Source organism: Apodemus sylvaticus, chromosome 3 (assembly GCF_947179515.1).
Source record: "Apodemus sylvaticus chromosome 3, mApoSyl1.1, whole genome shotgun sequence".
NCBI classification, from domain to species: domain Eukaryota; kingdom Metazoa; phylum Chordata; class Mammalia; order Rodentia; family Muridae; genus Apodemus; species Apodemus sylvaticus.
The window spans coordinates 157,984,047-158,128,225 of record NC_067474.1 but is presented as its reverse complement, the minus strand read 5'-3'; the positions used below and the strand labels follow the sequence as shown (position 1 = coordinate 158,128,225).

At 40.6% G+C, this 144,179-nt stretch overlaps 2 protein-coding genes and 3 pseudogenes across 2 annotated transcripts; 1 reads left to right on the top strand and 4 right to left on the bottom strand.

Moving 5' to 3' along the window:
• Positions 1–13,341: 13,341 nt before the first annotated feature.
• Positions 13,342–16,540, bottom strand: LOC127680415 (oogenesin-2-like; annotated as a pseudogene).
• Positions 16,541–31,301: 14,761 nt separating this feature from the next.
• On the bottom strand, positions 31,302–33,917 carry LOC127680414 (PRAME family member 12-like). The gene is made up of 3 exons (XM_052175875.1): positions 33,631–33,917; positions 32,751–33,332; positions 31,302–31,917 (listed from the first exon to the last, which is right to left on the bottom strand). The coding sequence occupies exons 1-3, from the start codon at positions 33,915–33,917 to the stop codon at positions 31,302–31,304; spliced, it is 1,485 nt and encodes a 494-aa protein (XP_052031835.1).
• Positions 33,918–62,905: 28,988 nt separating this feature from the next.
• LOC127680413 (oogenesin-1-like) lies at positions 62,906–102,770 on the top strand (annotated as a pseudogene).
• Positions 102,771–119,038: 16,268 nt separating this feature from the next.
• On the bottom strand, positions 119,039–122,277 carry LOC127680412 (oogenesin-2-like; annotated as a pseudogene).
• Positions 122,278–137,024: 14,747 nt separating this feature from the next.
• Positions 137,025–139,639, bottom strand: LOC127680411 (PRAME family member 12-like). Its single transcript, XM_052175873.1, is given in 4 exon segments — positions 137,025–137,257; positions 137,260–137,639; positions 138,474–139,055; positions 139,353–139,639. Coding segments are annotated over 4 exon segments (1,482 nt in total).
• Between the last annotated feature and the right edge of the window lie 4,540 nt (positions 139,640–144,179).

Here is a 144,179-nt window from a genome sequence, read left to right as displayed (position 1 = left end):
GGGGTACAGAGTTAAACAAAGAATTCTCACCTGAAGAACTTCGGTTGGTGAAGAAGCATCTTAAAAAATGCTCAACTTCAATAGTCATTAGGGAAATGCAAATCAAAACAACCCTGAGGTTTCACCTTACACCAGTCAGAATGGCTAAGATTAAAAATTGAGCAGACAGCAGGTGTTGGAGAGGGTGTGGAGAAAGAGGAACACTCCTCCACTGCTGGTGGGGTTGCAAATTGGTACAACCACTTTGGAAATCAGTCTGGCGGTTCGTCAGAAAACTGGGCACATCACTTCCTGCAGATCCTGCTATACTACCCCTGGCATATACCCAGAGGATTCTCCACCATGTAATAAGGATATATGCTCTACTATGTTCATAGCAGCCCTATTTATAATTGCCAGATGCTGGAAAGAACCCAGGTATCCCTCAACAGACGAGTGGATGCAAAAAATGTGGTATATCTACACAATGAAGTACTATTCAGCCATTAGAAACAATGAATTCATGAAATTCTTAGGCAAATGGATGGAGCTAGAGAACATCATACTAAGTGAGGTAACCCAGACTCAAAAGGTGAATCATGGTATGCACTCACTAATAAGTGGACATTAACCTAGAAAACTAGAATACCCAAAACATAGTCCACACATCAAACGAGGTACAAGAAGAAGGGAGGAGTGGCCCCTTGTTCTGGAAAGACTCAGTGAAGCAGTATTCGGCAAAACCAGAATGGGGAAGTGGGAAGGGGTGGGTGGGAGGACAGGGGCAGAGAAGGGGGCTTACGGGACTTTCGGGGAGTGGGGGGCTAGAAAAGGGGAAATCATTTTAAATGTAAAAAAAAAATATATCGATTAAAAAACAAAAGATCATTTTCCAAAAAATTAAGTGACAGCAGGATACAGTATCCTTCAATATTCGTCAATAAAGATGATTATTTCTGTGAAAATCCTAGAGATTGCAATTTTTCCATAGGTTTTCCCCATTCCCTTTGATCTTCATATCATCAAATTATTCTCTTTTGAAGCCTATGGTATCATCATTATCTCTGATTTTTCTCTTCTTCAATTATTCATCAGTCTGACAGTGCCAGAGCCTCATTTGTCAATTACTTTGCATGAGATTAGAGAGGTTCTCTATCACCTCTTTCATCTTGGCCAAACTCTGCATCTTCTGCATGATGTGCACAGTTTTCTCCTGTCATCAAATTATGATGTGTTCAAACTGTGTCGCTAGTGCTTGAGAGTGTATCAGCAAATAGTCATTGTGGTTACAGAGAAGTGCACTAAATGACAAGATGTCTTGAAACACAGATGAATTTTAAGAGCATTCGGGGGCTGGAGAGAATGCTTAGCTGGTAAAGTTCTTGACACACGAACATGAAGGAAGGCCTGAGATCAGATCCCCAGCATCCATGCTCCCCCAAAATGAGCCAGACATGGTGACACACCTAGTATTGACAAGGCAGAGATAGGAGGATCTGTGGGGCTTACTGCATTGGCAGTCTAGACAAAGGGGAGTCAACCTCCAGGTTCAGTAAGAGATCTTTGTACTTACAGCTCCTTGGTCTCAGCTTTCCAGATGTTAGTATTAGAGGTATGCACCACCATAACCATCTGACTAGAAACTCTTGATCATCCTTTCTATGCATTTGGCCACACGAAGTTCAGATACTAAACTTGATCTTGATACCATGTTTTCTAAACCTTCAGGGCAGCAAATAAATGAAGGAAAATACTTAGTACTGTCCCTGCACTGCCTTTAAAAGTGTATTTAAATATCCATATTTATATGGCTTAGTTTATAACATGTTTTCATAGTGCTTACAAGCCTACCAAACACCCCTGCATACAAGGGATCAAAACCATTTTATAGATTTACAAGTTGAGGCATGGCAAGATGAAGTGACCTGACAAATATATAGCTTATGAGCCAGTGGTCCCTACATGACATGGCATGATATGTAACTGAGTTATTCTTAATTTACACTGCACAAGGCAGGCAATGCGCATGAACAGATGTGGTTTCACTGGACATTTGCAGCACCTTAGAAGGAATAGAATCCTTCTGGTTCGTTTGCATCTAGAAGAGTCCAGCACAGCTATCTCCTTACTATTAGAGCCCAAAGGACAGAAAATCCCTTGTCTTGATCTATGATCCAGCCAAACTGTAGTCTGTAGTCAGAGAACTGTTCCTAAGGATTACAGCTTCATGTTTTCTACAAGTTCCTATCAATGGCATTATCACATTCAATCTCTGACTCTAGCATCTTCTACTCAAGTCAATTTTGTCAAGATGCATTTATTTGGTTGTGGTCCTAGTAATTCTTTGCACTGTTGCATATTTCCCATTGAATCAGTGCACTAAAGTGTATTTATCCATCCGGCTGTTGAAGGGCAGTTTGGCAGTTTCCATATGCCATGATGATGAAGAGAGCAACTGGAGGTATTCTATAGGGATTTGTGCATAACCATAAGCTTTCATCCCCTGTGAATATCCAGAAAGTGTTTAGTAGGACATGTGGTAAGTAAACATTTAATTCCAAAAGAAAATGTCAAACTATTTTCCCCAGAACAACAGCTAATTCATTTTCTAGGGCTCCCGTTTTCTACTTACTCTTCCTGATTTGATCCTTAGTTTTGGGACACTAATATACTAGGGCTTTATCAACAGGTTCCTTGTCCTGGGAATTATGACCAGGTTTTACTAAGGAGAGCCAGTGTCTAAGAGGGGAGGGAAAAAGAGAAAGGCTATTCTCTGTAGAAAGCCATATTGGGGTGCCATGCCACCTGGCAGGAACTTGATATTGACCAAGGTGAAAGTCCTCTCCCACCCTTTGAGCTGTGGTAGCCACTATTCCTCCACCTAGGTGGAGCACTAAGACCAAGGTGAAGCCCATTTTTCTCCAAGGACCTGCAGTTTCCTGAGAGGCATTAGCCACCTGACACTAGCCACCTGTGAAGCAAACAAACCGGTTCTGTGAGAGTTTCCAGCCTTTGGGGGGAGGGATATATATATATTTGGAGACCCCCCCATTAAACTTTGAGCCTTGACCAGGTAATTTGTCTTGGCTTCAATTTGCTCTTGACACCCTGTTCTATCCCTACCTTTCCTCCCAGGTAACCCAGTAACCCATTGGATGTAACTGCGGGCAATTAGAATTCTGTTTCTCTTTCCACAGTAAAGGCCACAACTGCTAATCTCCAAGGAGCATCCAGTCTTCTGCTTATAACAGGTAGTCCCTGTGTCTGCCTCTGAATATCCTTGCTTTCAGGTTTGTACCTGCTGACCATGGGTAATAGCATTAATTCACCCTGATTACTGACCCACTTGGTATCTTATTCACTCTTTCGCAAACTGTTGTGAGTCAGGAAGACACAGGACATCCCAAGTACCAAGTGACTTCCTTAGGATGACATGACTAGAAGTCCAAATGTCAAACTATACTAGAACAACATCGCTTAACTCTTGAATCTGTGGTCAACAACACAGGAGTTAGGCTCATTTTTGTGAATGCTTTTAAAACATAGTTTCACAAATAATTCAATATGCAATGTACACAGATTAAAATTAATATCAGAAGTTGGACCCTTATATTCTGGGTAGAAAAAGCTTTAAATTTCCTATTTTCGTGGGGCGCTAGAAAAGGGGAAATCATTTGAAATGTAAATACAAAATATATCGAATAAAAAAATTTCCTATTTTCTCTATGAAAAGTTTCAGGATGTGGTTGGGGGAGGACAGTGGAAAGGAGTACTAGAAAGTGTACTGGATTGTGAGGGGCATCTCTGAAACAAGCTAGAAAGCTAGGATAATAGAAACTAGCAGGAATCTCTGAGGATGACCCTAGCTAAGACTCCTAGCAATGTGGATTATGGAGCCTGAACCAGACATCTCCTGTAACCAGGCAAGACTTCCAATGGAGAGATTGGGTAAAGAACCCAGCCATAAAACCTTAGATCCACAATTTGTCCTGCCTATAGATTGTATATGGGTGAGGGATGAAGCAGAATTTGAGGAAAGGGCCAACCAATGACTGTGCCAGCTTGAGACCCATGCCATGAGTGGGAGCCCACTCCTGATGCTATTGATGATACTCTTCTGTACTTCCAGACAAGAACCTAGCACAAATGTTGTCAGAGAGACTTTACCCAGCAACAGTAAGAAGCTGATGCAGAGATTTACAGAAAATGAGTAAAGCTGTGGAATTCTGCAAGATGGGGGACAAAGGATTAAGGGAGCCAGAGGAAGCAAGGACACCCCATGAAAACCTACAGAGTCAACTAACCTGGGCCCAAGGGGTCACATGGAAACTGAACTGCCAACCAGAGAGCTTCAACGATGGACTTAGGCCCTCTGCAAATATGTAACAGGTATGCAGCTGGGTCTTCATGTGGAACTCCTAAGGCAGGAAAAGGTGCTGTCTCTGACTACATTGCCTGCCTTTATTATTTTCACAGTAAAAGAGGATGTGCCTAGTTTTGTTGTGGCTTGATATGTTTGGGCTGTTTAATGTCCAAGGGGAGGCCTTCCCTTTTCTGTGGAGAAGAGTTGGTGGGGTGGATGGTGTAGGTGGGAAAAGTGTGGTATTTACTGGGAAGAAAGGAGGGAGGGGAGGTTGTGATTGGGATATAAGGTGAATAAATAACTTTTGATAAAAATTAAAGAATAGAAGTTGTATTTTGATATTCTTCGTGGAAGGGTAGAGAAAAGCTGTAAATTTTCTATATTATCTATAAAAAGTTTCAAAATTTTTAATATACACAACACTCTAGCAATAGACTAACAAGAAAAAAAGCAAGTGCACAATATACAGAATATAGTGCATCAGCCGCAAAGCATAAGGCTCACCAGGTTACAAGTAACAAATATTTTGAACTACAGAAATAGACTGGAGTTGAAGAAGGAGGTGGTAATACAAGTTGTCAAGGGAGAAAGGAGAAAAGATCAGTAAGAAGAGGTGTCTTATCTCACAGATTACATTTCCCATATTCCCATCACCAGAAGACCACAGTGGACCCCTCCCATGGCACCCAGGTATTGAATCCCCAACCCCTCCTTATTATCTGACTATCTTCCCTAGGCAGGTGGATGAATCTATCTAAAAAGCTCTGCCTTCAACTCATGTTTACTGATACAGAATCAGTAATGTCTTTTTTATTTTCTTTCAGAATTGATCTTGTGTCTGCAGAGGCCTACAATTTTTCTAAATAAACAACTGCAATGTTCTAAGAAATATACTTCTGATGGGATAGTTTACTCTTCCACTTGAGCAGGTTATATGTATGAACATGACTGTTTTCCCTTTTGATTTATGCAATATTTTTCAATTTCTTTTTTCTCAATCTTTTTTTTAATTTTATTCAATATATTTTTTTATACACATTTGAAATGATTTCCCCTTTTCTGGTCCCCCACTCTCCGAAAGTCACATAAGCCCCCTTCCCTCCCCCTGTTCTCCCCCCCCCCACCCCTTCCCACTTCCCTGTTCTGGTTTTGCCTTATACTGCTACACTGAGTCTTTCCAGAGTGAGGGGTCACTCCTCCATTCTTCTTGTACCTCATTTGATGTGTGGATTATGTTTTGGGTATTCCAGTTTTCTAGGCTAATATCCACTTATTAGTGAGTGCATACCATGACTGATCTTTTGAGACTGGGTTACCTCACTTAGTATGATGTTCTCCAGCTCCATCCATTTGCTTAAGAATTTCATGAATTCATTGTTTCTAATGGCTGAATAGTAATCCATTGTGTATATATACCACACTTTTTGCATCCATTCTTCTGTTGAGGGATACCTGTGTTCTTTCCAGCTTCTGGGTATTATAAATAGGGCTGCTATGAACATAGTGGAGCATATATCCTTATTACATGCTGGGGAATCCTCTGGGTATATGCCCAAGAGTGGTATAGCAGGATCTTTAGGAAGGAACGTGCCCAGTTTTCTGAGGAACCTCCAGACTGATTTCCAGAGTGGTTGTACCAATTTGCAACCCCACCAGCAGTGGAGGAGTGTTCCTTTTTCTCCACATCCTTGCCAACACCTGCTGTCTCCTCTATTTTTAATCTTAGCCATTCTGACTGGTGTAAGGTGAAATCTCAGTGTTGTTTTGATTTGCATTTCCCTGATGACTAATGAAGTTGAGTATTTTTGAAGATGTTTCTCCACCATCCGAAATTCTTCAGGTGAGAATTCTTTGTTTAACTCTGTACCCCATTTTTAATAGGGTTATTTGGTTTTAGGGTGTCTAACTTCTTGAATTCTTTGTATATATTGGATATAGCCCTCTATCTGATGTAGGGTTGGTGAAGATCTTTTCTCAATTTGTTGGTTGCTGATTTGTCCTTTTGATGGTGTCCTTTGCTTTACAGAAACTTTGTAATTTTATGAGGTCCCATTTGTCAATTCTTGCTCTTAGAGCATACACTATTGGTGTTCTGTTCAGGAACTTTCCCCCTGTACCGATGTCCTCAAGGGTCTTCCCCAGTTTCTTTTCTATTAGCTTCAGAGTGTCTGGCTTTATGTGGAGGTCCTTGATCCATTTGGAGTTGAGCTTAGAACAAGGAGACAAGGATGGATCAATTCGCATTCTTCTGTATACTGACCTCCAGTTGAATGAGCATCATTAGTTGAAAAGGCTATCTTTTTTCCATTGGATGTTTTCAGCCCCTTTGCCGAGGATCAACTGGCCATAGGTGTGTGAGTTCATTTCTGGATCTTCAATCCTGTTCCATTGGTCCACCTGCCTGTCACTGTAGCAATACAATGCAATTTTTAACACTATTGCTCTGTAGTATTGCTTGAGGTCAGGAATACTGATTCGCCTAGAATTTCTTTTGTTGTTGAGAATAGTTTTAGCTATCCTGGGTTTTTTTGTTATTCCAGATGAATTTGAGAATTGCTCTTTCTAATTCTATGAAGAATTGAGTTGGGATTTTGATGGGTATTGTGTTGAATCTGTATATTGCTTTTGGCAAAATGGCCATTTTAACTATATTAATGCTGCCGATCCATGAGCATGGGAGGTTTTCCATTTCTTGAGGTCTTCTTCCATTTCTTCTTTCAGAGTCTTGAAGTTCTTGTCATACAGATCTTTTACATGTTTGGTAATAGTCACCCCATGGTACTTTATACTGTTTGTGGCAATTGTGAAGGGTGTCATTTCCCTAATTTCTTTCTCAGCCTGCTTATCCTTTGAGTATAGGAAGGCTACTGATTTGCTTAAGTTGATTTTATAACCTATCAATTTGCTGAAGTTGTTTATCAGCTGTAGGATTTCTCTAGTGGGGTTTTTTGGGTCACTTAGGTAGACTATCATGCCATCTGCAAATAATGATAGTTTGACTTCTTCCTTTCCAATCTGTATCCCTTTGACGTCCTTATGTTGTCTGATTGCCCGAGCTAGTACCTCAAGTACAATATTGAAAAGATAAGGAGAAAGGCGGCAGCCCTGTCTAGTCCCTGATTTTAGTGGGATTGCTTCAAGTTTCTCTCCATTTAATTTGATGCTGGCTACTCATTTGCTGTATATTGCTTTGACTATGTTTAGGTATGGGCCTTGAATTCCTGTTCTTTCCAAGACTTTAAGCATGAAAGGATGCTGAATTTTGTCAAATGCCTTTTCAGCATCCAATGAAATGACCATGTAGTTTTTTTCTTTGAGTTTGTTTATGTAGTGGATTTCATTGATGGATTTCCATATATTGACCCAACCCTGCATCCCTGTGATAAAGCCTACTTGATAATGGTGGATAATCATTTTTATGTGTTCTTGGATTCGGTTGGCAAGAATTTTATTGAGTATTTTTGCATCGATGTTCATAAGGGAAATGGGTCTGAAGTTCTCTTTCTTTGTTGGATCTTTGTGTGGTTTTGGTATCAGCGTAATTGTGGCTTCATAAAAGGAATTGGGTAGTGTTCCTTCTGTTTCTATTTTGTGGAATAGTTTGAAGAGTATTGGTGTTAGGTCTTCTTTGAAGGTCTGATAGAATTCTGCACTGAAGCCATCTGGTCCTGTGTTTTTTTTGGTTGGAAGGCTTTCTATGCCCCCTTCTATTTCTTTAGGGGTTATGAAACTGTTTAGATGATCTATTTGGTCCTGATTTAATTTTGGTATTTGGTATCTGTCTAGGAAATTGTCCATTTCCTCCAGATTCTCCAGTTGTGTTGAGTATAGTCTTTTGTAGTAGGATCTGATGATTTTTTGAATTTCCTCAGTTTCCGTTGTTATATCCCCCTTTTCATTTCTAATTTTATTAATTTGGATACTTTCTCTCTGCCCCTTGGTCATTCTGTCTAAGGGTTTATCTATCTTTTTGATTTTCTCAAAAAACCAGCTCCTGGATTCGTTGATTCTTTGTATGGTTCTCTTTGTTTCCACTTGACTGATTTCAGCCCTGAGTTTGATGATTTCCTGCCCTCTGCTCCTCCTGGGTGAATTGGCTTCTTTTTGTTCCAGGGCTTTCAGGTGTGTCATTAAGCTGCTAGTGTATGCACTCTCCATTTTCTTTTTGGAGGCACTCAGGGCTATGAGTTTTCCTCTTATCACTGCTTTCATTGTGTCCCAAAGTTTTGGGTATGTTGTGCCTTCATTTTCAATAAATTCTAAAAAGTCTCTGATTTCTTTCTTTCTTTCTTCTTTGGCCAAGGTGTCATTGAGTAGAGAATTGTTCAGCCTCCATGTGTGTGTGAGCTTTCTGCTGTTTTTCTTGCCATTGAAGACCACTCTTACTCCATAGGGATCTGATAGGAGGCATGGGATTAGTTCGATCTTTTTATATTTGTTGAGGTCTGTCTTGTGACCAATTATATGGTCTATTTTGGCCATGATGTACCACGAGGTGCTGAGAAAAAGGTATATTCTTCTGTTTTAGGGTGAAATGTTCTATAAATATCAATCAAGTCCAATTGGTCCAAAGCTTCAATTAGTTTTATTGTGTCCCTGTTTAGTTTCTGTTTCCTGATCGGTCCATTGAGGAGAGTGGAGTGTTGAAGTCACCCACAATTATTGTGTTAGGTGCAATGTGTCCTTTGAGCTTTAGTAAAGTTTCTTTTACTAATGAGGGTGCCCTTGCATTTGGAGCATAGATGTTCAGAATTGAAAGTTCTTCTTGGTGGATTTTTCCTTTGACCAGCAAGATGTGTTCTTCTGTATTTCTTTTGATGACTTTAGGTTGAAAGTCAATTTTATCTGATATTAGAACCGCTACTCTGGTTCATTTCCCGAGACCATTGGCTTCTAAAATTGTCTTCCAGCCCTTTACTTTAAGGTCGTTTTTGTCTTTGACATTGAGGTGTGTTTCTTGTATGCAGCAAAATGTAGGGTCCTTTTTCATTATCCAGTCTGTTAGTTAGTCTATGTCTTTTTATTGAGGAGTTGAGTCCATTGACGTTAAGAGATATTAAGGAATAGTGATAATTACTTCCTGTCATTTTCAATGTTATTTTTATATTTGAGTGGTTATCTTCTTTTGGGTTTGATGAAAGAAGGTAACTATCTTGCCTTTTCCAGGGTGTTGTTTCCCTCCTTGTATTGGGGTTTTCCTCCTATTATTCTTTGTAGAGCTGGATTTGTAAAAAGATATTGTGTAAATTTGGTTTTGTCATGGAATATCTTGGTTTCTCCATCTATTGTGATTGAGAGTTTTGCTGGGTATGGTAGTCTTGGCTGACATTTGTTTTCTCTTAGAGTCTGCATGAGATCTGCCCAGGATCTTCTAGCTTTCATGGTCTCTGGTGAGAAGTCTGGTGTGATTCTGATAGGTCTTCCTTTATATATTACTTGGCCTTTTTTCTCTTGCTGCCTTTAATATTCTTTCTTTGTTTAGTACATTTGGGGTTTTGCTTATGTGACAAGAGAGTGCAGGCTCTCTGAGAGTGCTGGGATAGTCTGCTAGGCTAACAACCTCCTGGCCGGGCTGGCACACAGATGACCCACCAAGCAGCCCAGGGCCTGGGGTCAGTCCAAGGCCTGTCTCTCTTAGACCCCTGCTATGTTAGTCTCGGACTATGACTCTTAGCCTACTTTGCCTGCTAGAACTCTCTGGCATCCCATAGTCAAAATGGCGCTGCTCACCGGGCTGGGCAAACAACCTCCTGGCTGGATTTACACACCGATGCCCCCCCCCCCAAGAGCCCTGGGCATGGTGCAGGCCAACGCCCGTCGGGATTAGACCCTCGCGGTGTTGGCCTTGGGTTATATTTGTGTACCCCAGTCTGTCTGATTTCTCTGGCACCTGAGATCCAAGATGGCGGAGAGACTCTCATAACTGACTGGCAGGAGGTAGTTCTGATGTAGCTTTTGTGGGGTGAAACGTGCTGTAAATCTGCCACTGCTTGCAGCCAGGCTGGCCAGTGAAGGTCAGTGGTAGCGGGCACAAGGCCTGCTTGGACCCTGTCACCTTGGTTCCACTGCTAATAGCCATTCCACTGTATCAGCTGCTGCTGCTGCTGCTGCTGCTGCCGCCGCCGCTGCTGCCAAGAGTCCTCTCCTGAATTTCTTTAAGAGATTTATTTATGTCCTTCATGTGTTCCTCTAACAGCATCCTTACCAGTGAGTTTAAATCCAACTCTTGTTTTTCTCGTGTGTTGTGGTATCTGGGACTTGCTGTTGTTGGAGAATTAGGTTCAGATGCTGCCATAATGCCTTGGTTTATGTTAGTCGCATTCCTACGTTTGCCTTTAGCCATTTAGTTCTTACTGGTTTTAGCTGGTCTTATTGTCACTGGCTGGTGCCTCAACCTACTGTGGACCTTTAAGGCTATTTCCATGACACTGGATGACTGGGTTTCCTCTGGCACAGATTGCTGATATGCTGTCTTCCTCTTTTGTGCCTTTGGAGCCCTGCTCAGTCTTGCCTCAAGCAATGTTATACTTGGGTTGTCAAGTTGAACCAGGTGTTCCTGGACTGCTCTCTCATGGAGCAAAGATGGTGGTGGTGAGGGGTGCAGGGATGTTACTCCCTCTGTTGATTCTCATGTAGGACACAGGCCCCAAGACTGGCTGGCAGATGAACTGCCAATATTCTCAGGTCCTGGGCACAGGCACACCCCTGGCGGTTTGTACCCCCAGAGATCTTAAGCTTAGGGTAATACAGTACCTAGTGATGTTTTCTGCCCAGGCAGGCCACAAAGGTGGCCATGAGGAGTTTCTCCCTCTGCTGCTCTCCTCGTAGGACACAGGCCCCATGCTTGACCTGCTAATGATGCTTTTCTACTCCAGCAGGCAGGGAATATGGCCACAGCGAGTCTCTCCCTCTGCTGCTCTCCACACAGGACACAGGACCCACGACCGGCTGGCTGGCAGATGAACCGCCTATGTGCTCAGGTCCTGGGCACAGGCAGATCCCTGGTGGTTTGCACCCCTAGAGATCTTAAGCTGGGGATAATACAGTATAGGAGATTCTTATTTAGTTAATTTACTCATTAGTAAATTGAGTGAGGTGCTATAGATGTTCTTTGTTTGGGGGGAAGATTTTTTGGTTTTTCTTTTTTATTTTGATGCATGGTCTTGATCTGTAGATTAATTTGAAATTCCTACTCTAACAAACACTCCTGCTTCATTGATGGGGCTGTTGCCAGCCTGACAACAGCAAACGTGGTTCTGACAGCACTGGTCCTTTCTCCACATCCTTGTGCCTTGCTGAAGCATTTGATTACATTTCTAAAGGTAGTCCCAAGGTCCCTTCCTTTATTTGGATAGTCCTCTTCTTGAGAATGACTACCAAGCCTGAGCTTTCATGTTTAGCAATCAAAAGTCTCTTTTGGTTTATGAAATTATCCACCACAATTGAAATTAAATACCTTATTCTCACACAAGGCTTGAATTTTACCTCTATAACATGCCTTTGCCCGATAGCCTAGGTATTCTGTCTCTTTTTATCCAGAGGTAGTCCATGATCCTGCTGGTCCCCCAAGGATGAATACTCCTATACCTTCTCCCTTGTTCTCTTTCCCTTTTGCTTTGTCTCCTATTTCCTGTTGTCTCATGTCACTTTTCCTTTGTGCCTCTGAGGCAAATAGATCTCCTTTGTGCTGAGAACTTGGTCTGAGGGTATCTTTGATTCTGATTATAAATACATAATTGTTCATTCCTGACTCAAGGAAAAAGCATTGTTCATTCTCTATGGTCTTACCTTCAGTAAACTCATGATTTTAAATTGTCTCAGGTTATTCACAGAATCTGAAAAAGAACACCATAGTACACTTTTTAAGAGAAAATAGCCTGTCATGGATGTGCACATTATGACATCATCATGTGCACATATGATATTTAACATCAGCTCTCCAAATATCCCAGAAAGGAAACTAAGACCCACAAGAAGAATATGAGGCAGAGCTCCATGGAATTAGGTCCAGACACAGTCACCTGCCTGGATGTTAAAGAGATGAAATTAAGTGAGTAAGGAGATAGTGATAAGCTCCATAGAGAAATCCTCTTCTCCTCAGCCTGCTGTAAATCACTTCAATATCACAAAAAGTCTGCTCTACACATGAATGTTGGGAGACCCCACGCCCCATGAAGACCTATCACAGGGAACCAGGGGATGGTGTTAGGATATATTTCTCTAAGTGAAAATCTTCTTAGTCAAAATAAATCTGTTTTGGAAGTATGAAGAAGTAAATAGATTAAGGTCACATCATGCTCTTCTCATTTTGATATCAGCTCTCTAAGTATTCATATGTTATAAACCATGTCTTCCAGCAAAGTTTAAATACAAGGACATAGTTCCAGAAATGTGTCTGCCTTGGTATTCACTAGGCCCTTATATTCTTGACTGCTGAAAAAACCTGTCCCCTCCTCCCTTTGTTCTCCATATCTAACTCAGTTTTTCTGATCTGAATGTACTACATACAAATTTGTTTCCCAAACATTGAGGCCTTTGTGGAGCCCTGTGCTTTAGATCCCATTTATTAGACCAGTTACTGAGATGAAAGGAACTGCACAAATCTGAGATTGACCTAATTATGGTGATGAGGAATGAAGAAACTGGACACAGATACAGAAATGCTGGGAATCATTAGGCTCTGTGCTCTGATAGAGACATACCAGTACCTCAGTAAGTCAACACCTGTATTGTGTGCAGTCAACAGAGGGGAACAATGTCTTTACGGAAGGATACTTTTATTGTAACACACTCAAACTATAAAAATCCTAGAGGAGAAAAGAGTACTTGAAATCTTTGGCAGATGAAAAACTCACTCACAAGCTGTGAGGACAATCTTGTATTTCCTCTGTGTCTCAGACTTTTAGGTAATTGACATTTTCATGCTCCTTTCAGAAAAGGATTTTCGTTTAGGATTTCATCGATCCCCAATGCTAAGACTCAATTTGTCTGTTCAACAATCAACCACGTAGGTTCTTTTCAAAAAAGCAACATTGGGTATCCAGATCATAAATATAGGACCCACCACACTTAGAGCATCAGTTTGTGAAGGCAAAAGTGACCTTTTTGGGCTTTCTTTTGGCCCTGAGTATATCCAGGAGTGCAGGTCAAAAATTTTCTAATCTGTCTGATAGTATTACATCCCTGATATCATAGCACTCCAGAGGGTACAGTTCATCCATTAGTTGCCTAAGCTTGGCTGTGTGGTGTAGAACTTTTGTTCAGTAAAAGCACAGAAAGTTCATTATCATAGAAATTGATTTCTGTGAGATGGGAACATTGCCTTAGGGCAGGCAGCAGACATCAATCTGATGTTCTCCCATTCCACACGACTTCAAATGCAGGTATTCCAGGGTATATCTACCTCTCTCTAGGAGACACACAAGAGGTTCAAGGAGTAAATGACAAAGTTTTATCAATAAGATTCAGACATTTGAGCTCAAATATATTCAGGCAATAGGGCAGGTAATCCAAGTCTGATTGTGAGAGGTAACATCTTGTGATGCAAAGTGTCTCCAAGGGCTTCTTTAGGCACTTGGGGAGAGAAGAAATGATTGATTTCTGGCAAATAGTATTGAAGAGGGTTGATATGATTGGCCGGTAAGCAGAAGACTTTCTCCCAAACTCATTCTGACTATATAGTGAGGTCAACCACAACCCAAGACATGGCCTTCATTTGTCTGCTCACACAACCTATATCATGCTAGTAAATAGCAACATGATTCAGGATATTGCAGGAAACCACACCAATGGTTATATCAGGCCAACTTGGTGCATATAGGAAGGCCTATCTATCCCAAATAAAATTCAATAACTTCCTAGTGCTATTTTTAAGAGTTCTCAGAGGTTTTGTTCCTGCAAGGTCCATGATCCTGTCTTCATCATGAAACCCAGTGTTGCATATTACTCATCTACTCAACCAATTTCTTGACTCAAAACATGAACAAAAAGAGCAATGCTTATGCCTGGTCATATTTATCTTATCATATAGGTCATCTCCTCAGATAGGCTATGTCTTTAACTTTGCTAGATTTATGGTGTCCAGTCTGACATGGACTCCCCAGCTTGCAAAACAAAACAAAACAAAACAAAACAAAAGACAAGGAAAGAGAACAGCAATGAAAAGAGGTCTGTTTTCTCTTGTCGACTTCTCTGTACACTCTCAATCCTTCCTTACCTGAAGAATTCTTTCAGGTTGCCCTTTAAAAAAGGGACATCATATACATAGAGTTCCCAGAGAAGATGGTGGAGTGTGGGAAGTAGAGAAATCACTGTGATTACTTCCTCCTCATCAATCTTTTCAGTACAACCCATACTGATGGTACCTTTGATTTCATCTAGACTGAATGAGAGAGGATTGTTCATCTCTTTCAGGTAGGTGTTAAGAAAAGCCAAATCCTCCACTATGTTCATAGCAACCCTATTTATAATAGCCAGAAGCTGGAAAGAACTCAGGTATCCCTCAACAGAAGAACAGATTCAAAAAATGTTGTATATATTCACAATGGAGTACTATTCAGCCATTAGAAACAATGAATTCATGAAATTCTTAGACAAATGGATAGAGCTGGAGAACGTCATACTAAGTGAGATAACCCAGTCTCAAAAGATCAATAATGGTATGCACTCACTAATAAGTGCATATTAGCCTGGAAAATTGGAATACCCAAAACATAATCCACACATCAAATGATGTCCAAGAAGAACAGAGGAGTGGCCCCTGGTTATGGAAAGACTCAGTGTAGCAGTATAGGGCAATACCAGAACACGGAAATGGGAAGGGGTGGGTGGGGGAACAGGGGGAGGGAAGAGGGCTTATGGGACTTTCGGGGAGTGGGGAGCCTGAAAAGGGGAAGTCATTTGAAAAATAAATAAAAAATATATCGAATAAAAAGAAAAGCCAAATCTTCTAGGCAAAGACAGCATAGCTCCTGATCTTGGATAGTCTGCATGTACAATTTTGAAGATTTCTATGATTGTGGCTTTGGTTAAGCCCTGAATTTTCAGCGTTCTACAGCATAAATGAATGGAATCTTTTCTCTGCTGGGCCACTGCAACAAGTATGTGGCACATTCATCAAGGCTGCGCTCCATGAGTTGCAGTTGAGATGTCACCCACAATTCTCTCTCTTTTTTTTTATTATTTTCTATATTTTTTTTGTTTACATTCCAAATGATTTTCCCTTTCCAGGTTCCCCCCTTCCCATCTCAATTCTTTCTTCATCCCACAGTCAGGACTGTTTTCCAATGCCTGTTTCTGTTTTATGAACTCTTATATGCCTTCACCTTCATGGGAATCCAGCCCATATCCCACAGAAATAGTAGTCTCTATCCCTCCAATTCATATCTCTGAATTTTTATCTAGAAAATGAGGGAGAAATGAGTATAATTTTTAGAAGGTAAAGGACAACACATCTTACAGTTTGATTCCCTTCCACATCTCACACTTCAGCTTTTTCTACCACAACGTTTTATTCCTCTGCCTAGAATCAAACCCAGAGCCTCATGCTGAGAAAATGAATAGCATTCTTTGCAAAAAGGGCATCTTTAGCCCTGTCCTACTTCCCTTAATTCCAGTCCAACCTCATTTCACATTAAACTTTTAGGGATTCAGGAAAAGGACCATTCCTCACTGGATTTTTCTACATTTTCTATCTCCTATATTAGCCATTATTTTTCCAGATAGCCTGAGCCCAAGGCTCTACACCACTCTAAGCCTCTTCTCCCAGTAAAGAACTTTCCTGACAATGGCGTAAAGAAAAACTTGAAAATCAGAAGCCTCTCATCCACAGTTGGCCAAATATCCTCTGTCCCTAATTGCTCATTCTCAGTACTCAGAGAAACTTTCTCCAACCCCAGGTGATCCTGCCTACCTGGAGCGAACTGTTTTTGAAATCAGTATATCTAGCCCCTCAAGAACAACCTGCAAAGTGTCTAGGCAGAGGGTCTTTATCAACATTCCTACAGAAAGGTATGGGATGGGCCACACAGGTATCATGGTGGTTAAGATCTTTGTATGACCATTAATGAAGGCCTCCTCAAGTGTCACTGGGAACAGCCTATTGGGCAGATCCTTGAGAGAAGAAACGTCCAAGGCCTCCTCACTCAGTAGCCTCTGTCTTGTCAGTTTCACCAGGGTGGGTGGGGAGTAGACATTCATTGTGTCTTTTTCTAAATTGTCATCCTATGGGAGCAGGGGGAAAATATACCATTAATGACAATAAACTTAGGAAGCCTTTCTGCCAACACTGTGTGGTGTGGGGGCGAGATCACTAGAGCTGAGTTTACAGAATTCAGATTACCAATTTGAGCACACTCAGTTGTTTTGGTTTTGTTTTTGTTTTTGTTTGTCTGTTTGTTTAGATAATGTCTTTACAGAACTTGCTATATCCTTGACTGTCCTGAAACTTGCTGTATAGTCCACAGTGGCCTGTACTTCACAGAGAATTAATTGCCTGCCTCTGTCTCCAAAGTGCTCTAAAGTACATATGTGTTCCATTATTGCTCAGCCTGTGTCAACATAGCATGTCTAATCCAAAAATGCTTGATCCGGCCTGTGCTGGTTTTAAAGCCATAATTATCTCTGGTAGTGTGAAGTGTCTCCAAAGTATTCTAGTTCCCAATGGCTACATCCAACTGCAGCCACAGCTGGGGAACATACATCCTTCTGGGAAGGGACCAAAAGGAACTTTTAATCCTCAGTCAAGAGTTGGATTATAAATAGACTATGCTTAGCTCTCTAGGCCCTCGAAGAAAACAAAGAAAATCAAATTCCAAATTCTCCATAATTTCCATTTATCCAGACACGCTGCATGGAATGAGTTCCAGCATCTTTGTAATTCCCATCATTAATTACTGACATCAATCTTTGATCATGACCCATACAGGACTTGTGAAAAGGTGTTGGATCCTTAGTCATCAGGGAAATACAAATCAAAATAATCCTGATACTTCACCTCACACCAGTCAGAATGGCTAAGATCAAAAACTCAAGAGAAAACAGGTGCTGGCGAGTATGTGGAGAAAGAGGAACACTCCTCCACTGCTGGTGTGGTTGTAAGCTGGTACTACCACTTTGGAAATCAGTCTGGCAGTTCCTCAGAAAACTGGGAATGATAATACCAGAGGACTCCACTATACCATTCCTGGGCCTATACCCAGAGGATTCCCCAGAATGTAATAAGGATACATGATTCACTGTGTTCATAGCAGCCCTATTTATAATAGCCAGAAGCTGGAAAGAACCCAGATGTCCCTCAACGGAGGAATACATACAGAAAATGTGGTATAACTACACAATGGAGTACTATTCAGCCATTAGAAATAAGGAATTCATGAAATTCTTAGACAAATTAATGGCAGAACATCATCCTAATTGAGGTAACCCAGTCTCAAAGGAACACTCATGGTATGCACTCACTGATAAGCAGATATTACCCTAGAAGCTTGGAATACCCAAGACACAATTCACATATCAAATTATGCTCAAGAAGAAGGAAGGAGTGTTCAATGGTCCTGGAAAGGCTCAGTGCAGCAGTGTAGGGGAGTACCAGGACAGGGAAGTGGAAAGGGGTGGATTGGGGAACAGGGGGATGGAAGAAGGCTTTTGGGACTTTTGGGGAGGGGGGATCTAAGAAAGGGGAAATCATTTGAAATGTAAATAAAGAATATATCAAAGAAAAAAAGAGAAAAGAAAAGGTGTTGGTAAAGTTCCAAGCTTGAGGTCCACAAACTACAGAGGTGGAGTAGGAAAGAAACACTAAAGTTAGTAATCCTTCAGTAGCCATTGGCATGGTCTGTAACCCCTTACAAAGCAACCAGAAAGAAGAGATTATGAGGTACAGATCATAATTCACATGCCAAAAACAGAACAACACTAGCTCAATGTCATACTTAATTGGTTACTTCTACAGCAGCAGAACAGCTAGCCTGAGACATGCAGAAACAAAATGAAAACCAAAAAAATGTAAGAAAAAGGACCTGAAGTTTACATTGTAAGTTATATTCAATTTTTTATTGAATAGTTAATTAAGAAAGGCTGGCTTCTTCCTGAAATTTTGAATACATCCTGGGTTCATTAAAAGAATATACCATGTATCAATTGATAGAAATATTTTGCTTGGGTTTGTTTGTTAATTGGTGTGCTTTGTTTTGCTTCTTTGAGACAAAAGAGCATATCTATAGCTGTTTAGAACTTGCTATATAAATTAGGCTGCCATTAAACTTATATACTATCCACCCTCTGCCTTACTGTTGCAGTCAGGTGTTGGTATGAGAAGAGACGAGGGAGGGAGACTGTGGTTGTGATGTAATGTCCATTAAGATGAAATGTACATAAACATATACACAGAACTATACTCTATATACACACACATATATGCACGTATGTGTATATACAGGTTTCTTCCTTCAAGTTTGAGGACATTTTGAGTTCCATTAAAATAAGAGATTACTTATCAATGAGGAGATGCAAATACCATTTCTTTTTTGGTATTATATGTTTGCTAGTTTTACATTAGTTATCTAGTTGTATATCTATCAATTTATTTAATATATATGAGTGTATTGTCCCTGTCCTCAAACACCCCTGAAAATGGAATCAAATCCCATTATAGGTGGTTGTGAGCCATCATGTAGTTTCTGGGAATTGAACACAGTACCTCTGGGAGAACACTGAGTGTTCTTAACAATTGAGCCATTTCTCCAGACTTGTTTTGCCCTTTTAAAAGATGCATAGAATATCTGACTATTTTGACACTCACAGCTTTCCTCTGCCTTCCTGTTGCTGGGATTAAAAGCACACCAAAGAATTCCAGGCTTAAAGTGACATAAAGATCATCACTCAAGGCACTTTGAGTAACTCACATCTGACACTCCAGTGTAGAGGGCCTAGAATTCAAGGTCAGCCTGACATTTTTAGTGAGACTGTCTCAAGAAAGAAGAACAAAACTAAATAAAATTAAAAATCCCCACAGAGGGCTGGAGAGATGGCTCAGCAGTTAAGAGCACTGACTGATCTTCCAAAGGTACTGAGTTCAAATCCGAGCAACCACATGGTGGCTCACAACTATCCAAAATGATATTTGATGCCCTCTTCTGGAGTGTCTGAAGACAGCTATAGTATACTTATATATAACAATAAATATCTTTTAAAAATTCTCAACAGAAACTACTAAGACCCAGTTAATAATCAGATGTAATTGAGAACACACTTGGATATTCTAGTTAAGCAGCCCTCAGGAGAATAAGGAAGGAGAATCTTTGTGAGTTTAAGGCCTGGCAATCTTTTCTTAAGTTACATTTCATCCACTGCTCCCTCATCCAGTTCCTCATCCATTTTCTACTCCAGCTTTCCTCTAAGAAGTTGCTACCCGCTAAACCCTTAGGAATTCCCCTTATCAAGGGTCTCAATTCTTTCCCACTGAAGCTAGACCAGTGGAACTCTGCTGTATATGTACTGGGACTCTGGAGGAGCTTGTGTATGCTGCCAAGATTGGCAACTTAGTCTCTGGGAACTTCCAGGATTCCAGGTTATTTGAGACTTATAGAATTACTATGGGGTCTCCCTCCTCTTCAGCTTCTTCAACCCTTCCCCTAATACAAAGTTACAAAAGTCTTCAATGACCAAGAAGCACTTAAAGAAAGGTTTAAAGTCCTTAGTCTTCAGTGAAATGCAAATAACCATGATCTTCAGATTTTACCTTACAACAATCTGAGTGGCTAAGATAAAAAACTACAGTGACTACACATGCTTGTGAGGTTGTCGGGAAATAGAACGCTTCTCCATTTCTGGTGGGATTGAAAACTGATGCAACCACTCTGGAAATCAATCTGACTGTTCCTCAGAAAGTTGGAAACACTTGATGAGTCAGCTTTACCATTCCTGGTCATATACATAGAAGATGCCCCACCATACTCCAAGGACACTTGTTCCTCTATGTTCTTAGCAGCCTTGTTTGTAATAGCCAGAATCTGGAAACAAAGCAGTCTAGACCTCTGTGTTTGATGTGATTATTGGTCATGGTACCAGTTTCTCAGTTTGTCTTGTCTGGGTGCTAGTTTTGTTTCTGGGTTACTGTTTGATGTGTGGATTTGCAGAGTGTTGGCTGAGTGTTTCCTCTTTTAAAGACCTCTTTGTTGGGTATGTTCAAGGGGGAATGCTTGCTAGTGTTGAAAGCTGGAGGAAGAAGAGGCCAGTAAGAGATGATATTAGTAATCCACAAGGAGACATACTCAGGAGAAAGGTTAAGATACTTCTTGTGTTACAGTCCTGTGGTAGAGGCAACTGTGAAAATTTGGTCTGTGATAAGAGATCGTATGGTACTCTGTGAACTCCCTTCCTTGTCTTCTGGCACACATTGATGTTGTTGAGCAGGAAGTTTTTGCCTTTGTGGGGACTGTGACAAGGAAATGAGGGAGAAAAGAAAGGCAGGTGGGGATTGTTGTATCAACAAGGAGGCATGCACAAGGGGAGAGGAATCTTCATCTACTATTCTGGGACAATGCTAAGGGCAGATGAGACTTGAATCTACTGTAATAGAGAGTGGGGTTGATCTTTCTACAGAGTAACTAGTCTACTGGCAGTCAGGGCCTGTGATTCAACAGGGAGGATCTGCCAATAGGAATGTCTCAGCACAGAGATGAGTTTGTAAAGTCCAAACTATTTTGTTTTTGACAGTGCACTAAGTCCACTTGAGTAAACATCTCATGACAAACCTTACTTGTCAACATCCAGTCAAGATAAAAATAGTAGGGTTAAACTACACATAGGTAACTAAGATATCATACAGAAAAAAAAGAAATATAGCCAACCCATCATGGTTATCAGATGGTTTTGCCCCATAGTTTAGTTCCTTCAGATAATGCCGGACATGCAATTTTGAAAATATTAAGTTGCTGAACCTTATTGAAATTCCTCAGTCTTGCTGTTGCTAAAGTAATTTTTCAGCACCTCTAGACTCAGGCTTAGTTTAGACCCAGGCTCTCATTTAACAGTTAGATCCACTCTATATAACCCATGACAGAAAGCTCAAGTCAGCATCCAGGGTGAAATCAGGCTCTCCCTACCCTGTTTTGCAGGGTGGAAAGGACAAAGACTTTATATTCCACTCTCCTGATCAACACTGTTCCCATATGTGACTCTGTAGTTTTGAACTTGGAACTGTCAGTAGATGGAATGTTGTTCTTCATCCATTCCAGCAAAGTCAGCATATCTTCCTTGGGATAGCAATCTTACTTCCACGTCTGTGGGGGAATCTGCTTTTTCCATCACCTTCCAGCTGTTTTAGCCACATCTCTGGTCACACTGTCTTGAGATCACGGGGTTAAATACGCCAAATCCTAGGGCAGCACAGCCTCTGAACTCCCCATTCTAGTGTATCCTTTCCTGCCATGAACAAGGTACAGTTCCCATTTTGTTCTGTCTCAGCCCCAACTCCAACTCCCTCCTGCGGTAGCAGGGGCTCCTGTAATAGATTTGGCTAGATCACTGGTTTTGTGTTCTTACAACTTCCTCACTCATTATTTTCTCTGTGTCCTAATTGTGTTCACTTCTCAACATTTCAGAGCTGCAGTCATCTGATGGAGCCTCAGTTGAGTGTGTACTCTCATCAGAATGGCTGGTTGTTATATCTGTGAGAGATTATATTGATGATTGTTGTGGGAAGGTTCTTCCACCTAGGGTGGTGATATATTGCTAAGGAAGTGGGCCTGGGCATGGGACAGTGACCAAGCAATAGCGCAAGCCAGGAAAGAGTGTTTATCCTTCAGTTTTATAGCTTCATTTTCGACCTTCAGTTTCTATTCTAAGCTCTCAGAATGATGGACTTGGATCTCACAGAAACATGCACAACAACCATTTATTCCCTGAGATGCTTTTGCTGAAAGGATTCTATCATAGTAGCAGAGTAGCAAGTTAGAACAACAACAAAAACAACCTTAAATGGTAGCAAAATGTGATTTTTCTGATGGACAGAATCTATACTCTCTTTTGGAGGAATGTGGAAAATATGAAAAACTGAGATAGCAAAACTAATAGAAAGCTGTACACGGTGTTTAATTGTTTGTTCTCATAGGACCTGGAAGATTGTAGTTTTGACAGTAATTCAGCCAGAGGAAATTGAGGTCATATTATTCAGTGGAAAATAGACTGTAAAAAGTTTTGCTAGAACTCATTTGTGTTTTATTTTGGCCTCCTCACTCAGGAGCCCGCACACCAAGGCAGGCAGATTCCACCATAATGGCACTGTCCTTCTCCCATGCAATGGGCAGGGCAGTCTGCACTGGGCCAGGATTTTGTTCAGTATTCTTGCATCAATTGTTCTGAAGCTCTCCTTCCCCACTAAACCCATCTGGTCCTGGGCTTTTTTTTATTCAATATATTCTTTATTTACATTGCAAATGATTTCCCCTTTCCTGGATCCCCCCTCCCTGAAAGTCCCATAATCCCTCTTCCCTTTTTAAAGGGAATGTATGTTTTCATGTGACCTTTTTTCTATCCACTTCTGTTTTTTATATGTATATAAAAGCATTAGGAAAACAAGTAGAATCAATAATAAAATATTAAAGTGAATTTTGGTGGGGGAATTTAAGTTTACTTTAGCTTTTCAGTTTTCTCTTTTGCATCTCTTTCTGTACCAAACATGGATTCCTTGTGCAGTTTAGTCAAAACCTCAAGCTGGACAAATAGTCTACACAACAGGTATGGTCTAGAATGTGTTATAGTTTCATTCTAAATCCTATGGATTTAAAAAAAGATATTTTTTTAATTTTTTTTATTCGATATAATTTATTTACATTTCAAATGATTTCCCCTTTTCTAGCCCCGCCCCCACTCCCCGAAAGTCCCATAAGCCCCCTTCTCTTCCCCTGTCCTCCCTCCCACCCCTTCCCAGTTCCCCGTTCTGGTTTTGCCGAATACTGTTTCACTGAGTCTTTCCAGAACCAGGGACCACTCCTCCTTTCTTCTTGTATCTCATTTGATGTGTGGATTATGTTTTGGGTATTACAGTTTTCTAGGTTAATAACCACTTATTAGTGAGTGCATACCATGATTCACCTTTTGAGTCTGGGTTACCTCACTTAGTATGATGTTCTCTAGATCCATCCATTTGCCTAAGAATTTCATGAATTCATTGTTTCTAATGGCTGAAAAGTACTCCATTGTGTAGATATACCACATTTTTTGCATCCACTCTTCTGTTGAGGGATACCTGGGTTCTTTCCAGCATCTGGCAATTATAAATAGGGCTGCTATGAACATAGTAGAGCATGTATCCTTATTACATGGTGGGGAATCCTCTGGGTATATGCCCAGGAGTGGTATAGCAGGATCTTCTGGAAGTGAGGTGCCCAGTTTTCGGAGGAACCGCCAGACTGATTTCCAGAGTGGTTGTACCAATTTGCAACCCCACCAGCAGTGGAGGAGTGTTCCTCTTTCTCCACACCTTCTCCAACACCTGCTGTCTCCTGAATTTTTAATCTTAGCCATTCTGACTGGTGTAAGATGAAATCTTAGGGTTGTTTTGATTTGCATTTCCCTAATGACTAATGAAGTTGAGCATTTTTTAAGATGCTTCTCCGCCATCCGAAGTTCTTCAGGTGAGAATTCTTTGTTTAACTCTGTACCCCATTTTTTAATAGGGTTGTTTGGTTTTCTGGAGTCTAACTTCTTGAGTTCTTTATATATATTGGATATTAGCCCTCTATCTGATGTAGGATTGGTGAAGATCTATTCCCAATTTGTTGGTTGCCGATTTGTCCTCTTGATGGTGTCCTTTGCCTTACAGAAACTTTGTAATTTTATGAGGTCCCATTTGTCAATTCTTGATCTTAGAGCATACACTATTGGTGTTCTGTTCAGAAACTTTCTCCCTGTACCGATGTCCTCAAGGGTCTTCCCCAGTTTCTTTTCTATTAGCTTCAGAGTGTCTGGCTTTATGTGGAGGTCCTTGATCCTTTTGGATTTGAGCTTAGTACAAGGAGACAAGGATGGATCAATTCGCATTCTTCTGCATGCTGACCTCCAGTTGAACCAGCACCATTTGTTGAAAAGGCTATCTTTTTTCCATTGGATGTTTTCAGCCTCTTTGTCGAGGATCAAGTGGCCATAGGTGTGTGGGTTCATTTCTGGATCTTCAATCCTGTTCCATTGATCCTCCTGTCTGTCACTGTACCAATACCATGCAGTTTTTAACACTATTGCTCTGTAGTATTGCTTGAGGTCAGGGATACTGATTCCCCCAGATTTTCTTTTGTTGCTGAGAATAGTTTTAGCTATCCTGGGTTTTTTGTTGTTCCAGATGAATTTGATAATTGCTCTTTCTAACTCTGTGAAGAATTGAGTTGGGATTTTGATGGGTATTGCATTGAATCTGTATAGCGCTTTAGTCAAAATGGCCATTTCAACTATATTGATTCTACCGATCCATGAGCATGGGAGGTTTTCCCATTTTTTGAGGTCTTCTTCCATTTCCTTCTTCAGAGTCTTGAAGTTCTTGTCATACAGATCTTTCACATGTTTGGTAAGAGTCACCCCAAGATACTTTATACTGTTTGAGGCTATTGTGAAGGGGGTCATTTCCCTAATTTCTTTCTCAGCCTGCTTATCCTTTGAGTATAGGAAGGCCACTGATTTGCTTGAGTTGATTTTATAACCTGCCACTTTGCTGAAGTTGTTTATCAGCTGTAGGAGCTCTCTAGTGGAGCTCTTTGGGTCACTTAGGTAGACGATCATGTCGTCTGCAAATAATGATAGTTTGACTTCTTCCTTTCCAATTTGCATCCCTTTGACCTCCTTATGTTGTCGAATTGCCCGAGCTAGTACCTCAAGTACAATATTGAAAAGATAAGGAGAAAGGGGGCAGCCTTGTCTGGTCCCTGATTTCAGTGGGGTTGCTTCAAGTTTCTCTCCATTTAGTTTGATGCTGGCTACCGGTTTGCTGTATATTGCTTTTACTATGTTTAGGTATGGGCCTTGAATTCCTGTTCTCTCCAAGACTTTAAGCATGAAGGGATCCTGAATTTTTGTCAAATGCTTTTTCAGCATCCAATGAAATGACCATGTGGTTTTGTTCATTGAGTTTGTTTATGTAGTGGATTGTATTGATGGATTTCCGTATATTGAACCAACCCTGCATTCCCGGGATAAAGCCTACTTGATCATGGTGGATGATCATTTTGATGTGTTCTTGGATTCGGTTGGCAAGAATTTTATTGAGTATTTTTGCATCGATGTTCATAAGGGAAATTGGTCTGAAGTTCTCTTTCTTTGTTGGATCATTTTGTGGCTTTGGTATCAGCGTAATTGTGGCTTCATAGAAGGAATTGGGTAGTGTTCCTTCTGTTTCTATTTTGTGGAATAGTTTGAAGAGTATTGGTGTTAACTCTTCTTTGAAGGTCTGGTAGAATTCTGCACTGAAGCCATCTGATCCTGTGCTTTTTTTGGTTGGAAGACTTTCTATGACTCCTTCTATTTCTTTAGGCATTTACCATAAATTTCTTACCTCTAGCTGACCAGCATCAATTATCCCAGCAAAGCAAAGACTCACTTTAGTAGTTCTGGTAACTTTTAAATCACAGATAATAACACTTCTGCCTCAGTTCACTAGAACCATAGAATCTCAATTCAAAATAACGGAGTCCTGATAGAAACTTTATATTTTATTCTAAATCTTTACATGCTAGTTGTCTGTCTTCTGCAGTGTTTCAACATCCTAATCTTGTCTTTCATTCTCCTCAATAACCTACCATTGAGCTCTCAACACTCAATAGCTTTGCTAGCCCTATATTAAAAAAATCCACCGAAAATTCTCCCCCAAACATGGTCAGGTATATCTCAGCAGTACCCCAATATGCTGGTATCAACTTGTTTAGTTAGAGGTTTTGTTAGTGTGAAGAAATATTAGGCACCAAACCAAAGTAGGAAAGGAAAGATTTTGTTAGGCTTACACTTCCATATTACTTACTATTCATCACCAAAGGAAATCAGGACAGGTACTCAAATATGACAGGAATCTATAACCAGGAGTTGATGCAGGGGCCATGGAGGAGTGTTGCTTACTGGCTAGCTCCTCATAACGTGCACAGCCTGCTTGCTTATAGAAGTTAGGATAGTACCATCCACAATAGACTTGGCCCTTTCAAATTGATCAGTAATTGAGAAGTGCTTTATACATGGGTCTCATGAAGACATTTCACCAATGAGCTTCTTCCTCTCTGATGACTCTCTTTTGTGTCAAGTTGGTAAAATGTCAGCATCCTACATCTTACAGTTCATATTGGACCTTTTCCCCAAGCCTGTAGGAGGAGTTAGAGAGACTCCTCTAACCATTGCGGTATGGCCCCTCAGCAAGCTTGCACACATAAAAGCCCTTTCCCAGATGAACTCTTAATGGCCTAAGATTTGCTGGTGGTCTATTTCCAGAAGCTTCTTTCTGCCATTTGACACTACACTCCCTAAGACAGTGGTACATGCGATCAACTTTTGTTTGGACCTCTCTATTTTGCTTCAGTTGCTCTGGAACACCTGATTCCATTGTCTTAACTCTGGATTCCAATACCAAACAACCATACCCTTCTCAAATCCAATGTATTTTTGTTTTCAATTTTTGTTTTTCAAGTCAAGGTTTCTCTGTATAACAGCACTGGGTGTCCTAGGTTCCTTTTATACACAAGTCCTGCCCTCATCAAATCCTTATTTTAACATTTGTTTTTATTTTTATTTTTCTATACTTACTCAAACCAATTGTTAATATATTTTATCTGGAAAGACAAAAGGAATTAATGTTCTGTGTGCCACTTTAGACTACAGTCATTCCTGGATATTGCTTGAAAATGTACTGGATTTCTTTGTAGATTATATATTATCACATATGGACCAGATGTCAGAACATTCAAATCAGCCAGAAACTGCAGCATCCATCATTCTACATGACTGATGGCTACTGTGACTAAGACTCTTAAGGTTCTTTTTTTTTTTGGATTTGGGTTTGGGTTTTTGAGACAGAGTTTCTCTGTATAGCACTGGCTGTCCTGGAGCTCACTCTGTAGACCAGGCTGGCCTTGAACTCAGAAATCTGCCTGCCTCTGCCTCCCAGAGTGCTGGGATTACAGGTGTGTGCCACCACTGCCCCACCCTTAAGGTTCTTAAGATCCGTTGGAGTCACAGGTCTTCTAATAAAACACTGACTGTCCCAAGGAGTGACAGATTAGATTTGTATACACTCACCATGCTCACCCACATTAGTCCAAGAAGGTTAATGAAACTGACAGCATCAAATGTGCCATTACTAGGTTACAGATATTAGGGATGTGGTAAATGCAGGAACACCTTGATCACATACTCCTTGAGCACTGACTGAGTATTACTGACATGTGGGTAGAGCATCCAAAATATTTGCTGGGAAAAGTTTTCACCTGCTCTTCACTTAGACAACAAAGTCTGATTGTGGAACACTAAGATGGCTCAGTGAGTGAGACTTTGCCACACAAGTTCATAGCCTATAGTGTGATCCCTGAAACCTCCTATGGAAAGAAAAACTGGCCCTCTCAAGTCTTTTTCTGACACACAGGAAGGCATGCACATGCAAACACACACACACACACACACACAAATGCTCACATATAACCACACATAAGAACACATACACATGAACTCACACAGAGAAATGCTCACATACATAACACACACACTTAAACCTCATATATACTCACACACATACTAACATAAGCACTGTAATGGCTATTACAGTTTGGCAACTTCACTTTATCTAGAACAAACTACAATCAAGATTCTGAGGGAACACCTGTGATCCAGATCTTGAGGCTGGAAGACAGAAGTTTCTGACCTGGATTTAGAGGCATGGTGAATAAGTAAAGTCTAGGTAGCCAGGCAGTGGTGGTACACACCTTTAATCCCAGCACTTGAGAGGCAAAGGCAGGTGGATTTCTGGGTTTGAGGCCAGCCTGGTCTACAGAGTGAGTTCCAGGACAGCAAGTGCTACACAGCGAAACCCTGTATGGGAGAGGGGGAAAGAAAAGCTTAGGTGCAGGCAAGGTAAATCACACCTTTAATCCCAGGAGACTGAAGCAAAGAGGTCTCTGAATTCAAGGCAGCCCTGGGCAAAGTAAGTCCTAGATCCAGGTGTGGTGACACACACCTTTAATCAGGGCCACACCTTCTATTGGAGGCCTACATATGGACATTAGAAGAAGGAAGATTCACTCTTGTTTGTTTGCTTGTACTTACTTGCCAGCACATCTATAGAAACCTACTTCTACAGAAGACTAGTGCAAGCAAGTAGCTCATGGGCCTGAGAAACTAGTAGATTCTTGGAGTTCCCATTCACGGCTGCCCATTTTTGGGTTAGTTGCACTACAGAATGTAAGTCATCACAATAAATTCCTTTAATATATAGAGATATTCCATAAAATCTGTGACTCTAAAGAACCATGACTTATATAAGTACATACATACTCAAACTCACAAACACTGAGAAACACACACACAGAGTCACACAAGTCATACACTGAATGATAACAAATCAAAGCATATACTGAAAACATGGCTGTGAAGATTTATTCTCCTGAAGGTCTTAAGATCAGAAAGACTGGGAAGAGCTTTCTGAATAGGTGCCGATGTTCCTCAAGAGTAGAGGACTGAACTAAAGGGGTGAGCAGGTGGGAGGCATCTCTAGGAGGAGACAGAGTTCTGAGATGATGGAGGCACCCAAGAATCAATGGGGGTGACCTTATTTGAGACTCACTACATTGGGGAGATGGAACTTGAAGAGGGCATTTCCTGTAGCCAGGCAGGAACCCCAGTGGAGCAATAGAGACATCAACCCAACAACAAAACAGTTTTTAAAAAGATTTACTTATTATATGTAAGTATACTGTAGTTGTCCTCAAACACCCCACCAGAGGGCATCAGATCTCATTGTGGATCATTGTGAGCCACCATGTGGTTGCTGGCATTTGAAATCAGGACCTTTGGAAGAGCAGTCTTACCTGCTGAGCCATTTCTGCAGCACCAGGAAATAAAACCATTTTATTTTTATGGTTAATGAGACAGGGATTTGTGTGTGTGTGTGTGTGTGTGTGTGTATGTGTGTGTGGTATAGACTGTCCTTAAACTTACTCTGTAGACCAGGCTGGCCTTGAACTATGAAATCCATCTCACTTACCTGTGCTGGGATTAAAGGTGTGCACCACCACTGCCCAGCAAAAATTTGACCCAAAATGTATCCTGTCTAAAAGGAATGCGGGTGTTGGACAGTGGTGGTGCACGCCTTTAATTCCAGCACTTGGGAGGCAGAGGCAGGCAGATTTATGAGTTCGAGGCCAGCCTGGTCTGCAGAGTGAGTTCCAGGGCAGATAGGGCTATTCAGAGAAACCCTGTCTCAAAAACAAACAAACAAACAAACAAACAAACAAAAACAACAAAAAGGAATGCAGGCACAGGGGATGGGGCAGAGACTGAGGGAATGGTCAACCAATACCCTTCCCATCTTGAGACCCATTCCATGGGAAGCACCAGTCCCTAACACTATTAATGATACACTGTTAGGTTTTCAGACAAGTTCTTCTCGTCCTCTGAGAGCCTCTACCTTTCAGCTGACTCAGACAGATACAGACACCCATAGCCAAATAGTGGATGGAGCTTGGAGACTCTTATGGAAGAAAATTATGAAGGCTTATGGGCCTAGAAGGGGATAGGAACTGCACATGAAGGGCAGAGTCAACTAACTGGGCCTTTGAGGTTCTCAGTTTCTGAACAATCAACCAAAGAACATACATAGGCTGGACCTAGCCCCCCCCCATATGAGCAGATGTGCAGCTTTGTCTTCATGTGATACCCAAAACTGGAATGGGGGCTACCCCAAAATGTGTTGCCTGTATTGGGATGTGTTCTTCTAGCTTGGCTTCCTGATCTGAACTCAGTAGGATAGGAGGCACCTAGCCATGAAGAGACTTCAAATGCCAGGGTGGACAGATAATGGGGTGGGGGCACCCATTCATATGAGAAGGGAATGGGGGAACGATTGTGGGATGGGATGACCAGGAGGGTGGCAGTGAGTGGGATGTAAAGTGAATAAGTTTAAAAAATAAGTTAATAAAAAAGAAAAAGAAAAGAAAAAAACAAGAGTGGAGGAACCTTGTGTCCAAAGGTACTTTAAGTCTTTTTTCTTTGAGGTCATGGCAAGAATCCATACATTCCCTAACCCAAGGGACGTATATATCCTGAGAGGCAACCACAGTTGTCAACCAAAAACACTTGAAATCTTCCAGCAAATTCCACTGTCAGCCAAAAATTCAAATATCTGCCAGCGGTCTATACCAACCTAGTACTGGAGTCAAAGGTATGTACCACCACAATGTTACTCATTTTATTATTTAAAATATATTAATTTTTATTTTTTTTACATCATGTTTATGGTATGTCTATGTGCAGAAATGAACACGTCTTCCCAGAGACCAAAAAATGACAGATCATCTGAAGCTAGAGTTACAGGTGGTCATGGGAATGAAAAATAAAACAATCCTCCCCAGGAAGAGCACCAAGCAATCTTAAACTTTGAGCCATCTCTCCAAGAGAATCTTTGTTGTGTTTTGATCAGGATTTCAGGAAGCTGAAGTGTATATAATCTTGAAACATGGGGCATGTTATTCTGAAAATTCTGGGAAGAAAGGGACAGAGAGAAGAGAACACAAGAATATGTGAAGGGCAAACCCAACAGTGAATACCGTATTCAAATCTCTGTGAGTGTGTCAAGGTGGGTCTGTACTGTTGACCTTAGACAGAATTTAAGCCCTCATTCTCCAGATCAGTATTTCTCATTGAACTATGACCCAATGAAACAATCGTCATTCCCAAGTACCTCCAAAAAATGCTGAAATACGCATGCTTTATCTGGAATGAGTCACTTGAGTTCCGGCTTTCCTTTCTCAGAGTCCAGAAGTGACCACTCTCGTTGCCAACAGAAACATAGTGTGGCCTCCATGTTGTAGACACAGAGTCCTCCACAACCTGGACAAATGTTACTCACAAAGCAGATCTCTTTTGGCTGACGTATAACATTGAGTGTGACCATTAGCTCAGAACAATATTGTGCAAATTTTTGTGGGAGGACATTACCTAATTCATCATAGACCTCATAGGGTGCAGAGTACATTTCCTTGGTCAGCTGTCTCAGGTTGGCAGTGTGCTGCAGTAGCTTCTCCAGGCTGTTCTTAGATAAGAAGTTCATCTGAAAATCAACCTCAGTGAGCTGGGTGCATTGGCTCAGAGCAGGCAGGAGGACATCGATTTGGAAGTCCGTGATCATATAGCCCTTCAACTCTAGCTTCTGCAGTGTAGCTGTCAGTCGTTTTAGAAGTCTTCCTAGAAATTCATGACTTAAATTTATAAAGTCGATGCCACTCAGATCCAGGTGTTTGAGCTGATAGACTCTTGGACACTGGGACAGACACCTCATATCTAATTCTGACAGCTTGCAGCGAGTGATTGCAAGGCTCTCTAAGGGATTCTCTAAGCACCTAAAGAGAGACAAAGAAGATCATCTCCTTAAACTTCAATAGAGGTACACAGAGGGCAATGATTCCAAGAAAATAGGCTATTTATGTCTAAGGTCTTTATGTGCTCATAATGAAACTCAAGATTAGAGTGCTCCCTGATAGAGAGTACCCAATAAGTCTTGTCACTATAAGCAGAGGACACACAACACCATCATGACTGCTTTTGCCTGAAGGTCTACAGTGCCCTCTGCACTTACTAGCATAATACTACATCAGTGGACAAATGATATCAGAAAGTGAATCCCACATGTGAAATGTAAATAAATTATATCGAATAAAAAAAAATTAAAAAAAAAAGAAAGTGAATCCCAGTAGGACTGTCTTGGAAAGACCTAGAACCATTCCCGTGTGTGACAAACTTGAGAGCATGAGGCCCACCTCCATGGCATGGACTTGGTCCTGTCAACAGAGTTTCCAGAAGCCCCAATGATCCTCAATCATTACTCAGCCCCTTCCTGTGCTTAGATGGCCTCAGACTCATGGGGAGACAGAAGCAGATTAAAAGTCTTCATACAGTTCTCAGGACAGAACTGACGTGGGGCAGAAGGTGGTTTAAGCTTTTGTAGCCTCCATAGATCTGTTTTTGCTACATCTGGATCCTAGCAAAGAACTTTCCTAAATAATGGACACATACCCGATAGTCTGAGTTTACTGAAGTGAGAACTCAGGATGTAGAGTATCACAAGGTCAAATCTGTGTAAATCCAAGATTGTCAGGGAAGCCACAGTTGTGGACTGACCTTTCATGTAACATAGGCTTTGATCTGGCCCCTGGATAAAGCTCACTATCCTTACCTGAGCACTTGGTCCAGATGTTCATTCACAAAGCAGACGTCATTCAAATAGAGATGCTGGAGCTTGTGGAGTTTGGAGAAATGGGGAATGATCATTCTTATACACCGGTCTTCCATGTCTTTATTTCCAGACTGTTCCAAAGATATGTGGACATTATTGAGAAGGAGTTTTTGAAGGTTTCTCATCTGGCCCAGGTCAGAGGCTATCATTGCAAGAGTGTCCAGGTTGAAGTGTTTATACACTTCCAATTCCTGGATAGAACTTGGCTCAACTATTTCCAGAAGATGCCAGGGGTTGTAGTGAGGGTTGGGCAAAAACATCACCTTCTGACAGTTCACCTGTACATCTTTTCTCTTCTTTGCCCACTCATAAAAATATTCATTGTATTCAATTGTATGCCTGGGATTCACATAAAGGTTTATCCACACAGTCACAGCCTGTGTTCCCCATTGTATGGGATGATTCCTCAATAGTTCTGTCTGGCTAAAGTCTGGAGGGCAGGCACCATCCTCTATTCCATCCCACGCATTCCAGAAATTATGGTTGGCATCTCGTAAATCAAGCACTTGTAGGTTCCACCTCCTGTGGATCAAATGGGAAAAATATTCAGATGACAGAAGAGGCAATGTGTAAACAGATTTGACCTACAACACAAAGACCCTTAAATCCATTCCTCGAGGGAAGAGGCTGGGACAAACTCATTGCATATTGCCTGCATCTCTTCTCTGCTATGCTGTACACAGCACTTTCCCTTTTCTTAGTTTCTCTCCTCATAGATAGTGACATCAGAAGTCTCAGATTCAACTTGGACCACATTGTGAATACTTTCCTCAATCCATACACTTCCCTCTCATCCCCATGCTCCCTTGGTGTCTCTTACCTGGGTCGAACATTTTGTCTCATCAGCAAATCCAGGCCATCCAGCATAGCCTTCAAGGTCTCCAAGTCAGGAGTCTTCATCAGAGCTCCCACAGGAAGGCATGGGAAGGGCCAGGCTGCCACCATCTGCCTCAGGATGTTATGTTGTTTGCTGATAAATGCATCCTTAAAGAGTGGTGGGAAGAGCTCCTCTTTCATGTCTTTTAGAGCATAGATTGTCAAGGCTTCATCTTTCAGCAGGCTTTGTTTTGCCAGCTGCTGGATCGTGGGAGGGGTCTTGAAGTTCATTATGACTTTCTTGTGGGGAGATACTATGGAAATAGGGAGATAAGGGAATTATTTCTGGTAAAACACATTTTAGCTTGCATCTTTCCCTACTAATTATTCAAATCAAACTCAGTCACTGTCCAGGCAATGTCATAAACCTGTATTTCCCATTAGACAATATCTATTTTTCTAAGAGCCACGTTTCCCTTAAGGGCCTTCTTGAGATTCAAAAGCACCCATTTCAACCCAATCATTCTATAGCTCCCTTGCTGGGAAGCTGGTATCAAGACAGTAGATCTGAACTCCACACTTTTGTGTGAACCCCTCTACATTATCTCTGATAACCTTAAGAAGCAAACTTAAAGGTCCCATACCCAATCTATATATGAATTAAATCAATGGAACAGTTTGGTAGAAGCTGTGATATGGATTTTGTTACTTTGACTTCCTTAAGTTTTAGACCCTGTAGCCACACTGAGCTGTAGTGTGTTGTTTAGAAGACTGAACTGTGGAAATTGTCAATTTAATGCTTTCATGGGTTTCACAATTTTCATTTTCTCTCTAAATCGATAATCATTGTGAATTAGGAAATTTTAAGGTGTACTGAAGATATTGGTAAGAAAATAAGGTACTTCCTCAATGGGCCAAGTCCTTGAATATTACATACTTGGCTCTCTATAAATGGCACAACTTGAGGTCTCAGAACTTACGAGGGGAGGCAGCGGAATCAGTCTTTCATGACAGCTATATATGGAGTTCTAAGCTAACCTGAGTTAAATCACATTTTCTACTTCAAAACAATCACACCATACAACGAATCAAAAATTACAATAACCAAATATTAAAAATACTAAGATGAAATGGGAGGCTGGCTGGCTGGGTGAGATGGGGCATCCTGATGGATTGAATGACTTACCTGACCTTCACACTTCTTTCAGGTTTTCCCATTCTAGCAGGAACAGGCAGTCACTCCAGGCTCCAAGCCTCAGACTGTCTTGTGCAGCCATACTGAACCTTATATGCACATTTCCTCACACCTTACCTTTTTAGGCCCACCTCTCAGAAACAAGCTACCACCTGATTGGGTCATAAAGTCTCCACTCATTTAATTATTTTGACATTTACATCTTTAGCTAGATTTAATCACATTTCTATGTGGGAATGTTTAAAATCAGAGATTCTGGTTAAGGTCTCAAAGCTTACAAGATGTTTCTCCTCAAACTCTGAGCTCTGAGATTACTTACCATAATGAACTACATATTTTGGAAGCTTCTTCTCTGTTTGAGACAGGGTTTTCCTGTGTAACTGTGGCTGTCTTAGATGGAACTCACCATACAATCTGGGCTGGTTTAAACTCATTATATAGACCCTGCATCATCTTTCCTTATAACTGAAGTATTAGGTGGGTTTGAGCCATAACACCTGGATTCTCTTTTGCTCTACTTTCCCACATTGCATCATGGGAGACTTACTGTGCTGATCAGAAAGGGCCTTTTCGTGAAGCAGCAGTACTTAGGAGAAGCATGAATGACATCAAGGCACACAAGATTACATATGAGTGATTGTTGAGAAGCAATCACAAGTGAATGGATGAAGAACAGTCATTTCACCTTTTTCTGGCTTTTGACTGGAGTTAGAATGGGGCAGGTTCAGGTTGTCCCCATCATTTGTCTCAGTTCACAGTTTATAAAGTGCTTTGAGCCCTGGGTCTGGGTACACATTGTTGACTAGCCGATTTCTTGCCTCCATGGGGAGGTGATTCTAGAGCCTGCTCCTTCTTTTCCCACTAATTCCTGCAATGGCCAATGAGCGGTAATCTTGATACCACTGTGTATGGATACTTGTGGTATTCTGAGCTTGAGTGGATTCTATACAGGTTTCTCAGGGGTCTAATTTTTGCCGACTCATCTGAGGCCTAGGCTTCTAAACCTTCCACTGCAGTTATATCAACCAATTAAACTAATCCTCACAGAACATTTTCAAAAGGAATATTGCATATTCCTAAACAGGATGACCTGTATTCCAGGCTCGTTTCATATAGAATATAAAAAGGAATGGCCATGAACATCCACATCTTCTATCCTCCACCTCTCAATCTGCTGGATGCATATGGAGTAGGTTATGAGCTGGGCCTGGATTCAGTAATCTAGCCTTGTGCCCTAGTACCGAAGTCATTGTTGAAAATCAGATAAATCACCTCAAAGGTCCTTAGTTATTTCAGGAGAGGGCAGGCTTGGAGGTGTACACCTGCCTCTGGGAGGCACAGGGCTGAACAGAAGAACTTCACTGCAGTCTGGTTACATAGTGGTAATGTATCAGAGCGGGGTACATCTGGGTGACAGCAACAAAAAGCCACAAAGGATCTGCCAAGGCCCAGGTGTCCATAGTGGTGTCATGTTCTGAACACCTGTGGGTCTCAGAATCCTACCAAGCTGATCTACATCTTCAGTCATTGACAAAGTGAGATAGGACCCAGATCTCAGTCACAGAGTCTCTCAGAATTGCAAGTAGCCAAAATGGCTCAGAGAGATTCCTTTCTTCCTCAGATGAGCATATTAAGCATCTTTTATTGATCCAGTCTCAGTGTTGTATGAGGAAGGCTAAAGAAAGACCATTGCAAGTTCATGGCTTGCCTTGTGAATAAAGTTAGTTATATGGAACTCTGGGATTTTTGTTTTGTTTTTAAACCAAAAATATAGAAACAACCAGGCATATTGATTCTCATTTATTGTTCCAGCACATAGGAAGCAGAGGCAATTGTTAGCGGCCATCCTGATCTACATAAAGAGGTCACAGGTAATTAATCAATGAAGCTAGACCATATCTGGAATAAAATGCTGGTAATTAATGACTAATTATGATTAAGTGGAATGGTAGAGGAACATGCATTTAACTCTAGTATCATAGAGCCAGAGGCAGGCAGATCTCTGTGGTTTTGATTCTGGTCTACATAGCTATTTCTAGACAGCAAGAGCTATACAAAAACCCCTGCCTTGGGAAAGTAAGTTTCATTTTGTTTTACCTAGGCATATTGAAATAGTAAGAAATAATTCAGAAGATGCCTGCTTATTCTTTAGATTTATCTCTTAAGAATTTCTTTGGCCGGGCAGTGGTGGTGCACGCCTGTAATCCCAGCACTCTGGGAGGCAGAGACAGGCGGATTTCTGAGTTCGAGGCCAGCCTGGTCTACAGAGTGAGTTCCAGGACAGCCAGGACTATACAGAGAAGCACTGTCTTGAAAAAAGCAAAATCCAAAAAAACCAAAAAAAACAAAAAAAAAGAAAGATCTATACTCTATTTTTAGTTGGATTATTTAGATTTTAGTTATCTAGTTTTGAGTTCTTTCTATATTTTGGATATTAGTCCTCTATCAGATGGGGAATTGGTAACACAATTTTCCATTCTTTAGCTGCCACTTTTTCTGAATGTCACAGTTCTTTGTCTCATAATAATTTTTCAGTTTCATTTAATAATTGAAGTTTTTTAAAATTTACTTATTTTATATATATTGTAGCTGTATACTGTGTACAGTATACACCTTCAGTATGTCTTCAGACATAACAGAAGAGGTTATGCGCCACCATGTGGTTCCTGGGAATTGATCTTAGGACCTCTGGAATGCTCAGTGCTCTTAATGGCTGAGCCATCATTCCAACCCAGAATTTTTTTTTCTTTTGATTTGTTTCTTGAAACATGGGTTTTACAGAAAGCACTGCATTACTGGCTTCCCTGGAACTCACTTTCTAGACCCTACTTGCCTTGAACTCACACAAATCTTCTTGCCATTACCTCCCATGTGCAGGGATTAAAGTTATGTTCTATCACTGGTCAGCAATGCCACCACAGCATGTCCAATTCAGAAATGTTTTGTCCAGTTTTAAAGTTTTGTCTTGGTATGAAAGTTATAATTCTCCTATCAGCTTGTGAAGTCTGTCCAAAATATCCTGTTTCCCAAAGACTCTATCTTATTCTAACTAATCTTGGATGAATTTATCCCAGTGGGAAGGGATCACCCAGAGACCTCAGTCTATATTTTGATGATAAACTATGCTTAGTTTTCCCAGCCCTCTCGATTAGAACAGACAATATTCTATTGTCACTCAGCACTTACAAACACTGTTTTTGTTTGTTTGCTTGCTTGTTTTGATTTTTTGAGACATGTCTTATCACTGGATGTTTTGAAACTCACTACATAGGTCAGATTGGCTTCAAACTCAAAGATCAATTTGCCTCTGCACCCCTGTTGCTGGGATTAAAGGCACACCCAAGAATGGCAGAAATAAAGTGACATCAAGATCAGCAGTCAAGGCGCTTGGGTAACTCTCAGCTCTCATTCCAGCATGGATTGCCTTGAATTCAGGGTCACACTGACAATCTTAATGTGAGTGTAAAAAACCCCACAGAAACCATACTGATCCAATTAATATTATGGTTAGCCAAACCTCAGTTTTCTGAGATGGGAGAATCTCTGTGAGTTCCAGGCCAGGCAAGGTTATATAGAAATATCTCATCTAGAAAAAGACAAATCAGTAACCATATACATGAGCTTACATGAGAAGAGGTATCCTGATGGAGCTAAGGGACTTACCTGATCTGGATACTGGTGATAGGTCTCTGAACCCACGCAGGGAAAGACTCTGACTGCAGGCACCAGGACTCTGGGATATTCTCTGGAGTCTTAGACTTTTTGTACACTTTTCAACTGGATGCTTTGACTCCTTATATACCTTTCCATTGAACCCTCCCTTTGTAGTCACACCCTCCCACCCAAAATCGGCCTCTGGTTAAATAATTGAGAATCCACCCACTTGCCCATTTTCACATTTTGATGGTATAGGTTGTTGGATCAGATCCATAATCAGGGAGAAACTTAAGGCAGACTTATGTCAAGAACTGATTTATTGAAGTCGTTTGGTTGTGCCTTTAATCCAGGCACTCCTTAAGCAGATGCAGTTGGATCTATGAGTTCCAAGGCAATCTTGTCTACAGAGTAAATTCCAGGACAGTCAGGGTCACACAGAGAAACTGTCTTGACTACAACAATGAAAAGCAAAGAAAAGCAAAACAAAACAAAACACCCCAAACAGACAGGAAAAAAAAAGACTTTTTAGATTGAGTCATGCACAGACAGCCAGGTTTTTTATTAGATATTCTCTTTATTTACATTTCAAATGTTATACCTTTTCTGGTTTTCCCTCCAAAACCACTCTATCCCATCCTCCCATTCCCCCTGCTCACCAGCTACCCCACTCCCACTTCCCTGTTCTGGTATTCACTTATACTGGGGCATCAAGTATGAATATGAATCTACCATTCATCATGGTCTAGTGTGAGAGGCACTTCAAATAAGTCATTACCAGTCAATTTCTCATGAGGGAGAGAGGTGAAGCTGTTTATACTTTGGAGTGAAATCTAGTTATACATTTATTTCCAGAGCTCTCTCAGTATTCTGGCACACTTTTTGAATCAGAGGTTCATAGAGTGTCATGATATGCACCCTATAGAGAGAGCACAACCAGCTTCATATATTCTTGCTAAAACCTGATATCTCCATCGGTAAAATGCTAATCTGAAGTTCTGGCAAAATCTCAAGCCTATTCATTAAACCTTGCCTCAAAGTTTGAGCTCTCAGATTTTCTATTTTTTTTTTTTTTGTCTACATTAAACCTCTATAACTTAGGCCTCTCCTGAACTCATTATGCATTTTTTTTCTGAGTCAGGGTTTCTCTCTATAGCACTGGCTGTCCTGGAACTCACTCTGTAGACCAGGCTGGCCTTGAACTCAGTAATCCACCTGCCTCTGCCTCCCAGAGTACTGGGATTACAGGCGTGTGCCACCAACGCCCTGCCCTCATTATGCATTCTTCAAGTCTCTGAGAAAACATTAGGGGTTCTTTCTTTCTTTCTCTTTTTTTTCTTCCCTCCCTTCCTTCCTTCCTTCCTTCCTTCCTTCCTTCCTTCCTTCCTTCCTTCCTTCCTTCCTTCCTTCCTTCCTTCCTTCCTTCCTTCTTTTATTTCCTCTACCCATTTCTTTCTTTCTTTCTTTCTTTCTTTCTTTCTTTCTTTCTTTCTTTCTTTCTTTCTTTCTTTCTTTCTTTCTTTCTTTCTTTCTTTCTTTCTTTCTTTCTTTCTTTCTTTCTTTCTTTCTTCTTTTCTTTCTTTCTTTCTTTCTTTCTTTCTTTCTTTCTTTCTTTCTTTCTTTCTTTCTTTCTTTCTTCTTTTCTTTTTTCCCCCGAGACAGTGTTTCTCTGTGTAGCCCTGACTGTCCTGAAACTCACTTTGTAGACCAGACTGGCCTTGAACTCAGAAATCCACCTGCCTCTGCCTCCCAAGTACTGGGATTAAAGGCATGTGCCACCAATGCCTGGCCACCCCCTTGCATTTCTGTACCATGTTGGCTTTTAATGGAATCATTGCCATGATGAGTAGAAAGTACAGTTGGGCCTCAGTAATCCTCCAGTCCATGTAGATATGTATGTAAATAGACTGTGCTTATGTTGATAAGATCTCATTGCAGGAAAGAATGAACTGAGATACTGGTAAAAACAAGGACTTCTTGTATGCTTGGGTGATGTGCTGTGTACAAGCTGATTTTGTGGCATGAATTGTACTTCCACCATGGAGTCAGTTGTGCTAAAGTTTAGGGACCTGTTCAGGAGGTTGAGAAGGAAGGAACAAAAAAAATCCCTAATGTTTTTTTATCCCGAGACAGGGTTTCTCTGTGTAGCCCTGGCTGTCCTGGAACTCACTTTGTAGACCAGACTGGCCTTGAACTCAGAAATCCACCTGCCTCTGCCTCCCAAATACTGGGATTAAAGGCATGTGCCACCAATGCCTGGCCACCCCCTTGCATTTCTGTACCATGTTGGCTTTTAATGGAATCATTGCCATGATGAGTAGAAAGTACAGTTGGGCCTCAGTAATCCTCCAGTCCATGTAGATATGTATGTAAATAGACTGTGCTTATGTTGATAAGATCTCATTGCAGGAAAGAATGAACTGAGATACTGGTGAAAACAAGGACTTCTTGTATGTTTGGGTGATGTGCTGTGTACAAGCTGATTTTGTGGCATGAATTGTACTTCCACCATGGAGTCAGTTGTGCTAAAGTTTGGGGACCTGTTCAGGAGGTTGAGAAGGAAGGAACAAAAAAATCCCTAATGTTTTTTTTTCCCCCGAGACAGGGTTTCTCTGTGTAGCCCTGGCTGTCCTGGAACTCACTTTGTAGACCAGACTGGCCTTGAACTCAGAAATCCACCTGCCTCTGTCTCCCAAGTACTGGGATTAAATGTGATCTCAAGGCCAGCCTGGGCAATTTATACGACATCTTGTGTTCCAATGGTGGAAAAAAATATGAACAGACCTGCTACTTGCATGGAGTGACTGCCTGGGGTGTATATAGGGTGTGTTCACATTAAGTTGATCTCCATACAGACAAGGTAAGGGACTGAGCCCTTCTGGCAAGGTCTTTCATCCAGAGCACTGGGATTAAAGGCCTGGGCTAGCTCTTGAAGCTTCACTTGAAAACTTTTGTGACAGGTTATTAGAGCTGTCCCTGAAGTCCAGATCTTTCTGTCTATGAGTGCCTCCAGGGCTCATCCTGAAATTCAAGTGGGGATCTGCTTGGTAGTTTAATCTCTTTGATTTTTATTTGTTTGTTTGTTTGTTTGGTTTCTTTCAGTTGTTGGTTTTGTTTGTTTGATTATTAACTTATTTATTTATTTATATCCCAAACTCTGCACCTTCCAGTCCCTTATCCGTCACTCCTCCTTCCTCTGTGTCCAACTTCAGCTTGAAAACACAAAAGGTCAGGCAGGCTTCCAGCAATCATTTATAAATTGATGGATAGAAGATGATGAATTGAAGGCCAGCCTGCACTACATGACACCAGTAAAAAGAAAGAAAGGACAAGCAAAGAAAGATGCTTGGGGAAGGATGGGGAAGGAATGCATTAGAGTGTCTGGTAGGAGAGAGAAGTTGAAATTGGGATGTAAAGTGAATAAATAAACTAATTTTAGGAAGGATGATGCTTTTTTTTTTTTTTTTTTGGATTTGGTTTTTTTTGAGACAGGATTTCTCCATATAGCCCTGGCTGTCCTAGAACTCACTTTGTAGACCAGGCTGGCCTCGAACTCAGAAATCCACCTGTCTCTGCCTCCCAAGTGCTGGGATTACAAGCATGTGCCACCACTGCCCGGCTAGGAAGGATGATGCTTATTTCACATTTTTGTGCTCTTTTGTTTTGTTTGAACACAAGCTCCCCCTAGCCTGAGTACCAGGATGGTAATACAGTGATCATCCACTTTTTCACTTTGAATCTATTGGATAATTTGCAATTATTTTTATATATGCAGATAGATATACAAGTGGGAAAACAATGCCAGAAAGGTTTTGGGTAATAACAATTGAGGCATGACAATGGGTCAAAGTCATCTGCTGTTATGGTTTCAAAATCAGTATTTTTCATAATGACAGGTAATGTTACCAAATACTAAGGCTTTTAAAATAAACTCAGCATATTAATATTTCCATTTGGGAAGATGAGGTTAATAAGTTCCCACACATTTATGATTAGCCTGTACTATAAACTAAATCATAGTTCTTTTTTTTTTCTGAGACAAGGTTCTTCTGTGTAGCCCTGACTGTCCTGGAACTCACTCTGTAGACCAGCCTGGCTTTAAACTCAGAAACCCACCTGCCTCTGCCTCCCAAGTGCTGGGATTAAAAGCGTGCACCACCACTGCCCTAAATCATATTTCAAAGAGCAAAGAAACAAGATTCAATATGCACTAAGCAAAGCTTTATTCATGACACTTGAGAATATCTGATCAAGAATCCCAGATTTTGAGAAAGCAAATCAAGAGATCTGCCAGGAATTCAAAGGTTTGTGGTCTACATAGTGAGGGCTTGTCTCAAAAGCCAACCAAACACAAAACAATCACTAGTTATGGATCACCATGTAGTGGAATATGCAAGTCACACACAACCTCTGTCTGTTACAAATAAGGCTTTTATGAGCATGGTAGAACAACTGTCCTCGTGATATGGTAGAACATCTTTCGGGTTTATGCACAGGAGTTGTATAGATGGCTATTCAGATAAAATTAATTTTTCATTTTTTTGATGAACTGACATTTTGATTTCCAAAGTGGTTATACCAGCTTGCAATCCCAGCAGCAATGGAGGAGTGTTCCACTTTCTCCACATCCTTCCCAGCATCTGCTGTTGCCCAAGATTTTGATCTTAGCCATTCTGATTGATATAAAGTAAAATTTCAGGGTTATTTTGATTTTCATTTTCCTGATGAATAAAGATGTTGAACATTTTTTAAGTGCTTCTAGGCCATTCAAGATTCCTCTGTTGAGAATTCTCTGTTTAGCACTGTACCCCATTTTTAAATTGGGTTATTTGTTTTTTTTGGAATCTAACATCTTGGGTTCTTTATACATTTTCAATATTAGCCTTCCATTAGATGTAGGGCCAGAGACAATCATTCCCTATGTGCAGTTTTGAGTTTGGTCATACTGTGAGTGTCCTTTTATTTACAGAAGCTTTCCAGTTTCACAAGACCCCATTTTTCAATTGTTGATCTTAGAGCCTGGACTATTGGTGTTTTGTTCAAACAGAGGTAGGCAGATCCTTGAGGGATTGACACTAGCCTGGTCTATAGAGCTAGTTCCAGACAGTAAGAACTACACAAAGAAACCCTGTTTTGGAAAAAAGATTGTATTTTCTTTTGCCAATGTGTGGTGATAGTGAGATGAAAATCTTTTAAATTCAGACTTTATTTTAGAGAACCTGATATAAGTTTGAACTCAGGGAAAGTAACAGGCTGGTTAGGGGGAGAGAAGGGGGCTTACGGGACTTTCGGGAAGTGGGGGGCTAGAAAAGGGGAAATCATTTGAAATGTAAATAAAAAGAATATCGAATTAAAAAAATAAATAAATGAAAATAAAAAAAAATAAAAAAAGAAAAATCTTTTAAATTTAGATTTCATTTTAGAGAACCTAACTTAAGTTTGAACTCAGGGAAAATAACAGGTAGGTATCTAGCATTAGTTTCCAAGTTGCCCCCAACAAAACTGGAGCCTAGCTCTCATCTCCAGGTTAAACCTCCAACAAGAACAGCATCTCCAGGTTATACCCCACAACAAAACTAGTATCTCCAGGTTACAATGTCCAAGAACAGTGTCTCCAGGTTATTTCTCCAACAAACATGCACTCCAGGTTATAAGCCCACTCCTGGCCTGACAACTAACAATGCAGAGGGGAAGAGAATTTAAGTCTATGATATGACTCCCAGCACCAGCCAATTATGTTAAAGGCCACTGGAGCTTTCAAATTAGATGCTTGCATGAGCACTCTCTGCTTGCTGCTTACTAAAGTAGCCTTGCCCTGTAGACATTTGGGGATTTTCCCTCCCCTGACCAAAACTATTCTGAGCTATAGTGGTGCATTGGGGTGGGGTGGAGTCCCAGCTAGCTTAACTAAAGTAAAGACCCTGCTTTTAGTTGCATCAGATTGGCATCTGTGTGTGTTTTGTGGGACTACTAATATATCCCTAGCACAAAAATACAGTAAGAAATAGTTCAGAAGATGCTTGGTTTTTCTCCAGGTGTAAACTGTTAAGAATTTCTTTGAGGTGATATAAAAATAAATAAAAAAGGGACACATTTAATTTTGGTTTTGAGATGCATATGGTGTGTGGAGTATACTTCCAGGTGGAGGCAAGAGGGTCAGTAGTACATAAATAGTCCCACTCATCCAAAACTGCAGGGTCTTCAAGACACCAGCCAACGTCAGGACAACTGGGAGGAGTTTTGGTGAGGATCCAATATGATGGATGGTGTAGCAGAAGCCAGAGGCCTAGAACCATACTTATGTCTCATTACAATGAACCTTTGCAAGTGAAGAATTGTGGGCAGGGTAGTATACTGTGTGACACATTGTGACACACTACAGCTACACAGACTCTTTTCTATGCTTTGTTTTTGTTTTCTTTGTTCATGTTTCTGTTTTCTTTTGGGGAGGGAGGATGCAAAGGCAGAAGGTAGATATGAATGGTCTAGGAGATGAGTGGGACTAAGAAACTTGCTATACCACTCCTGGGCATATACCCAGAGGTTGCTCCAGTATGTAATAAGTACACATGCTCCACTATGTGCAGTAGCCTTATGTATAATAGCCAGAATCTGGAAAGAACCCAGGTGTCCCTCAACAGAAGAATGTATACAGAAAATGTGGTACATTTACAACATGGAATACTACTCAGTTATTAAAAACATTGAATTTATGAAATTCTTAAGCAAATGGATGGAAATAGAAAATATCATCCTGAGTGAGGTACATGGATTACACATGGAGGGATCCATGGCTCCAGATGCACATGCAACAGAGAATGGCCTTGTTGGACAGACACCAAAGGGAGGAGAGGCCCGTGGACCTGAGAAGGCTAAATGCCACAGTAGAGGGGGACGCTGGAACAGGGAAGTGGGAGTGGGTAGAGTGGTGAGCAGGCAGAGCAGGGGTGGGTTAGGGGATTTTCTGGTGTGTTGGAGGGAACCAGGAAATGGGACAACATTTGAATTGTAAATAAATATCTAATTTTAAAAAAGGAAACTCACAAAGATCCTATACCACTTGCTATACCACTCCTGGGCATATACCCAGAGGTTGCTCCAGCATAAATAAATTTTTAAAGATTTATTTCTATATTTTTCTTATTTTTTATTTTCTACATTCTTTGTTTACATTCTAAATGATTTCCTCTTTCCTGGTTCCCCCCTCCCCATAAGTCCCATAAGCCCTCTTCCCTCAGCCTATTCCCCAATCACCCCCTCCCATTTCTCTGTCCTTGCAATCCCCTACAATGCTGCATCAAGCCTTTCCAGGACCAGGGCCCTCTCCTTCCTTCTTCTTGAGAATCATTTGATATGTTAATTGTGTCTACAGTATTCAGAGCTTCTAGGCTAATATCCACTTGTCAGTGAATGCCTTCCATGTGTATTCTTTTGTGATTGGGTTACCTCAGTTAGGATGATATTTTCCAGTTCCAACCACTTGCCTGAAAATTTCATGAATTTATTGTTTTTAATTGCTGAGTAGTATTCCACTTTGTAAATATACCACATTTTCTGTATCCATTCCTCCATTGAGGGATATCTGGGTTCTTTCCAGCTTCTGGCTATTATAAATAAGGTTGCAATGAAAATAGTGGAGCATTTGTCCTTATTGCATGTTCGGGGAACCTCTGGGTATATGCCCAGGAGTGGTATAACAGGGTCCTCCGGAATTGTCACTCCCAGTTTTCCGAGGATCTGCAAAACTGATTTCCAGAGTGGTTGTACCAGCTTGCAATCCCACTCAGTGGAGGAGTGTTCCTCTTTCTCCACATCCTGGCCAACACCTGCTGTCTCCTGAGTTTTTAATCTTAGCCATTCTGACTGGTGTGAGGTGAAATCTCAGGGTTGTTTATGATGTTGAACATTTCTTAAGGTGCTTCTCAGCCATTTGAAATTCCTCAGGTGAAAATTCTTTGTTTCTGTACCCCATTTTTAATGGGGATGTTTGGCTCTCCTGGGTCTATCTTCTTTTTTTTTTTTTTTTTTTTTTTTTTTACTTTTTCAGGACAGTGTTTCTCTGTGTACACCTGGCTGTCCTGGAACTCACTTTGTAGACCAAGCTGGCCTCGAACTCAGAAATCCATCTGCCTCTACCTCCCAAGTGCTGGGATTAAAGATGTCCAACACCACCGCCCAGCTGCAGTCTACCTTCTTGATTTCTGTGTATATATTGGATATTAGCCCTCTGTCAGATGAAGGGTTGGTGAAGCTCTTTTCCAATTTGTTGGTTGCCATTTTGTCCAATTGGAAGTGTCCTTTGCCTTACAGAAACTTTGTAATTTTATGAGGTCCCATTTGTCAATTCTTGATCTTAGAGCATAAGCTATTGGTGTACTACTGGCCAGGACCTTTCCCCCTGTGCCCATGCCCTCAAGGGTCTTCCCCAGGTTCTTTTCTATTAGTTTCAGTGTGTCTGGTTTTATGTGGAGGTCCTTGATGCACTTGGAGTTGATCTTAGTACAAGGAGATAAAAAATGGATCAATTTGCATTTTTTTGCATGCTGACCTCCAATTGAACCAGCACCATTTGTTGAAAAAGTTATCTTTTTTTTCACTGGATGGTTGTAGCTCCTTTGTTGAAGATCAAGTGACCATAGCTGTGGGTTCATTTCTGGTTCTTCAATTCTATTCCATTGATTGACCTGACTGTCACTGTACCAATACCATGCAGTTTTAAACACTATTGCTCTGTAGTGCTTGAGGTCTGGAATACTGATTCCCCTAGAAGTTCTTTCAGTGTTGAGAAAAGTTTTAGCTATCCTGGGTTTTTTGTTATTGCAGATGAATTTGAGAATTACTCTTTCTAACTCTATGAAGAACTGAGTTGGGAGTTTAATGGGGATTTCTTTAAATCAGTATTTTTCTTTTAGCAAGATGGCTATTTTTACTATATTAATCCTGCCAATCCACGAGCTTGGAAGATTTTTCCATTTTCTGAGGTCTTCTTCCATTTCCTTCTTCAGAGTCCTGAAGTTCTTGTCATACAGATCTTTGACTTGTTTGGTTAGAGTCACACCACACTTTATATTGTCTGTGACTATTGTGAAGGGTGTCATTTCCCTAATTTCTTTCTCAGCCTGCTTATCTTTTGTGTATAGGAAGGCTACTGATTTGCTTGAGTTGATTTTATAACCAGCCACTTTGCTGAAGTTGTTTATCAGCTGTAGAAGTTCTCTGGTGGAGTTTTTTGGGTTACTTAAGTAGACTATCATATCATCTGCAAATAGTGATAATTTGACTTCTTCCTTTCCAATTTGTATTCCTTTGACCTCTTTATGTTGTCTAATTGCTCTAGCTAGAACTTCAAGTACTATATTGAAAAGACATGGAGAGAGGGGGCAGCCTTGTCTAGTCCCTGACTTTGATGAGATTGCTTCAAGCTTTTATTTAGTTGGATGTTGGCTACCTGTTGGCTGTACATTGCTTTTATTATGTTTAGGTAAGGACCTTGAATTCCTGTTCTTTCCAAGACTTTTATCATGAAATGATGCTGAATTTTGTCAAATGCCTTTTCAGCATCTAATGAAATGTCCATGTGTTTTTTTCTTTGAGTTTGTTTATATAGTGAATTGCATTGATGGATTTCCTTATATTGAACCATCCCTGCATCACTGACATGAAGCCTACTTGAACATGGTGAATGAGAATTTTGATGTGTCCTGGGATTTGATTGGCAAGATTGTTATTGAGTATTTTTGAATCGATATTCATTATAGACATTGGTCTGACGTTCTCTTTGTTGGATCTTTGTGTGGTTTTGTTATCAGCGCAATTGTGGCTTCATAGAATGAGTTGGGTAGTGTTGCTTCTGCTTCTATTTTGTGGAATAGCTTGAAGAGTATTGGTGTTATGTCTTCTTTGAAGGTCTGATAGTATTCTCCACTAAAACCATCTGGTCCTGTGCTTTCTTTGGTTGGGAGACTGTCAATATCCACTTCTGTTTCTTTAGGGGTAATGGGACTATTTAGATGATCTATTTGATCTTGATTTAATTTTGGTATTTGGTACCTATCTAGGAAATTCTCCTTTTCCTCCAGATTCTCCAGTTGTGTTGAGTATAGGTTTTTGTAGTAGGATCTGATGAGTTTTTGAATTTCCTCAGTTTCTGTTGTTATTTATCCCTTTTCATTTTTAATTTTGTTAATTTGGATACTGTCTCTGTGCCCTCTGATTAGTCTAGGTAAAGGTTTATCTATCTTGTTGATTTTCTCAAAGAACCAGTTCCTGTTTTTTTTTTTTAATTTTTTTTATTTTTATTTTTATTCTTTGTATGGTTCTCTTCATTTCTACTTGATTGATTTCAGCCCTGAGTTTGATGATTTCAAGAATTCTACTCCTCTTTGGTGAATTAGCTTCTTTCTGTTCTAGGGCTTTCATGTGTGCCATTAATCTGCTAGTATATACTCTCTCCAGTTTCTTTTTAGAGGCACCCAGGGCTATGAGTTTTCATTTTAGCACTGCTTTCATTGTGCCCCATAAATTTGGGTATGTTGTGCCTTCATTTTCATTAAATTCTAGAAAATCTTTCATTTTCTTCTTTATTTCTTCCTTCATTGAGTAGAGTATTGTTCAGCTTCCATGTGTATGTGGTCTTTTTGTCATTTTTGTTGCTATTGAAGATTGCCCTTACTCCATAGTGACCTGATAGGAGGCATGGGATTAATTCGATCTTCTTATATCTGTTGAGGTCTGTCTTGTGACCAATTATATGGTCAATTTTGGAGAAGGTTCCATGAGGTGCTGAGAAAAAGATATGTTCTTTTGCTTTAGGATGAATATATATGTGTTAAATCCAATTGATCCTAAGCTTCAATTAATTTCACTGTGTCCCTGTTTAGTTTCTGCATTCCTGATTGGTCCATTGAGGAGACTGGAGTGTTGAAGTCACCCACAATTATTATGTTAGGTGCAATGTGTGCTTTGAGCTTTAGTAAAGTTTCTTTTATGAATGAGGGTGCCCTTGCTTTTGCAGCATAGATGTTCAGAATTGAGAGTTCTTCTTTGTGGATTTTTCCCTTGACCAGTAAGAAGTGTCCTTCTGTGTCCTTTTTGATGACTTTAGGTTGAAATTCAATTTTACCTGATATTAGAATGGCTACAGTGGCTTGTTTCCTGAGACCATTTGCTTGTAAAATTGTTTTCCAGCTTTTTACTCTGAGGTAGTGTTTGCTTTTGACAGTGAGTTGTGTTTCCTGTATGCAGCAAAATGTTGGGCCCTGTTTACATATCCAGTCTGTTAGTCTATGTCTTTTTATTGGGGAATTGAGTCCATTGATGTTAAGAGATATTAAGGAATAGTAATTTTTACTTCCCATTATTTTTGATGTTATTTTTATGCTCGAGTTGTTATCTTCTTTTGGGTTTCATGAAAGATGACTATCTTGCTTTTTCCAGGGTGTAATTTCCCTCTTTGTATTGGTGTCTTCCACCTATTACACTCTGTAGGGCTGAGTTTGTGGACAGATATTGTGTAAATTTGTTTTTATCATGGAATATCTTGGTTTCTCCATCTATGGTAATTGAGAGTTTTGCTGGATATAGTTGTCTTGGCTAACATTTGTGTTCTCTTAGAGTCTGCATGGGATCTGTCCAGGATCTTAGCTTTCATGGTCTCTGGTGAGAAGTCTGATGTAATTCTGATAGGTCTTCCTTTATATGTTACTTGGACTTTTTCTCTTACTGCCTTTAATATTCTTTCTTTAGTACATTTGGAGTTTTGATTATTATGTGACAGGAGGTATTTCTATTCTGGTCGAGTCTCTTTGGAGTTCTGTAGGCTTCTTGTATGTTTGTGGGCATCTCGCTCTTTAGGTTAGGGAAGTTTTCTTCCATACTTTCGTTGAAAATATTTACTGGCCCTTTAAGTTGTAAATCTTCACTCTCATCTATACCTATAATCCTTATGTTTGGTCTTCTTATTTTGCTGTGGATTTCCCAGATGTTTTGGGTTACAACCTTTTTGTATTTTGCATTTTCTTTGACTGTTGAGTCAATAATTTTTATGGTACCTTTGGCATCTGAGATTCTTTCTTCTATTTTTTTGTATTCTGTTGTTATTGATATTTGCATCTATGACCCATGATTTCTTCCTAAGGTTTTCTATCTCCAAAGTTGTTTCCCTTTGTGATTTCTTAGTTGTTTCTACTTCAGTTTTTAGATCCTGGATGGTTTTGCTTAGTTCCTTCACTTGTTTGTTTGTGTTTTCCTGTAATTCTTTAAGGAATTTTTGTTTCCTCTTTCATGGCTTCTGCCTGTTGACCCAAGTTGTCCTGTATTTCTTAAAGTGGGTTTTTTGCATTTCCTCTTTATTGGCTTCTGTCTGTTGACCCATATTTTCCTGATTTTCTTTAAATGATTTTTGTGTTTCCTTTGTTAGGGTTTCTATCTTTTGATTCATTTTCTCCTATACTTTTTTAAGAGGTTTATTTATGTCCTTCTTGTAATCCAACAGCATTATTATATGTGATTTTAAATCCAGATCTTGTTTTTCTCATGTGTTGGGGGGTATCCAAGACTTGCTGTTGTCGGAGAACTGGGTTTGGATACTGCCATATTGCCTTGATTCCTGTTAGTAACATTCCTACATTTGCCTTTTGCCATCTGGTTATCTCTGGCATTAGTTGGTCCTATTGTCACTGGCTGGTACTTGAACCACCTGTGAGCCTATAATGCTATTTCCGCACCTCTGGATGACTGGGTTTTCCCTGGCACAGACTGCTGATGGGCTGCCCTACTCTTGGATTCTGTTGGAGCCCTGGTGTGCCTTGTTCCAAGCAATGCTATACTCGGTTGTCTCTGTGTACCTGGTGTTGCCTGCCTGGTTTGTCCAGCAGTGAAGATGGCAGAGGCTGCGGGGACCCCTTCCAAGTTCTGGTCACTTTGCAGGGCAAAGTGAGCTAACCCAATCCAAAAAAAATAAACATGGTTTGCATTCACTGATAAGTGGATATTAGCCCAGAATCCAGGAATACCCAAAATACAATTCACAAACCAAATAAAGCTCAAGAAGAAAGAACAAAGTATAGATACTCTGGTCCTTCTTAGAAGGGGGTACAAAATACCCACAGGAGGAGATACAGAGACAAAATGTGGAGCAGAGACTGTGGTATACAGAGACTTCTCCTCCTAGGGATCTATCCCGTATAGTTACAAAACCCAGACACTATTGTGGATACCAACAAGGGCTTGCTGATAGTAGCCTCTTATAGCTGTCACCTGGGACGTTCTGCCAGTGCATGACAAATACCAAAGATTTCACTCTCAGCTAACCATTGAATTGAGCACAGTGTCCCCAGTGGAGGAGCTAGAGAAAGGACACAAGGAGCTGAAGAGGTTTGCAGCAGCATAGGAGAAACAACAATATGAGCCACTCAGCACTTCCAGAGGTCCCAGGGACTAAATCACGATCCATGGATTGCACATGGAGGGACCCATGGCTACAGATGCACATGCAGTAGAGGATGGCCTTGTTGGACATCAAATGGAGGAGAGGCCCGTGTACCTGAGAAGGGTAAATGCCCCAGTACAGGGGGATGCTGGTACAGGGAAGTAGGAGTGGGTAGAGTGGTGAGCAGGCAGAGTGGGGATGGGTTAGGGGATTTTCTGGTGTGTGTGAGGAAACCAGGAAAGGGGACATCATTTGAATTGTAAATAAAGAATATATCTAATTTAAAAAAAGAAATCTCAAAGATCCTGTAATATTTTTATTTTTAAAGATTTATTCATTTATTTTGTATATGCATACACTGAAGTTATGTGGATGGTTGTGAGCCATCATGTGGTTGCAGGGAATTGATTTCAGGACCCCTGCTCACTCCAGTATGCCCCACTCACTCTGGCTTAAAGATTATATGCATTGTTACGTCTCAGTACACTGTATCTGTCTTCAGACATACCAGAATAGGGTGTCAGATTACATTACAGACCATTGTGAGTAACCATGGGGTCACTGAGATTTGAACTCAGGATCTTTGGAAGAATAGTCAGTGCCCTTAACCACTGAGCCATTTCTCCAGCCCCCAATAAATAGTTCTTTTTTTTTTCTGAGACATGGATTCTCTGTATAGTCCTGGCTGTCCTGGAACTCACTGTGCAGACCAAGCTGGCCGGGAACTCAGAAATTCGCCTGCCTCTGCCTCCCAAGTGCTGGGATTAAAGGCATGCACCACCACCTGCTTGGCTATAAATAGTTTTAAAAAATGAAGAATAGTCTTTTTCAATCTGTACACCGATTTCAATTAGATTCTTTAGATTTTAGATGTTTAGTTTTTTAAGTTCTTCATATATTTTGGATATTAGTCCTCTATCAGATAGGGTATTGGTAACATAAATTTTCTATTTTTTTTTTAGGCTGCCACTTTCCCTGAATGTCAGTGTTCTTTGCCTTTTAATATATTTTCAGTTTCATGAGGTCCCATTCATTAATTAGTGACCTTTATATAACTCTTTTGCTTTTTTTTTTTTTTTTTTTTTTTTTTTTGAGACAGCATCTTTACAGAGACACCTGTATTTTTCACTGTCCTGGAACTGACTTGATATATCACACTGGCCTTGAACTCACACAGATTTTCCTGCCTGTGCATTCCAAGTGATGAGATTAAAGGTATGTTCTATAACATCTCAGCAAGTGGCAACACCACATATCCAATCCAGGACTGTTTGGTCCAGCCTTTGTTGGTTTTAAAATTATAATTCTTCTGTTGACTTGTGAAGCATGTTCAAACTATCCTAGTTCCCAAAGACCCCATCTAATTCATTCCCATAGTGTTTTTGGTGAATTCTTCACAGTGGAAAGGGATCACTAAGAAGCATGAGAACTCAGCCTATATTTTGATGATAAATAAATTGTGCTTAGCTCTTCTAGCCCTCATGAAAAGAATGGACTATGTATAAATTAGCATCTACAAATACTTTTTGGTTTTGTTTATTTGCTTGCTTGCTTATTTTTCTTTTTTAAGACACATATTATCCCTGGTTTGACATCAAACCAAGAGATTGGCCTGCCTCGGCATCCATTTCTTTTTTTTTTTTTTTTCCATTTTCCCTGTTTTATTTTTTTTATTTTTTTTTATTCGATATATGTTTTATTTACATTTCAAATGATTTCCCCTTTCCTAGCCCACCCACTCCCAGAACATCCCATAAGCCCCCTTCTGTCCCCCTGTCCTTCCCCGTTCTGGTTTTGCTGAATACTGCTTCACTGAGTCTTTCCAGAACAGGGGGCCACTCTTCCTTTCTTCTTGTACCTCATTTGATGTGTAGATTATGTTTTGGGTATTCCAGGTTTCTGGGTTAATATCCACTTATTAGTGAGTGCATACCAAGATTCACCTTTTGAGTCTGGGTTACCTCACTTAGTATGATGTTCTGTAGCTCCATCCATTTGCCTAAGAATTTCATGAATTCATTGTTTCTAATGGCTGAATAGTATTCCATTGTGTAGATATACCACATTTTTTGCATCCACTCTTCTGTTGAGGGATACCTGGGTTCTTTCCAGCATCTGGCAATTATAAATAGGGCTGCTATGAACATAGTACAGAATGTATCCTTATTACATGGTGGGGAATCCTCTGGGTATATGCCCAGGAGTGGTATAGCAGGATCTTCTGGAAGTGAGGTGCCCAGTTTTCGGAGGAACCGCCAGACTGATTTCCAGAGTGGTTGTACCAATTTGCAACCCCACCAGCAGTGGAGGAGTGTTCCTCTTTCTCCTTTCATGCTTAAGGCTCTGCATCCATTTCTGTTGCTGGAAGTAAAGGCACAGCCAAGCATGCCAGGCTTAAAGTGACATCAAGATCAGCACTTAAGGAACTTGAGTAACTTACAGCTGTCATTCCAGCATGGATCGCCTTGAATTCAATGTCAGCATTACATTCTTAATGGGACTGTCTTAAAGAAAGAAAACCACAGTGACCCAATAAATAATTGGATATGATTGAGAACACACTTGGATATTATGGTTAAGCAGCCTTCATGTTTCTGAGGTAGGAGTATCTCTGTGAGTACCAGGTCAGACAGTAACAAGGTCATACAGAAAGAAAGATCTCCTCACAAAAAGGACCAATCAATAACTATATACAATATTTAAACTGAGGACAAAGATAGACTAGGCTGTATGTGGTGAGGTATCCTGACAGATATGAGGGACTTACCTAATCTGGACAATGTTGAGAGATCTCCAAATCCAGGCAGGGGAAAGCTGATACCCTAGGTTATAAGAACCTGTGAGATTCTCACCATGCTTTGACTCTTTCTTTTTGTTTCCCTTATGTGCATGAGTGTCTGCCTGCCTATTTGTGCACCATATGTGTGCTTGAAGCACATGGAAGATAGAAAAGGGCAATAGATTCCCTGGAAATAAAGTTGTTTGGAAATGTGTATCCACAACAGGTCCTCTGGGAAAACAAATAGTGTTCTTAACCACTGAGCCACCTCTCAGTTCCTAAATTCAAATTATTACTTTAGTTCAATGAAAACTAAATTTGTTTCTTATTTTTGGGTTTTGATGCTGTAATGCCAGGGAAGTGTTAGTGAAACTAAAAGAAAACAGACAGGAGTTGATCTATTGAAAATCACAACAGGGACTTCATTCACAAGATAGAGCTTGGGCACTCCACCCCACCTGCCAGCCCTGACACAGTAGGACAGGTTTGATGGAGATGAGCCCAGAACACCTTTTGGGGTAAGCTTTTATAGAAAGCAGCAGGCAAGGGGTGAGTTACAAGCATCTAATTTGAAAGCTACTGAAGCCTGAAACGTAATTGACTGGTGCGGGGAATCAAACCATAAACTTAATTTTTGTTTTTCTCTGCATTGATAGCCATTAGGCAGGGGCAGGCTTGTAACCTGGGACTACAGAATTGTTGAGAGAATCACCTGGATACTGGTGTTAGATGTTGGTTTTTGGGGGGTGGGTAGCCTGTAGATGCATATCTTATTGAGGGTTAGCCTAGAGACTGGAGCTAGCCTTGGGTTTTTGTTGGGTGGGTAACTAGGATACTAATGTTATTTACCAGCCTGTTAGTTTACCTGAGTTCAAGTTCCCAAAATGGAGTCTGAACTTAAAAATTCTGGTCTCTCAATGCATGTGAGCATGCCGCAGCCACTCCTACAGAGGTCAAAAGGAAATTTTACAGACTCAGTGCCCTCCTAACAGAGACTGAAGCCAAGTCCTGACCTGCTACACCATTGCAAAGAAGCTCCATACTTTTTGACAGTTTGAGATCTAGGTATGACATGAAAGTATGTGGGTCCAGGAGACGCAGAGGGTGATAGGTAGAGTATGGTGGGCAATTAAGCCCATTGCGTCCCTTTTGGTCAGGACAGTGTCATGGGAACTTAGCTCCAAGCAGTAAGAAAGGATCCTGGATGAGGCTTTGTTGGTGCAGTGAAAGAACCTGTCCCAGGTCAAGATTCATTATAGTTCATCATCTCTCAAAAAGCCCTTTGGAAGGGTCTAGCATATAGCTCCAGGGTTGACCATGCATCTGGCATGTATTGAGTTTTATACTCATCACAACATACAGAGATTAAATAATAGTGATGAGTCTATACAGAAAAAAAAAACTGAAAATAAAAAGTGGTGAAAAAAATTCCAGAAAACAGAGATACCTCACAATGTTGCATGGGAGAGTATGCCATTTAATTTATAAATAAAGCAAACTAAATAGCTCGAAATGACCCAAGGATTTTGTGTGTTTTGATTTTATTCGGGTAAGAACCATTTTAGCCTGGGATGCCCTGGCACTCCTTTTGTATACTACTTCTCAAATTCTAGATTTGCTTGCATTTGTGCTACACTAATCCTGGCTCAAGAACTGTGGATTTCCTCTGGGCCTCCTGAAACCTAGGTAAGCACTCCCATAATCCAGTCCCCACACAGTGATTGCTATATTTTCTCCTGCATGCTCCAGCACTCCGATAAAATGAGATTGACCAAGTGGGTGATGCTTTTTCTTGTGTCCAGTGTGACTTTGCACTCATTTGACTTTCTTTGTTTCTTTGTTTCTTTGTTTCTTTGTTTCTTTGTTTCTTTGTTTCTTTCTTTCTTTCTTTCTTTCTTTCTTTCTTTCTTTCTTTCTTTCTTTCTTTCTTTCTTTCTTTTTGTTTTGTGACACTGGGGTCTTACAACATAGCCCAGCCATATCTTAAAATCTAGAGCAATCCTATTGCTGTAACAAAAGTATTACTGCTCTTCCAACCATAGCAAAATGCAGAAAGAAGGAAGGGGGCGAGAGGAGGGAAACTGATGTATGCAGAAGGCATGCCATATATTGCCTCGACTATCTCAGACTCACAGCCATTTAGGGTATTCTCATGCAGTCACATGGCTCTATATCTGCTTTGGAGAAACTTACACATCTTGGTTCACTTTTACATTTGAGACAAAGTCTGGATATGCAGCCATGTGGACACTAGTTAGCAGGGATTCTACTCATTCCCTAGATTATTGTAATAAAGTCCAGTGTCTCAGAGGACACTATAATGAATTCAAAATAAAGAGTGATGCCAGACAAATTCTGAGATTCTCCTCAGTCCATCCTTGGCAAACTCAACCTATGGAAATAAGAGCCTGGGTAACCTAGGCATATGGCATTGATGCTGTCTTTTTAAGGCCCATGACAGATTACCAGTGTCTTTTTTGCCAGGACAAGAGGCCGATCACATAGACTTTCCAAAGAGGAATAAGATTGAAATGAGCAGGCTATAGTAACCTGGTGGCAAAAAGGTTACCTGTGTCTGTATCGGTTCTTGTCAGACTCCACATGCTGAGATGGATGTGTAAGAATCAAAGTGAGCCTTAGCTAGTGAAAGACCCCCAAATGAACATTGAGAATGGAGTTCTATGTGAAATCAAGGGGTTTATTTTTCTAGTGTGCTGGGGTCATCTTACATCCAGAGGAGTGGAGACCCCTTCTCTTCTTTTCATAAGCTTTTTATGCATTTTTGAGGGCAGACTATAGCAACAGCAACTAGGCATGTAGTGGTTGTTGGCACTGGTGATCTTTACATTAATTGGCTGGGCAGGGAGGGGAACTCAAGGACCTTCCCTATCTCCAGGTTGCTGGATGATTGGCTGGGCAGGGGAGGGAGACTTTCCCTAAGGCCTGGTGGGAAGTTCTATGTCAGGGCTCTCTATTTCACCCTTTTCTTATGAGTGCTTAGTGCTTCAATCGTGAAGCAATTAACCATAATCTATAAGCAAGTTAACGTATAGACAGAAACATTGAGAGGTATATCTTTATAGTGTTGTCTAAGTAGCATCTGCTGTACTCTAATAAAATTACCTAAGCAATTTAAAATGCAGGGTCCAAAGGTTAGCAGCAAAGGTAGGATAATCAAGAGTCCAGCTAGAGTAGTTAACCATGGGGACAAATTAAATCAGGATTCAAACCATCTTTGGTTTTGTTCTCTTTCTCTTTCTTCAGGCCATCCCATTTTGTACTTTAGCCATTGAGTCTTTAACTACCCCTGAGTACTCTATGTAGAAACTGCACTCCTCATTGAGTGCAGCACCTCATAAACCTCTTTGTTGAATGAACAATAAGTCTAACCCCCTGCAGTTCTGGAGCACCACTTGTGAGAGGGAAATAAGTGACTCCTGGAGATGAGAGATTGAATTTCAAACCTCTTGATATCTATATTCATGGCAGTCAGTAGGCTCTAATAATTTTCCCCCCTGAAGGCAAGTGCTGATGCTCCAGTAGCAGTACCTCCTCTCTCTAGACCCTAGAGTAGGGGAACTGTGAGCAATATGAGGTTTTCTTTTCTGACACTAAGTGTCTCCATTCCAATGATTCAGGAGTTCCCTATGAGGATGATAAATGAGGTGGGGGACCAGTTGCACTATGACACAGAAATCTTTGATGGTGTTAAAAACAGTGGAGTGAACATAAGGAGTCAACCCTGTAGAGCAGGCCCATCATCCATTTTCTGGGGTGATGTAATATGTGTCACTCTATGCTGTTGACCAATGTTGGCTACACAAATGGGAGTGAGAGCTGAGTACCTTTCCTAGACATAGTCCTTTTCAGACACAGCTTGAAAATTGAGGCCAACTCCAGATTTCTCTACCCATCTACAAGTATTGGAGTCATTAGATGCTATAATGTATGGATTGAAAGCTATACCTTCATAATAGGGGGAGGTATATGATAACATAACTAACAAGATCTGGTTAGATCAGGTTTAGTCTTTAGTATTTAGTGGGATATCAATTGATCACAAAAAAGGTTTTTTTTTTTTTCAATTAGTTCCCTGTTAGGGGAGACTGTCTTGACCTTGCTTCTATAGAATGTAAGGAAGTCAGGAGGAGGGGTGACCCTGGTGGTGAGAGTTACTCCTAACTTGGGAATAGTAAGGATAAATCCTGGGCCTTGTGCAGAAGTGCTGGGTTGGAAGCCATCTTTAGGATTCTGTTAGTCCAACTGGGGTCATGAGGGTCTCTGTCTTTAACGTGATAGTAAACAGTAGGTCATTATCATATCATGTCTGGTATAATCTTAACCCCCAGGAGCTACCAACTCCCAAGTTGTGAGCTTCTTTTCTCTTTGGGGTGAACTATATGGTAATAGTGTTGCAAGAAAAGTTAAGGCAGGGACACTTTTCTGTCCAAGTCCCTGATAGATGCTGGTTTCCCCAGGTGTCATCAGGATGGATTCCTTAGTGGAGGTTTTTTGTCAAACTATGATATCTCCCACAGCTGCTGCTTATAAGCCCCCTTCCCTTCAAGGCCCTGCTTACTGTAATCAAGTCCCATCTAGAGCTGTGCTTCCAGTAAATGTTCTCTGGTCCTCTGCATCAATGAGCCATAGACCTGAATCTCCCATTCTGGGGTCACACATAAATTAGAACCTGATGAAGGTTATCACTTAGCTGGGGATATCCACAACCTATGTCCCTATCCCATACTCCCCTGCATGTGCAAGGTGTCAGTGAGCTTGAACTTTTTTCCGTGGCACTCAGGCAGCCCCCCCACTCCATTTATCCCAGGTGTCCAGTCTGCCTTCCAGGCTACACAGATCAGAGGATAAAGTAGGCCAACAAGTATTTGGAGGGTGTTCCCCAGTGTTTGACCAGACCATATCCCTGGTGGCTAGGACTACCTGCCAGGTTAGTCTTGGAGGTTGATGAGGGCTGCCTGGCCTGGCTCGAGTCTTCTAGGCAAGGAGTCCAAGCACAGTGGTCAGGAAGAAGAAGCCTGATCACTTGGCCATCTGGAGAGTTTAAGCTTCTATGTGTTTGAGGTTTGTTGTGCTTTCCAGTGTGACGATACTGAACCGATGTAGGTCCACTACCCAGTTTTCCATGGGTGATGTGGACCCTGGCAGCAACTCCATCTATTTTGACAGTAGTTGGCATGGTTAGCAACATGACATAGGGTCCTTTCCACCTGGAGTCTAGTGTTCCTGCTAGATGTCTCCAGATATAGTCCACATCCCCTGACTGGACGTTGTGTATGGATGATGTTCCTGGGGCATACAGGGCAGAGATTTGTGGCCATAGATTCTCTTGAACAATGATGGTTGTTGAGTTCTTAAAGCTTTGGGGCAATCTAGTCCAAGTCAACTGCCCTGTGATCCATTTATCAGGGAATTTCCATTCAAAGGGAAAATATTCTTGACTCTTGGCTGCTAGTGGAAGACAGAGAAAACACATCCTTTTCCTCTAGAACTGTATACTAAGTCCTGGAGGATGATAAAGAGCCCAGGAGAGTGCATGGGTTGGGTACTGTGGGGTGGATGTCAGCCACCCATTTATTCATTTCTCTTTAATCCTGTACTAGCCAGTAATCCTTAGTTCCAGGTTTTCTCATGGGGAAGGCGGGGTGTTCTAGGCCAATCAATATTTCTGCAAAATTCCCAGCTGTAAGAATCTATTAATAAGGGGTATTTTCTCTTCCTGGGCTTCCTGGACATTGGGTACTGCCAGACAGAGATAGGAGAGGCTTGTTCCCTTAGCTTAACCACCACTGGAGGCTGGTGCCTTTATTTCCCCATCCCAGCTGTCTCTGCCCATGCTTGGGGAAAAGCCTCCAGCCACCAGTCCATTTCCTTTGGTGTAGACCCTTTGGGGATTTGTTCAAATAACTGGTACTCATCTTCTAAATTAATAGTGAGCACTTGAATTGGCTCCCTACTTGGTCCTTTGATTTGAGGCCCTTCTGGGAGGAAATTAATTTTTTCACCCATCTTTGAGAGTAGGTCTCTCTCTAATAGATGGTAGGGGCAATTGACAATGACCATAAAAGAATGGGATACCCAGCCCATGCCTATTGCCCTAACATTCTCAACAACTTATCCTGCATCACTTCTAACTTCCGAAGTTTCTTTTTGATATCTCTACTAGCCTAGTGTAGCCTATGTCAACAGATCTTTGGGTAGTCCATGAATATAGTTTGGTGCCAGTAGCCACTTGGACCCATGGCTTATTGCTTGACAGTGGCCCATCAGAGTGTAGCAAGTTGGAATATTGAGCCCCTGTATCAACTAAGAATTGGGTATTCTTTCCTTCCACTTTCTGTTCTCCAGGAGGGGTTACAAACCCCATCCTTCCTATTCATTGTCTCCACCCATGGAAAGGATCTTGGGGTCTTTAGATCACCCTTCCCAAGGCTCACCAGATGTCTTTTTTCTTATTGGGACATTCTTGGGCCCAGTGGACCTTTTCCTTGCAGTGTTCTCATTGTTCCTTGTCCAGCTGCTTCCACTCCTTCCAGTGTGGCTCCCTCTTCCCTGCTTTCCCTCACGACTCTTTTCCCATTTCATTTGCCTTTTATCCTCTTCTTTATTCAACCTTGCTTCTTTCTCTTCCTCAGTTTCCCTATTTCGATAGACTTTTTCTGCCACTTGCACTAAATCTCTCAATTTATCCTGCAACCCTTCTAACTTCTGAAGTTTCTTTTAGACATCTCTACTAGCCTAGTGTATAAAACCATACTCACTGTAGCCTTACGTTCTTCACTACTTGGGTCATATGGCATATCTGCCAGAATACCTCCATAAGTCTCTCTAAGAAAACCTCCAGTGACTCCATGGGTCCCTGCTTAACCTCTCTTACCTTAGTCAAAAGTGTGTCGCACCTGAGACCAGACAAAAGAGCCTGGTGATAGACCTTTAAGTGTTCCTTACCTCCAACTGAATTAAAATCCCAGTCCAGTCTCTGAAGAGGAAACCCTTCATTGATCTCAGAGGGATTATGGGTTGGGGCACCATTCACTCCTGGAACATTCTTTCTAGCTTTCAAGAGGGTCTGCTCCTTCTCCTCCATGGTGAAAAGAACCTGAAGGAGCTGTTGACAATTATCCCAGGTGGGCTGATGAGTAAAAAGAATAGACTTTATCAAGTTAGTAAGCCCCTTAGGGTTATCAGAGAAAGGTCAGTGTTGTGACTATCAAATGTACAAATCTGAAGAAGAAAAAGGCCAATACTGCATGGCTTGGTTGCCAGCTGCATCTAAGGGCCCAATAGCCTGTAGGGGAAGGGCTGCATTTTTATCAGGGAAAGGGCTTCTCCTGCTCTGGGCTCCCTTATTGAGTCCTGGATATTCACCTAAGTGGGGGAGGTGTGGGTAAATCCCCAGGGGAAGGGCAGGTCTGGAAGTGGGTGGGAGTTGCCTTGGCTCTAGCCATGATACCTTGTGGTGGGACCTTGGGAGCCACCATAGGGCAGTAGGGAGGCAGAGGTAGGGGCTCTAAGAGGAGTAGGCCCATAGCTCCAGGTTCCTGTAAGACTTTCTTTGGAGTTGACTCACTAGGTGATGATTCTTTTCATTCCTGGATGGGCAGGACCTGTGAAGGCTTGATGGTAGGAAAGGCCTTAACCCACAAAGGGGGATCAGTATCAAATTCCTTCCCAATCACAATATAAGGAACCTGGTTAGGTTAGATGGCTGACCCGACCTTGAATATCTTCTTGACTGCCATAACACCTGGGAGATCAAAGGTCCAAATCTCAAGCCAACCGACTCTGAAAGGGAGTCATTCTGAGGAACACAAAGTTATCAATCTCGTTTTTAAAATTATCACTGACAAGTTATGAGTGCAATTGAAGGGAGTTGGGACTTTTCAGAATCCATAGTTGAGGCAGCAAGCAGTCTTAGAGCCCGGGCATGCTGGACAAGCTTGAAGCAAAGTTGTGGTTGAGTCATTCCACAAACAGACCAGCCATAAAAGATAAGGGGTGACTCCTCTGTCTCCTGTGTGAGATATGTGTAGGCCCAGAGCTCTGATAATAAACTGCCTCCAGCGTTTGCATCAAGTCGGTCTCTTGCATTTCCTTGGGTATACGCTAACCCGAGAATGGAGTGGGGTCTCCCCAAAAGGAGGTCACTGACCTCACCCAATAATTAACTACCAGTTCAAGGGGGGGTTGATTCTGCCTGTCACATGTCCAAAAATGTCATCAGTCCCAGTCCAATAACACAAAGAGTCACGAGGAAGACAGACAATTTGCCCCTGACACAGGTGAAACAACCCAGTAACCAGGTGACTCAGCCAGCTCCCGCTGGAGACAGTCTAGAAGGTTCCAAAAGGAGCAGTGTCCTCACATTACCCTCTGTGGTAGCGGAAGCTTCCTCCAGTCACCCTGCAGTCACTGTGGTAAGGCACATCTGCCCACCGTAAACAACCAACCACTGACCACAGGCTTCTCTAAAAGCCTTACAGACACTCACAAGCAAACTGAAAGGAAAACATAAGAAACAGAGACAGACAACTGAGGTACCTGACATTTTAGGCTCTGGCAGGTTCTGAGACCACCATTTCTCTTGCCATCATTGAGGGTCTGGCTTCCCAGCCAGTGTACCAAATGTAAGACTCAAAGTGAGTCTTACCTACCAGGAGAATCCTAAATGAGACTGAAGAATGGAGTTCAATGCAAAAGCAAGAGGCTTATCTTTCTAGCATGCTGGGGTCGCCCTGCACCCAAAAGAGAGATGACTCCTTTCTTTCATAAGCCTTTATAAAATTGTTTTAGGACAGATTATAGCAACAGCAACTAGACACATAAGGATTGGTGGCCCTGATGGTCTTTACATTTATTGACTGGGCATAGATGCGAACTCAAGGACCTTCCCAATCTCCAGATGTCTGGATAATTGGCTGGGCAAGGGAGGAAGACTTAACTACCTTCCCTAAGGCATGGTGTGAAGTTCCATGTCTCTTTCAGATGAGGGTTTTGACTTGAGGCAACTAGAACGTACAGTAGGGCACTCTGAGTTCGCTACTATTCTAGGGCAGGGACTCTGGTGTAAATATAACATTTACTTGCTAGATGTAAAAGTATATTTTATTCTCCTGACCTAACTGTAATCTCAGAGGCTTACTACCCTGTCTGTTAACCTTGGCAAGCTTCTAGCCTCTGTACAATCTAATCTAGGTTTACAATGAGTCGAGCCTCATTTCTGAATAAACTCACCCTTTTTTCTCCTTTGTGATCTCTGTCTGGTGTATCTCTCTAAGCCTCTCCTGAATTGATCTGCTTGGCCTCATACTAATTTTTGCAATCTCTTCTAATCTGAATCCTTCTTACTCTCTGTCTTATCTGTGTTCACCTGGGCCTAGCTTGTTATCTCTTCAGCCTGTCTCTGTAAAACTCTCCAGATAAAACTGCCTCCTCTCTTTCCTTGCATTTACCTTCCAAGGAGTTGCACTTTGTTTTCTCTTCTTGGGAGAGTTGGAAAGAACCTATTCTGTTAAATCTTTCTCTGATTCTTCACTTTGTCTCCCACACAGCTACAATTTTTTTCAAATTTGTAGGTACATTCTACAAAACAACTTTACCTTCATTGTTTGGGATTTAAGGTGTATACTAACATCATGTTTGTATTCCAGACAGAGGGATTAAAGGGGGTGCTAAGGGATGAATAATAACAGAACCAGAAACAAATTTTATTTTGTTTTTTCTGAAAAGAATACAATCTCAAAGTTTGCAGTGTAAAATAACATCCTGTAACATTCTGGCATCCTGGTGATTTTTGTGATGGATGAGACTTACAGATTCCTAAGACATGGGATGAATACACGACCTAAGAATGCAGGCCATGTCTGATTAGGGTGTGTCTTTGTGGCCAGATTTGCTGAATGATTCCCTGAATTCCAAGACACACAGAGCCTAAAGGCAGACCTCAGCAGCCACTTTGCAGTGACATCTATCTTCCATGTGGTCAGCACTGTGGGTCTGATGGAAAGACTAGGTTTGTCCTTGTTGGCCTTAAGTCAACATGGGCAGGTGACTCTTGGATACTGAAAAATGACTGGCTAGGGATTGGACTTTCACCAGGGCATCTCAGAAAATGTGACTTTCAGACACTGATACATACAGACCAAAATAGTGTTCAGTGGATGAGACATTGCAGGTAGACTTGAAATGAAGAAGAGTGGGATAGTGAGGGCATGTCTCTTGTGGACTTAGAAAGACAACTCCAAATGTGACTTGATCAAGAGAGGATCACCAGTGGCTTCCCCTGTATGGGAGTCATACATTTATGGCAGTTTAAGAACCTGAATACTCTCCTCTGGTATTCTATTCAGGTACTCCCTCAGTTTTAGGATCAGACTAAACATTTTGAAGGCCGAATATACTTCACATTGGGACCTGCCTTCATTTTTTTTTTAAAGATTTATTTATCATATGTAAGTACCCTGTAGCTGTCTTCAGTAACCAGAAGAGGGCGGCAGATCTCTTTACAGATGGTTGTGAGCCAGCATGTGGTTGCTGGGATTTGAACTCAGGACCTTGGGAAGAACAGTCAGTGCTCTTACCCCCTGAGACATCTCTCCAGCTCTCCTGCTTTCATTTTTAAAAAGAAGACCTGAGACGTTGACCCACAGGTGGACATGAACTACACCCAAGTACCCAGAAGGCCCCCACTGCTTGTCCTTGGCCAGAGTTACACCGTAGGACTTCCTACTAACACATAGTGAAAAATTAGTCTGGTTGTTCTGATGTAATTTTAGAAGTTTGTGACTATTCATGGTCTTGCTTCAGAACACCCACCTGTCACAACAGTATTTTATTGGATATGTGCCAAGTTAGACACCCCTTTAACTTACTAACATTCCCTATAAAACTTTGACCTGCTGAGGGTTCAAGGCTGCTCTGCTTTAGTGTCCTTCAGTGTCAGGGTTAAGTTAGAGGAAAGCCCAAGCCTAAACTTGTAATAAAGAAACCCTACTATAATGTCATTATATTGGAATGGGATCCTTGTGGTCTTTTGGGGACCTTGCAGAACAATATCACTAGGGAATCATTAGTCCTAACACACAGTGCAGTCAAGCACATATCCTGCATATGTGCAGTTATAGTCAAGCAAGTCTTTTTACAGAAAGTGAAACGTAATTTGTACAAACCTTGACAATTACAAGAGCAGAGCCCAGTTTTGGGGGAAGTTGCCTATGCTCAGGCAAATGAGGCTTACATCTCTGAGGAATTTTTGTTTTATAGGTCTTTCCTTTTCAACAGGGTTTTCTTTGTATCATTGGCTCTCACTGAACTCAAAGGTCTGCCTGCCTCTGCCTCTCAAGTGCTGGGATTAAAGGTAAGACCCACCATGGCTCTGCTATTGCTCCCTCAAACACTTAACCCTTTAGAATCTCATCGTAACTCTCATCATCACAGAGAAAGGTTTCTTTCCCAAGACACCTTTACTTCATCTCAAATGTTGGTTTTATTTCTTAATGTACACATTTGTTTTCTTCAGACTGGTTTTTCCTCTATTGCTCAGGTTGACTTTTTACTGGACAGTATAGCTCACATTGGCTGCAATTTGGAAACTCTTTGCTTCTGATTCCATAATCTTGGCTTGGCAAAGATGGGTCATAACACTCTACCCAAACCTTCTAATTTGTAGGTGAGTTAATCAAACATGAATGTTTTTTCAAGGCTCACTTCAGATTAATATTTCTGGCTTTTAAAAGGCAATTATTGAGGTTCTATGTTATCTTGGCTTGGTGGCACAAACTTTTTTCCTTGCAGGGACAGGTGATGCTCTGTGAGATGGAGTTGTGTCTAACCTGTAAGTATTAAACTATCCATGGTTACACAGGGACAGCTTCTTCAAAACTAAACAAAACATGGTTTCATTTTATTTCATGTGTTTAATTTTTTACTAATTTTTAATCACGTTACATCATGATGACAGTGCCCCCTTCTTCTTCTCCTCCAAGATCCACCAATACATGTTTCTCCACACATTACCCTGTCCTCAACTCCTCAGAGAAAGGAAAGTCCACCATTTGTTCAACTCTGTTCTGGGATATCTAGTCCTAGGAGGAATAAGCATATCTGAACCAAGGAATTTGCATGACCCAACCATGAAGTCCAGTTAGGGAAAGGGAATCCAATGGCAGGTAATAGAGTCAGACACAAAGCTGCCCCAACTATTAGGAAACCTACATGAATAACAAGCTGTATTTCTGCTCCAAATGTGTAAGGAGTCTCTGTTTTGCCCATGCATGCTCTTTGGTGGGTGATTCAGTCTTAGTGAACTGTCTTAGACTCAGATTAGTTGACACTGCAGTTCTTCTTCTGGTTTCCTTGATCACTCTAGCTTACTCAGTTCTATCCCATACTGCTTCACAAGGCTCCCTGGCCTCAGCCTGATGTTTCTAAGAAGTTCTCTGCATGTTCTTTCTTTTTTAATATTTATTTATTTATTTATTTATTTATTTATTTATTAATTATGCAAACACACTGTAGCTGTCTTCAGACACACCAGAAGAGGGTGTCAGATCTCATTACAGATGTTGTGAGCCACCATGTGGTTGCTGGGATTTGAACTCAGGACCTCCGGAAAAGCAGTCAGTGCTCTTAACTGCTGAGCCATCTCTCTAGCCCTCTGTACTTTCATCTGGTGTTGGATTAAGTCTTTCAGGAGAAAGTTATGCTAGGTTCCTGGCTGCAAGAAGAGCAAAGTATCATTAATAGTGTCAGTAACTGGCTCTCTCGCATGGGATGGGTATCAAGTTAGGGCAATCATTGATTGGCTGTTTCCTCAGTCTCTGCTCCATTTTTATCCCTGTGCATCTTGTTGGAAAGAAAGATTTTGGGTTCAAGGTTTTGTAGATAGATTGATGTTCTCCTATATCCACTGGAAGTACCACCAAGGTACAAGAGATGGACACTTTTGTCTCAATATCCACTGCGGGTAAAAATCTCAACTAGGGGCACCCCCATAAACTCCCTGAAGCCTCCCCTCTCCCAGGACTCCGACTAGACCCAGATATGACCCCCACTGATTTCCATTCTCACTCCCAACCTTCTCAAGTCCCCTTTTCTTCACACCTGATCCACATCCCCACATACATTCTTACCTCCCTCCTACAAGTACCTGTCTTCATCCACCTACAATAATCATATTGCTAACCCTTTGTGTAAGATTTATACATCCTTCCTTGGACACTCCTTCTTACCTGAGTTTCATTGTGTCTATGGATTGAAGATCAGTTCTCCTGTGCTTTGTGGCTAATGTCCAATTATAAGTAAATACAGAGCATTTATGTCTTTCAGGTTCTGGGTTACCTTACTCATGATGATATTTTCTAGTTGAATTCATTTTAATGCAAATTACATGATGTTCTTATTTCTAATCACTGAGTAGTAGTTTGTTATGTAGATGTGCCACATTATCTCTCTCCATTATTCAGTTGAGGGACATGCATGTTGTTTCCAGTTTCTTACTGTTATAAATAAAGCTGCTCTGAATATTGTTAAGCAAGTGCTTTCTGGTAGAGTGGAGCATCTTTTTGGCATATGCACAGAAGTGGCATATCTAGGTCTTGGGGTAGAACAATTCCTAATTTTCAGAAAAAATACAAATTGATTTCCAAAGTGTTTGTTTCTTAAGCCAGTATTGTCTCATAATATAGAAAAGCCTCATGCATGTAGTGTGTTCTCATTCAGTACCTCAGGCATCAGCTTGGCTTCCTCCTTGGGTCTTGTCTTTCCATTTTTTATTTATATTTCTGTTTCATAGTGCTGATAACTTCATCCATGGCTTTTATTGGCTTTACTCTGTTTCTAATACTAAGCATACACCTCATGAAAATATCCTCAGAGTTTTTGTCACAACCATAGTGTCATAAATGTGCATTCTCTTTTGGAATATAATGCTGAGTTGGATGCTCTGTCCTTCTTCAGCGTGTTAGGTATTCAGAGGAAAGAGGCAAGAGAATGGCTTGCATCTAATGTTGCTAGGCAGTAATACTGCAGATGTAGCCAATTGGAAATGTTTCCTTAAGCTTCTGTAAGGTAAAGGACACTGTCAATAGGACAAAACAGCAACCAACAGATTGGGAAAAGATCTTTACCAATCCTCCATCTGATATAGTGTTAATATCCATTATATACAAAGAATTCAAGGAATTAGAGTACATAGAACCAAATAACCCTACACATGGGCACAGGGAGAAAGTTCCTGGACAGATCACCAATGGCTTATGCTCTAAGAACAAGAATCGACAAATGGGACGGCATAAAACTGCAAAGATTCTATTAGGTAAAGGACATGGTCAATAGGATAAAATGGCAACCAACAAATTAGGAAAAGATCTTTACTAAGCCTAAATCTAATAGAGGACTAATATCCAATGTATACAAAGAACTCAAGAAGTTACTCTCCAGAGAGTCAAAGAAGCCTATTAAAAAAATTGGGTACAGAGCTAAACAAAGAATTCTCACCTGAGGAATATTGAATGGCTGAGAAGCAACTAAAGAAAAGTTCAACATCCTTAGTCATCAGGGAAATGCAAATCAAAACAACACTGAGATTCCACCTCACACCAGTCAGAATGGCTAAGATAAAAACTCAGGAGACAGCAGATGCTGGAGAGGATGTGAGGAAAAAGGAATACTTCTCTATTGTTGGGATTGCAAGCTGTTAAAACCACTGTGAAAATCATTTTAGTGATTCCTCAGAAAATTAGACATAGTATTGGCTGAGGACTCAGCTATACCACTCCTGGGCATATACCCAGAAAATGCTCCTATATGTAATAAGAACACATGCCCCACTATGTTCATGGTAGCCTTATTTATAATAGCCAGAAGTTGGAAAGAACCCAGATGTCCTTCTACAGAGGAATGTATACAGAAACCTTGGTATAGATACACAATGGAGTACCATTCAGCTATTAAAAACAATGAATTCATCAAATTCATAGGCAAATGGATGGAACTAGAAAGTGTCATCCTGAGGGAGGTAACCCCCATCACAAATGAATGCACATGGTATGCCCTCGGTAATAAGTGGATGTTAGCCCAAAAGCCCAAAATAAACAAGTTACAATTCACGCAGCACAGGAAGCTCAAGAAGAATGAGGACTTAAGTGAGGGTGTTTAGGTTCCTCTGAGAAAGGGAACAAAATATTCACAGGAGCAATAAAGGAGACAAAGTGTGAAATAGAGACTGAAGTAAAGTCCACCCAGAGACTGCCCTACAAGGGGATTCATCCTATAAACAATCATGAAACCCTGACACTACTACAGATGACAAGAAGTATTTACCAAAAGGAGCATGTCTTGGTTGTCTCTGGAGGGACCCTGCCAGAGCAAGAAACTGGCGAAGACTGTTGAGGACATCGGTACAGGGGAAAGTTCCTGAACAGAACACAAATAGCTTGTGCTCTAAGATCAAGAATTGACAAATGGGACCTCATAAAATTACAAATTTTCTGTGAGAGGATAGTTTTCAGTTGGGTTACAGTCTAAAGCCAGAACATGAGTCAGGAGTAGAATTATAAGACTTTTAAGTTCAAATAGATGACAGGGGTAATACTTAATTGATAAAAAATGATTGACTGGGTGTTAGGTCTATTCTATATGCTATAAATTACAAAATGGTAATCAAGTGACCATAGGTGTGTGGGTTCATTTCTGGATCTTCTATCCTATTCCAAAGATCTGCCTTCTTGCCACTGTAGCAATACTATGCAGTTTTAAACACTATTGCTCTGTAGTATTGCTTGAGGTCTGGGATACTAACTCCCCCAGTATTTCTTTTGTTGTTGAGAATAGTTTTAGATATCCTGGATTTTTTGTTATTCCAGATGAATTTGAGAATTGCTCTTTCTAGCTCTATGAAGAACTGAGTTGGGATTTTGTTGGGCATTGCATTGAATCTGTATATTGCTTTTGGCAAGATGGCCATTTTAACTATATTAATCCTGCCAATCCACGAGCATGGCAGATTTTTCCCTTTTCTGAGGTCTTCTTCCATTTCCTCCTCAAATCTGTATCATCTTTCTAAATGCTAAACAACTTGGACTGGTTATAAGACTATTAGTCTTCAACCCCATCAGAAATCCAAGAATGACTAATATTACCTGAAAGTATGAGAAGCACAAAATATAGCTTCTAAAACTTAGACAATTTATAGAGACTGTTGATCACCTGGAAAGGCCTTATACACCAAAATTTTGGAGCATCAGTCTTCAGCCTTAAGGCCAAGGATCCATCAGTTTTCAGCCTTCAGGCCCAGGATCATCTGATAGACCTTGGTAATGCAGAATTTTGAAGGGCTGATTACTCTGTCTTGGCAGAGATTATCAGTCGACTATTCCGCATAGTGTGTCCTTTTTTTTTTTTTTTTTTTTTTTTTTTTTTTTTTTTTTTTGGACAGTATTTGTCTGTAGATGAAATGAGGCAATTCTTGCCTGGTGACTGTCTTGCCACAACTGAAGCAACTCCACTGATGCTCAGTTTCTTCTTTGAATTCAAGAAAGGGGTGCTGTCAGGAGCAGACAGGTCTCCAGTAAAATGATCTTTAATAAAGAAATGTCAAAAAACATCATATTCTGTGGACTTTTGACACCTTTGAAGACCATCAATCTACCTACAGCTTCTCTGAACTGCTAAGCCTTGACTACTCTCAGCCATTTCTATTCAATATAACTCAGGAAAACCCTTTTGATTAACTCACAACCACGATTTGGCTATCTGGCCCTTAACTTGTATTATTCAATCATCTACAAACATTTTATAATAGCAGTTATAGAAGAACTGTATCTTAACCTTTGATTCTTAAATGTGTTATACAGGGACAAGGCCGATATGGGAGTAACAATGCTAATCCCGGTTTTATATCAATAATAAATGTATACCAATGAAAATCTTAAATTTACATCAAATAAATTCTGAACCAACAGAAGAGATTATACCTTCAACTTTGTGTCAATTATAAAGAATTCTACCAATGGAAGATCTGGCTATGTAATGTTTTGCTTAAAAATACATTTGGATAAAAATACACTTATCCCTATTTGTCTGTTTCTATAATTTCTATGATATTACTATATCCCTTTTTTCTTTTCCACCCCCTTCTCCTTTACGTATGAAAGAAGGATAGAGAAGAGGAAAGGAAAAGTAGAAATCCCTGAGTTTAAGTTCTTTAGTACTCTCCCTGTCCACAGCTACATTTGTAAAGTATCCCTAAAATGATAACATATCTATAATTCCTAAAATACTCAGAACCGTCCACCACACATAAGGAACTGGGACAATGATTGTCTTCTCTCTGCTTCTAGCTGAATTGGGGTGAAGAATTCCCATGTGGGAGCCCTAAGGGAAATAAGAAATTTTGAGGGCTAGCTGGCATTATTTGCCTTCCAGTCACTATGTGGTGAGAAAATCCGTGCCTCAAGGTCAGATGTCATCTTGACCATGACATTCTGAAAGGCTGGAGAGGCAAGTAAAGTTCTGGAAGCAAGTCTTTTAAAAGAATCAGTTTTGATATAGTTGAAGTAGAGTCAAGTGCAAAGCTGGAATGGAAGGTCTTAGAATCTCAGCATCCTGGAGGGTGAATCTTCTCAGGGCTGTCTTTCTCTTTCATCCCTGTAGTATACAAAACTTAAACGCAACAAGTAAACAGGTAAAAACATTCACACAGAGCATGCAGGGGGCACAGATTGGCCAATGAAGATAAATAAAGAAAGACGACTGACTGCCTTTCCTCAGGTTAGCTTGTTCACCTAGTCAAACTACAACATAACTGTGTATGCATGTCCTTGTAAAGGATGGTATGTAATACCCAATAAGTGTTAATGACTGTGTATAGACATTTTAGTCTCAACCAGTTCCAGGGCTGTCTCCATAAACAGAGACTTAAATATCACCACATATACATCACCTATTTTGTTGATTGTGTTAGTCTCCGTTTTCTTCTCTGTCACCAAGGTCTTCAGGAGATCTCCCTTTGTCTTGTCTGATTTTTTTTATCAACTTGGAAGGAACCCACAGCTTTTCTTTTCCTGTGGAAACATAGGCATAGCCCCTCCCCCAGTGTAACACATTTCCCATTCTCCACTGTGATGTTAGAATATCTTTAATGTAAACAGGCTGGTTTAGTTCAATAGTTCTTTCCAAAGTCCAATGTCTTTCAGCAGCTGTGGTGTTTTATTCATTGGCATTTAAAAAATTTAAGGTTAATAAAGCACTATGTAATCTATCCTTGGGGTTCTCATTGATCCTTTTTGCCTATTAAGCATCTCCTTTAGAGTTTGATTTGATCTCTCCACAATTGCTTGTCCTGTAGGATTATGTGGTATGCCTTTAACATTTTTTTTATATATTGTAATACTCAAAGCACTGCTTCATCTTATCAGAGATATATGCTGGCCAATTGTCCTTTTTAATTTGTGTTGGTATTCCCATAATGGCCATAACTTCTAACAAATGTGTAATTACAGTATCAGCCTTTTCTGATGGTAATGCAGTTGACCACTGAAATCTTGAATATATGTCTATAGTATGGTGCACATATTTCAGTGTGCCAAGCTCTGTAAAATGGAAGACATCCATTTGCCAAATTTTATTTCTTTGGGTACCCTTAGGGTTAGTTCCCATAGGCAATGGAGTCTGGTTATATAGCAAACATGTAGGGCATTGCTTCACAATTTCCTTGGTTGTTGCCAAGTGATAGAGAATTCTTTCTTTAAACATTTGCTGTTAATATGGTGCTTTTTATGGAATTCTGAAGCCTCTAGTATACTTCCTATCAGTAATTGATCAATTTCATTGTTACCTTGTGCCAGAGGGTCTAGCAGACCTGTCTGGGATCTTATGTGTGTGATATATAGTGGATAACTCCTATTTCTGATTATTTGCTCTAGCTGAAGAAATAATGAAGTCAATTCATAATCATCTTGCATAGATTAAGCAGTCTCTATAATGTAAGACCACCCCTTCTTCATATTGAGAATCAGTTACTATATTAAGAGACTCTTGAAAATCTGACAACACCATGATTTTTCCATATAGTTCAGATTTTTAAATTTACTTATAGAGACTTTCAGCCACCTTACTTACATGTTCTGAATTATATCCTGACTTTTCCTGATTTACTGGCATCAGTGTAAAATTTAGGGGCTCCAGATATTGGGGTTTTCTTTATTATAAGAGGGAGAATCTCATAAGTTCTTTTTATGAACTGAAGCTGCTTGCTTTTAGGGTATCTATTGTTAATCTCTCCCAGGAAGTTACTGCACACTCTTTGCCAGTATTGATCCTGTGCCCATAATGAGGCAATTCTGCATTAGCAAAAGGTACCACAATTTCAACTGGATCCATTCCAGTTAATTGTCGAAGTCTCATTTTTCCTTTAAGTGTCCATTCAGAGACTTTCTCAATGTATATTTTTAATTTCTTACTCTGTTTATGTACTAAAAATATCCGTTCTAAGATGCAACCTTCCCTCTACATAAGAATTCCTGTCAGGGAATGAGTAGAAGGTAAGGTAACTAAGATTCAGGCCATCTTTGGATCACTATGATCTAGATGTATATCCTGCAATTTCCTTTCTACTAAAGTTAACTCTCCTTCTCAGCCTCAGCTGACAGTTTCCTTGGACTATTTAAATCCTTATCATCTTGTAAGGTGTGAAATAAATTGCTTAGCTCTTGAGTGGCCAAGCCAATTGCAGGCCTCAGCCAGTTGATATCTCCCAGTAGCTTCTGAAAATCCTTAAGAGTCCTTAATTGGCTCCTTGTGATTTGCACCTTTTGTGGCCTAACCCTTTGCAGACTTATCTTATATCCTAGATAATTAATAGAATCCCCCTCCTTGTATTTTTTTCAGGGGCAATTTGCAATCCCCAGGAAGGCAAGGATTTTGTACTTCATCAAACATTCTTTCCACAATATTTATAGCTGAATCAGCCAATAGAATGCCATCCACATAATGATAAATAATGGATTGGGGAAATTGTTTGCAAATCATCTCCAATGGCTGTTGTAAAAAATACTGACACAAGGTAGGGCTATTTAACATTCCTTTTGGCAAGACTTTCCAATGATATCTTTTCATAGGGTGATCTCTATTGAAAGTAGGTACTGAGAAAGCAAACCTTTCCTTATCACATTCATGTAGAATGGTAAAAAAAATAGTCTTTCAAATCAATCACTATGATAGGCCATCCCTTAGGCAACAAGGAAGGCAATGGGATCCCAGGTTGCAAGGAACCCATTAGCTGAATAATCTTATTAATTGCTCTGAGATCTGTCAGCATCCTCCATTTGCCAGATTTTTTTTAATGACAAACACTGGAGAATTCCAAGGGCTGGAAAACTCCTCTATACACTGAGCTTTCTGCTGTTCTTGGAATGGCTGTTCTAATGCCTGTAGTTTTTCTTTTGTCATAGACCATTGATCAATCCAAATGGGTTGGACAGACAACCACCTTAGTGGTAAGGTTGTTGGTGTTTTTGCAGCAGTGGCTCCTTGGGGTAAAGCTTAATTGTCAGCTTCTGCTCTATCTTATTTATGGACAGCTCAGACAGTCTGTAATTGCCTTTGATAACATTCTATAACTAATTTAAGATTTTTATTAGGAGCCAGACTAGTTTCATGGCTAGACACTGAGACTGAGGGTATATTAATTTTTGTTTTTCACTGCTGTAATAGATCTCTTCCCCATAAGTTAATGGCTATATCAACCACATATGGCCTCGATTTTCCTACCTGACCTTCTAGTTCTATACATTTAAACCATCTGGTGCTTTGCTTTATTTGGGATAAGGTCCCAACTCCTTGAAATTGAATGTCTACGTCTTGAAGTAGCCAACTTACAGGCCAAGATTTTGTAGAGATAATGGTGACATCTGCTTCAGTGTCAAACATTCCTTCAATCTTAATATTGTTTACTAATATTCTTAGTTTTGCCTGTGATCCTCTATAAAAGTTGAGAAAAATATTCTTTTTTGGGTCCATTTGAAGCTTTCTGAATTATCTACAGAACTTGCTTCAGTCTTATCTGGTCTTAGAACATCTGTTTTTGATGCAGTGACACTTAATTGTCCTGAGGAAGAGAACTCTCCCTGCCTGGCTTTGGGGCCTGCAAGAGTTCCCTCTGGGAGTTTTTTTGGCAGGGTGTTGCCCCATTTGTCCTTTGTTGCTCTATATTCCCTAGTTAAATGTCGGCCTCTACAGTCTATTGTAATCTACCATATAAACAAACTGAAAGAAACAAAATCCTATGATTTGATGCCAAAATAGCCTTTAAAAAATTCAGCACCCCTGTCTGATAAAAGTGTTGAAGGACCTAGGGATATAAGGGACATACCTAAACATAATAAAGGCAATTTATGGCAGGCTTATAAGCAAGATCAAATTATGGAGATAAACTCAATACAATTCCATTTATATCAAGAACAAGACAATGTTGCCTGCTCTCTCTATATTTATTCAATATAGTAATTGATGTCTACTTTAACAACTGAAAGAAATGAAAGGGATACAATTGAAAAGGAACAAGTCAAAGTACCACTATCACAAATGATATGATAGTATATATACATAAAGCTCCCCAAAAATTCTACAGGAAAAACCTACAACTAATAAACACCTTCCACAAAGCAATTGGATACAAAATTAATACTTATAAATCAGTAGGCATTCTTTATGTAAAAGATAAATGGTCCCAGAAAGAAACGACAGAAACAACCCACTTTAAAGTAGCCATGAATGATATATAATATCTTGTCATAAATTTAACCAATAAAGTGAAAGATGTATATGACAAGAATGTCAAGTCACTGAGAAAAGAAATTGAAGAAGATATCAGAAGATGGAAAGATCTCCCATGGTTAACTAGGATTAACTTAGTGAAAAATATAAGAAGTATTTTACAAAATTCAATCTACAGATGCAATGCAATCCCCATCTCATTTCTGTTCCTGGGCAGAACACCAATGGCTCATGTTCTAAGATCAACAACTGATAAATGAAACCTGATAAAATGGCAAAGCTTCTGTAAGGCAAAGGGTTCTGTCAATGAGACAAAATGGAGGTCCTCAGGTTGGGCAAGAATCTTCACCACCCTACACCTGACAGAGTGCTAACATCTAAAATGTATAAAGAACTCAAGAAGTTAGACGTGAACAACCCAAAAATCCTAATTTAAAAATCCTAATTTAAATGTGGCACAAAGCTAAACAGCAAATGTCCAACAGATGAATATTGGAAGTTGGTGAAGCTTTTAAACATTCAAAGTGTTTCAATGTTCAAATGCCCTTACTCAAAGGGAAATACCAATTAAAACAAACCTGCGGTTCCATTTTACACCCATCAGATTGGGACAATCACAATTCACATGATAGCACATGCTGGTCATCATGTAAAGCAAGTGGAACATTTCTCCTTTGCTGTTGGGAGTGCAAACTTGTACAGCCACATTGGAAATCAATTTTCGAGTTTCTCAGAAAACTAGGAATAGTTCTACCTCAAGATTGGGCCATACCACTCCTGGGTATGTAACCAAAAGATGCACCACCATATCACAAAAACACTGTTCAATGATGTTCATAGAAGCTTTATTCATTATAGGTAGAAACAAAAACAAAAACAAAACAAACAAACAAACAAACAAAAAAACCTAGATATCCCTGAACTGAAGAATGGATAAGGAAAATGTGATAAATCTACACTATGGAATACTATTCACACAATGGCATACTATTCAACTATGAAAAACACAGACATCATGAATTTTGCAGGAAAACAGATGGATCTTGAGAATGTAGTCCTGAGCAAGAAAACCCTGTCCCGTTAGGACACACATGATATGCATTCACTTATAAGTGGATATTAGCCATAAAATGCAAGATACTCACTCTACAGTCCACAGACACAAAGAAGCTAAACCGAAGGAAGGCACAAGAGAGGATGCTTTAATCTCACTTAGAAGGGTGAATAAAATAGTCATGAGAGTCAGAGAAAGGGAGAGAACTAGGTTGGAGAGGTGATGGGAAGGGGAATTGGGGGATGTAAGGGGCATCTCCAGAACGAGACAGAGACCTGCAAAAGAGAGCTGACCAATAATCAATGAGTATGACCTTAGCTGTGAGTCACAGCACTAGGGAAATGAAACCTGAAGAGGTGATCTCCTGTAGCTGGGCAGGATCCCTATCGGAGTGATAGGGGCACCAAACAATCCATAAAACTTTTGACCCAAATCTTATCCTGTCTACAAGAAATGCAGGGACATGGGATGGAGCAGAGACTGAGGGAAAGGCCAACCAATAATGAGCCGAACTTAAGATCATTCCCAAGGACAAGCACCAGTTTCTGAAAGTATTAATGATACTCTCTCATGCTTGCAGACAGAAGTCCTGAAATGCTGTCCTTTCAGACACTCCACACAGCAGCTGACTCAGTCAGATAGAGACACCCACAGCAAAGCATTGGATGAAATTGGGAATACTTATGGAAGAATTGGAAGAAGGGTGCAGGCCCCAAATGGAACAGGAACTCCACAGGAAGAAGAGACAACTAACCTAGTCTCTTGCCATTCTCAGGGACAGTACCACCAACCAACGAACATGTGCTCTGGGCCTAGGCATCTCCCACATATGTAACAGATGTGCAGCTTAGTCTTCTTACTGGTCTGGAACAACTGGAGCAGGGGCCCTTCCAAAGCTGATGCCTGTACCTGGGATATGTTTTAGTTGGACTGTCTTGTCTGGTTTCAGTGGGAGAGCATATGTCTAGCCTGGTAGACTTGGAGTTTGAGGGTGGGGGCCTAGCCAGGGGAGGCCCGCTGACTCAGAGAAGAAGGGGAAGAGGCACGGGGAAAGAACTATGGGAGGATGTGGTAGGGAGGAGGCAGTGAGCAGGATATAAATTGAACAAGTAAAAATAAACAAATACATGAATATGTGTGTGTACATGTGTGTGTGCATGTGTGTAAATCAAAGATTTTACCAAAACTCTTTTCTAAAACAGAAAATACTAAAATATGTAGAAATATACATACAATATAACACATCCCAACAAAAACAACAGATTTCAACTGGAACACTAAACAGAGGGACTAATTAAACAGAGGGAATTTCTATTTTTCCTAAAGTGTTCTATAACTTTTATGTTCCTACTCTTTAAAGTAGAACTAGTATGGACTTTTTGTAAAAATGAAAAATTAAGTAACTATACTTTTCAGTATTTTTTGCATTTACACTAAAATGTTTAGTATCTACTTATTTTGATATAAATGTACAGACCTGTAAAATGCATGAAAATATTAATGCAACTATATAGATGTAAATATAATATTATTTAACTTTATAATTGTCAAAAAGAAGAAAGCAGTACTATTTGTGCAGTTACTCTGTGAGTGAGTTCTTACATACACCATGTCTAAGTTCACTTTATTGTCTTCATTGAGATTTAATCAATGTGAACACTCTATAACACTACACTGAGGCAGGAGGATTACTGAGACATACAGGTTAGCATTGGCTACACAATGAATTGCTGATAGCCCTTTAGTATACTGTGAGACATTACATCGGAAAAAATTTCAAAAGTAAGCCAGCCATTGGGGGCACACACCTTTAATCACAATATTTAGGATGGAGAGCTTTATCCAGGGGCCAGAGCAAAGGCTTTCTGTGTTACATAAAACAACTGTGTACACTTGTGGTTTCTCAGACACTGTTGAATTCACATTTATATGACTTTAAAATAATTGATCAGAGTCTTTCTACTATTCTAGTAGAAATCCTCTGTTGTTGCCTCATTAAACTTAGACTGTCATGGATGTGTCAATGATTTAGAAAAGGTCTTGGCCTAGGTCTCAGATGTAGGAAAGACAGATCTTTACAGGGTATGAGAGCTAATATCACATATTGTCCCATGTTAGCTCTGTCCTCAGAATTGCATGTACAGTTTCTATCTGCCTCTGATCCCCATGGTTCACAGACTATCTGAGTAATTATGGCCACAGGGATGCTATATGGATAGGACACAGACTGTGCTATGGAGGTGAACCTCATTGAGCCCAAGATGTGTTCACACACAGGAATGGTTCAAGGTGTTTCCTACTCAGTCCTACTGGGTCTTCCTTTCTGAAATAATTTTGTCCACTGATGTGGTTTTGTGCTTGGAAGTGCAGAGAAAACTGTAGAGCTACCTGCAGAAACATCCACAATGATGGTGTGTGTCCTCTTCTTATATTGACAAAACTTGATTTGGTATTCTTTATCATGGAGCAGCATTCTTGTCTTGAATTTCATTATGAGCTCAGAATGACCTTGGCATAGGTAGGCTCTTCTACCTTGAAAAATATCCCTCTATTTGTCACTATTGAATACTATTGAAATGATCTTTGTCTTTCTCTAAGTGCTTAAAGAATCCCTTAGAGACCATTGCAATGGCTCACTTCAAGCTATCAAAGTCATATATGACAGAATAAATATGGAAAGAGAGGGTAGCATTGTCTAGTCCCTGATTTTAGAAGGTTGCTTCAAATTTCTCTCCATTTAATTTGATGTTGGTTACTGTTTTGCTGTATATTGTTTTTATTATGTTTATGTATGGGCCTTGAATTCCTGTTCTTTCCAAGACCTTTAACATTAAAAGATGCAGAATTTGTCAAATGCTTTTTCAGCATCTAATGAAATAATCATGGGTTAAATTTGTTTATGTAGTGGATCACATTGATGGATTTCTGTATATTGAAAAATCCCTGGATCCCTGGGATGAAGCCTACTTGATCATGGTGAATCATCATTTTGATGTGTTCTTGGATTCTGTTGGCAAGAATTTTATTGAGTATTTTTGCATTGATATTCATAAGGGAAATTGGTCTAAAGTTCTCTTTTTTATTGATCTTTGTGTGTTTTTGGTATCAACGAAATTGTCGCCTCATTGAAAGAGTTGGGTAGTGTTCCTTCTGTTTCTATTTTGTAGAATATTGGTGTTAGGTCTTCTTTGAAGGTTTGATGGAATTTTGCACTAAAACCATCTATCTGTTCCTGTGCTTTTTGGTTGGGAGACTGTCAATGACCACTTCTACTTTTTAGGAGTTGTGGGACCATTAGGATGGTTTATCTGATCCTGATTAAACTTTAGTATTTGTTATCTGTCTAGGAAATTGTCCATTTAATCCAGATTTTCCAGTTGTGTTGAGTATAGGCTTTTGTAAGAGGATATGATAATTTTTTAATTTCCTCAGTTTCTGTTGATATTTCTTGCTTTTCATTTCTGATTTTGTTAATTTGGATACTATCTCTGTGCCCTCTGGTTAGTCTGGCTAAAGGTTTATCTATCTTGTTGATTTTCTCATAGAACCAGCTCCTGGTTTTGTTGATTCTTTGTATAGTTCTTTTTGTTTCAATCTGGTTGATTTCAGCCCTGAGTTTGATGATTTTCTGCCTTCTACTCTTCTTGGGTGTATTTGCTTCTTTCTACTCTGAAGCTTCCAGGTGTGCTGTTAAGCTGCTAGTGTATGCTCTCTCTAGCTTCTTTTTGGAGGCACTCTGAGCTATGAGATTTCCTTTTAGTACTGTGTTATTGTGTCTAATAAATTTGGGTATGTTGTGCCTTCATTTTCATTTAATTCTAAAACGGTTTTGATTTCTTTCCTTCTTTCTACCTTGACCAAGGTATCATTGAGTAGGGTATTGTTCAGCTTCCATGTGTTCTCGGACTTTCTTTTGTTTTTGTTGCTATTGAAGACCACCGTTACGCCATAGTGATTTGATAGGAGGCATGGAATTAGTTTGATCTTATATATGTTGAGGTTGGTTTTGTGACCAATTATATGGTCAATTTTGGAGAAGGTACCATGCGATGCTGAGAAGAAGTTATATTCTTTGGATTTAGGATGAAATGTTCTGTAAGTATTTGTTAAATCCATTTGATTCATACAAAATGGCAAACAAGAAATTGGGAAAAACATCTTAACCAACCCTACATCTGACAGAGGGCTTTTATCCAAGATATACAATGAAGTCAAGAAAGTAGACTCCAGAAGGCCAAATAACCCTATTAAAAATGGGGTACAGAGCTAAACAAAAAATTTTCACCTGAGAAATATCGAATGGCTGAGAAGCACCTAAAGACATGTTCAATATTCTTAGTCATCAGGGAAATGCAAATCAAAACAACCCTGAGATTTCCCCTCACACCAGTTAGAATGGCTAAGATAAAAAACTCAGGAGAAAACAGGTACTGGCAAGGATGTTGAGAAGACGGAAGACTTCTCCAATGCTGGTGTGTTTGCAGGCTGGTACAATCACTCTGGAAATCAGTCTGGTGGTTCCCCATAAAACTGGGCATGATACTACCAGAGGACCCAGCTATACCACTCCTGGGCATATACCCAGAGGATTTCCCAACACGTAATAAAGATACCTGCTTCACTATGCTCATAGCAGCCCTATTTCTAATAGCCAGAAGCTGGATAGATGTCCCAAATATGTCCTTCAATGGAAGAATGGATACAGAAATTGTGGTATATTTACATTATGGAATACCACTCAGCTATTAAAAACAATTAATGAAATTCTTAGGCAAGTGGGTGGAATTGGAGAATATCATTCTAAGTGAGGTGAGACAATCACAAAAGAACCCACTTGGTATGCACTCAATAAGTGTATATTACCCCCAGAAGCATGGAATACACAGGAAATAATTCACATAACAAATGATGCCCAAGAAGATGGAAGAAGAGGTCCTTGACCCTGGAAAGGCTCTATACCCCAGTGTAGGGGAATACCAGGACAGGGAAACGGGAAGGGGTTGATTGGGGAACAGGGGGAGGTAAGAGGGCTTATGGGACTTCTGGGGATGGGGGCATCCAGTAAAGGGGAAATCATTTGAAATGTAAATAAAGAATATATCGAATACAAATATAAGTTATTCTACTCTGCATTCTCCTGTCCTTGCTCTCTCATCCTGCTCTGATGTCACAATAACGCTCTTACTCTCAATGCATTTTCATACAATGCTATGCCTTTACTTCTAAGTTCTTTTTGAGTTCGAGGCTATCTAAAAAATTTTCTTGTGTCCTGACTGAAAACATTATCATGAGTTCTGTTCTAATAAGTTCTGTTCAGATCTAACAAAAAATTGTTCTGTCTAAGACATTCTCTGCAGCTGAGTAGTGACTTAGCACTTATATATCTTTCAGAATACATGATCACATGTTATAAAGTTGATCACAAGTTTTATACAAATTCAAGTTATAAATCTAGTAAGAAATTTACAACAGTGAATGTTTCCATGAATGTCAATTAGGAGTAATGATCTTGCTAAACTTTCATCACTTGTCATAGCTCCACGTGTTCACTGAGTGTTATAAACCACAACTAAGTTATTAGTTAAGTTTTGTATAGAGAAATCCAGTCAATATTTTACCTTCTGTCTTATAACCTATAATAAATCATTAGTAGCCTTTTAAAGACCACTGGGTAACAGTTTTACAACCTGTTGGAGTGCGCTCTGAGTAGCAGAAAGTCTGCTTACTATCTAGAATCAGTTAACTGGTGACACATGAGAGACTGACAGAGTCCTCATTACTTTTTGGTTATGGAATTTCCTCACAGCAATAGAAACCCTGACTAAGACAAGTTGGTTCCACCATAGAAACATATTGCTGAGATAGTCCTGAGCAGGTTTGGGTTTGGAATGACTTTGGGAATTTGGGATAGAAAAGTTACTGAGTCTTGATAACTAATTGGAAAGTTCTTGAGGAGCTTGAAAGACAAGATAAGAATGTTGAAATTCTCAGGTCTGAAATTTTAGAGAAAAATTTAGTGATTCTTTCAGGGCTATTTGCTATTTTGAATTGAGATTCTCAGGTTCTGGTTACCTGGAGCTGAGGAACCAGCTGTGGTTAACGAACTACCATAACCACTAAAGTGAAACTTTGCTTTGCTGGGATATTTGATGCTTGTCAGGTAGAGCTGAGATACTGGCAGTAGTTAAGAAGAGACCAACATCACTAGGTGAAATTTTGGGGAAGAATTTTTTGAAAACACAGAGAACCTGTGTTCAGTTTAGGAGCTGAGAGATAGAGGCAGGCATATTTTTGTGATTTTCAGGCCAACCTGGTCTACAAAATCAGTTCTGGAAAATCTAGAGATTCCCTGTGAAACTGAATCTCAAAACAAAAACAAAAAATAAGTCTTGATTGGAGATATAGCAAATAGGTTAAGAGTTCTTTCTGTACTTGCACAGGACCTGAATTGGAGTTCTAGTACCCATAATATGCAGCTATAATGTCTTTAAATCCAGTCCCAGGGAATCTGATGTCCTTTCTTGTTTCTGTGAGTGCTTTCATATACTTGCACACAAACACAGCCATGTACTCATATAAATTATTTTAATAAAGAAAATAAAGTCTTGAATGAATCCTTAAAATGAAGTAAAAAACTGGGCTGTGAAAATAACACTACTGACTTGCAAAGGAATGAGAGTTCATGCCTTTCTCCCTAGCTGAGCTTGAGATGGAGGAATTCAAATATTTGGGACATCAAATTTGCTCAGAGTTACTATTTCTGAATTGAGCGTCCAACAGCAAGACCAATGGGCATCAGTAAGATGCTCAACCTAGTGGTAAGCATCTGCTTCTTTATCTTCCAGGGAGTCATCTAGAATAAATCTCTGTGCTCCTGATACTCCAGGGCTGTGCTCCTGATATCCCAGTCCTAGGTTTGTGCTCCCTGCTTCCCCAATATTATGCTCTTACTCCCAGTAAGAGAAGATTGATCCAGCACTTTGTCTCTGAGGAGATGACTTTCTCTGTGGTCCTTGGATATGGATGCATAAATTTGGGGTACCTGAGTGGCAAGGAGCTTAGGTTCCAGTCCTGAGGCCTCTGGCGGGAACCCTCAGATCTCTCCGCTTCCAGATCCAGATCAGCCTGGGTGGCAACACCACATCTCCAGGTCATGCAAGAGGCAAGATGGGCTTCTGGGCGGCCAGCGGGGAGAAGTCAGTGTGCTTTGGTGAATCCAGCGGGCCCCAGCAGGAGCCTTCAGGTGCCTGCTTTGGGATCAGAACAGCCTGGGCCACAGCACTTGGTCTCCAGGAAGTGCAGGAGACCTGGTGTGCACCCAGAGGCTGTCTGGGAGCTCACAGCACAGCTTGCTCCTGTGGCACGGAGAAGATTAGGTTTCAGTCCTGAGGCCTCTGGCAGGAGCCCTCAGATCTCTCAGCTTCCAGATCCAGATCAGCCTGGGCAGCAACACCACATCTCCAGGTCATACAAGAGGCAAAAGAGGCTTCCGGGCAGCCAGCAAGGAGAAGTCGGTGTGCTCCGGTGAATCCAGCGGGCCCCAGCAGGAGCCTTCAGGTGCCAGCTTTGGGATCTGAACAGCCTGGGCAACCGCACCCTGTCTCCAGGCAGTGCAGGAGGTAAGGTGTGCACCAGAGGCCACCTGGGAAGGGGCAGCTTGCACTGGTGAGTCCAGCATTGACAAGACCAACTAACACCAGAGGGAACTAGATGGCAAAAGGCAAACAAAGGAACATCACTAACAGAAATCAAGGCAATATGGCAACATTCGAACCCAATTCTCCTTTACCAGCATGTCCTGGATACCCCATCACACCAGTAAAACAAGATTTGGATTGAAAATCACTGGTCATGATGCTGGTACAGGAACACATGAAGGACATACTTAAAGAAATTCAGGAGAAAATGGATCAAAAGTTAGAAGCCCTTGCAAGGGAAACACAAAAATCATTGAAAGAAATCCAGGGGAATACAAAAGCCAATAATGAGGAAACGCAAAAAACACTTAAAGAAATACAGGAGAACTTTGGTCAACAGGCTGAGGTCATGAAAGAGGAAACACAAAAATCTCTTAAAGAATTACAGGAAAGCACAAACAATCAAGTGAAGGAGCTAAGCAAAACCACCCAGGATCTAAAATCAGAAGTAGAAACAACTAAGAAAACTCAAAGGGAGACAAGTTTGGAGATAGAAAGCCTTGGGAAGAAATCAGGGGACATAGATGCAAATATCAACAACAGAATACAAGAGATAGAAGAAAGAATCTCAGATGCTGAAGATACCATAGAAACCATGGACTCAACAGTTAAAGAAAATGCAAAATGCAAAAAGCTTGTAACCCAAAATATCCAGGAAATCCAGGACACAATGAGAAGACCAAACCTAAGGATTATAGGTATAGATGAGAGTAAAGATTTACAACTTAAAGGGCCAGCAAATATCTTCAATAAAATTATGGAAGAAAACTTCCCTAACCTGAAGAGTGAGATGCCCATGAATATACAAGAAGCCTACAGAACTCCAAACAGACTGGACCAGAACAGAAATACTTCCCGTCACATAATAATCAAAACACCAAATGTACTAAACAAAGAAAGAATATTAAAGGCAGTAAGAGAAAAAGGCCAAGTAACATATAAAGGAAGACCTATCAGAATCACAGCAGACTTTTCACCTGAGACTATGAAGGCTAGAAGATCCTGGGCAGATCTCATGCAGACTCTAAGAAAACACAAATGCCAGCCAAAACTACTATATCCAGCAAAACTCTCAATCACCATAGATGGAGAAACTAAGATATTCCATGACAAAACCAAGTTTACCCAATATACATCCACAAACCCTGCCCTACAAAGGATAATAGGAGGAAAACACCAATACAAGGAGGGAAACTTCACCCTGGAAAAAGCAAGATAGTAACCTTTCATCAAACCCAAAAGAAGTTAAGCAATCAAATTTAAAAAATAACGTCAAAAATGACAGGAAGTAACAATCACTATTCCTTAATATCTCTTAACATCAATGGACTCAATGCCCCAATAAAAAGAAATAGACTAACAGATGGATACGTAAACAGGACCCTACATTTTGATACTTACAGGAAACACACCTCAGGGTCAAAGACAAACACTACCTTAGAGTAAAAGGCTGGAAGACAATTTTACAAGCAAATGGTCTCAGGAAACAAGCTGGAGTAGCCATTTTAATATCAGATAAAATTGACTCCTAACATTGCACCTAACACAATAATTGTGGGTGACTTCAACACTGCACTTTCCTCAATGGACCGATCAGGAAAACAGAAACTGAACAGGGACACAATGAAACTAATTGAAGCTTTGGACCAATTAGATTTAACAGATATATATAAACATTCTATCCTAAAGCACCTCATGGTACCTTCTCCAACATCGACCATACAATTGGTCACAAGACATATCTCAACAAATATAAGAAGATCAAACTAATCCCATGCCTCCTATCAGATCACTATGGAGTAAAAGTGGTCTTCAATAGCAACAAAAACAACAGAAAACCCACATACACGTGGAAACCGAACAATATTCTACTCAATGATACCTTGGTCAAGGAAGAAATAAAGAAAGAAATTAAAGACTTTTTAGAACACAATGAAAATGAAGACACAACATACCCAAATCTATGGGATACAATGAAAGCAGTGCTAAGAGGAAAACTCATAGCCCTGAGTGCCTCCAAAAAGAAATTGGAGAGAGCATACATTACCAGCTTAATGACACACCTGAAAGCCCTGGAACAAAAAGAAGATATTTCACCCAGGAGGAGTAGAAGGCAGGAAATCATCAAACTCGGGGCCGAAATCAATCAAGTAGAAACAAGGAGAACCATACAAAAAATCAACAAAACCAGGAGATGGTTCTTTGAGAAAATCAACACGACTAAACAAAGGGCACAGAGTCAGTATCCAAATTAACAAAATTAGAAATGAAAAGGGAGATATTATAACAGAAACTGAGGAAATTCAAAAAATCATCAGATCCTACTACAAAAGCCTGTACTCAACACAACTAGAGAATCTGGAGGAAATGGACAATTTCTTAGACAGATACCAAATACCAAAATTAACTCAGGATCAAATAGATCATCTAAACAGTCCCATAACCCCTAAAGAAATAGAAGGAGGTCATAGATAGCCTTCTGCTATAGATAGGCTGCTATGAACATAGTAGAGCATGTATCCTTATTACATGGTGGGGAATCCACTGGGTATATGCCCAGGAGTGGTATAGCATGATCTTCTGAAAGTGAGGTGCCCAGTTTTTGGAGGAACTGCCAAACTGATTTCCAGAGTGGTTGTACCAATTTGCAACCCCACCAGCAGTGGAGGAGTGTTCCTCTTTCTCCACACCCTCTCCAACACCTGCTGTCTCCTCAATTTTTAATCTTAGCCATTCTGACTGGTGTAAGGTGAAACCTCAGGGTTGTTTTGATTTGCATTTCCCTAATTACTAATGAAGTTGAGCATTTTTGAAGATGCTTCTCCGCCATCCGAAGTTCTTCAGGTGAAAATTCTTTGTTTAACTCTGTACCCCATTTTCTTTTTGTTTTTATTCGATATAATTTTTTATTTACATTGCAAATGATTTCTCTTTTTCTAGCCCCCTACTCCCCGAAAGTCCTGTAAGCCCCCTTCTCTTCCCCTGTCCTCCCACCCACCCCTTCCCACTTTCCCATTCTGGTTTTGCCGAATACTGCTTCACTGAGTCTTTCCAGAACAAGGGGCCACTCCTCCTTTCTTCTTGTACCTCATTTGATGTATGGATTATGTTTTGAGTATTCCAGTTTTCTAGGTTAATATCCACTTATTAGTGAGTGCATACCATGATTCACCTTTTGAGTCTGGGTTACCTCACTTAGTATGATGTTCTCTAGCTCCATCCATTTGCCTAAGAATTTCGTGAATTCATTGTTTCTAATGGCTGAATAGTACTCCATTGTGTAGATATACCACATTTTTTGCATCCACTCTTCTGTTGAGGGATACCTGGGTTCTTTCCAGCATCTGACAATTATAAATAGGGCTGCTATGAACATAGTAGAGCATGTATCCTTATTACATGGTGGGGAATCCTCTGGGTATATGCCCAGGAGTGGTATAGCAGGATCTTCTGGAAGTGAGGTGCCCAGTTTTCAGAGGAACCGCCAGACTGATTTCCAGAGTGGTTGTACCAATTTGCAACCCCACCAGCAGTGGAGGAGTGTTCCTCTTTCTCCACACCCTCTCCAACACCTGCTGTCTCCTGAATTTTTAATCTTAGCCATTCTGACTGGTGTAAGGTGAAATCTCAGGGTTGTTTTGATTTGCATTTCCCTAATGACTAATGAAGTTGAGCATTTTTTAAGATGCTTCTCCACCATCTGAAGTTCTTCAGGTGAGAATTCTTTGTTTAACTCTGTACCCCATTTTTTAATAGGGTTGTTTGGTTTTCTGGAGTCTAACTTCTTGAGTTCTTTATATATATTGGATATTAGCCCTCTATCTGATGTAGGATTGGTGAAGATCTTTTCCCAATTTGTTGGTTGCCGATTTGTCCTCTTGATGGTGTCCTTTGCCTTACAGAAACTTTGTAATTTTATGAGGTCCTATTTGTCAATTCTTGCTCTTAGAGCATACACTATTGGTGTTCTGTTCAGAAACTTTCTCCCTGTGCCCATGTACTCACGGGTCTTCCTCAGTGTGTTTTCTATTAGCTTCAGAGTGTCTGGCTTTATGTGGAGGTCCTTGATCCATTTGGATTTGAGCTTAGTCCAAGGAGACAAGGATGGATCAATTCGCATTTTTCTGCATGCTGACCTCCAGTTGAAGCAGCACCATTTGTTGAAAAGATTATCTTTCTTCCATTGGATGATTTCAGCCTCTTTGTCGAGGATCAAGTGGCCATAGGTGTGTGGGTTCATTTCTGGATCTTCGATCCTGTTCCATTGATCCTCCTGCCTGTCACTGTACCAATACCATGCAGTTTTTAACACTATTGCTCTGTAGTATTGCTTGAGGTCAGGGATACTGATTCCCCCAGACTTTCTTTTGTTGCTGAGAATAGTTTTAGCTATCCTGGGTTTTTTGTTGTTCCAGATGAATTTGATAATTGCTCTTTCTAACTCTGTGAAGAATTGAGTTGGGATTTTGATAGGTATTGCATTGAATCTGTATATTGCTTTTGGCAAAATGGTCATTTTACCTATATTGATTCTACCAATCCATGAGCATGGGAGGTTTTCCCATTTTTTGAGGTCTTCTTCCATTTCCTTCTTCAGAGTCTTGAAGTTCTTGTCATACAGATCTTTCACGTGTTTGGTAAGAGTCACCCCAAGATACTTTATACTGTTTGTGGCTATTGTGAAGGGGGTCATTTCCCTAATTTCTTTCTCAGCCTGCTTACCCTTTGAGTATAGGAAGACCACTGATTTGCTTGTGTTTGTCCGGGCCGGCGTGCGAGACATAGCAGGGGTCTCAGACGGTCATGCCCTGGACTGCCCCCAGGTCCTGGGCTGTTCGGTGGGCCATCTGTGTGGCGACCCGACCAGGAGATTGTTTGCCCGGGCCGCTGCCATTCTGCCTACGGGAAGCCAGAGAGACCTAGCAGGGAAAACCAAACAGGCTAACAGGCATAGCCCGAGGAGAACATAGCAGGGATCTCAGACGGTCAGGCCCTGGACTGGCCCCAGGCCCTGGGCTGCTCGGTGGGCCATCTGTGTGCCAACCCTGCCAGGAGGTTGTTAGCCCAGCAGACTCTCCCAGCACTCTCAGGAAGCACGCACAGGCCACTATCCTAGCCACCTGACAGACCCAATTAACACTCACAGCTGAGGGGAACTTTGCTCGGACATTGGCCTGCCAGGCTTTTGCCTAGACTCAGGGCCTGAGCAGCTAGGCTAGCCGTGTGTGCACCAACCTGGTTGGGAGTTCCGCTGCCCAGCAGAGTGATCAACACGCAGAAATGGTCCCTGCAGCATACAGCCTTAGCACTCTCTGAAGGAGCAAACAGGAACCATCTGGTTCACAGACACAGTCTGGGGCAAAGAACACTAGGGCTGCAAGGGTACCCAAGAAGAGGACAATCAGTAATCTGTAACAGGGAAAACCCTGCCATCCAGTGTTGCAGAAATAGCCCTAGAGCCTCTCAGGAGGCTGAAACACCAGCCAGAGACAAGACCAATTAGCTCTAGAGAACAAGATGGCAAAGGGCAAACGCATGAACGCTACTAACAGAAATCTATGCAGTATGGCAGCATCTGAACCAAACTCTCCAACATCAGCAAGTCTTGGTTATGCCAACACACCAGAGAAACAAGATTTGGATTTAAAATCACTGTTCATGATGCTGCTAGAAGAACACAAAAAGGACATGAATGAATCTGTTAAAGAAATACAGGGGAACATGAATAAGCTAGAAACCCGTATAATGGAAACACAAAAATCACTTAAAGAAATGCAGGAGAATAAGGCCCAAGAGATAGAAGCCAATAAAGAAGAAAGGCAAAAACAAAACAAAACAAAAAAAAAATAAAAACAAAAAAAAACAAAAACAAAAAAAACAAAAAAAAAAACCCCAAAACAAAAAAAACTTAAAGAAATTCAGGAGAACTTGAGTGAACAGGCAAAAGTCATGAAAGAGGAAACACAAAAATCTCTTAAAGAATTACAGGAAAACACAAACAAACACATGATGGAACTGAGCAAAACCATCCTGGATCTAAAAACAGAAGTAGAAACAACTAAGAAATCACAAAGGGAGACAACTTTGGAGATACAAAACCTTGAGAAGAAATCAGGGGCCATAGATGCAAATATAAACAACAGAATACAAGAGATGGAAGAAAGAATCTCAGATGCTGAAGATACCATAGAAACCATTGACTCAACTGTCAAAGAAAATGCAAAATGCAAAAAGCTTGTATCCCAGAACATCCAGGAAATCCAGGATACAATGAGAAAACCAAACCTAAGGATTATAGGTATAGATGAGAGTGAAGATTTACAACTTAAAGGGCCAGCAAATATCTTCAACAAAATTATGGAAGAAAACTTTCCTAACCTAAAGAGGGAGATGCTTATGAATATACAAGAAGCCTACAGAACTCCAAACAGACTGGACCTGAGCAGAAATACCTCCCGTCACTTAATAATCAAAACCCCAAATGCACTAAACAAAGAAAGAATATTAAAGGCAGTAAGAGAGAAAGGCCAAGTAACATATAAAGGAAGACGTATCAGAATGACACCAGGCTTCTCACCAGAGACCATGAAAGCTAGAAGATCCTGGGCAGATCTCATGCAGACTCTAAGAGAAAACAAATGTCAGCCAAGACTACTATACCCAGCAAAACTCTCATTCACCATAGATGGAGAAACCAAGATATTCCATGACAAAACCAAATTTACACAATATCTTTCCACAAACCCAGCTCTGCAACGAATAATAGAAGGAAAACTCCAATACAAGGAGGGAAACTACACCCTGGAAAAAGCAAGATAGTTACCTTCCTTCATCCAACCCAAAAGAAGATAACCACTCAAATATAAAAATAACATCAAAAATGACAGGAAGTAATAATCACTATTCCTTAATATCTCTTCATCAATGGTCTCAATTCCCCAATAAAAAGACATAGACTAACAGACTGGATAAGGAAACAGGACTCTACAATTTGCTGTATACAGGAGACACACCTCAGTGTCAAAGATAAAAACTACCTTAGAGTAAAAGACTGGAAGACAATCTTACAAGCCAATGATCACAGGAAACGAGCAGGAGTAGCCATTCTAATATCATATAAAATTGACTTTCAACCTCATCAAAAGAGACACAGAAGGACACTTCTTGCTGGTCAAAGGAAAAATTCACCAAGAAGAACTTTCAATTCTGAACATCTATGCGCCAAATGCAAGGGCACCCTCATTCGTAAAAGAAACTTTACTAAAGCTCAAAGCACACATTGTACCTAACACAGTAATTGTGGGGGACTTCAACACTCCACTCTCCTCAATAGACCGATCGGGAAAACAGAAAGTAAACAGGGACACAGTAAAAATAATTGAAGATTTGGACCAATTGGATTTGACTGATATGTATAGAACATTTCACCCTAAAGCAAAAGAATATACCTTTTTCTCAGCACCTCATGGTACCTTCTCCAAAATCGACCATATAATTAGACACAAGGAAGACCTCAACAAATATAAGATGATCGAACTAATCCAATGCCTCCTATCAGATCACTATGGTATAAGAGTGATTTTCAATAGCAACAAAAACAACAGAAAGCCCACATACACATGGAGGCTGAATAATACTCTACTCAATGATACCTTGACCAAAGAAGAAATAAAGAAAGAAATCAGAGACTTTTTAGAATTTAATGAAAATGAAAGCACAACATACCCAAATCTTTGGGACACAATGAAAGCAGTGCTAAGAGGAAAACTCATAGCCCTAAGTGCCTCCAAAAAGAAAATGGAGAGAGCATACACTAGCAGCTTAACAACACACCTGAAAGTCCTGGAACAAAAAGAAGCCAATTCACCCAGGAGGAGTAGAAGACAGGAAATCATCAAACTCAGGGCTGAAATCAATCAATTGGAAACAAAGAGAACCGTACAAAGAATCAACGAATCCAGGAGCTGGTTCTTTGAGAAAATCAACAAGATAGATAAACCCTTAGCCAGACTGACCAAAGGGCACAGAGAAAGTATCCAAATTAACAAACTTAGAAATGAAAAGGGAGATATAACAACGGAAACTGAGGAAATCCAAAAAGTCATTGGATCCTACTACAAGAGCCTATACTCAACACAACTGGAGAATCTGGAGGAACAATGGACAATTTCCTTGACAGATACCAAATACCAAAATTAAATCAGGACCACATAGATCATCTAAACAGTCCCATAACACCTAAAGAAATAGAAGGAGTCATAGAAAGTCTTCCAACCAAAAAAAGCACAGGACCAGATGGTTTCAGTGCAGAATTCTATCAGACCTTCAAAGAAGACTTAACACCAATACTCTTCAAACTATTCCACGAAATAGAAACAGAAGGAACACTACCCAATTCCTTCTATGAAGCCACAATTACGCTAATATCAAAACCACACAAAGATCCAACAAAGAAAGAGAACTTCAGACCAATTTCCCTTATGAACATCGATGCAAAAATACTCAATAAAAATCTTGCCAACCAAATCCAAGAACACATCAAAACGATCATCCACCCTGATCAAGTAGGCTTTATCCCGGGAATGCAGGGTTGGATCAGTATACAGAAATCCATCAATGCAATCCACTACATAAACAAACTCAAAGAAAAAAAACCACATGGTCATTTCATTGGATGCTGAAAAAGCATTTGACAAAATTCAGCATTCTTTCATGCTTAAAGTCTTGGAGAGAACAGGAATTCAAGGCCCATACCTAAACATAGTAAAAGCAATATACAGCAAACCGGTAGCCAGCATCAAACTAAATGGAGAGAAACTTGAAGCAATCCTACTAAAATCAGGGACTAGACAGGGCTTCCCCCTTTCTCCTTATCTTTTCAATATTGTACTTGAGGTACTAGCTCGGGCAATTCGACAACATAAGGAGGTCAAAGGGCTACAAATTGGAAAGGAAGAATTCAAACTATCATTATTTGCAGATGACATGATAGTCTACCTAAGTGACCCAAAAAACTCCACTAGAGAACTCCTACAGCTGATAAACAACTTCAGCAAAGTGGCAGGTTATAAAATCAACACAAGCAAATCAGAGATAGATGTTTTTATCTAGGCATTTGTCAAGTTATGCTTAAAAGCAGTGTCTCTTCCCAAAGTATAGACTGAGTTCTCTAAAGAGTCAAATAAGATGAAGATAGTATTTACCTGCAGGGATGCTATTTCATCTTTAATATATCCTGGAATTCAGGAAAATGCAGGGAGTCTTCTATAGAATGCCTTCACACAAGTCATCATTGCAATCTCAAGTGGGTAGAGTACAGCTCCAGAATCAACTGCAGGAGCTTAGTGGTGTGGTAGGGGAACTCCTTCAGAATGAGCATATAAATGCTTTTTCCAAAGAAATTAACCCTGAGTGTGGGCACAGCATTGTGTATCTTTAACTCAAGCCCTCCAGAGGTAGAGGAAAGTAGATCCTGACAAAAACAATAAGCCCAAAATTTACCTTGCATTAGAGATGAAACCTGCAATGCATTTGCAGGTGTTAGAAATAAGTTTTCAGTCACAAAGAAAGAGACCATCACATTATGTGCAGTGCACGGACACATAGCCTTTACTCTCTTAAGAGGGCACATTAGGGAGATGAATCACAGGAAGACAGAAAGTGGGTTTGAAGTTTATTACAACTTACTCAGTGACCTTTGGTATGAGCTGGGATTAGAACTCACAGTCATGTTTGATTGTCTAGTTGGAAAAGAATTGACACATGGCTTTGGTTGGGGGGCAGGGAATCCCTGCTCCTTGCTATTAAATTCCTGAAACAGGACTTTTGTATGAACAAAGGTTCTCTCTCTCTCTCTCTCTCTCTCTCTCTCTCTCTCTCTCTCTCTCTCTCCTCTCTCTCTCTCTCATCTCTCACTTGTGCAAAGTGTTTGCAAGTTACCACAGATAAACAAATTAAATTTCTTGTCTTAGAAACAAACTTCATGCATTCCATGAAAGTTTGATTATTTCTTTTGTTGTTTTGTTTTAAGACAGCACCCATCTGATATCTCACCCCTGCCTTTAATTTAAGCACTGCAGTTGTGATGGGGAGAGACAGACAGAGAAAAACAGGCAGAGAGATAGACAGGCAGAGAGAGACAGCGCGAGAGAGGAAGAGGTCTGGAACCACAGTCCTGAAGATTGTACCAGATACACTGCAGACTTTCTCTAACACCCTTCTCTTGTGGGAAACTGAGGGCAGCTTTTTTTCTGGTAGCCACCTTTCTTTATTTTGGTTTGGATGTACATGAGATTAGAAGACATTATGTCCATTAGCTGGACCCTCCTCAAGCTTACTCTGTAGCTAAAGCTGACTTTAAACTCATCTGGCTGGCATCCTCCCACCTCAGCCTTCTCAAGCTGCCACAGCTGATGATGAACAGAGCACCCAAGATCAGCCTTGAACTCCAGAGACTGCAATCAGACTAGGGGCTCCTAGGCAGATAGGGCAAGGGAATTAAAGTCCACAGCCACAATGCTACATCTACTCCAACAAGGCCATACTCCCGGCATTGCTACTCCCTAGGCCATGCACATACAAACCATCACAGTCTTGAACTCAGAGATCCCCCTAAATCTGCTTTACAAGTGATGTGAGCAAAGGCATCAGGCACAATCACTTGGCTTCAATAAATAAATTCTTGACTATGGATCTGGTCTAAGATTCCTCCTGTGTACAGATCCAATTTAGCAACACTGTTCAAATCTTAAAATGAGCAGTCGGTGGAGACTTAATTATTGAATCAGAAGCTGCCTTTGGCTGGGAGGGTGTGGCTACAAAGGGAGGGTTCAGCTGAAACATATACAATAAGTCAAAGCAGGCAGAGAAACTCTCAGTCTCTTGCAATTTGGAGTCACAGCCTTCCCCTGCCTGAATATGGTGTTTTGTTACCAGTGTCCAGATCAAGTAAGTCCTTTTGCTCCATAAGGATACCTCATCCCATGCAAGCTAGTCTAGCCTTGTTATCAGTTGAAATTTTGGTTGTATACACTATTACATGTTGTTTCTTCTTTTTTTGAGATGAGTTCTTCTAGATAAGATTGCCTGGCCTGCAATCTCCGTATTCTGTACTTTTTGGCTAATATCCACTTACCAGTTAGTATATACCATACATGTTATGAAACAGGATGGTATTTTTCTAGTTCCATCCATTTATGTGCAAAATTCATGATGTCCTGGTTTTGAATAGGTGAATAGTATTCCATTGTGTAAATGAATCACGTTTTCTGTATCCATTCTTGGGTTGAGGGCTATCTGGGCTGTTTCCAGCTTCTGGTTATTACAAATTAGGCAGCTTTGAACATAATGGAGCATCTGTCTTGTCGTATGGAGGGGCATCTTTCGAATATATGCCCAAGAGTGGTATAGCTTGTTCATCAGGTAGAACTGTTTTCAATTTTCTGAGGAACCACCACATTCATTTCCAGAGTGGTTGCACCAGTTTGCAATCTCACAGCAATGGAAGAGTATTTTCTTTCTCCGTATCCTCACCATCATGAGCAGTCACCTGAGTTTTTGATCTTTACCTTTCTGACAGTTGTTAGATAGGATCTCAAGGTCATCTTGATTTGCATTTACCTGATGACCAAGGACTTTTGAGTATTTCTTTAAGTGCTTTTTGGCCATTCAAGATTTTACTCTGGTTGAATTAGGGCAAGTTTTGAAGAAGCTGAAGAGAAGAGGAGGTTGACCCCATATGAACACCACTAGTCTTAACTAACCTGGGCAACTGGGTGCTCCCAGAGACTGAATTACCCAACCAGGCAGCATATACAGGCTGGTCCAAACCCCAGGCACTTTAGTACAGCAGAGGACTGCCTGGTCTAGCTTCAGTGAGAGAAGAAGTGCCTAATCCTATAGAGACTTGAAGCCCTACAGAAGGGGACCACCCTCTTGAAGGCAAGGGGAAGGTAGAATTTAATGAAAAACTGTAGGAGGGGGAAATGGTTCAAATGTAAATATAAAAAAAGATCTAAACCTCACAGGGATTCTCCTACTTAGATCACCTGAGGGCTGCTTAAGTAGAATTATCCAAGTGTGTTCTCCATTACATCCAATTATTATTAATTGGTCATTGTGATTTCTGCAGGATATTTTGCTTTATATTGATTTGTTTTTCATTTGAGACAGCCTCAACAAAAAATGTCAGGGTGAGCCTGAATTCAAAGATTCAGCACTGGTATGACAGATATGAGTCTCTTTACTACTGATCTTTATGTTACTTTTAAACTGGAATTGTTTGCTGTGCTTTTAATCCCAGCAATAGGAAGGCAGAGGAAAGCTGGAAGTGTAAAATGCTAGTTATTATATGTGTCTTTAAAAATGGCAAAATAAGGGGCTGGAGAGTTGGCTCAGAACACTGAGTGTCCTTCCAGAGAGTTTAATTCCCAATAACTACATGGTAGCTTACAATCATCTGTAATGGGATCTGATGCCTTCTTTAAGTGTCCGTGAAGGCAGGGACTGTGTACTCATATTCATTAAATAAATAAAAAGATACATGACTAAGTAAATAAGGCAAAACAAGCAACTAAAAAATGCTTAAAAAAATGGTACTTGTATCTCTTCACTGATACATAGTCTCTTATTTTCATGGAACTCAGCATATTCTCAAACTTCGAAGAAGAAACCAGCATATGTGTGTGTGTGTGTGTGTGTGTGTGTGTTTAATATACCTTATATCTCAATCACAGTCTTCTTTACTCCTCTCCTCCCATACACTCCCTTGAATACAATAGAAAGGCAGAGGTTAGATGGTGTCTTAAGTTTGATGCCAGCCAAATTTATTTTTTTTATTGAATTAATCTTTATTTACATTTCAAATGCTAAAACCTTTCCTGCTTTCCCTCCTCCGCAAAAACCTCCAACCCTCCTCACTCCCCCTTTCTCCAAATACATGCTGCCTATTGACTCACTCCCACTCCCCCATCCCCTGCTCAATTTCCCTTTGTTGGGGCATCTATTGCGCCTTCACATTGCTAAGGACAACTCCTCCCACTGATCCCCAACAAGGCATTCCTCTGCCACATTTTTGGCTGAAACCATATGTACCCCTTGGTTGATTGTTTAGTCCCTGGTAGTCCTGGGTTATCCGGGTGGCCAACATCCTTGTTTTTCCCATGGGGTTGTAAATCCCTTCAGCTCCTTTGGACCATCCTCCAACTCCTCCATTGGGGACCCCACAGTCAGTCCAATAGTTGGTTGCCAGCATCTGCCTCTGTATGTGTAAGTCTCTGGCTGGGCCCATCTAGAGACAACCATGACATGCTCATTTTGGTATGTACTTCTTTTCATCCATAACAGTGTCAAGGTTTGGTAACTGTTTATAGGATGAATCCCTAGGTAGAATCCAGATGTTCTTCAACAGAGAGATGGATACAGAAACTGGTATATATACACAGTAGAGTACTATTCAGCTATTAAAAACAATGAATTCATGAAATTCTTAGGCAAATAGATGGAACTAGAAAGTATCATCCTGAACAAGGTAATCCAATTACAAAAGAATACACATGGTCTATTCACTCACTGATAAGTGGATGTTATCCCAAAAGCTCAACGTAAACAAGTTACAATCCACAGACCACAGGAAGCTCAAGAAGAAGGAGGAAAGAAGTGGGAGTGCTTGGGTTCCTCTGAGAAAATGAACAAAATACCCACAGGAGCAATAAAGGAGACAAAGCATGGAGCAGAGACTGACTAAAGGCCAGCCAGTCAAATTCATATAGCAATTTTCAAAACAGTCATGGATAAGACCATATCTCAAAGAAGTAAAACATAAAACAATAAACAAACAAACAAATAAGGTATTCCCATGTGCTGATTGATACATGGTATAATCTTTTCACAGAACCCAGGATGTGTTCAAAATTTCAGAAATTTGCCTGATTCTTTTTAAGTGTTTTAAAGATATTTAAAGATATTAAAATTTGAATATCCCTTGAAATTAAATTTTCCATTCCTTTCTCTTACTTGTTTTGGTATTCCATTGGTTGTTTCAGGTCTCAGGCTAACTGTTCTGGTGCTAAAGTTGTATCAAAGTATGACATTGAGCTAGTGAGACTCCTGTATTTACCATGTAAATTATAATCTCCGTCTCATAGTGTCTACTTTCTGCATGGTTTGTAAAGAGTTACAGACTGTGTCAATGACTACTGAAGGCTTACTGACTTTAGTGTTTTTTCCTACTCTCTTTAGCTCTGTAGCTTGCAGAAGTCAAGCTTGGAGCCTTTTCAACTCCCTCTCCAAAAGGCCAGTATGGGTGATAATCAAAGATTAATGTCAATAATTAGTGAGAGGACTTTCAAATATGTTGTGAGTTATTTCATGCAGTGTACCCGAATAGAGACTGTGGAAGATGGGAAACTGTTTTCCTTTGCTTTCTTTGAAGGCCTGGAAAGGGAAGCACAGTCTATTGATCATTAAACAACTGCCTGAGCCTTCAGAGTTCCTGGTGATCCCTTCCCAGTGGGATGTATTCACCCTTGCTGCAATTAGATGTGGCCTTTGGGAACCAGGATACTTTGGAGATGCTTCACAATGCCAGAGAGAATTATGGCAGTAAAATCTACCCAGGCCAGACCAGGCAGTTCTTGATGGTATGCTATGGTGGTATGCTATGGTGGCACAGGCTGAACATTGGTGGAACACATATGTAATCTCAGCCATATGGAGGCACGGGCTGGCCAATCTCATTGAGGTTGAGACCAGTGTGGTCCATAAAGCAACTTTCAGGACAGCCAACAATACAGGTAGCTCTATAAAGACCCTATCTCTGAAAACCAAGAAAAAAAACTGAGGGTGCTCAAATAGCTAAACTCATGCTCATCAGTAGTTATCTAATCCTCACACTTCATTGTGTGGGCAGAAATGCTTCCCAAGATTCTTGTCATTAATGGTATATTTTTTACCTGCATCCCTAGAATCTATCTTCTTCATCTTCAGAAGAAGACACAGTGAATATTTACTCCCCACCCACCCTCTAGAAGCTGTCAATTCAGAGACTACTGAAGGATGAGACATTGGCCATTTCTGTTCTCAAGTACCTGTCTGATGTGTTATTCCAACTAATGTTTGAGGAAGCCTTCACTGATGGACATACAAAGATCTTAAAGGCCATAATACCTCTGTGGCCCTTCCCATATCTTTTTTTAGGAACGTTGATAAATAAATGCAACCTGGAGACTTTGAAGGCTATGCTTGAGGGATTAGATATACTGCTTGCACAAAAGGATACTTCCAGGTAGGCAAGATCAACTGGGATTGGAGGAAGGTTCTCTGAGGGCTGAGAATGAGCAATTTAGGTTCAGAGAATATTTGACCAACCATGGATTAGAGGCTTCTGGTCTTCAATTTTTTTCTTCACCCCACATTCATATCTACTTTTCCCTGGGTGTAGAGGATTAGAGGGATGTAGAAGCTTTACCTTAGTCTCAGCTATCTCTGCAAAGAATTGCTAATGTCGAAGACAAAAAAGTAGACATACCTAGTGAGGAATGGATCTTTCTTTCATTCCTCAAAGGTACAAGTGGAATGAGGTTGGGGATAAGGAGCCTGGAATGAAGGGGAAGTAAGACATGGTTAAGAATGCTTGTCTTGCAAAAAAAAATGGTTAGTATTTACTGAGTATGTGACACGTAGAATTTAATTCTAGGCACAGGAAAAGACAAAGTTTTGGAAGAAAGACCTGATGTATGAGATGTGAAGAGAATCCATGTGTATTGTGTAAGATGTGTTTTTCTCTATTATCTTCTAAGAATCACTTTCTTTTCTCTCACAATAGGTGCAAACTCAGAGTGCTCAATTTGACTAATAAAAAATATGGCTTGTTGGGTGAATCCCATGAAGGTGAAGGCTTTTCAGAGTTCATGACACAGAATCAGCCAATGAAGAAGAGTCTTGACTGTGAGGTGAAGAAAGAATTGAAACTGATGAGTGAACTCCATTTCATGGAGGGCACACTTGATGAATCTACCACATACTTGTTTCAGTGGATTCAGCAGAGAAAAGATTCCATTCATCTGTGCTGTAGAATGCTGAAGATTCATGGCTTAACCGAAGCCACAGTCATAGAAATCTTCAAAATTGTACATGCAGGCTGTATACAGACACTTGTCCTAAGTAATATCTGTGTAGAAGACTTGGCTTTTCTTATTTCCCACTTGAGACAGATGAACAGTCTTTCCACACTCATTCTAGACCACATCACAGGTACCTTCTTCACGGGTGATTCGAAAAAGCTTGATGAGGAGAAAATATTCAGATTGGTTTCACAACATCCCACATTCCAGAGTCTCAAGAAACTCTATGTACAGGATGTCTCCTATGTAAAAGGCAACCTTAAAGAATACCTCAGGTAAGGAAGGACTGAGAGGGTCCACTAGACCAGAGAAAACATATCTCTAATATTATTTTTGTTTTGAAACAAGGGAGTCCTTGATGATCTGGCCAGTATAATCCTAACACTTTTAGAAACATAGCATATATGAGCAGACACGCTCTATGCTACGATATTTATGCCTATGCATAAATAGGCTTTTAATTGCTAAAGTGTGAAAGGTTTTTAAGTCAAGAAAGAGATTGAGTAGATGAGAAATATGCAACCCTGGGTTTCAAGGGGAAGACAGGATCATGGATTTTGGAGGAGCATAAATAGTAGTTGTTATATTTTGCTTGAGACAGGTAGTCATTCCTACCTGTACCGTTTTGGCCTGATATATCCATTGCTGTGGTCTCCAACAATGCCCTGAATTGTGCCTATGGTGATATGTACAGACCTCAGACTAAAAATGTTTGAGTTGTGTCAGTAGACAACAGAAGGCTGTGTTACAGAGTTGACCTCAATATATAGTCAGAATGAGTTTGGGAAAAGTGTCATCTGCTTAGCTGCCAATCATATCTTCACCCTTTGCAAAAAAAGCAATCATTTGTTCTCTACTCAGGTGCCTGAAGAAGCCTTTGAAGACACTTTGCATCGCTGGCTGTGAACTCTCACAGTCAGACTTGGATTACCTGCCCTATTGTCTGAATATTTTTGAGCTCAAACAACTGCTTCTTGGTGAAAGATGTTTAAGTGATTTATTCCTTGTACCTCTTGGGTCTCTCCTTGAGAGAGTTAGAGATACTCTGCAAACCCTGGATTTGGAGTCATGTTATTTAGAGGACTCTCATTTCAGTGTCCTGTTGCCTGCCTTAAGCCAATGTTCTCATCTCAGAGTGGTTGATTTCTATAATAATAATATCTCTCTGTCTATCCTGAAACAAATTCTACACCACACAGCCCAGTTGAGTCAGCTGACCTTTGAGCGGTACCCTGCCCCTTTGGAGTGCTATGATGAGAGTGGTATAATACTATCACATAGACTCAAATATTTTTGTCCTGAGCTCCTGGATATACTCAGGGCCAAAAGACAACCCAAGAAAGTCACCTTTGAAACAACCCAATGCTCTAAGTGTGGTGGGTCCTTCATTTATAATCTTGAGAACCAATTTTCTGTTAAGTAGAAATACTGTAGGATTGATTGTGAAACAGGGAAATGGAAGCTTAGTATTGGGTATTGATGAACTCCTAAGTGAATGCACACTGCTGAATGAAGCATGGGAATGTCAATCACCTAAAGGTCTGAGATACATTGGAAAGCCAAGATCTCTCTCTGAGCTAATGAATGGATGTTCATTAACATCCATCCTTATGGATCAAGCACTCTCTTCTCTAGGATTATTGTAGTTTGAGTGTGTTACAATAGAGGTACCGTTTTATGAGATTGACCTCCACACACACAATGTTGACTGCATACAAGAAATGTTTTGACTTTCTGGGTTGCTGGTATGTCCCTATCAGAGCACAGGGCCTAATATTTTCCAGCATTTCTATACCTGTGTCTGTTTTCTTCATTCCACATCACCATAATTATATCAATGTTAGATTTGTGAAGTTCATTTCATCCCAGAAACAGGTGCCATTAATGGGAACCAAAGAACATGATTCCCCATTGAGCTCAATGTTTGAGAAAGAAATTAATAAGTAGTACATTCAGTTCACAGTGACAGAATTAGACGTGGAGAAACATGAGATGAGGGGACAGGATTCTTTGGCAGTTAATAAAACAAGGACCAAGTGAATACCAAGGCATGCACATTTCAAGAACTATGTCTCTGTATTTATCCTTTGCTGGAAGATAATATTTGCAGCACATAAATACTCAGAGCTATGATATCAAAACAAGAATGACATGAAGTGACCTTAAGCCATTTATTTTTTCATACTTACAGAACAGTTTATATGTTGGCTTACAAGAACTTCAGAGAAATTATCCTAACACCATCACCTGGTTCCCTCTGACAATTACTCACAGGGGACTCTCAACATTCATGTGCAGTGCAGCTTAAGATATTGAGGTGACTCACATTAGGTTTCAGAGAAGAGGATGTTCTCTATGGAAATTATGACAGTATGCTCTTCAATTCTTATCTTTGACATCATTGCTGGTCCCTATGTCTACATCTATGGATCGCTGTCTCACTGGCTTGTTATGGGTCTTATCTTCTTCTCTAGAGGCTATGGAGTGCTGAGAATAAATATGTACACCTCCATTTCAGGCTGCTTTCTTTTTAAAAAATGTACCACTATGTTCTTCACGAGATTCTGTTACTATTCCAAGACAATTTTAAACCATGAGTTTTTTGGAAGGATGCTTACAGAGAACGGAAGATATATCTGGCCACAAGCCAGGAATGGATCATTATGTAAGGATCCTCAGAGTCAGCCCAAGACACTCTAAAACCAAGTGCTTAGCACAAAAGAGATCTATGTGCCTCAGAGGGACAAGGGCAAGTGATATGAGACAAGACAGGTGCCAGAAGACAAAGGTGAAGGGAAAGGGAGCAAGGGAGAGAGTAAAGGACTGTTTGCCTTTAGGTGCAAAGTACTCCCTCGGGATAGAGAATAATACCTAGCCTATAGGCAGAAGATATGTTATAAAGCTAAAAGTGCAAGCCCCATGTGAAGCCCCTTGAGGTATTTAATTCAGCTTGATAATTAAATAAACCAAAAGGAGATTTTCACTGCTGGACTTTAATGATTGGCCTTGATAGTGGGCCTCAAGAGGAGGAAAGGTCCATATAAAGGCATGGCCTTGGGGGCTACCTTTTGAAGTGTAATCTAATTGTTTTCAGCAATGCACAGATATTGGGGACAAGGTCAGAGGCTGCCAGGGCCATGTTTGTCATTGTCAGGCTAGCTACAGTCCCATCATTGAAGCAGGAGAATTGGTGAAACTTAAAAGTTCCAAATTAATCTGCAGATCTAGACCATGTATTAACAAAACAAAACATAACAAAAACAAAACAAAAACTCTACCTTCCTCCAAACCAATGTAAATAAATAACCCCTCACTCAGTTTACTAATATGTGACTAAATAATAAAATAAGACTCAGCAGTTGGGAATGATTCTCTGAATGGGCTCTGGATTCTTAGCGTAGCATGAAGTTTTTGATTTTCACAAAATTAACTCCAACAATGGAGATAATGAAAATAATCCAGGCAACATCAGTTTGGGAAAAAAGCAACCAATGGATGCAAGCCTCAACCTTTTGAGTAGCTAACATAGCAAATGATTGACAGAGCTCCCAACTTAGGTATTATATATTTCAGAACTTATTTCATAGTTGTAACAATGTTCTCTGTAGATTTTTTTCACGTTTGATGTAGATGTCCCTAATATCAAACATAAAGAAATATACACTTGGTTTACACTCAAAATTATGTGGGACACAGGCAAATAAAACTCAGTCAGCGGGTAGATGCTAACCTATCATTGTACTAGGAAGAAGCTGAGGTACAAGGATTCTGGGAGATGGTGTTTGAAATAAATAAAAGCCTTAGAAAGGGACTGTGTCTCAAAGATGCATCTAAGACTAAGTAAAGATGTAGCGACTAAATAAATGAAAGAAAACAGTGTTGGGCAGGGATTCAATGACTAGGCTCTTAAAGTTCAACAAAGTCTCGGGTATTTTGTTTTTCATAGAGAGAACATCATCCATCTATACAGTAAACAAAATATATTTATTATTTAGCATGACTCAGATATCCAGTAAGCTGGCAGTTTTTAGTTTGCAGGTAGGTCCAGAGGGAATTTTATGAGACAGAGGTGCCTCACTGCTTCAGAATCAGAGAATGCTCTGGGTGTAGAGAATATGAGTCTCACTAACTGGTCTTGGGTTATCAGTCTTCAGTGGCTATAGACTACTTTTCTCCACGGTGATACTCTGTCAGATCTAGAATTAGAAAGGAGATGTGACAGAAGAACTCAAATTCAGAGTCTTTTGAGAAAAACTGGATGAAGACAGATTTTGATTGTAAATGCACTGGTTTGTATCTTTTGTTGTTGTTTTTGTTGCTGTTGCTGTTGCTGCTGCTGCTGCTGTTGAAGCTGATGTTCTTATCATTTGAGAAAAGTCCTCACTAAAGTAGCCCTGGCTATAACTCACTTCTTAGATTAGGCTGGCCCCCAAGCCATTGAAATCTCCATGCTTCTTCCTGAAAAATAGTGGGACAAATAGCATGTGCACCCACACCTAGTGTTTAAGAGAGTTCCAAATACAGGTGTTGGAGAGGGTGTGGAGAAAGAGGAACACTCCTCCACTGCTGGTGGGGTTGCAAATTGGTACAACCACTTTGGAAATCAGTCTGGCGGTTCGTCAGAAAACTGGGCACATCACTTCCTGCAGATCCTGCTATACTACCCCTGGCATATACCCAGAGGATTCCCCACCATGTAATAAGGATATATGCTCTACTATGTTCATAGCAGCCTTATTTATAATTGCCAGAAGTTGGAAAGAACCCAGGTATCCCTCAACAGAAGAGTGGATGCAAAAAATGTGGTATATCTACACAATGAAGTACTATTCAGCCATTAGAAACAATGAATTCATGAAATTCTTAGGCAAATGGATGGAGCTAGAGAACATCATACTAAGTGAGGTAACCCAGACTCAAAAGGTGAATCATGGTATGCACTCACTAATAAGTGGACATTAACCTAGAAAACTAGAATACCCAAAACATAGTCCACACATCAAACGAGGTACAAGAAGAAGGGAGGAGTGGCCCCTTGTTCTGGAAAGACTCAGTGAAGCAGTATTCCGCAAAACCAGAATGGGGAAGTGGGAAGGGGTGGGTGGGAGGACAGGGGCAGAGAAGGGGGCTTACAGGACTTTCGGGGAGTGGGGGGCTAGAAAAGGGGAAATCATTTGAAATGTAAAAAAAAAATATATCGAATAAAAAACAAAAGATCATTTTCCAAAAAATTAAGTGACAGCAGGATACAGTATCCTTCAATATTCGTCAATAAAGATGATTATTTCTGTGAAAATCCTAGAGATTGCAATTTTTCCATAGGTTTTCCCCATTCCCTTTGATCTTCATATCATCAAATTATTCTCTTTTGAAGCCTATGGTATCATCATTATCTCTGATTTTTCTCTTCTTCAATTATTCATCAGTCTGACAGTGCCAGAGCCTCATTTGTCAATTACTTTGCATGAGATTAGAGAGGTTCTCTATCACCTCTTTCATCTTGGCCAAACTCTGCATCTTCTGCATGATGTGCACAGTTTTCTCCTGTCATCAAATTATGATGTGTTCAAACTGTGTCGCTAGTGCTTGAGAGTGTATCAGCAAATAGTCATTGTGGTTACAGAGAAGTGCACTAAATGACAAGATGTCTTGAAACACAGATGAATTTTAAGAGCATTCAGGGGCTGAAGAGAATGCTTAGCTGGTAAAGTTCTTGACACACGAACATGAAGGAAGGCCTGAGATCAGATCCCCAGCATCCATGCTCCCCCAAAATGAGCCAGACATGGTGACACACCTAGTATTGACAAGGCAGAGATAGGAGGATCTGTGGGGCTTACTGCATTGGCAGTCTAGACAAAGGGGAGTCAACCTCCAGGTTCAGTAAGAGATCTTTGTACTTACAGCTCCTTGGTCTCAGCTTTCCAGATGTTAGTATTAGAGGTATGCACCACCATAACCATCTGACTAGAAACTCTTGATCATCCTTTCTATGCATTTGGCCACACGAAGTTCAGATACTAAACTTGATCTTGATACCATGTTTTCTAAACCTTCAGGGCAGCAAATAAATGAAGGAAAATACTTAGTACTGTCCCTGCACTGCCTTTAAAAGTGTATTTAAATATCCATATTTATATGGCTTAGTTTATAACATGTTTTCATAGTGCTTACAAGCCTACCAAACACCCCTGCATACAAGGGATCAAAACCATTTTATAGATTTACAAGTTGAGGCATGGCAAGATGAAGTGACCTGACAAATATATAGCTTATGAGCCAGTGGTCCCTACATGACATGGCATGATATGTAACTGAGTTATTCTTAATTTACACTGCACAAGGCAGGCAATGCGCATGAACAGATGTGGTTTCACTGGACATTTGCAGCACCTTAGAAGGAATAGAATCCTTCTGGTTCGTTTGCATCTAGAAGAGTCCAGCACAGCTATCTCCTTACTATTAGAGCCCAAAGGACAGAAAATCCCTTGTCTTGATCTATGATCCAGCCAAACTGTAGTCTGTAGTCAGAGAACTGTTCCTAAGGATTACAGCTTCATGTTTTCTACAAGTTCCTATCAATGGCATTATCACATTCAATCTCTGACTCTAGCATCTTCTACTCAAGTCAATTTTGTCAAGATGCATTTATTTGGTTGTGGTCCTAGTAATTCTTTGCACTGTTGCATATTTCCCATTGAATCAGTGCTCTAAAGTGTATTTATCCATCCGGTTGTTGAAGGGCAGTTTGGCAGTTTCCATATGCCATGATGATGAAGAGAGCAACTGGAGGTATTCTATAGGGATTTGTGCATAACCATAAGCTTTCATCCCCTGTGAATATCCAGAAAGTGTTTAGTAGGACATGTGGTAAGTAAACATTTAATTCCAAAAGAAAATGTCAAACTATTTTCCCCAGAACAACAGCTAATTCATTTTCTAGGGCTCCCGTTTTCTACTTACTCTTCCTGATTTGATCCTTAGTTTTGGGACACTAATACACTAGGGCTTTATCAACAGGTTCCTTGTCCTGGGAATTATGACCAGGTTTTACTAAGGAGAGCCAGTGTCTAAGAGGGGAGGGAAAAAGAGAAAGGCTATTCTCTGTAGAAAGCCATATTGGGGTGCCATGCCACCTGGCAGGAACTTGATATTGACCAAGGTGAAAGTCCTCTCCCAGCCTTTGAGCTGTGGTAGCCACTATTCCTCCACCTAGGTGGAGCACTAAGACCAAGGTGAAGCCCATTTTTCTCCAAGGACCTGCAGTTTCCTGAGAGGCATTAGCCACCTGACACTAGCCACCTGTGAAGCAAACAAACCGGTTCTGTGAGAGTTTCCAGCCTTTGGGGGGAGGGATATATATATATTTGGAGACCCCCCCATTAAACTTTGAGCCTTGACCAGGTAATTTGTCTTGGCTTCAATTTGCTCTTGACACCCTGTTCTATCCCTACCTTTCCTCCCAGGTAACCCAGTAACCCATTGGATGTAACTGCGGGCAATTAGAATTCTGTTTCTCTTTCCACAGTAAAGGCCACAACTGCTAATCTCCAAGGAGCATCCAGTCTTCTGCTTATAACAGGTAGCCCCTGTGTCTGCCTCTGAATATCCTTGCTTTCAGGTTTGTACCTGCTGACCATGGGTAATAGCATTAATTCACCCTGATTACTGACCCACTTGGTATCTTATTCACTCTTTCGCAAACTGTTGTGAGTCAGGAAGACACAGGACATCCCAAGTACCAAGTGACTTCCTTAGGATGACATGACTAGAAGTCCAAAAGTCAAACTATACTAGAACAACATCGCTTAACTCTTGAATCTGTGGTCAACAACACAGGAGTTAGGCTCATTTTTGTGAATGCTTTTAAAACATAGTTTCACAAATAATTCAATATGCAATGTACACAGATTAAAATTAAGATCAGAAGTTGGACCCTTATATTCTGGGTAGAAAAAGCTTTAAATTTCCTATTTTCGTGGGGCGCTAGAAAAGGGGAAATCATTTGAAATGTAAATACAAAATATATCGAATAAAAAAAAATTTCCTATTTTCTCTATGAAAAGTTTCAGGATGTGGTTGGGGGAGGACAGTGGAAAGGAGTACTAGAAAGTCTACTGGATTGTGAGGGGCATCTCTGAGACAAGCTAGAAAGCTAGGATAATAGAAACTAGCAGGAATCTCTGAGGATGACCCTAGCTAAGACTCCTAGCAATGTGGATTATGGAGCCTGAACCAGACATCTCCTGTAACCAGGCAAGACTTCCAATGGAGAGATTGGGTAAAGAACCCAGCCATAAAACCTTAGATCCACAATTTGTCCTGCCTATAGATTGTATATGGGTGAGGGATGAAGCAGAATTTGAGGAAAGGGCCAACCAACGACTGTGCCAGCTTGAGACCCATGCCATGAGTGGGAGCCCACTCCTGATGCTATTGATGATACTCTTCTGTACTTCCAGACAAGAACCTAGCATAAATGTTGTCAGAGAGACTTTACCCAACAACAGTAAGAAGCTGATGCAGAGATTTACAGACAATGAGTAAAGCTGTGGAATTCTGCAAGATGGGGGACAAAGGATTAAGGGAGCCAGAGGAAGCAAGGACACCCCATGAAAACCTACAGAGTCAACTAACCTGGGCCCAAGGGGTCACATGGAAACTGAACTGCCAACCAGAGAGCTTCAACGATGGACTTAGGCCCTCTGCAAATATGTAACAGGTATGCAGCTGGGTCTTCATGTGGAACTCCTAAGGCAGGAAAAGGTGCTGTCTCTGACTGCATTGCCTGCCTTTATTATTTTCACAGTAAAAGAGGATGTGCCTAGTTTTGTTGTGGCTTGATATGTTTGGGCTGTTTAATGTCCAAGGGGAGGCTTCCCTTTTCTGTGGAGAAGAGTTGGTGGGGTGGATGGTGTAGGTGGGAAAAGTGTGGTATTTACTGGGAAGAAAGGAGGGAGGGGAGGTTGTGATTGGGATATAAGGTGAATAAATAACTTTTGATAAAAATTAAAGAACAGAAGTTGTATTTTGATATTCTTCGTGGAAGGGTAGAGAAAAGCTGTAAATTTTCTATATTATCTATAAAAAGTTTCAAAATTTTTAATATACACAACACTCTAGCAATAGACTAACAAGAAAAAAAGCAAGTGCACAATATACAGAATATAGTGCATCAGCCGCAAAGCATAAGGCTCACCAGTTTACAAGTAACAAATATTTTGAACTACAGAAATAGACTGGAGTTGAAGAAGGAGGTGGTAATACAAGTTGCCAAGGGAGAAAGGAGAAAAGATCAGTAAGAAGAGGTGTCTTATCTCACAGATTACATTTCCCATATTCCCATCACCAGAAGACCACAGTGGACCCCTCCCATGGCACCCAGGTATTGAATCCCCAACCCCTCCTTATTATCTGACTATCTTCCCTAGGCAGGTGGATGAATCTATCTAAAAAGCTCTGCCTTCAACTCATGTTTACTGATACAGAATCAGTAATGCCTTTTTTATTTTCTTTCAGAATTGATCTTGTGTCTGCAGAGGCCTACAATTTTTCTAAATAAACAACTGCAATGTTCTAAGAAATATACTTCTGATGGGATAGTTTACTCTTCCACTTGAGCAGGTTATATGTATGAACATGACTGTTTTCCCTTTTGATTTATGCAATATTTTTCAATTTCTTTTTTCTCAATCTTTTTTTTAATTTTATTCAATATATTTTTTATACACATTTGAAATGATTTCCCCTTTTCTGGTCCCCCACTCTCCGAAAGTCACATAAGCCCCCTTCCCTCCCCCTGTTCTCCCCCCCCCTTCCCACTTCCCTGTTCTGGTTTTGCCTTATACTGCTACACTGAGTCTTTCCAGAGTGAGGGGTCACTCCTCCATTCTTCTTGTACCTCATTTGATGTGTGGATTATGTTTTGGGTATTCCAGTTTTCCAGGCTAATATCCACTTATTAGTGAGTGCATACCATGACTGATCTTTTGAGACTGGGTTACCTCACTTAGTATGATGTTCTCCAGCTCCATCCATTTGCTTAAGAATTTCATGAATTCATTGTTTCTAATGGCTGAACAGTAATCCATTGTGTATATATACCACACTTTTTGCATCCATTCTTCTGTTGAGGGATACCTGTGTTCTTTCCAGCTTCTGGGTATTATAAATAGGGCTTCTATGAACATAGTGGAGCATATATCCTTATTACATGCTGGGGAATCCTCTGGGTATATGCCCAAGAGTGGTATAGCAGGATCTTTAGGAAGGAACGTGCCCAGTTTTCTGAGGAACCTCCAGACTGATTTCCAGAGTGGTTGTACCAATTTGCAACCCCACCAGCAGTGGAGGAGTGTTCCTTTTTCTCCACATCCTTGCCAACACCTGCTGTCTCCTCTATTTTTAATCTTAGCCATTCTGACTGGTGTAAGGTGAAATCTCAGGGTTGTTTTGATTTGCATTTCCCTGATGACTAATGAAGTTGAGTATTTTTGAAGATGTTTCTCCACCATCCGAAATTCTTCAGGTGAGAATTCTTTGTTTAACTCTGTACCCCATTTTTAATAGGGTTATTTGGTTTTAGGGGGTCTAACTTCTTGAATTCTTTGTATATATTGGATATAGCCCTCTATCTGATGTAGGGTTGGTGAAGATCTTTTCTCAATTTGTTGGTTGCTGATTTGTCCTTTTGATGGTGTCCTTTGCTTTACAGAAACTTTGTAATTTTATGAGGTCCCATTTGTCAATTCTTGCTCTTAGAGCATACACTATTGGTGTTCTGTTCAGGAACTTTCCCCCTGTACCGATGTCCTCAAGGGTCTTCCCCAGTTTCTTTTCTATTAGCTTCAGAGTGTCTGGCTTTATGTGGAGGTCCTTGATCCATTTGGAGTTGAGCTTAGTACAAGGAGACAAGAATGGATCAATTCACATTCTTCTGTATACTGACCTCCAGTTGAATGAGCATCATTAGTCGTAAAGGCTATCTTTTTTCCATTGGATGTTTTCAGCCCCTTTGCCGAGGATCAACTGGCCATAGGTGTGTGAGTTCATTTCTGGATCTTCAATCCTGTTCCATTGGTCCACCTGCCTGTCACTGTAGCAATACAATGCAATTTTTAACACTATTGCTCTGTAGTATTGCTTGAGGTCAGGAATACTGATTCGCCTAGAATTTCTTTTGTTGTTGAGAATAGTTTTAGCTATCCTGGGTTTTTTTGTTATTCCAGATGAATTTGAGAATTGCTCTTTCTAATTCTATGAAGAATTGAGTTGGGATTTTGATGGGTATTGTGTTGAATCTGTATATTGCTTTTGGCAAAATGGCCATTTTAACTATATTAATGCTGCCGATCCATGAGCATGGGAGGTTTTCCATTTTTTGAGGTCTTCTTCCATTTCCTCTTTCAGAGTCTTGAAGTTCTTGTCATACAGATCTTTTACATGTTTGGTAATAGTCACCCCATGGTACTTTATACTGTTTGTGGCAATTGTGAAGGGTGTCATTTCCCTAATTTCTTTCTCAGCCTGCTTATCTTTTGAGTATAGGAAGGCTACTGATTTGCTTAAGTTGATTTTATAACCTATCAATTTGCTGAAGTTGTTTATCAGCTGTAGGATTTCTCTAGTGGGGTTTTTTGGGTCACTTAGGTAGACTATCATGCCATCTGCAAATAATGATAGTTTGACTGCTTTCTTTCCAATCTGTATCCCTTTGACGTCCTTATGTTGTCTGATTGCCCGAGCTAGTACCTCAAGTACAATATTGAAAAGATAAGGAGAAAGGCGGCAGCCCTGTCTAGTCCCTGATTTTAGTGGGATTGCTTCAAGTTTCTCTCCATTTAATTTGATGCTGGCTACTCATTTGCTGTATATTGCTTTGACTATGTTTAGGTATGGGCCTTGAATTCCTGTTCTTTCCAAGACTTTAAGCATGAAAGGATGCTGAATTTTGTCAAATGCCTTTTCAGCATCCAATGAAATGACCATGTAGTTTTTTTCTTTGAATTTGTTTATGTAGTGGATTTCATTGATGGATTTCCATATATTGACCCAACCCTGCATCCCTGTGATAAAGCCTACTTGATAATGGTGGATAATCATTTTTATGTGTTCTTGGATTCGGTTGGCAAGAATTTTATTGAGTATTTTTGCATCGATGTTCATAAGGGAAATGGGTCTGAAGTTCTCTTTCTTTGTTGGATCTTTGTGTGGTTTTGGTATCAGCGTAATTGTGGCTTCATAAAAGGAATTGGGTCGTGTTCCTTCTGTTTCTATTTTGTGGAATAGTTTGAAGAGTATTGGTGTTAGGTCTTCTTTGAAGGTCTGATAGAATTCTGCACTGAAGCCATCTGGTCCTGTGCTTTTTTTGGTTGGAAGGCTTTCTATGCCCCCTTCTATTTCTTTAGGGGTTATGAAACTGTTTAGATGATCTATTTGGTCCTGATTTAATTTTGGTATTTGGTATCTGTCTAGGAAATTGTCCATTTCCTCCAGATTCTCCAGTTGTGTTGAGTATAGTCTTTTGTAGTAGGATCTGATGATTTTTTGAATTTCCTCAGTTTCCGTTGTTATATCCCCCTTTTCATTTCTAATTTTATTAATTTGGATACTTTCTCTCTGCCCCTTGGTCATTCTGTCTAAGGGTTTATCTATCTTTTTGATTTTCTCAAAAACCCAGCTCCTGGATTCGTTGATTCTTTGTATGGTTCTCTTTGTTTCCACTTGACTGATTTCAGCCCTGAGTTTGATGATTTCCTGCCCTCTGCTCCTCCTGGGTGAATTGGCTTCTTTTTGTTCCAGGGCTTTCAGGTGTGTCATTAAGCTGCTAGTGTATGCACTCTCCATTTTCTTTTTGGAGGCACTCAGGGCTATGAGTTTTCCTCTTATCACTGCTTTCATTGTGTCCCAAAGTTTTGGGTATGTTGTGCCTTCATTTTCAATAAATTCTAAAAAGTCTCTGATTTCTTTCTTTCTTTCTTCTTTGGCCAAGGTGTCATTGAGTAGAGAATTGTTCAGCCTCCATGTGTGTGTGAGCTTTCTGCTGTTTTTCTTGCCATTGAAGACCACTCTTACTCCATAGGGATCTGATAGGAGGCATGGGATTAGTTCGATCTTTTTATATTTGTTGAGGTCTGTCTTGTGACCAATTATATGGTCTATTTTGGCCATGATGTACCACGAGGTGCTGAGAAAAAGGTATATTCTTCTGTTTTAGGGTGAAATGTTCTATAAATATCAATCAAGTCCAATTGGTCCAAAGCTTCAATTAGTTTTATTGTGTCCCTGTTTAGTTTCTGTTTCCTGATCGGTCCATTGAGGAGAGTGGAGTGTTGAAGTCACCCACAATTATTGTGTTAGGTGCAATGTGTCCTTTGAGCTTTAGTAAAGTTTCTTTTACTAATGAGGGTGCCCTTGCATTTGGAGCATAGATGTTCAGAATTGAAAGTTCTTCTTGGTGGATTTTTCCTTTGACCAGCAAGATGTGTTCTTCTGTATTTCTTTTGATGACTTTAGGTTGAAAGTCAATTTTATCTGATATTAGAACCGCTACTCTGGTTCATTTCCCGAGACCATTGGCTTCTAAAATTGTCTTCCAGCCCTTTACTTTAAGGTCGTTTTTGTCTTTGACATTGAGGTGTGTTTCTTGTATGCAGCAAAATGTAGGGTCCTTTTTCATTATCCAGTCTGTTAGTTAGTCTATGTCTTTTTATTGAGGAGTTGAGTCCATTGACGTTAAGAGATATTAAGGAATAGTGATAATTACTTCCTGTCATTTTCAATGTTATTTTTATATTTGAGTGGTTATCTTCTTTTGGGTTTGATGAAAGAAGGTAACTATCTTGCCTTTTCCAGGGTGTTGTTTCCCTCCTTGTATTGGGGTTTTCCTCCTATTATTCTTTGTAGAGCTGGATTTGTAAAAAGATATTGTGTAAATTTGGTTTTGTCATGGAATATCTTGGTTTCTCCATCTATTGTGATTGAGAGTTTTGCTGGGTATGGTAGTCTTGGCTGACATTTGTTTTCTCTTAGAGTCTGCATGAGATCTGCCCAGGATCTTCTAGCTTTCATGGTCTCTGGTGAGAAGTCTGGTGTGATTCTGATAGGTCTTCCTTTATATATTACTTGGCCTTTTTTCTCTTGCTGCCTTTAATATTCTTTCTTTGTTTAGTACATTTGGGGTTTTGCTTATGTGACAAGAGAGTGCAGGCTCTCTGAGAGTGCTGGGATAGTCTGCTAGGCTAACAACCTCCTGGCCGGGCTGGCACACAGATGACCCACCAAGCAGCCCAGGGCCTGGGGTCAGTCCAAGGCCTGTCTCTCTTAGACCCCTGCTATGTTAGTCTCGGACTATGACTCTTAGCCTACTTTGCCTGCTAGAACTCTCTGGCATCCCATAGTCAAAATGGCGCTGCTCACCGGGCTGGGCAAACAACCTCCTGGCTGGATTTACACACCGATGCCCCCCCCCCCGAAGAGCCCTGGGCATGGTGCAGGCCAACGCCCGTCGGGATTAGACCCTCGCGGTGTTGGCCTTGGGTTATATTTGTGTACCCCAGTCTGTCTGATTTCTCTGGCGCCTGAGATCCAAGATGGCGGAGAGACTCTCATAACTGACTGGCAGGAGGTAGTTCTGATGTAGCTTTTGTGGGGTGAAACGTGCTGTAAATCTGCCACTGCTTGCAGCCAGGCTGGCCAGTGAAGGTCAGTGGTAGCGGGCACAAGGCCTGCTTGGACCCTGTCACCTTGGTTCCACTGCTAATAGCCATTCCACTGTATCAGCTGCTGCTGCTGCTGCTGCTGCTGCTGCCGCCGCCGCTGCTGCCAAGAGTCCTCTCCTGAATTTCTTTAAGAGATTTATTTATGTCCTTCATGTGTTCCTCTAACAGCATCCTTACCAGTGAGTTTAAATCCAACTCTTGTTTTTCTCGTGTGTTGTGGTATCTGGGACTTGCTGTTGTTGGAGAATTAGGTTCAGATGCTGCCATAATGCCTTGGTTTATGTTAGTCGCATTCCTACGTTTGCCTTTAGCCATTTAGTTCTTACTGGTTTTAGCTGGTCTTATTGTCACTGGCTGGTGCCTCAACCTACTGTGGACCTTTAAGGCTATTTCCATGACACTGGATGACTGGGTTTCCTCTGGCACAGATTGCTGATATGCTGTCTTCCTCTTTTGTGCCTTTGGAGCCCTGCTCAGTCTTGCCTCAAGCAATGTTATACTTGGGTTGTCAAGTTGAACCAGGTGTTCCTGGACTGCTCTCTCATGGAGCAAAGATGGTGGTGGTGGGGGGTGCAGGGATGTTACTCCCTCTGTTGATTCTCATGTAGGACACAGGCCCCACGACTGGCTGGCAGATGAACTGCCAATATTCTCAGGTCCTGGGCACAGGCACACCCCTGGCGGTTTGTACCCCCAGAGATCTTAAGCTTAGGGTAATACAGTACCTAGTGATGTTTTCTGCCCAGGCAGGCCACAAAGGTGGCCATGAGGAGTTGCTCCCTCTGCTGCTCTCCTCGTAGGACACAGGCCCCATGATTGACCTGCTAATGATGCTTTTCTACTCCAGCAGGCAGGGAATATGGCCACAGCGAGTCTCTCCCTCTGCTGCTCTCCACACAGGACACAGGACCCACGACCGGCTGGCTGGCAGATGAACCGCCTATGTGCTCAGGTCCTGGGCACAGGCAGATCCCTGGTGGTTTGCACCCCCAGAGATCTTAAGCTGGGGATAATACAGTATAGCAGATTCTTATTTAGTTAATTTACTCATTAGTAAATTGAGTGAGGTGCTATAGATGTTCTTTGTTTGGGGGGAAGATTTTTTGGTTTTTCTTTTTTATTTTGATGCATGGTCTTGATCTGTAGATTAATTTGAAATTCCTACTCTAACAAACACTCCTGCTTCATTGATGGGGCTGTTGCCAGCCTGACAACAGCAAACGTGGTTCTGACAGCACTGGTCCTTTCTCCACATCCTTGTGCCTTGCTGAAGCATTTGATTACATTTCTAAAGGTAGTCCCAAGGTCCCTTCCTTTATTTGGATAGTCCTCTTCTTGAGAATGACTACCAAGCCTGAGCTTTCATGTTTAGCAATCAAAAGTCTCTTTTGGTTTATGAAATTATCCACCACAATTGAAATTAAATACCTTATTCTCACACAAGGCTTGAATTTTACCTCTATAACATGCCTTTGCCCGATAGCCTAGGTATTCTGTCTCTTTTTATCCAGAGGTAGTCCATGATCCTGCTGGTCCCCCAAGGATGAATACTCCTATACCTTCTCCCTTGTTCTCTTTCCCTTTTGCTTTGTCTCCTATTTCCTATTGTCTCATGTCACTTTTCCTTTGTGCCTCTGAGGCAAATAGATCTCCTTTGTGCTGAGAACTTGGTCTGAGGGTATCTTTGATTCTGATTATAAATACATAATTGTTCATTCCTGACTCAAGGAAAAAGCATTGTTCATTCTCTATGGTCTTACCTTCAGTAAACTCATGATTTTAAATTGTCTCAGGTTATTCACAGAATCTGAAAAAGAACACCATAGTACACTTTTTAAGAGAAAATAGCCTGTCATGGATGTGCACATTATGACATCATCATGTGCACATATGATATTTAACATCAGCTCTCCAAATATCCCAGAAAGGAAACTAAGACCCACAAGAAGAATATGAGGCAGAGCTCCATGGAATTAGGTCCAGACACAGTCACCTGCCTGGATGTTAAAGAGATGAAATTAAGTGAGTAAGGAGATAGTGATAAGCTCCATAGAGAAATCCTCTTCTCCTCAGCCTGCTGTAAATCACTTCAATATCACAAAAAGTCTGCTCTACACATGAATGTTGGGAGACCCCACGCCCCATGAAGACCTATCACAGGGAACCAGGGGATGGTGTTAGGATATATTTCTCTAAGTGAAAATCTTCTTAGTCAAAATAAATCTGTTTTGGAAGTATGAAGAAGTAAATAGATTAAGGTCACATCATGCTCTTCTCATTTTGATATCAGCTCTCTAAGTATTCATATGTTATAAACCATGTCTTCCAGCAAAGGTTAAATACAAGGACATAGTTCCAGAAATGTGTCTGCCTTGGTATTCACTAGCCCCTTATATTCTTGACTGCTGAAAAAACCTGTCCCCTCATCCCTTTGTTCTCCATATCTAACTCAGTTTTTCTGATCTGAATGTACTACATACAAATTTGTTTCCCAAACATTGAGGCCTTTGTGGAGCCCTGTGCTTTAGATCCCATTTATTAGACCAGTTACTGAGATGAAAGGAACTGCACAAATCTGAGATTGACCTAATTATGGTGATGAGGAATGAAGAAACTGGACACAGATACAGAAATGCTGGGAATCATTAGGCTCTGTGCTCTGATAGAGACATACCAGTACCTCAGTAAGTCAACACCTGTATTGTGTGCAGTCAACAGAGGGGAACAATGTCTTTATGGAAGGATACTTTTATTGTAACACACTCAAACTATAAAAATCCTAGAGGAGAAAAGAGTACTTGAAACCTTTGGCAGATGAAAAACTCACTCACAAGCTGTGAGGACAATCTTGTATTTCCTCTGTGTCTCAGACTTTTAGGTAATTGACATTTTCATGCTCCTTTCAGAAAAGGATTTTCGTTTAGGATTTCATCGATCCCCAATGCTAAGACTCAATTTGTCTGTTCAACAATCAACCACGTAGGTTCTTTTCAAAAAAGCAACATTGGGTATCCAGATCATAAATATAGGACCCACCACACTTAGAGCATCAGTTTGTGAAGGCAAAAGTGACCTTTTTGGGCTTTCTTTTGGCCCTGAGTATATCCAGGAGTGCAGGTCAAAAATTTTCTAATCTGTCTGATAGTATTACATCCCTGATATCATAGCACTCCAGAGGGTACAGTTCATCCATTAGTTGCCTAAGCTTGGCTGTGTGGTGTAGAACTTTTGTTCAGTAAAAGCACAGAAAGTTCATTATCGTAGAAATTGATTTCTGTGAGATGGGAACATTGCCTTAGGGCAGGCAGCAGACATCAATCTGATGTTCTCCCATTCCACACGACTTCAAATGCAGGTATTCCAGGGTATATCTACCTCTCTCTAGGAGACACACAAGAGGTTCAAGGAGTAAATGACAAAGTTTTATCAATAAGATTCAGACATTTGAGCTCAAATATATTCAGGCAATAGGGCAGGTAATCCAAGTCTGATTGTGAGAGGTAACATCTTGTGATGCAAAGTGTCTCCAAGGGCTTCTTTAGGCACTCGGGGAGAGAAGAAATGATTGATTTCTGGCAAATAGTATTGAAGAGGGTTGATATGATTGGCCGGTAAGCAGAAGACTTTCTCCCAAACTCATTCTGACTATATAGTGAGGTCAACCACAACCCAAGACATGGCCTTCATTTGTCTGCTCACACAACCTATATCATGCTAGTAAATAGCAACATGATTCAGGATATTGCAGGAAACCACACCAATGGTTATATCAGGCCAACTTGGTGCATATAGGAAGGCCTATCTATCTCAAATAAAATTCAATAACTTCCTAGTGCTATTTTTAAGAGTTCTCAGAGGTTTTGTTCCTGCAAGGTCCATGATCCTGTCTTCATCATGAAACCCAGTGTTGCATATTACTCATCTACTCAACCAATTTCTTGACTCAAAACATGAACAAAAAGAGCAATGCTTATGCCTGGTCATATTTATCTTATCATATAGCTCATCTCCTCAGATAGGCTATGTCTTTAACTTTGCTAGATTTATGGTGTCCAGTCTGACATGGACTCCCCAGCTTGCAAAACAAAACAAAACAAAACAAAACAAAACAAAACAAAACAAAACAAAAGACAAGGAAAGAGAACAGCAATGAAAAGAGGTCTGTTTTCTCTTGTCGACTTCTCTGTACACTCTCAATCTTTCCTTACCTGAAGAATTCTTTCAGGTTGCCCTTTAAAAAAGGGACATCATATACATAGAGTTCCCAGAGAAGATGGTGGAGTGTGGGAAGTAGAGAAATCACTGTGATTACTTCCTCCTCATCAATCTTTTCAGTACAACCCATACTGATGGTACCTTTGATTTCATCTAGACTGAATGAGAGAGGATTGTTCATCTCTTTCAGGTAGGTGTTAAGAAAAGCCAAATCCTCCACTATGTTCATAGCAACCCTATTTATAATAGCCAGAAGCTGGAAAGAACTCAGGTATCCCTCAACAGAAGAACAGATTCAAAAAATGTTGTATATATTCACAATGGAGTACTATTCAGCCATTAGAAACAATGAATTCATGAAATTCTTAGACAAATGGATAGAGCTGGAGAACGTCATACTAAGTGAGATAACCCAGTCTCAAAAGATCAATAATGGTATGCACTCACTAATAAGTGCATATTAGCCTGGAAAATTGGAATACCCAAAACATAATCCACACATCAAATGATGTCCAAGAAGAACAGAGGAGTGGCCCCTGGTTATGGAAAGACTCAGTGTAGCAGTATAGGGCAATACCAGAACACGGAAATGGGAAGGGGTGGGTGGGGGAACAGGGGGAGGGAAGAGGGCTTATGGGACTTTCGGGGAGTGGGGAGCCTGAAAAGGGGAAGTCATTTGAAAAATAAATAAAAAATATATCGAATAAAAAGAAAAGCCAAATCTTCTAGGCAAAGACAGCATAGCTCCTGATCTTGGATAGTCTGCATGTACAATTTTGAAGATTTCTATGATTGTGGCTTTGGTTAAGTCCTGAATTTTCAGCGTTCTACAGCATAAATGAATGGAATCTTTTCTCTGCTGGGCCACTGCAACAAGTATGTGGCACATTCATCAAGGCTGCGCTCCATGAGTTGCAGTTGAGATGTCACCCACACTTCTCTCTCTCTTTTTTTTTATTATTTTCTATATTTTTTTTGTTTACATTCCAAATGATTTTCCCTTTCCAGGTTCCCCCCTTCCCATCTCAATTCTTTCTTCATCCCACAGTCAGGACTGTTTTCCAATGCCTGTTTCTGTTTTATGAACTCTTATATGCCTTCACCTTCATGGGAATCCAGCCCATATCCCACAGAAATAGTAGTCTCTATCCCTCCAATTCATATCTCTGAATTTTTATCTAGAAAATGAGGGAGAAATGAGTATAATTTTTAGAAGGTAAAGGACAACACATCTTACAGTTTGATTCCCTTCCACATCTCACACTTCAGCTTTTTCTACCACAATGTTTTATTTCTCTGCCTAGAATCAAACCCAGAGCCTCATGCTGAGAAAATGAATAGCATTCTTTGCAAAAAGGGCATCTTTAGCCCTGTCCTACTTCCCTTAATTCCAGTCCAACCTCATTTCACATTAAACTTTTAGGGATTCAGGAAAAGGACCATTCCTCACTGGATTTTTCTACATTTTCTATCTCCTATATTAGCCATTATTTTTCCAGATAGCCTGAGCCCAAGGCTCTACACCACTCTAAGCCTCTTCTCCCAGTAAAGAACTTTCCTGACAATGGCGTAAAGAAAAACTTGAAAATCAGAAGCCTCTCATCCACAGTTGGCCAAATATCCTCTGTCCCTAATTGCTCATTCTCAGTACTCAGAGAAACTTTCTTCAACCCCAGGTGATCCTGCCTACCTGGAGCGAACTGTTTTTGAAATCAGTATATCTAGCCCCTCAAGAACAACCTGCAAAGTGTCTAGGCAGAGGGTCTTTATCAACATTCCTACAGAAAGGTATGGGATGGGCCACACAGGTATCATGGTGGTTAAGATCTTTGTATGACCATTAATGAAGGCCTCCTCAAGTGTCACTGGGAACAGCCTATTGGGCAGATCCTTGAGAGAAGAAACGTCCAAGGCCTCCTCACTCAGTAGCCTCTGTCTTGTCAGTTTCACCAGGGTGGGTGGGGAGTAGACATTCATTGTGTCTTTTTCTAAATTGTCATCCTATGGGAGCAGGGGGAAAATATACCATTAATGACAATAAACTTAGGAAGCCTTTCTGCCAACACTGTGTGGTGTGGGGGCGAGATCACTAGAGCTGAGTTTACAGAATTCAGATTACCAATTTGAGCACACTCAGTTGTTTTGTTTTTGTTTTTGTTTTTGTTTGTCTGTTTGTTTAGATAATGTCTTTACAGAACTTGCTATATCCTTGACTGTCCTGAAACTTGCTGTATAGTCCACAGTGGCCTGTACTTCACAGAGAATTAATTGCCTGCCTCTGTCTCCAAAGTGCTCTAAAGTACATATGTGTTCCATTATTGCTCAGCCTGTGTCAACATAGCATGTCTAATCCAAAAATGCTTGATCCGGCCTGTGCTGGTTTTAAAGCCATAATTATCTCTGGTAGTGTGAAGTGTCTCCAAAGTATTCTAGTTCCCAATGGCTACATCCAACTGCAGCCACAGCTGGGGAACATACATCCTTCTGGGAAGGGACCAAAAGGAACTTTTAATCCTCAGTCAAGAGTTGGATTATAAATAGACTATGCTTAGCTCTCTAGGCCCTCGAAGAAAACAAAGAAAATCAAATTCCAAATTCTCCATAATTTCCATTTATCCAGATACATTGCATGGAATGAGTTCCAGCATCTTTGTAATTCCCATCATTAATTACTGACATCAATCTTTGATCATGGCCCATACAGGACTTGTGAAAAGGTGTTGGATCCTTAGTCATCAGGGAAATACAAATCAAAACAATCCTGATACTTCACCTCACACCAGTCAGAATGGCTAAGATCAAAAACTCAAGAGAAAACAGGTGCTGGCGAGTATGTGGAGAAAGAGGAACACTCCTCCACTGCTGGTGTGGTTGTAAGCTGGTACTACCACTTTGGAAATCAGTCTGGCAGTTCCTCAGAAAACTGGGAATGATAATACCAGAGGACCCCACTATACCATTCCTGGGCCTATACCCAGAGGATTCCCCAGAATGTAATAAGGATACATGATTCACTGTGTTCATAGCAGCCCTATTTATAATAGCCAGAAGCTGGAAAGAACCCAGATGTCCCTCAATGGAGGAATACATACAGAAAATGTGGTATAACTACACAATGGAGTACTATTCAGCCATTAGAAATAAGGAATTCATGAAATTCTTAGACAAATTAATGGCAGAACATCATCCTAATTGAGGTAACCCAGTCTCAAAGGAACACTCATGGTATGCACTCACTGATAAGCAGATATTACCCTAGAAGCTTGGAATACCCAAGACACAATTCACATATCAAATTATGCTCAAGAAGAAGGAAGGAGCGTTCAATGGTCCTGGAAAGGCTCAGTGCAGCAGTGTAGGGGAGTACCAGGACAGGGAAGTGGAAAGGGGTGGATTGGGGAACAGGGGGATGGAAGAAGGCTTTTGGGACTTTTGGGGAGGGGGGATCTAAGAAAGGGGAAATCATTTGAAATGTAAATAAAGAATATATCAAAGAAAAAAAGAGAAAAGAAAAGGTGTTGGTAAAGTTCCAAGCTTGAGGTCCACAAACTACAGAGGTGGAGTAGGAAAGAAACACTAAAGTTAGTAATCCTTCAGTAGCCATTGGCATGGTCTGTAACCCCTTACAAAGCAACCAGAAAGAAGAGATTATGAGGTACAGATCATAATTCACATGCCAAAAACAGAACAACACTAGCTCAATGTCATACTTAATCGGTTACTTCTACAGCAGCAGAACAGCTAGCCTGAGACATGCAGAAACAAAATGAAAACCAAAAAAATGTAAGAAAAAGGACCTGAAGTTTACATTGTAAGTTATATTCAATTTTTTATTGAATAGTTAATTAAGAAAGGCTGGCTTCTTCCTGAAATTTTGAATACATCCTGGGTTCATTAAAAGAATATACCATGTATCAATTGATAGAAATATTTTGCTTGGGTTTGTTTGTTAATTGGTGTGCTTTGTTTTGCTTCTTTGAGACAAAAGAGCATATCTATAGCTGTTTAGAACTTGCTATATAAATTAGGCTGCCATTAAACTTATATACTATCCACCCTCTGCCTTACTGTTGCAGTCAGGTGTTGGTATGAGAAGAGACGAGGGAGGGAGACTGTGGTTGTGATGTAATGTCCATTAAGATGAAATGTACATAAACATATACACAGAACTATACTCTATATACACACACATATATGCACGTATGTGTATATACAGGTTTCTTCCTTCAAGTTTGAGGACATTTTGAGTTCCATTAAAATAAGAGATTACTTATCAATGAGGAGATGCAAATACCATTTCTTTTTTGGTATTATATGTTTGCTAGTTTTACATTAGTTATCTAGTTGTATATCTATCAATTTATTTAATATATATGAGTGTATTGTCCCTGTCCTCAAACACCCCTGAAAATGGAATCAAATCCCATTATAGGTGGTTGTGAGCCATCATGTAGTTTCTGGGAATTGAACACAGTACCTCTGGGAGAACACTGAGTGTTCTTAACAATTGAGCCATTTCTCCAGACTTGTTTTGCCCTTTTAAAAGATGCATAGAATATCTGACTATTTTGACACTCACAGCTTTCCTCTGCCTTCCTGTTGCTGGGATTAAAAGCACACCAAAGAATTCCAGGCTTAAAGTGACATAAAGATCATCACTCAAGGCACTTTGAGTAACTCACATCTGACACTCCAGTGTAGAGGGCCTAGAATTCAAGGTCAGCCTGACATTTTTAGTGAGACTGTCTCAAGAAAGAAGAACAAAACTAAATAAAATTAAAAATCCCCACAGAGGGCTGGAGAGATGGCTCAGCAGTTAAGAGCACTGACTGATCTTCCAAAGGTACTGAGTTCAAATCCGAGCAACCACATGGTGGCTCACAACTATCCAAAATGATATTTGATGCCCTCTTCTGGAGTGTCTGAAGACAGCTATAGTATACTTATATATAACAATAAATATCTTTTAAAAATTCTCAACAGAAACTACTAAGACCCAGTTAATAATCAGATGTAATTGAGAACACACTTGGATATTCTAGTTAAGCAGCCCTCAGGAGAATAAGGAAGGAGAATCTTTGTGAGTTTAAGGCCTGGCAATCTTTTCTTAAGTTACATTTCATCCACTGCTCCCTCATCCAGTTCCTCATCCATTTTCTACTCCAGCTTTCCTCTAAGAAGTTGCTACCCGCTAAACCCTTAGGAATTCCCCTTATCAAGGGTCTCAATTCTTTCCCACTGAAGCTAGACCAGTGGAACTCTGCTGTATATGTACTGGGACTCTGGAGGAGCTTGTGTATGCTGCCAAGATTGGCAACTTAGTCTCTGGGAACTTCCAGGATTCCAGGTTATTTGAGACTTATAGAATTACTATGGGGTCTCCCTCCTCTTCAGCTTCTTCAACCCTTCCCCTAATACAAAGTTACAAAAGTCTTCAATGACCAAGAAGCACTTAAAGAAAGGTTTAAAGTCCTTAGTCTTCAGTGAAATGCAAATAACCATGATCTTCAGATTTTACCTTACAACAATCTGAGTGGCTAAGATAAAAAACTACAGTGACTACACATGCTTGTGAGGTTGTCGGGAAATAGAACGCTTCTCCATTTCTGGTGGGATTGAAAACTGATGCAACCACTCTGGAAATCAATCTGACTGTTCCTCAGAAAGTTGGAAACACTTGATGAGTCAGCTTTACCATTCCTGGTCATATACATAGAAGATGCCCCACCATACTCCAAGGACACTTGTTCCTCTATGTTCTTAGCAGCCTTGTTTGTAATAGCCAGAATCTGGAAACAAAGCAGTCTAGACCTCTGTGTTTGATGTGATTATTGGTCATGGTACCAGTTTCTCAGTTTGTCTTGTCTGGGTGCTAGTTTTGTTTCTGGGTTACTGTTTGATGTGTGGATTTGCAGAGTGTTGGCTGAGTGTTTCCTCTTTTAAAGACCTCTTTGTTGGGTATGTTCAAGGGGGAATGCTTGCTAGTGTTGAAAGCTGGAGGAAGAAGAGGCCAGTAAGAGATGATATTAGTAATCCACAAGGAGACATACTCAGGAGAAAGGTTAAGATACTTCTTGTGTTACAGTCCTGTGGTAGAGGCAACTGTGAAAATTTGGTCTGTGATAAGAGATCGTATGGTACTCTGTGAACTCCCTTCCTTGTCTTCTGGCACACATTGATGTTGTTAAGCAGGAAGTTTTTGCCTTTGTGGGGACTGTGACAAGGAAATGAGGGAGAAAAGAAAGGCAGGTGGGGATTGTTGTATCAACAAGGAGGCATGCACAAGGGGAGAGGAATCTTCATCTACTATTCTGGGACAATGCTAAGGGCAGATGAGACTTGAATCTACTGTAATAGAGAGTGGGGTTGATCTTTCTACAGAGTAACTAGTCTACTGGCAGTCAGGGCCTGTGATTCAACAGGGAGGATCTGCCAATAGGAATGTCTCAGCACAGAGATGAGTTTGTAAAGTCCAAACTATTTTGTTTTTGAAAGTGCACTAAGTCCACTTGAGTAAACATCTCATGACAAACCTTACTTGTCAACATCCAGTCAAGATAAAAATAGTAGGGTTAAACTACACATAGGTAACTAAGATATCATACAGAAAAAAAAAAGAAATATAGCCAACCCATCATGGTTATCAGATGGTTTTGCCCCATAGTTTAGTTCCTTCAGATAATGCCGGACATGCAATTTTGAAAATATTAAGTTGCTGAACCTTATTGAAATTCCTCAGTCTTTCTGTTGCTAAAGTAATTTTTCAGCACCTCTAGACTCAGGCTTAGTTTAGACCCAGGCTCTCATTTAACAGCTAGATCCACTCTATATAACCCATGACAGAAAGCTCAAGTCAGCATCCAGGGTGAAATCAGGCTCTCCCTACCCTGTTTTGCAGGGTGGAAAGGACAAAGACTTTATATTCCACTCTCCTGATCAACACTGTTCCCATATGTGACTCTGTAGTTTTGAACTTGGAACTGTCAGTAGATGGAATGTTGTTCTTCATCCATTCCAGCAAAGTCAGCATATCTTCCTTGGGATAGCAATCTTACTTCCATGTCTGTGGGGGAATCTGCTTTTTCCATCACCTTCCAGCTGTTTTAGCCACATCTCTGGTCACACTGTCTTGAGATCACGGGGTTAAATATGCCAAATCCTAGGGCAGCACAGCCTCTGAACTCCCCATTCTAGTGTATCCTTTCCTGCCATGAACAAGGTACAGTTCCCATTTTGTTCTGTCTCGCCCCAAGTCCAACTCCCTCCTGCGGTAGCAGGGGCTCCTGTAATAGATTTGGCTAGATCACTGGTTTTGTGTTCTTACAACTTCCTCACTCATTATTTTCTCAGTGTCCTAATTGTGTTCACTTCTCAACATTTCAGAGCTGCAGTCATCTGATGGAGCCTCAGTTGAGTGTGTACTCTCATCAGAATGGCTGGTTGTTATATCTGTGAGAGATTATATTGATGATTGTTGTGGGAAGGTTCTTCCACCTAGGGTGGTGATATATTGCTAAGGAAGTGGGCCTGGGCATGGGACAGTGACCAAGCAATAGCGCAAGCCAGGAAAGAGTGTTTATCCTTCAGTTTTATAGCTTCATTTTCGACCTTCAGTTTCTATTCTAAGCTCTCAGAATGATGGACTTGGATCTCACAGAAACATGCACAACAACCATTTATTCCCTGAGATGCTTTTGCTGAAAGGATTCTATCATAGTAGCAGAGTAGCAAGTTAGAACAACAACAAAAACAACCTTAAATGGTAGCAAAATGTGATTTTTCTGATGGACAGAATCTATACTCTCTTTTGGAGGAATGTGGAAAATATGAAAAACTGAGATAGCAAAACTAATAGAAAGCTGTACACGGTGTTTAATTGTTTGTTCTCATAGGACCTGGAAGATTGTAGTTTTGACAGTAATTCAGCCAGAGGAAATTGAGGTCATATTATTCAGTGGAAAATAGACTGTAAAAAGTTTTGCTAGAACTCATTTGTGTTTTATTTTGGCCTCCTCACTCAGGAGCCCGCACACCAAGGCAGGCAGATTCCACCATAATGGCACTGTCCTTCTCCCATGCAATGGGCAGGGCAGTCTGCACTGGGCCAGGATTTTGTTCAGTATTCTTGCATCAATTGTTCTGAAGCTCTCCTTCCCCACTAAACCCATCTGGTCCTGGGCTTTTTTTTATTCAATATATTCTTTATTTACATTGCAAATGATTTCCCCTTTCCTGGATCCCCCCTCCCTGAAAGTCCCATAATCCCTCTTCCCTTTTTAAAGGGAATGTATGTTTTCATGTGACCTTTTTTCTATCCACTTCTGTTTTTTATATGTATATAAAAGCATTAGGAAAACAAGTAGAATCAATAATAAAATATTAAAGTGAATTTTGGTGGGGGAATTTAAGTTTACTTTAGCTTTTCAGTTTTCTCTTTTGCATCTCTTTCTGTACCAAACATGGATTCCTTGTGCAGTTTAGTCAAAACCTCAAGCTGGACAAATAGTCTACACAACAGGTATGGTCTAGAATGTGTTATAGTTTCATTCTAAATCCTATGGATTTAAAAAAAGATATTTTTTTAATTTTTTTTATTCGATATAATTTATTTACATTTCAAATGATTTCCCCTTTTCTAGCCCCGCCCCCACTCCCCGAAAGTCCCATAAGCCCCCTTCTCTTCCCCTGTCCTCCCTCCCACCCCTTCCCAGTTCCCCGTTCTGGTTTTGCCGAATACTGTTTCACTGAGTCTTTCCAGAACCAGGGACCACTCCTCCTTTCTTCTTGTATCTCATTTGATGTGTGGATTATGTTTTGGGTATTCCAGTTTTCTAGGTTAATAACCACTTATTAGTGAGTGCATACCATGATTCACCTTTTGAGTCTGGGTTACCTCACTTAGTATGATGTTCTCTAGCTCCATCCATTTGCCTAAGAATTTCATGAATTCATTGTTTCTAATGGCTGAAAAGTACTCCATTGTGTAGATATACCACATTTTTTGCATCCACTCTTCTGTTGAGGGATACCTGGGTTCTTTCCAGCATCTGGCAATTATAAATAGGGCTGCTACGAACATAGTAGAGCATGTATCCTTATTACATGGTGGGGAATCCTCTGGGTATATGCCCAGGAGTGGTATAGCAGGATCTTCTGGAAGTGAGGTGCCCAGTTTTCGGAGGAACCGCCAGACTGATTTCCAGAGTGGTTGTACCAATTTGCAACCCCACCAGCAGTGGAGGAGTGTTCCTCTTTCTCCTCACCCTCTCCAACACCTGCTGTCTCCTGAATTTTTAATCTTAGCCATTCTGACTGGTGTAAGATGAAATCTTAGGGTTGTTTTGATTTGCATTTCCCTAATGACTAATGAAGTTGAGCATTTTTTAAGATGCTTCTCCGCCATCCGAAGTTCTTCAGGTGAGAATTCTTTGTTTAACTCTGTACCCCATTTTTTAATAGGGTTGTTTGGTTTTCTGGAGTCTAACTTCTTGAGTTCTTTATATATATTGGATATTAGCCCTCTATCTGATGTAGGATTGGTGAAGATCTTTTCCCAATTTGTTGGTTGCCGATTTGTCCTCTTGATGGTGTCCTTTGCCTTACAGAAACTTTGTAATTTTATGAGGTCCCATTTGTCAATTCTTGATCTTAGAGCATACACTATTGGTGTTCTGTTCAGAAACTTTCTCCCTGTACCGATGTCCTCAAGGGTCTTCCCCAGTTTCTTTTCTATTAGCTTCAGAGTGTCTGGCTTTATGTGGAGGTCCTTGATCCATTTGGATTTGAGCTTAGTCCAAGGAGACAAGGATGGATCAATTCGCATTCTTCTGCATGCTGACCTCCAGTTGAACCAGCACCATTTGTTGAAAAGGCTATCTTTTTTCCATTGGATGTTTTTAGCCTCTTTGTCGAGGATCAAGTGGCCATAGGTGTGTGGGTTCATTTCTGGATCTTCAATCCTGTTCCATTGATCCTCCTGTCTGTCACTGTACCAATACCATGCAGTTTTTAACACTATTGCTCTGTAGTATTGCTTGAGGTCAGGGATACTGATTCCCCCAGATTTTCTTTTGTTGCTGAGAATAGTTTTAGCTATCCTGGGTTTTTTGTTGTTCCAGATGAATTTGATAATTGCTCTTTCTAACTCTGTGAAGAATTGAGTTGGGATTTTGATGGGTATTGCATTGAATCTGTATAGCGCTTTAGGCAAAATGGCCATTTCAACTATATTGATTCTACCGATCCATGAGCATGGGAGGTTTTCCCATTTTTTGAGGTCTTCTTCCATTTCCTTCTTCAGAGTCTTGAAGTTCTTGTCATACAGATCTTTCACATGTTTGGTAAGAGTCACCCCAAGATACTTTATACTGTTTGAGGCTATTGTGAAGGGGGTCATTTCCCTAATTTCTTTCTCAGCCTGCTTATCCTTTGAGTATAGGAAGGCCACTGATTTGCTTGAGTTGATTTTATAACCTGCCACTTTGCTGAAGTTGTTTATCAGCTGTAGGAGCTCTCTAGTGGAGCTCTTTGGGTCACTTAGGTAGACGATCATGTCGTCTGCAAATAATGATAGTTTGACTTCTTCCTTTCCAATTTGCATCCCTTTGACCTCCTTATGTTGTCGAATTGCCCGAGCTAGTACCTCAAGTACAATATTGAAAAGATAAGGAGAAAGGGGGCAGCCTTGTCTGGTCCCTGATTTCAGTGGGGTTGCTTCAAGTTTCTCTCCATTTAGTTTGATGCTGGCTACCGGTTTGCTGTATATTGCTTTTACTATGTTTAGGTATGGGCCTTGAATTCCTGTTCTCTCCAAGACTTTAAGCATGAAGGGATCCTGAATTTTTGTCAAATGCTTTTTCAGCATCCAATGAAATGACCATGTGGTTTTGTTCTTTGAGTTTGTTTATGTAGTGGATTGTATTGATGGATTTCCGTATATTGAACCAACCCTGCATTCCCGGGATAAAGCCTACTTGATCATGGTGGATGATCTTTTTGATGTGTTCTTGGATTCGGTTGGCAAGAATTTTATTGAGTATTTTTGCATCGATGTTCATAAGGGAAATTGGTCTGAAGTTCTCTTTCTTTGTTGGATCATTTTGTGGCTTTGGTATCAGCGTAATTGTGGCTTCGTAGAAGGAATTGGGTAGTGTTCCTTCTGTTTCTATTTTGTGGAATAGTTTGAAGAGTATTGGTGTTAACTCTTCTTTGAAGGTCTGGTAGAATTCTGCACTGAAGCCATCTGATCCTGTGCTTTTTTTGGTTGGAAGACTTTCTATGACTCCTTCTATTTCTTTAGGCATTTACCATAAATTTCTTACCTCTAGCTGACCAGCATCAATTATCCCAGCAAAGCAAAGACTCACTTTAGTAGTTCTGGTAACTTTTAAATCACAGATAATAACACTTCTGCCTCAGTTCACTAGAACCATAGAATCTCAATTCAAAATAACGGAGTCCTGATAGAAACTTTATATTTTATTCTAAATCTTTACATGCTAGTTGTCTGTCTTCTGCAGTGTTTCAACATCCTAATCTTGTCTTTCATTCTCCTCAATAACCTACCATTGAGCTCTCAACACTCAATAGCTTTGCTAGCCCTATATTAAAAAAATCCACCGAAAATTCTCCCCCAAACATGGTCAGGTATATCTCAGCAGTACCCCAATATGCTGGTATCAACTTGTTTAGTTAGAGGTTTTGTTAGTGTGAAGAAATATTAGGCACCAAACCAAAGTAGGAAAGGAAAGATTTTGTTAGGCTTACACTTCCATATTACTTACTATTCATCACCAAAGGAAATCAGGACAGGTACTCAAATATGACAGGAATCTATAACCAGGAGTTGATGCAGGGGCCATGGAGGAGTGTTGCTTACTGGCTAGCTCCTCATAACGTGCACAGCCTGCTTGCTTATAGAAGTTAGGATAGTACCATCCACAATAGACTTGGCCCTTTCAAATTGATCAGTAATTGAGAAGTGCTTTATACATGGGTCTCATGAAGACATTTCACCAATGAGCTTCTTCCTCTCTGATGACTCTCTTTTGTGTCAAGTTGGTAAAATGTCAGCATCCTACATCTTACAGTTCATATTGGACCTTTTCCCCAAGCCTGTAGGAGGAGTTAGAGAGACTCCTCTAACCATTGCGGTATGGCCCCTCAGCAAGCTTGCACACATAAAAGCCCTTTCCCAGATGAACTCTTAATGGCCTAAGATTTGCTGGTGGTCTATTTCCAGAAGCTTCTTTCTGCCATTTGACACTACACTCCCTAAGACAGTGGTACATGCGATCAACTTTTGTTTGGACCTCTCTATTTTGCTTCAGTTGCTCTGGAACACCTGATTCCATTGTCTTAACTCTGGATTCCAATACCAAACAACCATACCCTTCTCAAATCCAATGTATTTTTGTTTTCAATTTTTGTTTTTCAAGTCAAGGTTTCTCTGTATAACAGCACTGGGTGTCCTAGGTTCCTTTTATACACAAGTCCTGCCCTCATCAAATCCTTATTTTAACATTTGTTTTTATTTTTATTTTTCTATACTTACTCAAACCAATTGTTAATATATTTTATCTGGAAAGACAAAAGGAATTAATGTTCTGTGTGCCACTTTAGACTACAGTCATTCCTGGATATTGCTTGAAAATGTACTGGATTTCTTTGTAGATTATATATTATCACATATGGACCAGATGTCAGAACATTCAAATCAGCCAGAAACGGCAGCATCCATCATTCTACATGACTGATGGCTACTGTGACTAAGACTCTTAAGGTTCTTTTTTTTTTTTTTGGATTTGGGTTTGGGTTTTTGAGACAGAGTTTCTCTGTATAGCACTGGCTGTCCTGGAGCTCACTCTGTAGACCAGGCTGGCCTTGAACTCAGAAATCTGCCTGCCTCTGCCTCCCAGAGTGCTGGGATTACAGGTGTGCGCCACCACTGCCCCACCCTTAAGGTTCTTAAGATCCGTTGGAGTCACAGGTCTTCTAATAAAACACTGACTGTCCCAAGGAGTGACAGATTAGATTTGTATACACTCACCATGCTCACCCACATTAGTCCAAAAGGTTAATGAAACTGACAACATCAAATGTGCCATTACTAGGTTACAGATATTAGGGATGTGGTAAATGCAGGAACACCTTGATCACATACTCCTTGAGCACTGACTGAGTATTACTGACATGTGGGTAGAGCATCCAAAATATTTGCTGGGAAAAGTTTTCACCTGCTCTTCACTTAGACAACAAAGTCTGATTGTGGAACACTAAGATGGCTCAGTGAGTGAGACTTTGCCACACACAAGTTCATAGCCTATAGTGTGATCCCTGAAACCTCCTATGGAAAGAAAAACTGGCCCTCTCAAGTCTTTTTCTGACACACAGGAAGGCATGCACATGCAAACACACACACACACACACACACAAATGCTCACATATAACCACACATAAGAACACATACACATGAACTCACACAGAGAAATGCTCACATACATAACACACACACTTAAACCTCATATATACTCACACACATACTAACATAAGCACTGTAATGGCTATTACAGTTTGGCAACTTCACTTTATCTAGAACAAACTACAATCAAGATTCTGAGGGAACACCTGTGATCCAGATCTTGAGGCTGGAAGACAGAAGTTTCTGACCTGGATTTAGAGGCATGGTGATTAAGTAAAGTCTAGGTAGCCAGGCAGTGGTGGTACACACCTTTAATCCCAGCACTTGAGAGGCAAAGGCAGGTGGATTTCTGGGTTTGAGGCCAGCCTGGTCTACAGAGTGAGTTCCAGGACAGCAAGTGCTACACAGCGAAACCCTGTATGGGAGAGGGGGAAAGAAAAGCTTAGGTGCAGGCAAGGTAAATCACACCTTTAATCCCAGGAGACTGAAGCAAAGAGGTCTCTGAATTCAAGGCAGCCCTGGGCAAAGTAAGTCCTAGATCCAGGTGTGGTGACACACACCTTTAATCAGGGCCACACCTTCTATTGGAGGCCTACATATGGACATTAGAAGAAGGAAGATTCACTCTTGTTTGTTTGCTTGTACTTACTTGCCAGCACATCTATAGAAACCTACTTCTACAGAAGACTAGTGCAAGCAAGTAGCTCATGGGCCTGAGAAACTAGTAGATTCTTGGAGTTCCCATTCACGGCTGCCCATTTTTGGGTTAGTTGCACTACAGAATGTAAGTCATCACAATAAATTCCTTTAATATATAGAGATATTCCATAAAATCTGTGACTCTAAAGAACCATGACTTATATAAGTACATACATACTCAAACTCACAAACACTGAGAAACACACACACAGAGTCACACAAGTCATACACTGAATGATAACAAATCAAAGCATATACTGAAAACATGGCTGTGAAGATTTATTCTCCTGAAGGTCTTAAGATCAGAAAGACTGGGAAGAGCTTTCTGAATAGGTGCCGATGTTCCTCATGAGTAGAGGACTGAACTAAAGGGGTGAGCAGGTGGGAGGCATCTCTAGGAGGAGACAGAGTTCTGAGATGATGGAGGCACCCAAGAATCAATGGGGGTGACCTTATTTGAGACTCACTACATTGGGGAGATGGAACTTGAAGAGGGCATTTCCTGTAGCCAGGCAGGAACCCCAGTGGAGCAATAGAGACATCAACCCACCAACAAAACAGTTTTTAAAAAGATTTACTTATTATATGTAAGTATACTGTAGTTGTCCTCAAACACCCCACCAGAGGGCATCAGATCTCATTGTGGATCATTGTGAGCCACCATGTGGTTGCTGGCATTTGAAATCAGGACCTTTGGAAGAGCAGTCTTACCTGCTGAGCCATTTCTGCAGCACCAGGAAATAAAACCATTTTATTTTTATGGTTAATGAGACAGGGATTTGTGTGTGTGTGTGTGTGTGTGTGTATGTGTGTGTGGTATAGACTGTCCTTAAACTTACTCTGTAGACCAGGCTGGCCTTGAACTATGAAATCCATCTCACTTACCTGTGCTGGGATTAAAGGTGTGCACCACCACTGCCCAGCAAAAATTTGACCCAAAATGTATCCTGTCTAAAAGGAATGCGGGTGTTGGACAGTGGTGGTGCACGCCTTTAATTCCAGCACTTGGGAGGCAGAGGCAGGCAGATTTATGAGTTCGAGGCCAGCCTGGTCTGCAGAGTGAGTTCCAGGGCAGATAGGGCTATTCAGAGAAACCCTGTCTCAAAAACAAACAAACAAACAAACAAACAAACAAAAACAACAAAAAGGAATGCAGGCACAGGGGATGGGGCAGAGACTGAGGGAATGGTCAACCAATACCCTTCCCATCTTGAGACCCATTCCATGGGAAGCACCAGTCCCTAACACTATTAATGATACACTGTTAGGTTTTCAGACAAGTTCTTCTCGTCCTCTGAGAGCCTCTACCTTTCAGCTGACTCAGACAGATACAGACACCCATAGCCAAATAGTGGATGGAGCTTGGAGACTCTTATGGAAGAAAATTATGAAGGCTTATGGGCCTAGAAGGGGATAGGAACTGCACATGAAGGGCAGAGTCAACTAACTGGGCCTTTGAGGTTCTCAGTTTCTGAACAATCAACCAAAGAACATACATAGGCTGGACCTAGCCCCCCCCCCATATGAGCAGATGTGCAGCTTTGTCTTCATGTGATACCCAAAACTGGAATGGGGGCTACCCCAAAATGTGTTGCCTGTATTGGGATGTGTTCTTCTAGCTTGGCTTCCTGATCTGAACTCAGTAGGATAGGAGGCACCTAGCCATGAAGAGACTTCAAATGCCAGGGTGGACAGATAATGGGGTGGGGGCACCCATTCATATGAGAAGGGAATGGGGGAACGATTGTGGGATGGGATGACCAGGAGGGTGGCAGTGAGTGGGATGTAAAGTGAATAAGTTTAAAAAATAAGTTAATAAAAAAGAAAAAGAAAAGAAAAAAACAAGAGTGGAGGAACCTTGTGTCCAAAGGTACTTTAAGTCTTTTTTCTTTGAGGTCATGGCAAGAATCCATATATTCCCTAACCCAAGGGACGTATATATCCTGAGAGGCAACCACAGTTGTCAACCAAAAACACTTGAAATCTTCCAGCAAATTCCACTGCCAGCCAAAAATTCAAATATCTGTCAGCGGTCTATACCAACCTAGTACTGGAGTCAAAGGTATGTACCACCACAATGTTACTCATTTTATTATTTAAAATATATTAATTTTTATTTCTTTTTCATCATGTTTATGGTATGTCTATGTGCAGAAATGAACACGTCTTCCCAGAGACCAAAAAATGACAGATCATCTGAAGCTAGAGTTACAGGTGGTCATGGGAATGAAAAATAAAACAATCCTCCCCAGGAAGAGCACCAAGCAATCTTAAACTTTGAGCCATCTCTCCAAGAGAATCTTTGTTGTGTTTTGATCAGGATTTCAGGAAGCTGAAGTGTATATAATCTTGAAACATGGGGCATGTTATTCTGAAAATTCTGGGAAGAAAGGGACAGAGAGAAGAGAACACAAGAATATGTGAAGGGCAAACCCAACAGTGAATACCGTATTCAAATCTCTGTGAGTGTGTCAAGGTGGGTCTGTACTGTTGATCTTAGACAGAATTTAAGCCCTCATTCTCCAGATCAGTATTTCTCATTGAACTATGACCCAATGAAACAATCGTCATTCCCAAGTACCTCCAAAAAATGCTGAAATACGCATGCTTTATCTGGAATGAGTCACTTGAGTTCCGGCTTTCCTTTCTCAGAGTCCAGAAGTGACCACTCTCGTTGCCAACAGAAACATAGTGTGGCTTCCATGTTGTAGACACAGAGTCCTCCACAACCTGCACAAATGTTACTCACAAAGCAGATCTCTTTTGGCTGACGTATAACATTGAGTGTGACCATTAGCTCAGAACAATATTGTGCAAATTTTTGTGGGAGGACATTACCTAATTCATCATAGACCTATAGGGTGCAGAGTACATTTCCTTGGTCAGCTGTCTCAGGTTGGCAGTGTGCTGCAGTAGCTTCTCCAGGCTGTTCTTAGATAAGAAGTTCATCTGAAAATCAACCTCAGTGAGCTGGGTGCATTGGCTCAGAGCAGGCAGGAGGACATCGATTTGGAAGTCCGTGATCATACAGCCCTTCAACTCTAGCTTCTGCAGTGTAGCTGTCAGTCGTTTTAGAAGTCTTCCTAGAAATTCATGACTTAAATTTATAAAGTCGATGCCACTCAGATCCAGGTGTTTGAGCTGATAGACTCTTGGACACTGGGACAGACACCTCATATCTGATTCTGACAGCTTGCAGTGAGTGATTGCAAGGCTCTCTAAGGGATTCTCTAAGCACCTAAAGAGAGACAAAGAAGATCATCTCCTTAAACTTCAATAGAGGTACACAGAGGGCAATGATTCCAAGAAAATAGGCTATTTATGTCTAAGGTCTTTATGTGCTCATAATGAAACTCAAGATTAGAGTGCTCCCTGATAGAGAGTACCCAATAAGTCTTGTCACTATAAGCAGAGGACACACAACACCATCATGACTGCTTTTGCCTGAAGGTCTACAGTGCCCTCTGCACTTACTAGCATAATACTACATCAGTGGACAAATGATATCAGAAAGTGAATCCCACATGTGAAATGTAAATAAATTATATCGAATAAAAAAAAATTAAAAAAAAAAAGTGAATCCCAGTAGGACTGTCTTGGAAAGAACTAGAACCATTCCCATGTGTGACAAACTTGAGAGCATGAGGCCCACCTCCATGGCATGGACTTGGTCCTGTCAACAGAGTTTCCAGAAGCCCCAATGATCCTCAATCATTACTCAGCCCCTTCCTGTGCTTAGATGGCCTCAGACTCATGGGGAGACAGAAGCAGATTAAAAGTCTTCATACAGTTCTCAGGACAGAACTGACGTGGGGCAGAAGGTGGTTTAAGCTTTTGTAGCCTCCATAGATCTGTTTTTGCTACATCTGGATCCTAGCAAAGAACTTTCCTAAATAATGGACACATACCCGATAGTCTGAGTTTACTGAAGTGAGAACTCAGGATGTAGAGTATCACAAGGTCAAATCTGTGTAAATCCAAGATTGTCAGGGAAGCCACAGTTGTGGACTGACATTTCATGTAACATAGGCTTTGATCTGGCCCCTGGATAAAGCTCACTATCCTTACTCACCTGAGCACTTGGTCCAGATGTTCATTCACAAAGCAGACGTCATTCAAATAGAGATGCTGGAGCTTGTGGAGTTTGGAGAAATGGGGAATGATCATTCTTATACACCGGTCTTCCATGTCTTTATTTCCAGACTGTTCCAAAGATATGTGGACATTATTGAGAAGGAGTTTTTGAAGGTTTCTCATCTGGCCCAGGTCAGAGGCTATCATTGCAAGAGTGTCCAGGTTGAAGTGTTTATACACTTCCAATTCCTGGATAGAACTTGGCTCAACTATTTCCAGAAGATGCCAGGGGTTGTAGTGAGGGTTGGGCAAAAACATCACCTTCTGACAGTTCACCTGTACATCTTTTCTCTTCTTTGCCCACTCATAAAAATATTCATTGTATTCAATTGTATGCCTGGGATTCACATAAAGGTTTATCCACACAGTCACAGCCTGTGTTCCCCATTGTATGGGATGATTCCTCAATAGTTCTGTCTGGCTAAAGTCTGGAGGGCAGGCACCATCCTCTATTCCATCCCACGCATTCCAGAAATTATGGTTGGCATCTCGTAAATCAAGCACTTGTAGGTTCCACCTCCTGTGGATCAAATGGGAAAAATATTCAGATGACAGAAGAGGCAATGTGTAAACAGATTGGACCTACAACACAAAGACCCTTAAATCCATTCCTCGAGGGAAGAGGCTGGGACAAACTCATTGCATATTGCTGCATCTCTTCTCTGCTATGCTGTACACAGCACTTTCCCTTTTCTTAGTTTCTCTCCTCAGAGATAGTGACATCAGAAGTCTCAGATTCAACTTGGACCACATTGTGAATACTTTCCTCAATCCATACACTTCCCTCTCATCCCCATGCTCCCTTGGTGTCTCTTACCTGGGTCGAACATTTTGTCTCATCAGCAAATCCAGGCCATCCAGCATAGCCTTCAAGGTCTCCAAGTCAGGAGTCTTCATCAGAGCTCCCACAGGAAGGCATGGGAAGGGCCAGGCTGCCACCATCTGCCTCAGGATGTTATGTTGTTTGCTGATAAATGCATCCTTAAAGAGTGGTGGGAAGAGCTCCTCTTTCATGTCTTTTAGAGCATAGATTGTCAAGGCTTCATCTTTCAGCAGGCTTTGTTTTGCCAGCTGCTGGATCGTGGGAGGGGTCTTGAAGTTCATTATGACTTTCTTGTGGGGAGATACTATGGAAATAGGGAGATAAGGGAATTATTTCTGGTAAAACACATTTTAGCTTGCATCTTTCCCTACTAATTATTCAAATCAAACTCAGTCACTGTTCAGGCAATGTCATAAACCTGTATTTCCCATTAGACAATATCTATTTTTCTAAGAGCCACGTTTCCCTTAAGGGCCTTCTTGAGATTCAAAAGCACCCATTTCAACCCAATCATTCTATAGCTCCCTTGCTGGGAAGCTGGTATCAAGACAGTAGATCTGAACTCCACACTTTTGTGTGAACCCCTCTACATTATCTCTGATAACCTTAAGAAGCAAACTTAAAGGTCCCATACCCAATCTATATATGAATTAAATCAATGGAACAGTTTGGTAGAAGCTGTGATATGGATTTTGTTACTTTGACTTCCTTAAGTTTTAGACCCTGTAGCCACACTGAGCTGTAGTGTGTTGTTTAGAAGACTGAACTGTGGAAATTGTCAATTTAATGCTTTCATGGGTTTCACAATTTTCATTTTCTCTCTAAATCGATAATCATTGTGAATTAGGAAATTTTAAGGTGTACTGAAGATATTGGTACGAAAATAAGGTACTTCCTCAATGGGCCAAGTCCTTGAATATTACATACTTGGCTCTCTATAAATGGCACAACTTGAGGTCTCAGAACTTACGAGGGGAGGCAGCGGAATCAGTCTTTCATGACAGCTATATATGGAGTTCTAAGCTAACCTGAGTTAAATCACATTTTCTACTTCAAAACAATCACACCATACAACGAATCAAAAATTACAATAACCAAATATTAAAAATACTAAGATGAAATGGGAGGCTGGCTGGCTGGGTGAGATGGGGCATCCTGATGGATTGAATGACTCACCTGACCTTCACACTTCTTTCAGGTTTTCCCATTCTAGCAGGAACAGGCAGTCACTCCAGGCTCCAAGCCTCAGACTGTCTTGTGCAGCCATACTGAACCTTATATGCACATTTCCTCACACCTTACCTTTTTAGGCCCACCTCTCAGAAACAAGCTACCACCTGATTGGGTCATAAAGTCTCCACTCATTTAATTATTTTGACATTTACATCTTTAGCTAGATTTAATCACATTTCTATGTGGGAATGTTTAAAATCAGAGATTCTGGTTAAGGTCTCAAAGCTTACAAGATGTTTCTCCTTAAACTCTGAGCTCTGAGATTACTTACCATAATGAACTACATATTTTGGAAGCTTCTTCTCTGTTTGAGACAGGGTTTTCCTGTGTAACTGTGGCTGTCTTAGATGGAACTCACCATACAATCTGGGCTGGTTTAAACTCATTATATAGACCCTGCATCATCTTTCCTTATAACTGAAGTATTAGGTGGGTTTGAGCCATAACACCTGGATTCTCTTTTGCTCTACTTTCCCACATTGCATCATGGGAGACTTACTGTGCTGATCAGAAAGGGCCTTTTCGTGAAGCAGCAGTACTTAGGAGAAGCATGAATGACATCAAGGCACACAAGATTACATATGAGTGATTGTTGAGAAGCAATCACAAGTGAATGGATGAAGAACAGTCATTTCACCTTTTTCTGGCTTTTGACTGGAGTTAGAATGGGGCAGGTTCAGGTTGTCCCCATCATTTGTCTCAGTTCACAGTTTATAAAGTGCTTTGAGCCCTGGGTCTGGCTACACATTGTTGACTAGCCGATTTCTTGCCTCCATGGGGAGGTGATTCTAGAGCCTGCTCCTTCTTTTCCCACTAATTCCTGCAATGGCCAATGAGCGGTAATCTTGATACCACTGTGTATGGATACTTGTGGTATTCTGAGCTTGAGTGGATTCTATACAGGTTTCTCAGGGGTCTAATTTTTGCCGACTCATCTGAGGCCTAGGCTTCTAAACCTTCCACTGCAGTTATATCAACCAATTAAACTAATCCTCACAGAACATTTTCAAAAGGAATATTGCATATTCCTAAACAGGATGACCTGTATTCCAGGCTCGTTTCATATAGAATATAAAAAGGAATGGCCATGAACATCCACATCTTCTATCCTCCACCTCTCAATCTGCTGGATGCATATGGAGTAGGTTATGAGCTGGGCCTGGATTCAGTAATCTAGCCTTGTGCCCTAGTACCGAAGTCATTGTTGAAAATCAGATAAGTCACCTCAAAGGTCCTTAGTTATTTCAGGAGAGGGCAGGCTTGGAGGTGTACACCTGCCTCTGGGAGGCACAGGGCTGAACAGAAGAACTTCACTGCAGTCTGGTTACATAGTGGTAATGTATCAGAGTGGGGTACATCTGGGTGACAGCAACAAAAAGCCACAAAGGATCTGCCAAGGCCCAGGTGTCCATAGTGGTGTCATGTTCTGAACACCTGTGGGTCTCAGAATCCTACCAAGCTGATCTACATCTTCAGTCATTGACAAAGTGAGATAGGACCCAGATCTCAGTCACAGAGTCTCTCAGAATTGCAAGTAGCCAAAATGGCTCAGAGAGATTCCTTTCTTCCTCAGATGAGCATATTAAGCATCTTTTATTGATCCAGTCTCAGTGTTGTATGAGGAAGGCTAAAGAAAGACCATTGCAAGTTCATGGCTTGCCTTGTGAATAAAGTTAGTTATATGGAACTCTGGGATTTTTGTTTTGTTTTTAAACCAAAAATATAGAAACAACCAGGCATATTGATTCTCATTTATTGTTCCAGCACATAGGAAGCAGAGGCAATTGTTAGCGGCCATCCTGATCTACATAAAGAGGTCACAGGTAATTAATCAATGAAGCTAGACCATATCTGGAATAAAATGCTGGTAATTAATGACTAATTATGATTAAGTGGAATGGTAGAGGAACATGCATTTAACTCTAGTATCATAGAGCCAGAGGCAGGCAGATCTCTGTGGTTTTGATTCTGGTCTACATAGCTATTTCTAGACAGCAAGAGCTATACAAAAACCCCTGCCTTGGGAAAGTAAGTTTCATTTTGTTTTACCTAGGCATATTGAAATAGTAAGAAATAATTCAGAAGATGCCTGCTTATTCTTTAGATTTATCTCTTAAGAATTTCTTTGGCCGGGCGGTGGTGGTGCACGCCTGTAATCCCAGCACTCTGGGAGGCAGAGGCAGGCGGATTTCTGAGTTCGAGGCCAGCCTGGTCTACAGAGTGAGTTCCAGGACAGCCAGGACTATACAGAGAAGCACTGTCTTGAAAAAAGCAAAATCCAAAAAAACCAAAAAAAAAAAAAAAAAAAAAAAAAAGAAAGATCTATACTCTATTTTTAGTTGGATTATTTAGATTTTAGTTATCTAGTTTTGAGTTCTTTGTATATTTTGGATATTAGTCCTCTATCAGATGGGGAATTGGTAACACAATTTTCCATTCTTTAGCTGCCACTTTTTCTGAATGTCACAGTTCTTTGTCTCATAATAATTTTTCAGTTTCATTTAATAATTGAAGTTTTTTAAAATTTACTTATTTTATATATATTGTAGCTGTATACTGTGTACAGTATACACCTTCAGTATGTCTTCAGACATAACAGAAGAGGTTATGCGCCACCATGTGGTTCCTGGGAATTGATCTTAGGACCTCTGGAATGCTCAGTGCTCTTAATGGCTGAGCCATCATTCCAACCCAGAATTTTTTTTCTTTTGATTTGTTTCTTGAAACATGGGTTTTACAGAAAGCACTGCATTATTGGCTTCCCTGGAACTCACTTTCTAGACCCTACTTGCCTTGAACTCACACAAATCTTCTTGCCATTACCTCCCATGTGCTGGGATTAAAGTTATGTTCTATCACTGGTCAGCAATGCCACCACAGCATGTCCAATTCAGAAATGTTTTGTCCAGTTTTAAAGTTTTGTCTTGGTATGAAAGTTATAATTCTCCTATCAGCTTGTGAAGTCTGTCCAAAATATCCTGTTTCCCAAAGACTCTATCTTATTCTAACTAATCTTGGATGAATTTATCCCAGTGGGAAGGGATCACCCAGAGACCTCAGTCTATATTTTGATGATAAACTATGCTTAGTTTTCCCAGCCCTCTCGATTAGAACAGACAATATTCTATTGTCACTCAGCACTTACAAACACTGTTTTTGTTTGTTTGCTTGCTTGTTTTGATTTTTTGAGACATGTCTTATCACTGGATGTTTTGAAACTCACTACATAGGTCAGATTGGCTTCAAACTCAAAGATCAATTTGCCTCTGCACCCCTGTTGCTGGGATTAAAGGCACACCCAAGAATGGCAGAAATAAAGTGACATCAAGATCAGCAGTCAAGGCGCTTGGGTAACTCTCAGCTCTCATTCCAGCATGGATTGCCTTGAATTCAGGGTCACACTGACAATCTTAATGTGAGTGTAAAAACCCCACAGAAACCATACTGATCCAATTAATATTATGGTTAGCCAAACCTCAGTTTTCTGAGATGGGAGAATCTCTGTGAGTTCCAGGCCAGGCAAGGTTATATAGAAATATCTCATCTAGAAAAAGACAAATCAGTAACCATATACATGAGCTTACATGA

What these genes read in the sequence shown, in the direction of transcription:
- LOC127680414 (XM_052175875.1), bottom strand. Translation starts at nt 33,917, where the DNA reads ATGAACTTCAAGACCCCTCCCACGATCCAGCAGCTGGCAAAACAAAGC. An exon ending in AGACAAAATGTTCGACCCAG is followed by an intron (nt 33,333 to 33,630) that starts GTAAGAGACACC and finishes TTTGATCCACAG; the next exon opens with GAGGTGGAACCTACAAGTGC. An exon ending in CATCTGGACCAAGTGCTCAG is followed by an intron (nt 31,918 to 32,750) that starts GTAAGGATAGTG and finishes GTCTCTCTTTAG; the next exon opens with GTGCTTAGAGAATCCCTTAG.